General features: G+C 37.8%; 7 protein-coding genes, 1 long non-coding RNA gene and 2 other non-coding genes across 25 annotated transcripts in view; 5 read left to right on the top strand and 5 right to left on the bottom strand.

Moving 5' to 3' along the window:
• The window catches only part of LOC113659969, a 182471-nt gene extending 150081 nt beyond the window's left edge, over positions 1–32390 (top strand). For all 4 annotated transcript variants that reach the window (XM_047819421.1, XM_027173078.2, XM_047819422.1 and 1 more), the window contains one exon: positions 19572–32390. In XM_047819421.1, the coding sequence (XP_047675377.1) occupies positions 19755–31232 (11478 nt within the window). In that variant the 5' untranslated portion in view covers positions 19572–19754 and the 3' untranslated portion in view covers positions 31233–32390. The remainder of the gene's footprint in view (positions 1–19571) is intronic.
• Positions 32391–49124: 16734 nt separating this feature from the next.
• Positions 49125–56952, bottom strand: kras (v-Ki-ras2 Kirsten rat sarcoma viral oncogene homolog). Of its 6 annotated transcripts, none has more exons than XM_027173361.2 (6): positions 56836–56952; positions 55012–55129; positions 54058–54236; positions 53759–53918; positions 51462–51586; positions 51075–51151 (listed from the first exon to the last, which is right to left on the bottom strand). In XM_027173361.2, the coding sequence occupies exons 2-5, from the start codon at positions 55120–55122 to the stop codon at positions 51467–51469; spliced, it is 570 nt and encodes a 189-aa protein (XP_027029162.1). In that variant the 5' UTR covers positions 55123–55129; positions 56836–56952; the 3' UTR covers positions 51075–51151; positions 51462–51466. The 6 variants fall into 6 exon arrangements, with proteins under 6 accessions (XP_027029166.1, XP_027029162.1, XP_027029164.1 ...); XM_027173363.2 differs by lacking the exon at positions 56836–56952 and adding an exon at positions 56606–56629; XM_027173362.2 differs by lacking the exon at positions 56836–56952 and adding an exon at positions 56526–56556.
• Positions 56953–57832: 880 nt separating this feature from the next.
• On the top strand, positions 57833–70699 carry LOC113660129 (ras association domain-containing protein 8). Of its 2 annotated transcripts, none has more exons than XM_027173425.2 (5): positions 57833–58159; positions 65782–65964; positions 66915–67876; positions 68071–68221; positions 69060–70699. In XM_027173425.2, the coding sequence occupies exons 2-5, from the start codon at positions 65862–65864 to the stop codon at positions 69170–69172; spliced, it is 1329 nt and encodes a 442-aa protein (XP_027029226.1). In that variant the 5' UTR covers positions 57833–58159; positions 65782–65861; the 3' UTR covers positions 69173–70699. The 2 variants fall into 2 exon arrangements, with proteins under 2 accessions (XP_027029226.1, XP_047675673.1); XM_047819717.1 differs by having other exon boundaries at positions 65742–65964.
• Positions 70700–75973: 5274 nt separating this feature from the next.
• On the top strand, positions 75974–88487 carry ces2b (carboxylesterase 2b). Its single transcript, XM_027173484.2, has 25 exons — positions 75974–76195; positions 76773–76962; positions 77218–77356; positions 77704–77837; positions 78557–78710; positions 78848–78952; positions 79359–79460; positions 79550–79690; positions 79798–79875; positions 80446–80593; positions 80683–80832; positions 80924–80996; positions 81261–81421; positions 81518–81707; positions 82249–82387; positions 82582–82715; positions 83909–84062; positions 84386–84487; positions 84581–84682; positions 84795–84938; positions 85151–85228; positions 85316–85463; positions 87003–87152; positions 87720–87792; positions 87925–88487. The coding sequence occupies exons 1-25, from the start codon at positions 76123–76125 to the stop codon at positions 88106–88108; spliced, it is 3246 nt and encodes a 1081-aa protein (XP_027029285.2). The 5' UTR covers positions 75974–76122; the 3' UTR covers positions 88109–88487.
• On the bottom strand, positions 87156–97835 carry fbxo31 (F-box protein 31). Of its 5 annotated transcripts, none has more exons than XM_047819365.1 (10): positions 97242–97835; positions 95959–96030; positions 93920–94006; positions 93330–93406; positions 93035–93202; positions 92852–92926; positions 92561–92670; positions 92149–92341; positions 91613–91944; positions 87156–87189 (listed from the first exon to the last, which is right to left on the bottom strand). In XM_047819365.1, exons 1-10 carry the CDS (start codon positions 97669–97671, stop codon positions 87171–87173), a joined length of 1563 nt encoding a protein of 520 aa, XP_047675321.1. In that variant the 5' UTR covers positions 97672–97835; the 3' UTR covers positions 87156–87170. The 5 variants fall into 5 exon arrangements, with proteins under 5 accessions (XP_047675321.1, XP_047675318.1, XP_027029204.1 ...); XM_047819362.1 differs by lacking the exon at positions 87156–87189 and adding an exon at positions 88554–91357 and having other exon boundaries at positions 97242–97831; XM_027173403.2 differs by lacking the exon at positions 87156–87189 and adding an exon at positions 88554–91357 and having other exon boundaries at positions 92149–92302; positions 97242–97827.
• Positions 97836–100985: 3150 nt separating this feature from the next.
• Positions 100986–101058, bottom strand: trnar-acg. Its single transcript has one exon. It is a non-coding gene; the product is annotated as a tRNA-Arg (tRNA).
• Positions 101059–101352: 294 nt separating this feature from the next.
• Positions 101353–114183, top strand: fanci (FA complementation group I). 3 transcript variants are annotated; one of them, XM_047819724.1, is made up of 39 exons: positions 101353–101506; positions 102408–102519; positions 102745–102817; positions 102898–103028; positions 103197–103350; positions 103442–103499; positions 103848–103889; positions 104043–104166; positions 104624–104709; positions 104849–104981; positions 105140–105220; positions 105308–105444; positions 105702–105882; positions 105963–106050; positions 106152–106282; positions 106415–106485; positions 106696–106810; positions 106930–107007; positions 107088–107210; positions 108011–108079; positions 108188–108289; positions 108484–108663; positions 108832–108953; positions 109203–109364; positions 109570–109749; positions 110003–110169; positions 110394–110476; positions 110664–110780; positions 110867–110918; positions 111127–111254; positions 111363–111428; positions 111543–111636; positions 111776–111960; positions 112353–112409; positions 112580–112639; positions 112730–112801; positions 112893–112988; positions 113106–113210; positions 113712–114183. In XM_047819724.1, the coding sequence occupies exons 2-39, from the start codon at positions 102427–102429 to the stop codon at positions 113769–113771; spliced, it is 4056 nt and encodes a 1351-aa protein (XP_047675680.1). In that variant the 5' UTR covers positions 101353–101506; positions 102408–102426; the 3' UTR covers positions 113772–114183. The 3 variants fall into 3 exon arrangements, with proteins under 3 accessions (XP_047675680.1, XP_027029167.2, XP_047675681.1); XM_027173366.2 differs by lacking the exon at positions 106930–107007; XM_047819725.1 differs by lacking the exons at positions 101353–101506; positions 102408–102519; positions 102898–103028 and having other exon boundaries at positions 102759–102817.
• On the bottom strand, positions 113451–122604 carry polg (polymerase (DNA directed), gamma). Its single transcript, XM_047819726.1, has 23 exons — positions 122445–122604; positions 121514–122115; positions 121001–121196; positions 120649–120816; positions 120269–120415; positions 120048–120127; positions 119773–119955; positions 119471–119628; positions 119179–119299; positions 118879–119103; positions 118397–118514; positions 118094–118171; positions 117830–117928; positions 117569–117729; positions 117409–117462; positions 117214–117331; positions 116506–116641; positions 115706–115952; positions 115508–115630; positions 115166–115337; positions 114691–114899; positions 114408–114568; positions 113451–113951 (listed from the first exon to the last, which is right to left on the bottom strand). Exons 2-23 carry the CDS (start codon positions 122080–122082, stop codon positions 113887–113889), a joined length of 3588 nt encoding a protein of 1195 aa, XP_047675682.1. The 5' UTR covers positions 122083–122115; positions 122445–122604; the 3' UTR covers positions 113451–113886.
• Positions 122605–122816: 212 nt separating this feature from the next.
• Positions 122817–122889, top strand: trnar-ucg. The gene has a single exon. It is a non-coding gene; the product is annotated as a tRNA-Arg (tRNA).
• A 3976-nt stretch (positions 122890–126865) lies between these two features.
• Positions 126866–135701, bottom strand: LOC113660191. Its single transcript, XR_003444757.2, has 4 exons — positions 135591–135701; positions 133741–133951; positions 132453–132761; positions 126866–127179 (listed from the first exon to the last, which is right to left on the bottom strand). It is a non-coding gene; the product is annotated as an uncharacterized LOC113660191 (long non-coding RNA).
• Positions 135702–144179: the final 8478 nt, after the last annotated feature.

Here is a 144179-nt window from a genome sequence, read left to right as displayed (position 1 = left end):
CTATACCTTCAAACCTACAACAGCAGTCTTTAATCTCCTCTATGATTAAATTCTTGATTATAGGAATGAGAATGTGGCCTTGAAGATATCGCACCAGTGACATTTGTTTATAGCTTTAAACCCATGTTTAATACCTGTCTCTGACACTTGTGTGTGTTTGAGGTTATATGCTTTTGCATGTCTTCCTTGGTATCAACACAACCAGCACTTAATGCCATCCAAGAATGTGGGTGTGTGCTTTTAAGAGTGTGCAAATACACTTTTGATGGCAGGTGAAAACAAAAGATCTATAGTACATAGTGATATGAGTGTGTTTGCACATATCTCAATAGTCATGGATTTGGGGTGATGGAAAATTTTTGTAAAAAAAAAAAAGAAAACGACAAAATTTGTGTAAATAATCTTTTCAATCATTTCTCTTGTCCTCCCTTTGTGGGAAACATCTATGTTAGTGTCATTCAGCCAAAACTGTTGCTTTTGCCCTTTCCAAGTACAGCAATAATCATGTTATTTAAGCTGAGTGTTCTGCTAGAAAGCCAGCTGCTGATAGTCAGGGTCCGTTGTCGCATTCCACATGTAGCTGATTCATCCGCTCCATGTTTGCCCTCAAACATTCATGTTTGCCGGGTCTCAGTGAGTAACACTGGTTCAAATGGTCAGCATCGGAAAGTTACCCCTTGCAAAAGTTTCCAGTTTAGATGTTAATTTTTGCCATAGGGAGACTGGGGAAGGAAACATGGACTTACAAGAGGCTGAAGTGGATGCTGCAATAGCGTGTTGGAAAGCCCTGGCAGGACTTGACGGAGAACATTTGACACAACTCTTCAGTTTGTCACCAAAGCAAGATAAATAGAGAATCAGGTGAAGTTAGCAGAAGTGTGTGCAGCTATCAGGGGCCAACCAGTTCACGTGCTCGTGCGTATAGGTAGCCCAGTTAAGTTACCAGCCCAATAATTCTTCTTAAAAGGTCAATCCTTTGTCAATCCACACTACCAGGCAGCAAACTTTCTTTGTTTACATTGGTCATCTCTGAGATGTTCAGTGACAACCTTGATTTTAGGAAAAGCTTAGGTTTTCATTCTCACAAAAAATTAAACCAGAACACGTCATGACCGCTATGCAGTATAAAAAACAATTACTCCAAGCCACATATTTCACTTACTGCATCCCTTCTTCCATAATTAGGAATGCAAACATTTACCTCAGTGTCAGTACCAAATGAAAACCGATCCAAGCTAAGTTATGTGAAAACTTAGTTGAAAGGAGGACTTGTTTTATTTGCTGAAGCATAGCTAATCCATGTTGTATGTGACACCAAATCCCAGTTAATCAATATCCCAGTTGTCAGCATGAAAGGCACAAACAGAAAATCAAATCATCAACACACATACACATCAACAGATGCTGTGGCTTTGTTCCAGAAAGCTGGACTCAATATTACACAAAAGACTAATAGATTAGTGATGCATATCAAGAGGTCATACACATTTAGAGATTCTTTACATGTCTGCTTCCGCTGTTTATAAAGAGGTGTAAACAGACCATCTGGCAACACAGGGGTACATGTGCAGTAGACCAACATTTTATATTATACACTCCCAGGTCAGATGGTATAGAGCAACCATCAATAAACACACTCGGGTTCATCAGAAGTCAAGGGACGGGTGGGTGTGATCACACTTATGTGTGATTAAAAAAGAAAGAAGTAAAAGCTCAGATACTCTGCACTGAGGTATATAGACATCACAGATGCATACACATGAACCTGTGAGCACTGAGGAAAAACCATTGTGGTTGTTCCACAATTCTTTCATTCATAAATGGATTCTTAGACAGGCTGATTCATCTGTCTAGGACTTGGGTGACAAATTCACAGTAATGGTGCAGCATGCTTCATATGTCAGTGCCAGTTATTCTGTGGGAAAGACTTTGGCCTGGGCCCCTTCATCCCAATTTTTTTTCACCTCCCTATCAAATGTCCTTCATTCCCTTGTTCTTTTACAGATTCTTTATCTTTCTGTCTGTCTTACTGTCCTTTCTTTAATCTTAAATACTTTTTTTACCCTTGTCCTTTCCCTGTGGTTTTGGCCGCCCTATCTTTGTTTTTTTTTTCCATGGCCATTGTCCCTGCTTTTGCTATAAGTGTGTTATGGGAACCATGAACAAATTAGAATGGTGAAAATGGAGCTGGATGGAAAGGCTGTAATGACATCAAGGACACAGAGATGTGACTCATAAAGTGCCAGCTGTGTGCCAGCTGGAGGAGAGATAGAAGGAAGAAAGAAGGGAGAGAGTTTACAGAGCCATTTTTATGGTCCTGCAGGTGGGTGATGGAACAGGTGCTCAGAGAATAGGGGAGAGAGATGGCTGGTCAGAGGGAGGGGTGGGGTTATAAAAAGGGGAGGAAAGACGTAAATAAGGGAGGGGTAGTCATCCAGTTCAAGCCAAGTGGAACTTTCATTTCTCCACCTCCCTCTACTTTTACCCTGGGTTCAGTAGATGTTATGTTCCTCCAGATTTGTGCCAGGGTAAACATACAACATAGCAGGTATTAAGTACACTTATATGTCTTAAAAAGCAAATCACAAACAAATTATCGTTTTGAGAGATTTTTCATGCTTCGGGTTTGCCAGCTGGAGTAGGATGAATAGTTGTGTGGTGAATTAAATAAATGGCAGCAAAAATTATATCTGCCAATATCCATTTCACCACACAACTATTCATCCTCCCTCAGCTGGTTTTGTTAGTAAGTCCTCTTACTAAAGGACGATAATGAAAACCAATTAAGATGTGCCACTGGAGGCATTTTATCCTGTCCTAGATCTCATTCCAGATCAGTTGGACTCATAAAGTCAGAAAGTTAGAATTTTAGTTTCAGCTGAATGACCCCTATTTACTTTTTTACTATATATCAAACCTGCCACAATAAAGAGCTTTATAGTATTAATTAAATCATGTAGGACTCTCCGATGCAAATAGGTAAGAGTAAAGGACTCAAACTACTTGTGAGCGTGTTCCTACGATGCTGGCAATGAAGTGCTTTTTGACTGTTAAATGGGCAGGAAGTCTGGACTGAAGTAGCAGACTTGCTGTGATGCTTTGTTTTACTTCATATGATCCTTACCTTGCAATTTTCATTCCACTATCTGACACAAAGTGGTAGTGAAACATGAGATGAGAGGATAACTTAACCTTAACCTCCTCTCAGACATGGAGCCAAGTGTGTGTGTGGCTGTCATGCTTGTGTGTCTAACCCTCATAGTGATTGGAGACAGCGTGGTAAGAGTCATAGACTGACTCCCTGGACGTCCTTCAGAAGATTCCTAAGTTGGATGATTACTGTTGGGCTATTCTATGTTTTTACAGCCACAGGAAGGCAATATTGCAAGTTGTTAACACTATCCGAGCAATATGGAATATCTGGTTCATAGATATTTTACAGTTATTTTGTATTTTGGAGCTATAATTTAACACTGTAGATAGATTAGTTCTATAGTTTACTTATAACACAGAAATATAAATACAATCTTGATGTACTATAGAACTAAAACCTGCTCAATGTTTTTGATGCCAATGCTCATGTCAGTTTAAGCCAGATCAGTCTAACAGATGACTTTATTAAACACTGGAAATAAATTAGCATTCTTGCTAAAATGTCTTGCTGTAATTCTTACATAATGTCCCTCTTTCTTATTTTTGTAAAATCACAAGTAAACCCTGTACTAGATGAGTGTTTTTAATATAATCACTGAAATTGTATTTATTCTCAATTTCGACAGGTCACTTTAAATATCTGTACAATTTGTTTAACCTAAATTTATAAATTAATTTATTTAAATTTATTGTACAATTTATGAAATTAAATATCTTTATCCAGTTATTCTAGGCATACATTCTAGCCAAGCTGGAGGTGACTGGATGGATATTTTATTTGTTTATGTCATAACTGTTCCTGTTTTCCAGAGTATTCAGACTCTGTATTTAGTGTAAAGATCTACAGGTTTACTACAGGCCTGCAGCTTAAAGACTTACAGAGAGAACCCCCGAGAAGGAAAGCCCCAGATTTTAGTCTTGTTTTCTTAAACAACTAAAAACCTATTTGGATAATTAGTCCCTGGCCAAGCCTTGCCTTTCTATACAATTATTGTAGGCCTGGTGTGTTAAAACAACTTCTAAACATCTGGAAGAGGAGTAGGATTTAATCTGGAATGATTAAATAGTTTCTCTCTTTTCTATATATGTATAAATGGTTTTTTTTTTTGGCATTTCATGTATTTTGTTTCTTTTCTGGTTGCTTGTGATTTGACTTCACAACTTACCGATCACATTTCTGTATTCACTCTCCATCTCTCCCACACACTTACACACATGTGTATTCTGACACACGTATCTCTCTAAGAGTCTTGATGACAGACTAAACGCTTTCACTCCTGAGACAGAAGGAGCTGAGAAGCAGAATTGCTTGTCTCAGGTTTCCCCTGCAGTGTGTGCTGGGAGGGGAGCCAGCTCCGTTATATCATTTTCTGTGTTTCCAGTGGGTTCTACACACACCCCCCATCCCCCCAACTCTGATTATTAAATAACATGGTTTTCTCTCTGCTACTGTGCCTCACCCCCATCATTGTGGCTGATATTCCCCGGTACTGCTGATGCCGTGTTTTCCATTCTCTCCCACAGAGTTCTGCAAGAACTGTACTTTTCTTTTTGTACCATTCTGATTGCCTAATAATTGTCTTGTTAAAAAAAGTGTTGTTTTTTAAATAATAATTTACAATATGCCTAGACTTATATACCTAATACTCAGGGAAAAGGTGATTTTGTTTGTCAGGTTTTAATTAGATGTCATGCCACGGTTTTAGATAGGAGATATAATTACAGCAAAGGCTTTCTGCAGTAAATTGAGTAGCAGCAGCTACAGTCCATTTCCAAACTCTGGTTCGGGTCAGGTGTAGTGGCTCCTGTAAAAGCGGTTACATGGTAGATCCCTAACTCATTGTTTTACCAACAGGCCAGGAATCACGTGATCCACTTCTGAAGTGACAAAAGCAGTGTCTCTGGTGTTGTCTGGCATGGCAGAAAGAAAAAAAAACAGGCCAACAGAACTTCCCAGTTTTACACCAACCTTACTATACACACACTTGCACTTGTATATATAGGGGAATGTTTTTAATTTATTTATACTATTACACTTGGTTGAGATGGCTATATAACCAACTAAGTTTACTGAGGGTTTTTTACACCAAGGTCACCTGAGGTAAACAGTGAGGGGATGTCACTATGCATTAGCGTTGTTTTCTTGCCACATTTTGACAGCTTACTTTGGCACTGCCATTTATAGTCTGTGTGACAGGAGTTTTTAAAGCACCTCCACAGACCTTCAGTTAGCATGACTTCAGTTTTCATTTCATGAAGAAAAAAATGGCGAGTCAAAAGAAAGAGAGAAACTCTCCACCAGGGAGACTGATGTAAATGACAGAAAGAAGAAGTCTCGCTTTTATGGGGATGAGGAAATAAGTTCCACTTTTAATCTGTGTGCAGTCTAAAAATAGGCTTCTCTTCTCTTTTGGCTGCCCACTAGGTCATTCAAGTTAAACAAGTCTGGTCTCTTCTAAGAGGGAGAGACTATATGAATGTGTGTGAGTGACTATGAGTGTGTTCACTCACTCAAAGACAGAAGGAGGAAACAAAGCAGCCAGGGAGAAACTGAAAGGCAGAAATGATGAGCATGAGTTTGTAACATCTTGTTAGTGGTGATTGCTGTCAGAGCAAGCTTTTAATACAAAAAGATGGATGTTCATTTTGGAGTTTCTCCAGAGCTTAGTAGTTGGATAAAACACCTTTTGCCCTGAAGCCCTAAAGGCTTTTGTGAGCCTACAGCAGCAATAAAAACAGCTAGCACTTAGAAAAATGCAATAACACTGAGAGGTTTACTGGTCCAGTGGTGTGGCATAGCACTTTTTGTCACTTTCTTTTCTCTCTCTCTCTCTCTCTCTCTCTCTCTCTCTCTCTCTCTCTCTCTCTATCTATCTATCTTTCTCTCTCTCTTTCATACACACACAGTTTTTCTCTGACTGTCTCTGTTACAGTCAACTTTTGTCTTCAAATGTTTTCTTTCTTGTACTTTTTCTGTTGTTCTTCTCCTTTTATAGTCTTTCCCGGTGTCCTCTTTTTCAACAACTGGATAAATGGAAAATACAGGAGTGCCATTGTTTATTTTCAGAATGGGTGGAGTAGCCATATGCCACAGGATTTCACATGCCATTAATAGAAAAGGGCTGAGTTCTAGACACACTTCTGCCACCTTCCTAATCCACAGCCTCGGGTTAGGGAACATACCTGTGGAATAATCTAAAGCAAGGCCTCCTGGCGACTCCACCTCAGAAAGCTGCAGAGACCCTAATGACCCTTAGTGCTCAGTCTCCATGTTCAGACATGAGCAACCCTGGAAAGATAATGGGGTTTAATGGCCTTTCTGCTCTTCTTTCCACTGAGCTGCACAGTAGCAATGCTAACCACTGTTCCTCTGAGCCCAGAAATTCCATCATCAGCAGGAGCTGCTGACGACAACACAACACCTCCTCACTTCTTTCTTTTCCACTTTCACCTTTTCTTTTACTCCATCTTTCCTTCAGTTCCAGCAATTACATTCCACTCAGATGTTTGTTCAGACAACCTAAAATGCAGTGGGTTACCTGCCAGGAACACAATTACACAGTACACCATTACTTTTCATAGAATCAGATAAGCACTGCTGATAAATGGGTTTAAGAGCTTTTCAGCAGTAGTATAGAATACCAGAGGTATGCTAACCCCCTCCTCACCTATATCCTTTCCAGAAGGTCAGCGGTGCCTCTTTAATTCCAGCATGACATCACTTTTCCCACTCAGACCAGAGGCTGTGTTCTTTTACAAGGAAAGATCAGCTGGAGTGGCTGGATAGAGGGATTGCATCATCAATTGGCACTGATTATACAACTTCATGGGCTGGCAGCGAGTATGTGGCTCACAAGTCATACATTTGTCAACACAGTCTTAGACAATGAAACAAGTCCTCATCTGGCAAAAACACACACCTACATCCCTTTAGCACAGCCATCAGCTGCAACCAGAGTTTCTTTTCAAAGCAAAAATTTTTTAGAATTTATTAAGCAGATAGATTTTGTCTTGAGGAATTTTTTCCATCCTGCACACTTTGCACTAAACCCTTTAAGGGCCGCAGAGGAGGTTTTCTAAGGAGCTTCTGCTTTTTTCACATTCTAGAAAGCTTTTATAGGCTTGTACATCATTTTCATCTCCTTCTGTGATAGTAAGAGAGAAAAAAAACTTTTCACTTTAAAAAAACAAAACAGAAGTAGACAGCCTTAACAAGTCTAGCATTATAATCCATGCCGTACTTGCCTGAAACTGCAGTTACCAGCAGGTCAAGCCACTGGGAGAAAACAAAAATTCAGAAACTTAAAAGCTTGGCAACCCAAAGGAATTTGTTCTGCGTGTTTGTGTTTATGAGTTTGTGTCTTCTAGTTTATTTGTCGGGGTGTGCTTGTGAGAAAGCAGCTCATTCAGTGTGCGTGCCCAACCATTAGGCTCCACCTTTGTCCAGTTAACAGTAGCCTGCCTCAGCGTTTTATGGTCATGGGATTTAAACTCTGCCAACTTAAATGGAAGGGCAGAGACAAGAATGGTTTCTCTAGGAGGCGGAGAGAGGTGGCAGAAGAAGAAGAAGCAGCAGAGATGGAAAGGAGCGCAGACCCTGGCTTTTCACTACAGCTAGTCCCTCTAATGGCCTATGACAGCGTTTCCGATCTCAGGAGGCCCACAGCCAAATGGTTTATTCATCAGAGGCTCTCTCGGGTGCTACAGTGGTATGGCTGGTTCACATGCATGAGAGAGAGGCGTAAATTACACCTCATATTCCCCATCTCATGCCCTCATTCCTAGCTTTGTTTGGATGAATGAGGTAGCTGGCTTTCGTTTGCAAAAGTCTCTACAGGAAATCAATGAGGTAGAACTGTTGATGAAACCACACCACACATTTGGTCCCTTAAGAAAGTTTGTAAAGAAAAGGTAAAATACATATCTAGGGTTTTGATAAGGTTAGTGATGAAAGATGAAAGTCAAATGGATTCATATTTTTAGACCTTTTTCTACAAGCCATTACTGCAGCTTTACATTTGTTTGCATTAGTTATGGTACAGTATTCCTTTAACCTTTGTAAAACTTGACCCCCACTCTGCTATATTTTTCAGATCTTTTCTTACCAGGCCCTCTCTCTTTTCTTTTTTTTTTTTTTTTTTTTTTTTTTTTACTATTCCTGGTGTGGTAGATGGAGAGATTACAGAGGAATGTAGGGGTACTGTTTCCTCATTTTAAACATAGACAGGCTCTTCACAGCAAACATACAGACACAAAGCTTCTTTTCTCCAACATTTCCTTTTTGTTGTATACCTACCACTGTGAACTGAGTTGATAGACATTTGATCACATTATTTTGTGCTACTGAAAAACACATACAAACAGTACGGCATACGTTTACTCAACAGCTGAGTAGGATAGCTTAATAGAAAAATTAATACTTGAAAATGTGAATTCATGTGTTGAATTCATGTGTTCATAGTAATGTAAACTGTAAATGTTTTGTTTTAGCATTTAATGTTCTATTATTGTATAGAATGTTTAATGTTCATTCATCTAAACAGAAAATCTACCCCGGACCTTATTTACACTACAAGATCATTTAATTAGGTGGATATTCTATGATTTGCATGATTTACGAACATAGAACAGATGGTGTGACCCTGTCAAAGGTAGTCAGAGTCGTGTGCCATTTTCCAACTGTCTGCTGGAGACAAGTGCTCGAGCAGATCTGCTTGTGTCCAGCTGTAAAAATAGGAATGGAGAAAAGGGAAAGTATGATTCATGAGCAGAGGGATAGAGTTAAAGCATGCATTACAGATTTTTTTTTTTTTTTTTACTGTAGAAGTAATCAGGCTTCTTTCTTTGAAATCATCAATCTTTATCACTAAATCATCAATGGACAGATTTTCGCTCTGTTGCTGTCCGATGAATCCTATCCAAAAAGCATCCATGTTACAGGGTGATAAAGACAACTGATATGTTTCTGTTATTTAAAGATTTTCATCTCATTTTGGATAAAATAAGAACTTGAATACAAAATAGTCAAACCAGTTAAGAACCAGTACCACGAGATGTGATCTCTGAGAATTGTACAATATAAGATATAGGTTGCACATTCTAAATTTTCTGAAGGATGACATCTTGAATTACATAAGGTTTGCTATTTTATTATCCACATATGAGAAACTGTCACACAGGCTTGATCTCTGATTGTTGCAGAAGGGGGTAGTATGTTGTGGGGAAGAGTTTGTTTTCTCTGTCAGTTCTACAGTATATAAACCTTCTATTAAGTACAATTGAAAGGCTACATTTTCTATAAGACCTCGATTATTAGGAAAGCAAACTTTTCCAAAGCACACAGCACTGTGTGCCATATTTGGCTTGGCAGAGCATTTCACCACACACACAAACCACAGAGGCCAGCCGGACAGAGGACACCTTCTCCAGCCGGTCATCAGGTCCATGCTCACTGTTCCCAAACAGAGATGCACCCACAGGGGGCACAGACCACGACTCGCACCTGAGCACCTAGACACACATTCAGTACAGGCTCCTGTTTGTCATCAACCAAATGGTCCTGAAGGAATGCAGAGGGATGTCCAGCAGGGCTAAAAGTGGAATATGTGGAGGGTAAACAAGAGATGTACTGGATTAATTTTCTCTTGATCTGAGTTTTGTGGCCCTATTTGTACTACAGTGACTTCAATGAAACATGGTTCAGGTTTCTTGATTTTGTGAGTATGGTAACTGATGAACTAAAAACTGCAGTGAATTTAAATTGAATAAGCCACTTTTAAAATCTGCCTAATGAGGATCTGGTAGTAAATGTGGTCATGCCTTTATAGGCATAAGTAATGCAAGGGCAATGTCAAGGCAGACCTAGAGTAAGCTTTGGTTCACTGCAGCCATGGCCAGTCACTTCTGAATACAGTTTCAAATGTAAAGGGCTGTCAGGGAGGATAATCAATGAAGTGGATTAGTACCAGTTTTGTGTCAGATTTGGTCATGTAGGTACTCTGTAGCAGGGCTTAAAGCTATGAATGGCCCTTGCAATGGCCCGTACAGAGCGTCATTCTTCTCATGCTGATGCAGGACTGACATTCGAGGGGAGTCAGGGGTGTAGACTGGATGTTTTCCCATTCCCCCAGGAAGCAGCAGCCATATCAGGTGCTCTTTTAATGAGTATAAAGCTGAATGAGGGAGTGTCCAGTGATCATTAGAAGTGTCTTAGGACAGTAGTGAAAACAGTGCAGGTAGAAGTTCTTACACTACTTTTATAAATGAATGAATGAGAGATAATAAAAAAAAGTCCAGACCTCAGTTTATCCTGTCATTAATGCACCAAGGTTTGCTTGTCTTTGTAGTTATTCACCCACTTTGCCATTTCCCCAGGAATCTTAAATAGCCCTGGCTTCTTGTCCCACGTTGAAAAGGGCCTCTGCATAAATATAGCTCTTGATGGTGCCTCAATCTCATATGCCTTGTCTCAGGCACTGTGGTCAGCACCATGTGGTGATCCTGGATTCCAGGAATAGCACCTTAATACCTTTATCCTCCCCCATATCTGTCACTTTGCCCCTCTGTTTATGTCTCCATTTTAAATGTTACTGGGATAGCTGCAGTCCACCATGGAAACTAACTTTGTGATTTTGTCACAATCGTTAGTTTCTTCTGAGATCCTGCTCATCACAGGCATCTGCTGGCACCTCTAGGCATCTAATGAGCCTAGTAATCCAGCTCATTAACTCTGTCGGATCGCTAAAACGCACACATGCATGCATCTACACACAAGTGTGTAAATGAGAGGCCTCAGATGTCCAGCAGGATAGAGAAAAGCAAGCATTAGCTCTCTCATTGATCTCAGGTTTTTCACAGGGGGATATTTGTGAATTTGAAAAATAAAGTCATCCTGGAGCAGCAGAGGAAGATGAATAGGGTTCTGTGCTGGGCTGCTGCGTGGACTGAACCCCTCTGTTTTGGGTTGTTTTTCCCCTCCATCAGAGCGGGTACACTAGGCTGCCTGTGCAGAGAGGGGGCGGAAGCAGGACGTGGATGTGTAAAGTGATCTGCAGACCCGCACAGAGCCCCTTTTCAGTGGCGGCTGTTCGCCACGCTGCTGCGACACATCAGGCAGTCCTCCGTCCACATAAACAGCAGCTCACATCAGGGACATCCCAGCATGCACTAGCACCCCACCGCCAGCCTCAAAGACTCACCATAAGAGTGAAAGCTATTCACCAGAGGGACTGGCAGTCTCACTGTCCAAATTTTGGACCACTGAAATACTGCAATTCCGTGCAAAAACAACCCTCAGGCATTTTCCAAATGCTGAAATTATTACATTAATTATGCTTATTATTTTCATTCATCATAATTCCTCAGGTGGGAGGGTAAATAAAGGAAACTGAGCTTCAAGCTGTTTCTCACTCAAAACGATATCTGTGTTCTCTCCAGGTCTGACAGCTCCTTCCTGTTCCGAAGGCTCCCGTTTGCTACGGTCATTCCTATGATCAAAACGTCTCCGCATTTTGAGTGTCAAGGCAATGTAAAAAGGTTTAATTGTCATTATATTTCAGCATAGGTGGACTATTCCAGGTACAATAGTAGGTTATTAACCTGGGCTTGTTTAAAAGTGCTTCTTTAGAGAGGTGTCCATGGGTTGGGTAATTAGTCTGTGCCTTAGTGGAACCCAGAGCACTGCCTCCATCAGTTTCCCTTAATTTTTGCTTTAATTGCTTTAGATATTTCCAAACCATTACCATAAAGTGGTTTGAACAGGATGCATACCACGTGGGCTCCCACAGCACAATATAAACAATCACAATAAAAGGATATAGTTAGAATCAGAGAGCAGTGGGTGCAGAGGCACTGGCTTGGTGCTGAATGTGTGAGCCCTTTGTGTGAGTGAGTCTACTTGTTATTGTTTCCACTGGTGACTGTAGACTCTTGTCTTAGGTGACTTTATAGATGTTGCCTCTGTCTGAAAAATACGTGTGCACACGTATGTGAAAATATGTGGTTTGGGTTTTTTGTTAAAGAACTACAGAGTTCAGTAAAGTTGAACGTTTTCAGTAAATTTAGAATTTAATTTTTCTATTTAGGATTCCTCTCAGACAGAAAAGTGATTGATTATGTTTATTTGTGCCAATATTAACTAGTCCAGTATTAACAGTAATAAGAGTGTACATTTGTATTTTACTGCCTGACTCACAAATATCACATTATGTACTGATACTTAAAAAGCCTGAGTTGTAATTGAGTCATTTAGACATTTCCTTAGACTATTTAAAGTTACTGTGATTTAGGAAAATGCTAGTACAACGTGACTCACACATCCAGTGCCTGGAATTCCCTTTTGCTTTTGGCTGGCCAACTACTGCTTTTGGCCCTGCAGGGAAAACTTAAATAGAATGTGCCAAATAAATGAAATAATGATGTGACTGCAGTGAACCACTCATCTCACTGATGGCCAAACACTGCTTCAGAAACAAAAAAGAAAGTTACATTAATACCAATTTATTCCAGAAAAGATCATTTGCAGTCCTTCTTTCTTTTGTTCAAGTCTCAAGTTTCCTTCAAGTATACTTTTTTATTCCTCTTAATGACCCCTTTAAACTACACCCCTGAACGTACATATAATTAAAGTGCCCTCTCTTTAAACTTTGCACTCTTGCCCCTGGTTTTTAACCCTGGACCATTGGTGAGATCACTGCTTTCAGAGTCTTCTTTTCACCTCATAGTTCTGCTTACTCTTATATTGTCGTAGCAGAGACCTGACCTGGCTGAGCACATCCCCCCCTCCCCAAGCCCATTCCAGCTCTCACTGCTCTCAGAGATGCTATCACCTTGCTGTGAATAAGGAAACAACAGAGAATGGGGATTAAATTATCCCTGTTCATGCATTATAGTTAAGCAGCTATTCTTTTGGGTCAGGAAAATGTGAAAGAGACTGAAGGAAAGAGGTGAGGTAGACAGGATGGCCTTTAATCGGATGATGATCCTGCCAACTTTATGGGAAATGTATGACTTCCTGCACGTTATTCCTTGAATCCTTGCTTTTGACAGAATATCTTTGGGCCTCTTTATGTGTAAAAGTGCATAAATGTGTTTACATTAATTTCACACAAACTTCAGTAAAGCCCTAATGAGTTTGATATTAGAACATGCATTAGCAAATGTGTTCAGATGTTGAGACATATGCAAAAAATGTAAATATAATGTAGTTATATATATTTTTTTCAAAATCTGCATGTGAAGCTAATTGCTTATGTTGACAGATGTTTGTGAAATATAAGGACAGGACCGGGGTGTAGAGTGCAAGGCCAGAGTTCTTCGACCTGCAGGCACGAACTCCAGAAGATTGAGCCCGGGGTTGCCTTACCCCATATATCACCATATACCTGCCACCCAAGCCTCGCACACACACACACACACACACACACACACACACACACACACACACACACACACAAACAGGCACACATTCAAAAAGAACTAAATTAAACCAATATTTGGTGAGATCTTCTTTTGTGTTTAAAATAGAATCTGTTCAGTGTTGTGCTCTTGGTCTCTGTGTGCTCAGTCCTGGAAGCTGAGTAGATCAGATATAGCTTCTGATCACAATTCAGAAATAGTTCCTGAGTGATACAGTTGGCCAACACTGAGCTCTTTCTCAGAAAAGCTGTATGGACATAGACGCTAGGGCGCAGTTTGGCATTGAGGCCATCATTTTAGCTTAGACTATCCCTAAATGAACTCCATAGTACGCTTTTGGTAAAACAGAGTGAGAGAATCAGCGTTCTTCCTTCACACAGTGCTGGACTGATGTCAGCTTTGGAGGCTGCTGAGAGGATATGGAAAGAAATGGAAGTAAACACCGGCCTTAGCCAAGCTCAGAGAACCCACATATCATCGATCAGAGCCGAGCTTCTAGAACTTTTTCATGTCCTATGACAGATGGTCCCTCTTTTTTCTCTTTTTTTCTCTCACAGAAAAGCTCTCGCTGAGAGCAAATAAATGCAAATCAGAGGCCGCGAGCCAGGTTCTGCAATGGATGAGTCTGAGTTTAACTTTGAATTAAAGGTGAATGGCAAGATAAATTTTCAAATATCAAGATGGATTTTGGTGAAGAAAAGGCTTGCATATGAAATATTACTGAACAGAAGATGATAAATATATGAAAACGATGAATGATCTAGTTAGGTAATGTAATAAAGTGCACTCAGTACAAGGCAAAAAATTTGATTCATTCTGTTTGTTTCTTCTGACTGGCCTCATTGTCAGCTTCCAACAAATTCTGGACCAAATATGGTTTAAAAAAAGCAACCAAACAGTCTCTCTCAGACCCGGAGCTTAATGTATATAATAAGCTTTTTTGGAAAAAATGACAGTAAACTGACATAATAAATTACATAGACATGAAGATAATGAAAATAATCATGGTTAGTAAGGATTAAAACAGAACAATTGCTATTATTTTAAATATCCTGTCATTTGAGTCAACCTTCTTATAAGATAATATTCTTCTCACTTGCTCAGGTTCTGAGTAATTTTCCATGAGCCTGTAGGCATTTGGGAAATTGTGTCAAAAAGTGGGAAAGAATAACTTTTTAAATGCCCTCGAAACAAAGATTCCATCATGTTTGTGGAACGAGGTGGTTAGCAATATGGAAACAGACTGGTTCAAAAATGTACTGGTAATAAAAACTGTCTGATGGAGAGGAAAAGAGGAAACTTAGAAGGGGGTACAGGGAGCTTCTGGAATTACACCCCCCCCAATCCCACACACACACACACACACACATTTGTCTTGCTATTCTAACTCTTCTTGTGAGGACCTTTTGCTAAATTATAAATGTAATTTATTAATACTATTCTTACAACTTATTCACAATGAAATGGAAAAGTTTGGAATTTTTTTGTTGTTGTTGTTTTTTAAATAAAAGCTACAGTTTCCATTGTAAAAACAAACAAACAAGTTTTTGTTTAAAGCCAAATGTCCTCACAAGGTAAAAAAATATGAGATATTTGCTCCCCACAGGGATATAGAAGCGTGCACATGCACATACACACAAACATACATACGCACACACATTCTAACCACATTTTTGGGAAGGAGGGTGTCTCTACCCTGTGGTGGCATGTGGATTACCATTCAGGTTCCTTAAATTGCATCCCAAAATAGCACTATAAGCTCTGATAAAAACCTCATTCAGAGTCTGGCAGAAAACTAAATAAACATCTCATGCATATTTTGCACAAAGTGATATAAATGGACTGCTTTGCCACTTCAGCTCTTTTTAATAACTATATATCAGAAATGTCAGATTAGACAAATTTCTTTCCACTGCCCCAGAATAAATCTTTTATTTTCACTTTTAGAAGAACTGGCTGAGGCCAGGCACAGTTTGCCACCCGCTGCTGACATTTCTCAAGTCAAATATTCTTAAAAGGCAATTTGCTTGGATAATGGATGTTTCCTAAAATAAAATGAAGTTCGGTCTTCAGAAGGTTGGTTTGGCCATCAGTCTGCTGTCAAGGTGCCAGTTGTTTTTTAGGGAATGTGTTGGTGTTCCCTTGGCCCATAACGATGTTTAGGAGAATGAGGAACGCAGTTTGAGAGACTTAAACTGTTACCTGACCCATTCTGTCTAAGTAATCTCAGAGGATCGGGACACAAGCTGGACACAAGCTGAGACACTTTTTACCCTTTCAGTCTCACTAATCCTTCCTCACACACACACACATACACAAACACACTTTTTTGCACTCGTCGTTAACTTTCTTCTAGGCAAACGGAATTAGAAGATAGCTCAGTGTACCAGGTGTTTGGAAAAGCTGACGATGTCAGCAAGGTTACCCAGCATTCCTTACAGGTTTACAGGCGGATGAAGAGGGCCATTGTGTGTAAAGGTTTAGGCATCTTAAAGATGCAGCCTTGGTATTTGGTTGAGTTCCCATAAGTGGACATCGTTTTGGTTTTCTTCTTAATGTGGAGTCTTGTGGCACATACTGTATCCAACAAAAAACACACATTCAAACATGTGCACCACATGTGTGTGTGAGTGTTGTGTGAATAAATGTGTAGAAGGTTGTGGGTATTAGAAATGGATGCTTTAGTGTTTCAAAGTCTCAGATAAACAGGTGTTCTTTTCCTTTCACTGGCATTTGTGTGGTTTTGCCTGTCAGTGAAAACTAAAGGATGGATCTAGATGCTTATTATTTACCTTTTATAAATGCCAAGTAGTGTGTTTCAGCACTGGGTTAAACTAAACCCATATTTATCGGCACTTAGGCTGATGTAGCTACTTAAACAGAGTGAAATCACATTCATTAGCTAATAACAAATCATTTGGGGCCCCAAGAGTTCACACCTCAAAGCTATAAAGACAATTTATGCTTCATTTCCGCCTGAATAATGGAAAACTAAGTACTCGGATGCCATATGCACTATTAGATAAACAGACTGCCTGCAGAAAGATACTTAGGAATGATGGTAGGATGATCTCAGTTGATAAATGGCAAAAGAGTCTCTAAGCATAACAAAAGCACATTTTTTGCTTTAGCTTACACTACATACTATTGGGGGTAGGGTTGGGAGGTGTTAAGGAACGCTCAGGAATTGGCTTTTCACTTTAGTTCTGGTTATTTGGGGGGGTTTTTTACCGTGAGAATGAATAAGCAAGAGAATGATTTAAACAGACTCTCAAAACACTAACTAACACAAGACAAGAAGGCAAAAAGGAAAGACAGATGAAACAAGATTGCACTCACACACAGAGCTTGTTTACATTTCAGTTTGTGTACACACATATGCTCAAAAGGACCCCCCCTATTGGCCCAGAATGGCGTCTGGGTGGTGTGTTTGGTGTGACCATATGGAGCTGATGGTGGTGTGTGGTGCAGGCTGACTTGACACTAAGCCTGAGGAACACACAGGCTTGCCTTAATTGACTTATAAAAGAGCTTAAAATTCTATTTTATGGCACCATTTTAAGACAACGTGCATAGAGTGTGATATCAAGTCATACTTAGTAATCAAATGTGTCTCAGGCACAGGACTTTATTTGCTAGTCAAAGTTCCATAAAGTTTAATCTGGCTTGTGGAAAAGTAAAAACAAAAAGGATCTGACTGGCTAGATATTTAAAGTCACACCAAATAGGCAGTTAGATAGAATGACAGACTTAAAGCTTTGAGATAACCTAGCTGGCAGGAAACGTGGCAGCCATGTGCTTATAGATTTGGATTAGGAAAGTCAAACTGACAGTTGTGAAGATATAAATGAGCCTGCACTCGTTGTGCTCTGACAGCTATGGATTTGGTGCTACTTCTGATAGGCCCCTGTGATCACAGCACTGTGAGCTTTGTTGCTAGAGACAGCTTGCATCCTCTCTACCACTTTTCCAAGGGGCTGGCTGACCTGGACAAACAGTGTATGGGGTATGATATATGGGTTAAGTAGGACTGTCCAGGGAGTTCCCACAGGGGAACTTGCATGCTTCCATTCTGTTTTCAGAAAGGAGCAGACATACTGCTTTTGACTACAGTTGGAGCTGGAGAGAAGATGTGACATTTCACAGGCTGATCCAAACCCAGGCAAAGCTTAGTCTCCAAACCAATATGCTAAATACCAAAGCCAGGCTGAGGACAGGGTCCTGGAAATAAGGCTCTTTCAGAAATGCTAGAAAAATCAATACATCTTAACTTGTGGGTTCTTTGCTGAAGCCATTGTCCCCGGAATAAGTAAAATGATATCTGTTTGTATTAAAATGGCTTTCAGTGCTCAGGTATGTCTTGTGAATCTTTCTAAGCCACCATACAGGACTAAAATTGCTGCGAGTGCAGACTGCACAGCCACTTGGATAGTGGGCCATAGAAGCACATATCAGATGCTATTTGAGCCCTACTGACAGCATTCACAGGAATTCAGCATCACACATCAAGGTCATAATGTAAATCTGACACAATTGTAGGAGGATTAAAGTTTTTATGACACATTTTTATTCAGTTATAAACCAATTTATAAAGTCATTTACACATCATGATATGAATTTTCATCACATTCATCACCATTAAAAGCATGGACATTTGAGAGTTGTTTAAAATTACTTCATGATTTTTTGGAAAGTGGAGAGGAACAGATAAGTTTTGTAACAGAAATTTGGCTGTTTTTTTTACTTTGAAAAGAACCTCGGGGCTTAACTTTTTTATATAACAAAAGCAGAATTTTAATAATATTGCTGACTTTTACTTTTGAGGCAAGTGTGGTCATGCTGGGGTTTCTTGTAGCATCTTACTAAATAATTTTAAGATGTTTTTTTAACGTTTAGAGGATACATAGCACATCCTTCAGGATGAGTGTGACAATTTTAAACTTCATTGTGTTGTATTTAAAAATATGGAAAAGCATTATGAACAGATGAGGGTAAACGTTAAACCGTGACTGAGTATGAAGTCACGTGGCACCCAGTCACTTTCACTGTCGTGTATTTATAGACCTGTACCATTCTTTGACCTCAGAAACTCTCACAAATAGACCATTATTCGTAACTGTATGACTAATTTAACTTTATATTAGTAAAGGGCTTTTTATAAACCATCATATAAATTACATTAAAATGCTGCTTAGCATAAGCACAAACTAAGCTGTAGGAGGCATAAGTAAACTTGGATAGAAGCAGTGTTTGAGATGTCTTAAACCTGTACTTTCTCAAAACTTCTCAATTTATGAGTATCACGCAATCATTCACTGCAAATGAAAATAATAAGCCCAAGATATTTTCTATGGCAAGCTAATGATTGACATGGAATGTAATGAATTCCTAGTGTTTGGCAGAGGAGCAGAAGAAGAAAAAGAACTAAGCCCTGGATTAAGAAACAGTATATTGAATCACAACAAGAAAAAAATTCACAGCATTACGCAGTTTACATTTAAAGTAAATAACTATGGGGTCATTTTCACACCAGAATAGTTATCTGACAATACAAATCACAGTTGTCAGTATAAGTAAATTATTACAAATAATGTGAAGAATAACTGGCAGCTTTTTGAACAGCTTTTGAAAAATATCTGGCAACAGATTTTAAATAGCAGCGTTTACTGACAAGTGTAGGATTGGTGTATTTTTTATTTTAATTATTTTAATCTGATATAATACTGCCCTCTTATGGTAGGATATGGTTGTAGCTCCACATTCTTAGTTTTTTAAAGTAAATGTTCATGTGACAAAGACTACACCTGTGTAGTATTTTGGTAATCAACCTTTATTTTGCTATAGTTAAATTAAATGTTTATTTTAATTCATTTAAATTTTTTATTTAAAAATGACATTATTTCTGTTCATTTCAATTTAATTCTGGATCAAAATGTTGTAGGTGCAAAGAGAACTGACAATCCTGACATCCCGTTTCTTTATTCTCTCTCTTCTCCCTCCAGGGGTTCAAGATGATGACAGATGATCAATTGCTTATTGATGAAATGAGGAGATAAGAGAAGATAATATAATCTTTTTCTTGCTGCTCATTGCAACTGGAGATTGTTCCAGACTACAGCAAAATGTCATTGTGTCACAGACTCCATAGATAAGGAGCAGCCTGCCGAATCAGCCACATCAGCATCATGGCAGGAGAGGCTAAATGGACATATGCCACCAAAGAGCTGGATGCAGAGAACAACCAAGAAGAAAAGAAGCTTGTAAGTGTGCAGTTCAACAAGAAAGCGTCAAAAGGATCCCCTGAGCACTTTCAGAATGTGTGTGTGGAGACCCAGACTGCTAACAATAATACTAAGTTTGTAGAAAAGGAGAAAGACAACAATCAACAACGTGAAGCTGTTATCCGGCCACAGCAGGCAGGAAAAATAGATTTCAAGTCACTTCACAGCCGTTCGAACTTTGCCAGTGATAGAACATGGCCTAATGGCAAGGTCAGTCCTCAATCTCCCAGTGGGAAAAGTCGTATACGGGATAAGGGGAAAAAGTCAGGAAAAACAGACAGTTCTAAACCACAGCAGCTGTGCAGACTGAGTACTACCAATTCACGTTCCAATCCCACAATAGGTATAGCCTATCCACAGCAGAAGCTTTCATCTCCCAAAAAGCTGGAGGCCAGCCGTGGTCCTGTTTCAGGCAGCTACAGGTTTCATGTACCAAATATCCCAGAACGAGAATCAGAACTGCAGCAGGAGGAGTTCAACTATTGTTTCCAGGAGGGCTCTAACCTCATTTCTCCAAGCTATACCTCACCAGCAGGGGGCTCTTCTCACCAGCACCCGGCAACCACTGCACCTCAGCAGCAACCTGGTGCATTGGAGACCAATAACACACAACCTGTCAACCAAATGCTTTTCACTGACTTTCAGCTGAGTGGAGCTGACATGTGGCAGTCTCCTGACAGGGCTTTCAGTAATACTAGTTTTGGGGTCCCATCACAAAAGTCTAACAATGTTGTGGAAGTGAACAAACCCAATAGCTTTGTCCCATTACCTTTTCAGTATGGGTATCCATTGCTGGATAATGCAGATTCGTTTCCCTGTGACCAGAACCCACAGCCGCAAGATTTAATAGAAGCATCTTTGGGTTCTAACCAAATGATTCAAAACTCTTTTGCTTTTCAGTCTTCTGGGGAGGAACATAAGGTTGTGCAAAGCAATACAAAACTTAGTTATGAACATTCAGAGGACAGGCAATATTCTGTACACTCCAAACCTTCCCAGTATGTGCAGACTCCCCATGCTATTCCATCATCAGTACATTGCACAAGAAACATAGGAGATGGTATTAGTAATGGTGATAGCAAAGAACCAAACAATCAACAACCAGAAAAGAAAAAGTGTGCTTTATCTGACACGTCAGAAAATTATTGTCCAGTAGACTCTAGGGATACAGGTGCTACTGCAGAGAACAAAAGAGGTTGTCATTCACAAAACAGTACATCTACTCAGAGAATTCATGTTCAAGGCAGTGTACAACACGTCAGAAATATTGCACAGAGTCAAGGTCCCCAAATACACTTTTCGAAAAAGAATTACAGTTCTCCAACAAATATCATTCATGTGGGCTCAGCACCACTTGACAAAAACAATAGAGTAGTACAACCATGGGAAGGGCCCAACAAAACCTTCCCATTACCTTTAGATCAGAACTCCACCCCGTACACATTTCAGTGCCAACCTCCCCTTGAGCAAAGACAAAATGTAGCAATTAACAGCCGCATGCCCTGGCAACAGATCCGACTTACTGCAGCCATGCCAAACCAAAACAGGATTGAGCTTTCCAGGCAACTTAGTAATCAGCAAATGGCTTTTTTGATAACTCCCTCTGACTGGAAAGAAGATAGTAAGTCTCAAAAAAATTGCACACAGAGAAACTCTAACAAATTTCCCAACAATAAACCCAGTGAAGCTTATTCAAAAATCAGGCAAGACAGTGTCAAGCAGGGGTGTAATACAATATCACCATGTCAATTTACAAATAAACTGGAATCAAGCCAAAACCAAGTTGGAGATGCCAAAAACAAGTCAGTATACTTTGCTGTAAATCATGCAGTGCATGGGTCCACACCAAGAACCCCCAGTTATCCCACATTACATGGTCCATCTATGGATCTAATGATGGTGTCCCCATATGATTCACCCTCCCACTCACCCATGCAAAACCAAATGACCAGCAGCACATGTTCTTCTCTTTCACCAGACTCTACTAGCCCTGCCAGCAACAGCTCTGATGACAGCCAGAAGGCATCTCCAAATCAGTTTTATAATCAGGCAAAATGTAAGGCATCACTAGACAACCTGAGTTCTAACCAGCATCACTACCATTCAGATGTTTCTCACAGCCTGCAATACAACCAAGAAAAATCCAAAGAGAATATTGTCAGTTTTTCTTCAAATATCAGACACGGAAAATCGAATGTGGAAAGTGGGAAAGGTGGCTTGAACAGCTATGGAATGGAGCAGCGTCCACCACCATCATATTCAACTCATCAGCTATTGGCTAGCTCTTTAGCCACAGCAAACCTTGACCAATTGGATGTACTTCTCACTTGCAAGCAGTGCGATCAGAATTTTAATAACCTGGCTTCTTTTCTTGACCATAAGCAATACTGTGGACAGCATACATTTGCACAAAATGACTTCAAAGATATCCAGAAAGTGGAAGATACAAGGAAATTTCATGCAGATCACACAAAGGCTATTTCAACTGGTACCAATTTTGCCATGTCACGAAGTTCATCTGATTTACAGATGTCCCTGCTAGGACTTAACAAGAATGGGGAGATAATGCCTGACAGTGTAACTAAAGTTGATGCAAAAGATGATCCTATGAAACTCATGCTGCCATCTGCACCACTTCCTGACTTAGAGATGGAAGATGCTAAGTTGGATAGTCTCATTACAGAGGCATTGAATGGCCTTGGGTATCAGTCAGACAATGCAGAAATTGATAGTAGCTTTATTGATGCATTTGCAGATGATGAGATCACCACTACAAAATGCTCATCTAGTAGACAATCTCTAAAAACCAAGGACTCTGTGATGCTAGAGAGTCGGCGTAAGCATGAATTCACATCCAGTGAAAAATCATTAACACAGCAAAAGTATACTTTTGATGCTGACTTTGACTGCCTCGCTGCTGAAAGCAAACATGCTGATGTTACCTACAAAGAAAATATCCGGGATTCAGATGCACATATAGAAGGTACCAGAGAGGAGACCTCTCTTGTGAAGAGGGAATCCACTTTGGAGGAATCTAACATGTGTAAAGAGTGGGTTAAAGAGACACAAAAATCAGAGAAGACAGCAGATGAAATTGAGCTTGGTCCGAGGTTTCTCTTGTCCAGAAAGTTTTCAGAACGAGGTGGACTCAAAACTTTGCAAAGCATCACCCCTTCAGTCAAAACTCCTACTCCTCAATCCCCATCTGCCACTAGAAGTCCCACACCTCAGAGGCCAATAGTAAAAGAGAGGAAAAGAAAAAGGATTAGTGGAGGGAGTTGGAGTAAGGAGCTCATTCACAAAATAGTTCAGCAGAAAAATAAGCTTCATAAGCTCAATGTAAAAGGCACTAAAAACATGCAGTTCTCACTTGTGATGGAAAGGGTGACACCCACAGTACAGAATCCTACGTTCAGGGAGTATGATTACATCTCTGATTCAGATGAGGACTGTGAGCCTGTGAAGATATCTGGCCAAGGACGCCTCAGTCAGAGCATCCGTTGCAAGTATACATATACAAAAGAATGTAAAGGAAGAATAAGAGCAGACAAGAACAGGGAAAGTCCATGGAAGCAAGACAAGATAGAGAGCTATGAATTGAAGAAAGTTGGAACTGTCCCTCCACCTTCAATAAATGAAATCTCTGGCCATCAGAGGGTGCGAAGGCGAAGCAGCAGATCTTCAACCAGCAGTGAACTCAGCACGTCTGTAAGTGTCTCTAGTGAAAGCCTCAGTAGCCCTAAAAGCATTGATCGCACAGATTCAGACTGTGAAAAAAGAGTGGAGATAAGGAAAAAAGACCATGATTCCTTTGATCAGAACAGATCTCCACAAAGAATACTAAAAGAGTCAAGCACATCATTAGCTTTGACCTTCACCAAAAACACAAAACATTATAGCACTGATAAGATTCTACTCTCTGAACTCAAAGACAGTTTTACTACATCAAAATGCTCAAATGTCATCAGTACCACAGAAGAGACTGCATCAGAGCACACCTTGACTAAAAGTACTGTCAGCCTTGCAAGATTCAAAACTACCAGATTAGAGGTAGAGGAAAAAATGGACCACTATGGCTCTGAACTGCGAATTGCTGCAAACACAGAGGAGGCCACACCACTCAGTAAAGACTACAAGGATTATAAACAGGCCAGCATGCATCTCAGGAGGACTGACATAACAATAAATTCAGTAAAGACTAAAAATGAAATCAAAAGAGATCATGCTTCATCAAAGGGAAAAACATTACATAAGAACAAAGAGTCGTACCAAGATTCAGCATCCTCACCAGCTTCCTATGAGAACTTTAGGAACGATATTTCTGCAATCAAAGAAACCGAAAAGACTGATCAGAGTGACTTATTCACTGAGCAACAATCCCTTTGCAGTTCAATCATGGATGAAGAATGTTTATCTTCTGCTAAACTTAATAATGCACTCCCACAGAAAGACCGAACCTGTCTTATGCCTTATACATTAGAACATGAACAGAGTCTTATAAAATCACCCCTTTCATTTGATACAACATCAATGTTTGGTGACCTCACAGTTGGTGGATTTGACAACAACCTGTACCCAGATATTCAACTAAACAAAGAAGGCTTCAGTCCGATGGAGACTGCAGCTGACAAGAAAGAGTTGTTTGAATCATCCTTCTCACCATTATTAGAGCAGAGAGATTGGAGCTTGATGGTTGATGTGACTCCTGAACTACCAGATGTGATTGCACAAGAGGATTCAGACATACCAAATGATAAAAAGACCTGTTTCAATCCAGTTCCTTTCACACTGACGGAGAAAATAATGGACTACCATCCAAATCTCAATGGTTGCATCTCTGACGATGAGCTTGAGATAAAGAGGATTGTGACAGAACTTGAGAGCCAGCTTCAGTCAGCTAAGCTAAGTAGTCCTTCTCCACTTGACAATGAGCCACCAAAACACTTGACTATGAGTAAGTTTTCACCATTAAGACTGGATGATCATGAAACTGAGAGTGATCAGAGTAGCATGAAGGTGGTTTGCACAACAGAAAGCTTAGGACTTGCAGCACCAACAGACTCACACTCAGAACTTTTCTCTGAATCTGATCTTCCATGGTCCAGTCCAGTTCAGTTTGTTTTAATGGGTGGACAACATTGCCTCCACACCCCAACACACTCCACAGTGACAGACATTCCAATTCATGAAACCTTAGATGTAAAGGAACTAAATAATGCAGAACTTAATATCCTGTCCACAGAGAAACCAGTGGAACTAAACAACGATGAAAAATCTGACAGCAGTGCTACGAACAAATCAGAAGAGATGATTGAACAAGAAATATACACAGAAAACCTGAAGAAAAGCCTAGAAGTGATTTCAGATTCTTTGTCATCAGGGCTGGAATCAGCTCAGTCATGTGTTCAGCAAATAGAATGCAGCAAAGAGCAGGAAAAAGATGATGATGAAAAGACTGGGTTCCCAAACGAGTCTGAAAAAGTGGGCTCTAGATGTGCTGTGACAGAACTTACTGCCTGCTCTTCAGATTTGAATAAAACATTGAAGGAGCCATCCAAGCTTATAGAAGATGCTCTTTGTGAGTCAAATATAAGTAACAAAATGGAAAACTCCTGTGATTTTGAGAGTAATGATGTCAGGCTGCATGACAAGGACACACAGGTAAACGAGCTACACCCTGCAAGCACTTGTATTTCAATCAACAAACCTGAAGAATCAAAGTTGCCACCTGTATTATTTAATCATAAAACTTGTGAACCACCGGTAGAGACAGGGAAAGTTAATCCTGAGCCAGAAGTTCAGAAGTCCAAAAGAACCAAAGATTTTTTTTCAGAGGAATCTCTCAGCAATACAAATGCCTCAACAACATTACCAGATGTGGTAAAAGATGAAAGCAAAAAGGCTCTCACACAAGTAAGCAGCCAAGCAGAAGAGATGTTCATAGAAACAAATGCTACCAAAGATTGCAATGCCATGCTTGAATCTCCATCAGTCAATCATTGTGCACAAGCTGATAAAACTGAAATTGACATAGTGGAGAAAGCAAGAGATAATGAAATGCCAGATAATGCTCCAGTCCTTGAGAGCATTAAGTCTCCTCATAGTGAAGATGGCAAGTCAAGAGATGACACAGATACAGAGAGCCCTCACAAGCAATCACAAATGGACAAAGTGGATCAGAGCCGTGCAGCCACATTGAGAATGCCATTTTCTGATGCACACAATTTATGTGAAGAGAATGCACTCATCAATGGGAATGAGGATCCAAAACTAGAACCTATACCACCAATTATTCCATCACCACTGGGTTCCCCATATGTTCCAACAAAGAGTTCATCTTGTTGGACCAATATGAATGTAATTAACCCTACTTTGATTGAAGAGACACTAACTTTTAAGAGTTCTGCTGATGTGGATATTGCTAGTTCACTACACATGTGTGAGTCATCAAAAACAGCTACAGAGATAAATCATTCGTTTACTTCCAATCTGAACTTTGCAGAAACAGCAGAAGGCAAAATATCTAGCCCTAGAACAATGTTAGCTGTGGACAGTATATCCAAGCAAGATTTTTACGAGGCAAATGAGAAATCAGAAATATTGGATGTTACCCATAGCAAAGACCCACTGTATGAATTTAAATTAAGCCCAATGAATTATAGTGAAACACATTTCAATACCTGCAGCCTAAGTTCTGACATTTTGAATAAAAGTATAATTGATGTTCAGTCCAACATTAAGTCAAGCCCTAAGGACAGCCTCAACCTTAATGCTTGTGCACTGACTCTCAATACACAGATATCATCAAATTGTCGACTCAGTCCAATACATGTTCAAAATGAGCTTGAATTAACTACCTATGATCACTTGGTCAAACTAGACATGACAAATTTTCACGACACTACAAACCCAAATGATATTAAGTACTGCTGTATTTCACCCACCAATAATCACCTTGCGGAACATGGAGCTTCAGATGATACAGAACAACTCTCAAAACAACACCAAGATAATATAAGCACCTGTCATGTTCCTCTTGATTCTATTGATTACATGGACTTAAACATCAATCTTCTGAGGAAGTCAGATGCTGAGAATGTGGAGAGTAAGATAACTTTCAAGCTTGATGCATTGACTCAGAACTCTGTTATGTCCAATGTTCAAGAAACACCAAATCTTAAAGAGCAATTACCATCAGGATCCATAAGCATGACAAAGTCAATCATGGGACAGTGCACAAAGCTGTCAGAAGTAAAGACCTTGCCGAAAAAAGGTGGCACACAGAATGCAGTTCAAGGGAAATTTCAGTGTGAAATATGCTTGATGTATTTCCGAACTCTACCAGGACTTAAACGACACAAAGCCATGAAACACACTGTTAAAACGGAAGTAATAACAGTGCCAAAGCCACCTTTGACCAGCCAAAGCTTTGTGCCACACCCAGTAGATAAGGAGCTGAAAGATAGCATGCAGATCCTTGATCCAGTGGTGTTGCTGAATCCCAGCTCTGATGCCACACCTGAAACACATTGCAATTTAGCAGCTCTGAATTCAGTATTTGAAGTCAAGGAAAAAGAATTACTTGTTTCACAAAGTACAATGGGTAATGACAAAGACGACATGCCTCCAGTAATTGAGAAAGCAAAGAAAAATAAAGTTAAAAGAAGCAAGAGCATGGATGTCACCAATGAAGGGTTCATTCACAAATTAGTAAAGAAGGACCCTTTCCCGGATGAATTGCTCAGTATTCTTAAAACAGACATATTACAGGCCATTTCCCCTGATTTTCCTACAATGACACAACCAGAATATCCCAGGTCAAGTGGAAAACTGAGTACAGCTAACAGTCCCAATTATCAAGAAGTAAATGTCACAGAAGACATTCAGTGCATAGAAAAGCAAGAGATAACAGCTTTGCCCAAGTGCCCTGACATGTACCACCATGCACCTGAAGGAGACAATACAACAGCAAAGCAAGAGATTTGTGCAAGCCTAAATGCTTTAGAAAATAATGTACAGGCAAATGATTCCATTTCTGGGGAATATCTTGGCCTTAAAGAAATATGTGATCCATGTGAAGATCCTTCAGTTGCGATTAAAAGTGAGACAATGAGTTATCCCACAGATGAAAGCGGTTCCCAGTCTGAGGGTTATAAAGATCCACCAATAAGCCCTAGTGGCCTGGGCACTGACCTCAAAGATCTCTTTGATGATGAAAACACATTCTCCCAATTATTCCCAAGGAATGATGAAATGAAAAGGAAGAAGTGTCCACGTGTTTACGGTAAAAGTAATAAAAAGCAGAAACAAATACTGAGCTTAGTTTCTGACTATACTGGCTCAAACACATTTTCTGCTAACCATGAAGAGTGTATGAATAAAACAGACAATGTATTTGCTAGCAGTCTGGAAGAACATTGTGAATATGAAACTATATCACTCGACGATGCTAAAATGCTTGAGATGTGCCATAAGAGCACACTCAAAAGTTCTCCTCAGAAAAGTTTTCCAAAAGATGTCACAACAGATCATCAAGTTGGACATGAAGACACTCAAGAGGCTAGAATTGGTGACTTTTTATGCCATACAGAAGATGCCATTCTAAAACCTACAGTGAACTTAAATGGATCTGAGGACAAAAATACAGATGCAGGGTCAGATGCCAAGGCAAACTGTAAATCTGATGAGCCTTGTTCTCTGCAGTTGGTCTGTGTTCAAGATCATTTGCCACAATACCCAAGCATTGACATTCAGAAGTTTAACACTACATTTCAGCTCCCTGAAATGCCAATTATTGAGTCTGAAAGAGATATGTCTGTGGTTGAGGCCACTGTGCCCAAGAAATCACCCAAGAAACCCACAGATTGCCGGAATAGAAAACGAATTGAGACTGGACTGAAGTCCAAGGACAAGCAGTACAAATGCAAAGTGTGTTTCACATGGTTCCTCACATTAGGGGAGTTGGACTTCCACAAGCTTTCTCACAATCCTTCACCTCCTCCAACATGTTATATGTGCGTCCAGCGCAAATTTAGCTCCCGTGAGCAACTTCGAGACCATCTGAGGGAGAAGCATGTCAAAAATAAAGCAGGTGTCTGGACTTGTGGCATGTGCTTGAAGGAAATATCAGATGTGTGGATGTACAATGAACACCTGCGTGAACATGCCACACAGTTTGCACGAAAGGGTCAGTCTCAAAGTTCCTTGCTGGACATGCCAGGCTGCTTCATGCAGGAAAATGCTGTGAAGAACTTCATCTCTTCAATCATGCAACATCAATCAAAAAAGTCTTTGAAAGGGGAGAATGCAAGATCATCTAAGGAGGAGAGGAAAGCTTCGACAGATGTTTCTGTAGTAGAGCAAAAATCTTCAGACACATGTGAGCCTGAAACAATAAAGAGCAAAGTAGTAAGTGCTGGGGGAGGAAGCAAACATAGTATATTTACTCCTCTTGAAGTTCTGCCCAAAGCAGACACTACCCCAAAAAACGTTGAAATGCATCCCAACTGCAAAGATCCCTCAAGGGACTGTCACCACTGCGGCAAGCAGTTTCCAAAACCATTTAAGCTTCAGCGACACTTGGTGGTCCACAATTTGCAAAAGATTTTCATGTGTCACAAATGTCCAGTCTCATATCAGCAAGCAAAAGAGCTTAAAGATCACCTAAAAAGTGAACATGAGGAGATGGATGAACCCGATTCAAAGCACACTACCCTGTATACATGTGAACTTTGTGCTGATGTTATGCATGTAATTAAGAAGTCCTTCATCTGCAGTACCTGCAACTACACTTTCTCTAAGAAAGAACAGTTTGATCGTCATATGGAGAAACACCTGGCAGGTGGTAGCAAGATATTTAAGTTTAGGGGAGTGGTGAGACCCTGCAAGTTCAAAGAGGATGATTTTAATACGCCAGCAAATAAGAGGAGGAAGATACTGCATGAGAATTCTCAAGAAGACAATTTGAACATTACCAGCATTACATCCGTACATCAACAACAACAAAGTACAGACATACAGGATCAGAAACCAGTAATGGACAACTCATATGACAGCACTGATGAAGACAAACAGCCTACTGACACAAATAATACAAGTGTAAAAATTGAGGACGTGGTAGAAGATCTTTCTGGGGATCTGGAAAAACTGGAGCAGCATCGGTCCCAAATGACTTCTACTGAAAACACTCTTAACAAAAAGAAAATGGCCAAGGAAGAAGATAATGAAGACTTGCACATGACACATGCACATGACATTCCAGACACAGATACCAAAGAGGTTGGTACACATTATAAGGCTTCCCTGACTGAGATCTGTGATGTTAAAGTTGAGGATGACTGTGGAGCAACTCAGACCACATCCAAATTACCATTTCCAAATGAGAGTAATGCCCCTGATAACAAGATAAAAGAATGCACCGCTTTGTTAAATGCAGATGAGAAGGACACCAATTCAGCTCTGTGCAGTTTGCAATTTCATGATCAAACAAGTAAAATCATAAAAAGCCATCAAACAGAAGACCTTTCGCCTAAAGAGGATTATAGTACTAATATTATCAGACTTCCATCACTATCCAATGAGACAAATCAGCTGAGGCAGAACCAAGTAAATGAATGTGCACCTACTGGGAATAAAAATGAACAAGTCATAAACAATAATGGCCAGCCAATGTGTGTCCTGGCTAAAGAAAGAACATTGATTAAGGCAGAGGAAAGCATTAAGCAATGCCCTGACAATAGTACAAAGTCTGGCATTGGAGTTACAGATGCTGCAGGTGTAAATCATACCAGGATTTCCCTCAGCACCTTAACAGCTGAGGACTGTGTGAAACTGAAAAAAAGGAAAGATCTCAAGACATTACCAAGTTTGCCAAGGACAACATCCACTGTTACACGTGAGAATCTTGGAATTGACCCAAAAGTCAAAAAGAAATTTCGGTCCAACAAATGTGAGAGAGTGGCTGGTCAACGGAAAGGTGATATCTCTGTAGACTATCCTGTGCTCACATCAGTAAAGGATGAAATGACCAGTAACAAAATTGTCTCAAAGCACAAAACAGGATCTCTGGACTTACAACCAAAGAGAGGTTCTGACCATTTTTCACCTAAGAAAGAAGAGCTTGTCCGTCATATGAATTGGGATTGCAGAGGGAAAAAAGGTGTGCCTGGTAGAGCCATCCATTCTGCCACCTCTAAGGTGTCAGTAACCTCTCTGAGCAATTCATTTAACAAATCCCGACCCAAGCTTGGGGTCAAGTCTGTAGAGACACAATCTTATCATACTGCAGAGTCACATAACAGCCTCCTTAGCAAGCTATTTGGCCAAAGACTCACTGGTTTTAAGATTCCATTAAGGAAGGACACTTCTGAATCCATTAACTGAGAATATGATGCTACTAAGGAGGAGGGAACTACACTATCCACTAGTTGATCAAGACATTTTTTTAAAATGAGAATGAGATTGTATGCCCCTCCTCTAAGAATTGATTTTTTTTTATTTTTTAATTAGTCACTTTATTGCCTTGTATCTTCTTGTAAATGTTTTCATGTGATGGTGAGGACATGTGATAAAGTTTATAAATATGAAATGAACTAGCTGGTTTGCCAGCCAACTTTTACAAATAACTTTATTTTCTCTACCTTGAACATTAAGTTACAGAGTCTGTTTTTCATGAAAAAAAGAAAATAATTGAAAAAAAAAACAGTACTTGAAAGTTAACTGACTTTTTCCAATTATGCATGACATTCACCATGTGTTGTAGATGGGGTTTATTTCATTTTATTTTTTTGCAACAGTACCAAATGATATTTCTTTTCTGAACAACATCAATGTGCCTTTTTTGTACGCTTCATAGAATTACGCTTTCATACTCTTTTACCTTACTGTATTGCAGTGACATTCAATGTATTAGCATTTGTATAAACATAATTGGTGCTATATTATTTTGATTTTTATTGTAATGTGAACACAAATGTCCTCTAACTGAAGGGAACATGTAGCGGATACATTCATCAAATCATTCTTGCTGGTACTCTATAGTTTCTTGAGGAAAAGAGAAAAATACTGTGCAAAAAAAAAGGGTTGATTTGGCAAAGTTTTAATTTGGTCTCCTCAAAAAAGGGCATTGGAAAATCCTTTTCTGTGACTAAATTCAGTATAATATCTGTTTGATTTGATGAGCTCAGGTGCTAACAAGGAAAACTCTTGCGCATGAACCCCTTATTAGGAATTCCTCTCATGCACTGATGTTACTACATACCAAATCCACAATCAGTTAGCTAGATGTCATCCAAATGTTTTATTATAATTACTATTATTTACTAGAACACAAAAGGTGCTTTATCTTGTTTATATGTATCTTATATTGTATTATATTGTAGGTAGATTATCTTTGGTGCAATGCATAATGTCAAAGTTCTATTTTAATAATGTGCAACAGATGAAGAGAATGAGAAAAGGGAATTGCTAAGCCTAGCAAAGGCTTATAAGTGGTTCACAAAATGCCTCATATAAAGTTGGTTATTAAAAATCTGCAGTCTTCCTTTGTTTCTTTGTCTTTACTAGTAGACGGAGCTGTGCGCAGCGTTGTTGACACACCGAAAACTATTTGAATAATTGCTCATTAGTGTTAATTATAGTGAGCTATATTAGCAATAGACCATGAAATCCCCTCCACACACAAAATCCAATTGTGTGAATTTACTCTGGACCTCTTAATTGCCTTTATTGAGAATATAAAATGCATAATGGTTACACATAATTCTTAGAGAAAATGAATATCGATGTCATTTCACATTATAGTGATTCAGAATTTTACACTGATAAATCACAACACGTCTGGCATAAAATGAAGACATGGTATCTTCTTCAATGAGGGAATTCTACAGTTTCTTTACTGATGAAAATACAATATGGTTTAAGTAGGCAGTTACAGTAAGTACAGCACATGTGTTGATGTAATGGTGCTGCTTTAATTTATTAAGTAAAGGTATTTATATGTAGTTACTCTCTATATATTTAATGTGTCAAATCTGTTGATTTGTCACGAATCAGTTTTAAAGTTTATATTCATTCATCCATTTCTTTTTTATTTCATTACTTGCTCTACACCACCAACAGTAATCTAGTAAAAATGGCATAATTTCCCAAAAAGAGAAATCATTAGAATTACAGAAATAATATATAATACCTAAGTAAATGAATCTCACTGATGAATCTTGACAAATGATCACCCTTAACTACATGCTGAACTGGGCTGTTATTTTCAGTTGATGGTTCACTCTGTGTTTAGTGGCTTGTATCCCTACATGAGTCACATTCACTATCACATAGGAATAAAAAGCCATAAGACACAGCAGCTTATACAGGGACAGACCAGACTTCCCTGGCTTGAAAAATAGCTTGTTCTACCTGGATAGAAGGACGGGGCACAGAGAGACATTGTTATAGTCAAATGTGAAACATCAGTTGGTGAACAAATCATTTACTAGGAATAATAAGCAGTGTTTTTTTACGTCAGAAATATCTGGAAATTAGATAACTGGGGATTAAATCATATATGTGATAGGGCACTAATGGGGATTTAAAAACAAAAATGATTATGATATGTGTGAAATAGTGTCAGTACATGATCACATACAAAGGAACTAGTGCTGAATTCTCCTTGTTATTATTTGACTAATAAAATCATTAATTTTAATTTAAATAATGAATCTATGAAATTTCATGAATTTGATATTTTTAGTTAAGAACAAAAACTTTATGCATTTCTGAGCTTATAAACAAAACACAGTACAAATTGTCCGACAGTAATTGGAAGCATTAATGATTACTAATCAATCAAAAGAGCAACAAAAACTAATTCAATAGTACCTCATCTATTGAACAGTACCGGCAGCAGTAATTGCACAGCTCCTTGACAGTCCTGAACTGATTATTTAATCTGTGCAGGAAATCTCCCGGGAAGCGAGGCGGCTTTGCTCTTTGAGGTGTAAAGACATTATCTGTGTGGCTGGCCCTGAAATAGCATTGGTTTTCCCAGCTGTTTGGCTGCCACTCAAGGAGGGCTGCAGATTGTGAGCAGATTGAAAGGGGTGACTGGTCAGTGGTAATGACATGTGAGCAGGGTCTACTGCCTTTCTCTGCTCTCTCCCCTTCAACACCCCGATCCTACCGACTCCATCACTGCCCAATGCTACACGTAGCTTTGTGTTGATGGAATAAAACAGCATTCCATTACTCAGCCACAATGGGAGAGAAATTATAAAAGAGACAAAACAGCACTGGGGAACAGGGGAAAGTGATGGATGTGGTCCTGTTTGGCTTAGGAAGAGCTGTCAGCTCCCTCTATCATGACATGGCTGGGGATAATAAGCTTCCCTATTTGGCAGAGGGGAAATCATCATGCCACCTGTTTAGGATTCATTGGGAAGGGAGATCAAGCTTCTATCTCATATATCCACAGGTGCAGTAGCTAAAGATGAGCTGACAGAATGAGGTCCCTAATCTGAAAAATGGATAGCATGCAACATGAAAGGTAGTGATGCTTAAGTAAGAGGATTGCATTGTAAAACTCAGCATGGGTTTGTCTCTATCAAAGTTACACCACAACCCCCTTAGAAAATGTATCAATTTATGTAGTCTTTAACAAACATTCTCTTATAAGCCCTTGAGAGTTCTCAACGGAGGTGTTTACAGGCTGCTTTTATTTCCATTCCATAACAAAAGAATAAAATATGCACCTCTCATTGAGAAACAGATCTGATCTTTTCTTCTTCCTAGGAGAGTTTTTCCTGCCTGCCAGCATGACAAGAACTAAAGAGAGCCTTTATAAAAGCAGTATGTCTAAGTGGTGTAACAAGTACACAAAATACATTGCCTGTGATCTTTAAGCCGCCTCTGTGTATTCAAAGCATTCCCTACTAGGATTTACTTTAAAGGTTCAAAAGCCAGTATAAGCCACATGGTTTGGGATTATCTGTACTGCTGTTATTTTTTCAGAATTCCCTGTACAGATGTGCATCCAAGTAGCCCTCAGGAAGAAAATGAGGAAATTTCTATTTATCTTATTCTTGTGTCAGACAAGCTGAAACTGCCAGGCTGTCACTTCTTTAAAAGTCTTCCTTTAATTTTCCAGGTACAAACAAAGAAATGATCGAGGCTTCTTCAGAGAGGAAAAATAAACAAAGCAATTGGGTATATGGCCTCTGAGAGTCTGCTGATTGAAAGCTAGCTACTGAACACTTTCTCCATAATGAGGTGTTGCTCAAAAAACATCATCTAACATGTCTAGATTTAGTTCTACACTGTTGCTTAAATTGTTTTTACAGCCCAGAAGGAACTGTGTGTTTCCTTGAAGCTCATATATAGAGAGCCATGCATAATCAATAGTGTCGTTAATGAACTGGCCAGAGCTTGTGTCAAAGGCAGACGAGTTTAAGAGTTACTGCTTAAACAAATCTTCATGGCATGGGGTCTTCTTCTTACCAATAATTTCAAATAAAGATTAATGGAGGCTCAATCTAAAAGGTACAATTACTATTACATATGTAATACAAACAAAAGCTGTTTTAAACAGCTTCTAAATCTGTCTTCTAAAAATATATGCTTAATTTTTTATACATAAAAACTGAAACTATTAGGCCTTTTGCACAATATATCTTCCTTCTAACTGTCATGCCCTGAAGGCCTTGTCTCCCAATGTGAATAGCAGCAGTGTATCTTGTATCCATAGACATAGTGTGTGTGTATGGGGCACATCATGGAAGGAAATGGCATGGCCCATGGCAATGACTTCCTCATGACATATTTGATGAGTAAACCCCTGCTTTGTAAGTGACAGTGATCTGATTCAGTGTAGACATCTCAGTCGTGACTGACCTATTACATCAGTTAAAAAGTGACAGCACTGAATAATTTAACACCCATTGCATGGATGCATGGATGTGCGATGTTAACAGAAAATACAAGCAAACATTTTGACATTGACAACAGTATATCTAATATTAACTGCATAGTGAAGAGGAAACATCATTTCTGTGGAAGGAGACAGGACTTTCAGGAACATTTCTGTCCATACTGATAGAAAAATATAGTGTTCACACCTGACATTCAGAGAGATTTTTCTTTTTTGAGGATTTAGGCTGAGTTAGCAAAAGCCTTTAAATTCAACTCTTAAATATTTTATAAATTCAGAATTTTTGTCATATTATCTACTTTGAGTTCTCTATAGTGACTTTCAACTATAATTTTAGTATTCTGGATAAGCTTTCTGAATGTCATTTGAATTTTATTTTTGTTCTTGCCTGTTAAAGCTTATCCAAAAAAAAACTGGGATCATCTGAAGGTGATGATCTAATAGATGCCTTGATGCTTTAATAGAGTGTATAAGATGCTGAGGGACTGCAGAATCCCCCACAATGCAGTGAAAGATCCATCAAGGCCTTTGGATATTCAACAGTTTTCCCTACAAGTCTTTCTTGTGGAATCAGTTATAGGTTTAAAAATGACTGGATGATTGCTATGCTTTTTAGCATTAAATACATTATTTAACATTATACACAGTTAGAAAAATAGTTGGTTTAACAGTCAGGATTACCTGGTGCAGACAGTGAAGACAGATATGTACATCAATCTAGTCAGTCATGATCCTGTAAAGATAAACGTATCACTAATTTTATATAATACCACACAATGACTCTTTTTTTTAAAAATATAGTTAGTATATATAGTATATAGTTCTTTCAGAAGCGATGGCCATAGAGCACTCACCTGTGCAAGTCCACTCCACCTGTGTCATTCCTCTTCCTCTGCTTGCATTTTTCTTGCTCCACACATCCCTCCTTTTCACCTTCCCCCCGCTCTCTCTTTCGCACTCACATAAGCATGCAAACTCTCTCACTCTCACTCTCGCTCTCCACTCTTTTCATTCAGACCATTCAGACAGGGGGATGAGTTCGTGGGTCCTCCTCTGAGTGAGCCAGATATCGAGGCTCAGCTGCAGAGACTGACATCATCCTTCCAGCAGAGCAGGTTTTCCCCTCCTGTTTCTCTCTCTCTCTCTCTCTCTCTCTCTCTCTCTCTCTCTCTCTCTCTCTCTCTCTCTCTCTCTCCTCTCCTCTCCTCTCCTCTCTCTCTCTCCTCTTTCTCTCTCTCACACTCTGACTCATTGGCTCACAGCTTTCTTCACTCCCCCCCACCCCCACCGGTGTCATCACTATGGAGTAAGAAGCCCTTCTGGTCTGAATGGAGTAGACTGGGTGCAAAACAAGAGCCAGGTGTGCTTTTCAAAAAAGGCTTATTTAGAAAAAAACTTATTTTTATAACTAAATCTAGGCCAAAATAAGGGCTAAGTCTTGAGCTATTTATGTAAAAACACATTATTCGTTATCTACTGTTTTTTTTTTTAATTATTTATTAGCGTGAGTCTGATAGAAGAAGGTCTGTTGTACTGAGGAATATAAGTCTGGGTTTTAAAGGGGTTTAAAATATCAGAGAAGGTGTAACCAAGAACCTGCTGTCCAAGGTTCTGAAAGAGATTGTTAAAAAGACAGCAGGGACCAAGCAAAGAAGTGGGAAGGACTCTAGCAGGTAACAATAGTAGTGATTTTTCATGGACTTTGTGGAAGTGAGAGCAGCTTTGTGGGTGACATATGGTGGTAGCTTCTAACTTTAAAATAAGTCTTGCTACTCCAACTGTGAGCCTGAACATGTCTCTAAGGTGTATTTCTTCCTTTTTAGTTCATAAATTATATCTAGCTCATGTTGAAATCATCATTTAAATAAATATTGATGCATTTTAAAGATTTTTACCAAATGCCTTGTGGAACTTTATAGAAACTATGAATGAGTGATGTTATTAACATTCATGTTTCCTATACATAATTTCATAATGCCACTACTATGTATGCTCTTGTCCCCACCCCATCCTTTGATACTTTACATCTATATGTATGCACAAGCACACACAAACACACACACACCAGAGTCACATATCTCTATCCCTTCTGTCGCATATCTCTATCGCCTCTCCCTCCCAGAGGAATTTCCTGTCTTCTGTCATTTAGATTTTCATTTATCATTGTAAGGTAACACTGTGGCAGCTGTTATTAAAATAGATTACCCCTGCTAAAATGGTGTAATGTGCACTGCAGTGAGCTATTGCACACCAACACTCATAATGTATAGAAGCCTGCCAAGATGCTAGTGTATGTGCATGCAATTAAACATGCATACATCATTGTGTACATTTATACAGATTACACACATCTTTTCCACAGTCTGGAGCTTGGGTGAAGGCAGAACAGAAGTGTGATGGATGTGACAGAGATGACAGTTAGATAAGACTGTTTTATCGGTTTGTTTATGTTGTCAGCAGCAGCGTCGGGGTTGATGTTACTAATGGATCTGCCATAGAAATGCCATTCACAACAGTAGATTCCTTTTTTTTTTTTTTTGTTTCTTCTAGGGCTTCTCAGGAGGTTGCATTTAGAATTCCTCCTCTTGTTTCCATAGTGACACTTTTTCCTCCTTTGTACAACTCTGTGTGTGGGGGGAGGGGGAGGCTGCGGTTTAAGTGAATTGCAATAAGGAACTTAATAGCTGTGTATATAATTAAGCACCACAATTTAACTGTTTGCTGCTATTATTTTCAATCTTGTACTGTAATCAAATCACTCTGTAAAAGCTGCACAATAATCAGTGCTGTACATTAGCTCAAACACAAACATCTTTTCCATGCACTTACCTCTTCATCTGCAAAAGAAAAATCAAATCAAACGCAAACCAAAAGACATTACAGCATGGTGTTCAAAAAATAGCTGCATAAAGATGAATAGCATCTCTTAGCCTCTCAGAGGAGGGTGAAAAGCAATTATCTGGCTAAAAATGCATCTCATCTAGACACACTACGTGCGCTTAATCAATTCCAGGGCAGAGGTGGGTGGTAGAGGAATGTAATCAGCTCAGCCATTACCCAGAATGTAGCAACTCTAAGGACAGGACTGTGGTCCACATTGCAGACTGACAGCATATAAATACTCGTTCTCACATCATTAAGACCATTAGATGCTATTATGCATTACTCTAATATAAACATAGTTTTACCAGGTTGCTTCTTCCTAGCACAAATTTGGCCCAACAGGTGATAAAGCTGTAGTGGATGAAAATGGCTCAGGATAATGCAGGTGGTCTGCAATTAGATGTACTGTTATGGGATCTTTTATGATTTGATTATTATACACCTGACTGGGTCAGATTATCTGTTCACCAGAAGTCTCAATCACCAGATTATAATAATGACCATAATTATTTCCTAGATTACCAAGAACCTCATTAGGTCTTTATACACCTTTTTGTTTGAGTTTTTTTTATATGTCACTTAGATTACTTGGATTGTATTAGACTACACCTGACTGTTAGTTTACCATTAGACACTGGGCATGGATTACCGCCTGATATTAGATTACATCAAATTATCCTTAGAGATTACATTATCATTGGACATTTAATTACCTTAGGAAATTAGATTATCCCTGGACACCATATTATAATTTTCTTCGACGCTGCACTAACTTTGGACATAATCCTTGGACAATGTATAATCCTTGACAAGTGCGTATGGAGTATGTATTAGATTATTGGATTGTTCTCTAATTTGAGATTATGCTTGAACATCAAAATGGGCAGTGGATGATACTTAGATTTTAAATGATCATATCACCCTTACACATTATTTAAGAGTCTGGAAAGTGATTTTGAACATTTTAAAATGGAGAGATCCAATGATGTACCTGGTTGCTATGGATATATTTATTATCCTGTGTTGAAAGAAATCTCTGAAAATTGATCCACACCAACCTGTCAAGTCTGTCTTGTATAGAATAGAACCAGTGCATCAACACTTTACTGAAAATTGACCCTTTGGAACAGATAATAGTGTATGTAGCATATCTGAGAGATTCAAAAGTGAGAGAAATGATAGGAAAGCATGTTAGGTGTCTAGTGCATAGATGACTTTTTACCCAGCTAAAGAGCCAGAGAGCAGGTGTGTAGTGCAGATTGGTGTCCAGCAGTGTGTGTGGGATGTATATAGAATTTCATTGTCTATGTGGTTGTATTATCCTCCAGAGATGAGTGAAAGGCAGGACTCAGGGGCTCTGAGCATAATGTGAAGTGTGGAGAGAGAATCTCATTAGATTTATCATTTATATCAGACGCCATCTAAAATGAAGGCATTCAGTGAAACTTATAGCAAATCACACATTCTTTAGCAGGCTCCCCTAAGAGAGAGAGAGAGAGAGAGAGAGAGAGAGAGAGAGAGAGAGAGAGAGAGAGAGAGAGAGAGAGAGAGAGTCAGTGTGTCCTTGAATCGGTATTCCTTTCTTCACTTTTCTATTTTGTCTTCAATCAATTCTTGAGGTGTAACAGTAGCTATTTCTCTGTGTATAATTGGACTGGATGACAGGCACATTTGAAGTCAGCAGATGAAAGCGTCTCTTGACAATGGAGTGTCTGGCCTGTGACATGACTTGAATGAGGAAGAGGCTACACACACTCATAAATTCTGTGTCTCATCTTGACAGACATGGAATAAGGTAAATGTTGAATACAATTGCACCTCACGTGGCTTTGTCAATTAAACTCTGTACTGAACTCACAGGTGCAATTACAGAAAGTTGTTTAAACTTTTAAATTATCCAGTTATCAGCACAGAATATTCTCAGGCCAGTTTATCATTACCATGGGGTCACTATTACTGACTGAATTACATGGAGTTTTTCAGTCGACTGTCTATCAGGGGATAGTGTCAAAATATAAAACCTCTACTGACCAGATGTTTTCTGTGTGGTGGATCCTTCTCAGTACTGCACTGACATTGTCATGTGTGTGGTGTTGCTACAACAGTATCAAGTATAGAAGCAATGATGGGATTTTTTTAAAGCCCTCAATAATACTGATAAATTGAAGTCAAACTGCCAACCAAAAATGTCCAGCCAACATATTGTGGCCAACAGCTGACAGCGATGATTAACTAGAGGAAGATTAGAACAAATTGAAAATGGAAAAATAATGATCTATAGCTTTTAATTACACACATACAAGCAGGATTAAGAAGATATATCAGTTTACTGTTAGCAAGAATTAAATAAAGAGTCTGTTTTTCTGATTAAAAACAGCCCTGATAAAACATGTTCAAAATCCTATCTGTGCCATCCACATGCCTCAAGTTTTGAGCAAAACAACTACCTCATCTTCAAGTGCAGGAAAGCTTTCCAAAAGACCAAACACAGTTTTGTCTATCTCTGTATTTGCTGTTCGCTTTGTCACTAAGGTAACCAGCATTACCCAAACATCCCCACTCCACTGCCAGCTCTTGCATTAAAAGCATAATTTCCCCCCATGGATGTGCATACACACACACACACACACACACACACACACACACACACACACACACACACACAGATAGACACACACACTCAAAGCATCTCCATCCCCACAAACCATGCTAGAGGTAAACATCCTCGGTAATTTATGCGTTCACACAGTGGCAGTAAGGAGAATGAGAGACATTAACAGCTAAGTAACCTCTTAATTCCTCTGAAGTGCCACAACTCAGCAAAACCACAATGCTCGGGCTATTATAAACTAAATATATTGATTTGACTATTGGATTTTCCAACTTATTGCCACAGCATACTGAAGGGAAAGTCTATATATTAGATATGGGTTAATATGAAGTTGTACTGTGTTCAAAGGCAATATTTTAAAATGACAGCTTCTGATGAATGAATACAATATAAAATGATATATGATATGAAATGATATAAATGAGACAATAACAATAAATTTTTCATTTCTATTCTAATTCCCACCTCAGTATGGCCAGCATTCATCTCTGAATATAATGTATAAGGAATGCAACTCATTGGCTTGTGCTGTTAAAAAGTAATACATTTTGGGGTTGTATGATATGGTCTTACATGCCCTGTAGTGTTTTATTCCTCTCGTACCACAGCAATTTACTAATGATTACACGTTTCTATTTATAAACAAATGAGATGGTTCCTGTTATTGCTTTATATAGTCACATTTAATGCTAAAGCAGTCCTAAAGACTTTTCCATGGCAGAAAATGTAAAGAAACATTTTACCTCTGTTACAAATGGTTGAGTCTGAAGAATCCTCCCTCAAAGAGAACTTCACCATATCACTCACTACATATATTTATGTGGTTTATCCTTCATACAATTTCCTGTATAAATGTTTAATATAAACCTGTGATTTATAGTTGGCACTTGTAGCTTGCACTATTGTGATAGTCATTTAGAAAATGAAATAATACCTTCTGTACAATCTGAAGAGAATTCATAGGCACTGAAGTATAATTTGATATAATGAACATGTTCATAGAGAGGCCAGTGATTAAATGGTGTTCCTGAAGACTATTTACTCTTTAGTCAGTTGTTCTATTTAATAACACACTAAGCTTACATTTCACTAATTTAATGTTTAGATACAGTAGTTGGTGGAATTTATTGGCTAAGGCATCTCCATGGCTGAGTTCATTTACAGTGTTATTCTGGGTTCTGGGGTGTAACTGTATTGTAGCACCTCTGAGTCAGATTTCACTATAGAGTTAAGAGAGAAGCATTCAGTGAAAATGAACTGATTCACTACAGCAAGATTTAGAGTGAGAGAGAGAGAGAGAGAGAGAGAGAGAGAGAGAGAGAGAGAGAGAGAGAGAGAGAGAGAGAGAGAGAGAGAGAGAGAGAGAGAGAGAGAGAGAGAGAGAGAGATAAAGGGCAACACTGAATTATTAGGGGAGCTCTACAGCCCTTGGAGCTTGGACACCCCTTGGCTCTTTGTTTGGTGTGTGAGCAGAATTATGTACATAAATGGCCAACATAGAGGGAGGTGATCATAGAGCCCGGATGAGCTGAGACTGACCATAGCACTAACCCGATGAAACCTGATGGTGATGGATGTGGTAATAAAAGGCTGGTTGTTCTGCTGGCTACAATGTGGGATGAATGTGTTATGTATCACCCTCTCAGAGCGGGAGCATTGGCCAAAGGTGAATGTCATGTCCATGCGCACATGCAGATACAGGATGAACTCCCATAAGCATGCACAGAAACACAAACACAAACAGAAACACACACACACACACACACACACACACACACACACACACACACACACACACACACACACACACACACACACACACACACACACACACACACACACACACACACACATACACACACACACCCCTCAGTTTTAAGTTAATAAAGCAAAGAGGTTTAAATGAGGATTGACATCAGCCGCAGCACACTCATCAATTATTCAGTTTAACTACGACTGGAGGGATTTGAGGAGTACAAAGCAAATGGTTATGATTGACAGACTGTTTGCTTTGACTTTGATATTAATCATGTTTGACAAAAACATCTTTTTGAACTTATGGCATGTAAGCATGTGAGCATAGACTCAACATCTGTATGATCTCTACTGCATATGAATTTCAACATCATTTTAAATTGGGGTGTGATAGTACATGGGGAATATGTTACCTGTACATTAGGCTGTACTGGTTAAAAGATGATTTTCTCTACATGTACAGTATGCCCGCTTAAACACAATAAGTTTCAAAAACTCGCTTTTCTATTTTGTTTTTGATAAACTACCACAGAATACGAGCAATCCTCAAAAAAATATACTGTATATTTTTATATTGTTCTAGTTGGTGTCCCTGCACCACTGCTGCAGTGTGTTACACCATTTAATATGATCATCTCTGAAAAATTAGTGTTGTAAGAGATCATATGTGTATTTGAGGAGTAGTCAGCATTTTTCTGTTGTTAAGCAGAAATCACATGGACCCAGAGGTTGAGCTGATAATTATTCTAAGATTTTCTTGGCAGTGTTTGCTGAATGGACTGTGATATATTACACCTCATTTCTGCTCTTACACATCAGAGAATGCATAACACAAAGTGAAAACAAACACATACACTTGTGATTATGTTTCATGGTTAAAAAGTGGAAGCGCATCAGGAAATCTGTACAAGCATTCCTTCTGCACTGTATCATCCAGCCTCTTCATATGAAATGTAATATTTTCATACTCCCACAATCACACAAATCAGGAGGCAATAAAATAATTAGGGCCAGCTACAAAACACAAGTGCAAGTGTATAAGGCAACAAATCTATTCTAAAAATTAACCCATATTAATGGTTCACATAGTAAACAAGCACAGCTAGACAAACTGTAAACTCAATTGATTTTCTTTTTTTCTGTGGATTTTTTTATCACGCTTGACACTGGACATTATACAGTACCTAGATATAATTTTCATTTTGATAAACCTCTACAGGGGGGCATGGTGGCTTAGTGGTTAGCACGTTCGCCTCACACCTCCAAGGTTGGGGGTTGAATAAATAAACCTCTACATAAAAGGGTATTGGTTTTGCAGTATTTTATGTAAAGATTTAATATGCAATTGATTGCAACTTTTTGTATCTTCCACAGTGTATGGGGAGAATTCTAAGGAAGTAAAAATGAAATATGCATTAAGACATGCATTAATCCACATACATGTTGTTGTTTAAAAAGAACAAAAAATAAGAAGACATTGTTTTTTCATGTAGGGGGGTACGGTGGCTTAGTGGTTAGCATGTTCGCCTCACACCTCCAGGGTCGGTGTTCGATTCCCGCCTCCGCCTTGTGGGTGGAGTTTTGGCATCTCTGGAAAATTGTCCATAGTGTGTGAGTGAATGAGAATGTGTGTGCCCTGCGATGGGTTGGCACTCCATCCAGGGTGTATCCTGCCTTGATGCCCAATGACGCCTGAAGTAGGCACAGGCTCCCCGTGACCCGAGGTAGTTCGAATAAGCGGTAGAGAATGAATGAATGAATGTTTTTTCATGTATCTTGTTTTTTGACCTGTAAAAAAGTGTCATCTATTTCTGAATCAACATGTAAATAGTTTACTCAAGTAAATAGTTTTCATTTATGAGACACAGTAAGAACTATTTGGTAAATCCATTCCTTTTATTAATATCCTGGGTGAAGATATTTGCTGAAGCTGATTTAGGTGGCAAGATTATTCTTATGAATTGAAAATCTGAACTACTTAGCATTTGTGTTTAATGATTGTTTTTATTTAATACTAAAATAGTAGGAGTTAAAAATGAAGAAAACACTTGTATGAGCAGCTGAGTCCAAACTTCTACACTGGTAGTATATGTCAGTAGAAACCGCTCAATTAGGATAAACTACTAGGAGAGAACAGGAGTTAGCTACTCACTCAGTGACCTGAAGACCAAGCAAGTCTGTCTCTGTTTTGGGTTTGTGGCAGAGAACTTATAATGTGAATTTTTGAAAAATATTAATGTTGAGTTATATCATGAATGTTTCTTAATTTCACTACTGGATGGATAGAAGCTGCATTTGTTTCTGCTACAAGTACTCCTTGGATATAAGTATTCCTATAATGTAGGGTGTTGTGTCTCGTGTTGTATAGTTTTACACCATTAATTGAAGCTTGCAGCCATCTCATTACTACCAAGCAGAGTTTGAATCTACCTTCTGCTGCACAAACAGAAGCAAAAGTATGGTCATTAGGGACTAAACATATACAGTACTAACAAGGTCAGGACCCGGGTGAGACCAGGCACAGTTCAGTATGTAAAATAATGTATAAAATGAAAGAGAGAGAGAGAGAGAGAGAGAGAGAGAGAGAGAGAGAGAGAGAGAGAGAGAGAGAGAGAGAGATTGAGTTGAGTGTACTTTGGCATTTCTGAACATGGCTACTGTGAATCTGGCTGTTATCACTTTTTGAACATTGCCTATTTCTAGCCTCTCTCTGTGCCCACCAGAGTCCCTGAAAATGGGTATTGGTTTTAGGAAGTGTGTGTGTGTGTGTGTGTGTGTGTGTGTGTGTGTGTGTGTGTGTGTGTGTGTGTGTGTGTGTGTGTGTGTGTGTGTGTGTGTGTGGGAGAGAGACACAGAGTTATAGAGAGGTAGAATGTTTTTTATCAAACCTGCCTGCTCTTTATGTCTTTCCCAGATTACAGCGTGGGGAGAGTGTGACTGACAGAGACTGGCCTAAGCTGGCCATGGGCAAAGGAGGTGGGGGCTGACAGAGATCTGCTTAAGCTTCAATTACCCTTACTATTCTGTCACACCAGGACTGAAGCACGTGGCACACTGAAAAAAGCCTCAGTCTGCATAATTTAATATTATTAATATTCTCTATCTTTGGCTTTCATTTTCCTTCTCTCTCTCGCTCTGGTATATGGGGGTATTTTTTCTTCCAGATAAGGGTTAATGAGTTTTTAAGCAAATTGTGTTAGGGAACTCTACAAAACTTCAAACTTCCAAATAGAAATAGCTTAAAAATAAATAAAAGGAATAACAGAAATTTAAAAATAAAATATCAAAACAACATGCAATCTACACACAAGTAAGCAATCAATATTTTTTTATGTTTTTTATATTTTTTTACTTTACAAGAATATTAAAAGTCATCAATAGTCCATCATGAAAGGAGTATATAACATATACAGTACAATGTATGTGTTAGAATGTTAGTTTAGGTAACATTTCCTGATATTCCCATCTAGATGAGTTAAGTGACTTAGAACATAACACTTTGTTGGCAGACCAGACAATTTTTGATAAACAAATAGTAACAGAACTCTCTCACTCACTCATTTTCTACCGCTTATCCGAACTACCTCGGGTCACGGGGAGCCTGTGCCTTAGTAACAGAACTGATAAACGTAATGTAAATTAAAGTTAATAACACTTAATATTTGGTTGCATAGCTGGAAACTCAATGACAACACAAGTCTTAAATTCTTCATTTGTGAAGCTTTTCCATGCTTGAACTGCAGCTTATTTCAGTTTGTTTTGGGCGGTTTCTCCCTTCAGTCTTATCATCAGGGGTGAAGTGCTGTTCACTTGGGTTAAGGTGTGGTGACTGACTCGACCAGTCTAAAACCCTCTCCGTCTCCCCTTGATGACGTCAGTGTCTTTCTTTGTAAATTGCCATACAGAATGTTTCTGTAGACTTCTGAATTCTTTTTGCTGCTTCCATCATGAGTTATCAATAAATATAATCAATAAAGTTTAGTGAGTCTGTACCAAGAAGCAGCCATGTAAGCCCAAGCCATGACACTACCTCCACCATGTACCAGCAAGCTTGTGTGTTTTGGATCATGACCAGATCCTTTCTTTCTCCACACATTGGCCATTGCATCACTTTGGTAGAAATTCATCTTGGTTCCAAAAATTGTGTGTCTATATTTATTTCTTTGCTAGTCTTGCTTTTTGATTCTTTTCACACACAGTATTTTTTGTGTCATATTGTGATATCTTCACCCTGTCTTGTGAAGGTTGTTAGTGACTGCGGTTTTTGAGGGTTTTTTCACAGATCTCACAGTGTTTATCATCAGCATTTTCTTGGCAGGCCTGTCTAATGTTCTTATTACACTAGTGATTTCTTTCTTTTACTGGACATACCAAATGTGTTCTCTTTACTGACCTACTTTTCTACCATAGAGAGATCTCCATTCATGTTGGTTTATCCTTTTTAACAACAAATGCAGTCTGCACTGGTGAACCTCAGAGCTCTTAATGCTCTAATCAGACACAGGGCAACAAGAGGCATCTGTCAGTTACATGTAGCTTTACAGAACATAAACATAGAACAAAAGGTTAATATGAAGAATAATGTAAAGATTAATATAATACAAAATTCAAGATTAATATTAGATATATTTAAATGTGTTTGTATTTATCCCCTATGAGCAAATCTGACTCAGGCAGCAGTGGCAAGGAACAACTCCCTTGAATGGTAAAGAAAGAAACCTTAAGAGGAACCAGACCCAAAGGGGAACCTCATCCTCATATGGGTGACGCTGGAGGATGTGATTATAAATATACAGTCCGACAAATGTTGTATTGATGAGGAGATTGTTGTCCTCAAAGACCAAATGGAGTTGGTATCTCCTCTTTAATATAGTGGAGTCCAACTGGAGTTGGTAAATCTCTAGATGCCCCAGGAGCATCACAGAGTCGGCCTCATCTCAGTGGAAGTCCAAAAAGTGCCATGTTCTTGTTAACACATGGACAAATAACAGGAAATGAATGCTGAAATTCTGATCCATCTGATCATATTATGTTATATAATAAAATTATATGGTGTACAGCAAAAACCAACACAAATTTGACCTTTCCATTCCAATTCTTTCCGGTGGGACTGTATGTTATGGCAAAAAAAAATTCAATAATCTATGAGTAATATTCACAGTTTTGACCATGTCAAGCTAGCATGAATATTTATATCCCCCATTAGCTTACACACAAACCTTAAACATAAACTGACTTTAACCTCTTAGGCAAAATGCTGCTTATCACATTTACACAGAGTTTCATTTTATTTGACCTTTTGTGTGTCAGCAACACACCATTTAAAGCTGGACTAAAAAGAACTCTTTCTAAAATAGAAACAATAATGTACTATATAGAATATCTAAAATATTATACTAAAATGAATACTAAAATGAAGGCATTTACTCTAACTCAGCAAAATAACATGACAAAATAGTGACCCCATTCATCATACCAAACTTAATAAAACAAATGTAGGTAGCAGCATACTAACATTTACTACAGTCTTCCTTAAATTGAATCCAACTGAAGAGAATTTCTGATAACTGCAAAAGATTTATCATACAGAATAAAATGTGCCTTACTTAATGTTAAACTTAATTTGGAACATTGCCTTACCAACATGTATAAAGATAGATTTTGCAGCCAAATCATGTCCTAAATTTCATTTTATATGGTGAATTTAATTACGCCTCCAACCTTTGAAGGATGATACAGTGCCACAGATTAAATCAGGGAATATCCAAGAGAGTGAGGAGTTTTAATTTCATAAGAGATAAAAGATGAGGGACTGTGTGGGTATAATGGGAGAAGTGCCCTCTCTAGTGGGTGACAATGGAATTTCAAGTTTATAACTGGGGGGGAAACAAATTTAGTAGCATTTCATCTCACAAGGTAATTTCTTAAAATGATTTAACAACTCTTATTAATTAACATCAGCATGTGCAAGCTAAGAGTTAAATGTGCTGACTGATGTCCAGCGTGCTCCCTCAGATCAATTTAGACTATTCATGTTATAAATTGCATGAGAGAAGAATAAGAACATCATCAAAGTCAGTCAATTAGAGGAAAGCAAGTCTATTTCGGCTCTATTAAAGTGACATTTATTAACAAAACAACAAAAAAAATCACCTAAAGCACAATTTACAAAATATGCATCTTTCTGTATCACAACTGTACAAAGGTTGTTAAAATACACTCCAGGTATACATGAAGTATTTTAAGAACTTTCTCCATTGGCACGTCACAAACAGAAGAGAAAGACAAGAAGAGTGCGATGGGGAGAGAGACAAAAATGAATGCTAAATTGAATACAGTTACAACTCAAGTTACCACACCTTAATGGGACAGAGGTAACAGAAGAGCTTAGAACAGCCTTTACCTGGATTAGCATTGCATAATAACAGTTATCCTGAATTTGTTTATTTATTTGATGTGTTTGCCTCTTTGAAGATGCAGCATTAGCAATAGATCAGGTCGGTTCATTCATATACTATGATGGAATACATGAAAATGCACTGATTAAGGATCTGTGATACAAAAGAGGACAAACCATAAATACAAAAAGGCAACATAGTTTTTAACAGCTCTCTGAAATGACGTGTTTTTATCGTCGGCATTGCCCGTCATATTCAACCAGTCTTTTGGGTTTAAATGAACAATAAAAAGACAGACGTTTTGGGTTGTCAGTTTTGTCTCCTTTGGAAGCCATTTACATGGCTATTTGAGCCATAAGTCCTGTGTTGGCATTGCTTTTTTTTGTCATAGGTAGATAAATAATATTCAATATTATTACTGAATTATTAGTAGTGGTTGATTACATTTTCATAAAAAGGCATTTGGCTGAGTATAACAGGGAGAATCACATACTGCAGACTTATCTTGAAAAGCCTTTGCTGGATAATCAAACATTACAACTTCTTACAAATTCAATAACACAAACTGTAATAAGAAAACTTGTAAACCCACCATTTAGACTGATTTTTACTCGAATGTAGCATTTAGTTTAAAATTTTAGCTATTATCAGTAATCTCTATGCTAATTCAATGTGGACAATCATTAAATGAAACAGAACACTGAAAGAAATACATCTCCAGAAGGGAAAAGGAGAGAAAACAAAAAACACTCGATTGGGTAAGATTTTCCCACCTGGAGAACAGGGCCTGTTTTAACACAGAATTTGAACATTTCCTAGCCTTTTTTTTTCAGGAAATTACACAAAGAACAGCATGCAAATGAAAACGCTGATCGGGGTTAAAAGGTTACCATCCACACACATTATCAAAGGCTTAAAGTTGACTACTATGGATGTTCACATGCAGGTTAATATAAATCTGACATCCCAGATAGATAAACCATCTGTTACACAGTGGTGGAGATATCAAAATATTACCCCAAATAGTGTTGGTCCTACATAGGAATATTATAGAAGGATATATACTGTTCATTACATCATATAACCAAATCAGATTTAAGAATTATGGGGTCATTCCTGTACAACATTAAATGAATTGAACTGAATATGGAACAGGAACTTACTTATATGCAAAGTTCACTGTGCTATTAGTATTATGTGGCAAACTGCAATTGGATGTCCTTTAATTTATACTGCACAAAACACTCCTCCACAGATCTACATCAAAACATCCATTAAACTGTAGGATTCTGGAGTACAGAAAGCTAGTTGCTTCTATTCTCTTTCTATCTGCTAAATGACAAGCTCTAGGTGAGTACTGAGGAAAAATAGCCAGAGAAAAATGAATCTATCGGCAATACAATTTCATTGTTGGCTGTAATTTAACATTACAAAGTAATTCAGGACCAACACATTGGGGCATCTGGCACTAGACAAGGAAGAACTTGTTTGTAAGATAGCAAATGAAGGAAAATAGGAATCCATTCTGTACTTGAAGAGGCTAATAATTTAGTGTAATGTACAAAATGCAGTTCTTTAATATTTCAGCTGTTCAGAGTCGATACTGAAATGGAGGCATTATTCACATTACTATACACTTTGTCTTGGACTTCTTCTTTTTCTTCTTGCCCTCCTTGCTCATCTTCTCCTTGTGCTTTCGAATTTCCCGGACTAAAGTATAAAAGGCATCATCAACCCCCTTTGAAAGAAAAAACAAAAACAAAAACACCAGGGTAAATTTTTAAATGCACACTGAAAAATAATGTACTACAGAATGAGGTACTGTTAGCACCAATTGGCTGAAAGAAGAAAAATCAACATTGCAATGGCCAGGACGTTCAGCTCCAGATAGAAGTTGCCCAAGATTAACTGCTAGTATAAAGAAAAGGTTGGTCCACTATCCCGAGCACACCACCACTGATTGGTTACAGAGAAAAGTGACCAATTAGACGGAGACCAGAGAAGCTCACAACAGGCCGAGAGAGGGCAAGAGTTCAGCCCGAACTTACCCCACTCACATCACAACACATTTTTTAAGCTTGATGCACCTCGGCGTCTCTTCTTCTTTGCTGAGTTTTTTCAGTCTGTATTGCCTGATCTCCCGGACCAGAGTGTAAAAGGCATCCTCCACTCTCTGCAGTGCAAAACACAACTCCCTTCAACATCAAGGGACGCACATGGGCCGATACAGAGCATTGCAACGGAATAGGGAGTGTGGATAATTTAGGCTCCAGCATGCCACTGGGTGTCACTAAAATCAAATTTACACCAAATCGCAAGCCTCGCATCCACAGCGCACGCATTCCGCCTGTGCTACCTGCATGACAGCTATTGCCTAACGTACAACAAATGAATGCCAATGAAACTTGAAGGACAGGAAACAGCTGTAATTACAAAATAGCTAAAATATATATAAAACAGTAAATATATAGCCAATGCTTTTTTTCTTGCTGCATCATAACCAAAAACACCTTGCTATGAAACTACATGTTTATTGGTATTTCAAATAATGTTTAAGCATACAGAAAATGAAAGCAGTCCATGCTTACATTTACACACCCATGTGGGAGATAACTAGAGATGACAAATTAAAAGGAGAAAAAAACATATGCTTGGGTTTGCCTTTTATGAATATGTAAGTGAAAATAAAAGTATAGTTGTTGCATTCAGGGCGAATTTGCCGGTGTCAAATATCGCTACCACCTGACAAGCTGATTAAAGCAATAAATAGCTATTTAAAACATTAAGTACTCTGCATGAAGCAGAATTCAGCTCATTAATGTTGAATCCAAAGAACTGAATAATTACCTCTGAGAATATTTGGAGGTGGAAAATTAAAATCAACCAGATTCATACAACTAACACAGATCAATACCCAATTATGATAAATCATCAGCTTAACTTATAGATCAAGAAACAGCATGGTGCAATTCTGAATTCAATTTAAGACTGCTGTGATTCCAAGCGGTGCATGCAATAATGACCAGAAGATGAGAGTTTGAACAAAGTGAATTAGTAATTTACATTTTATCCCCATTAGGAGTTGTGATTTAAGCACTGCAGAGAAACAGAGAGAGGCTGCCACAAGAAAGGAACAGCATAGGAACACCAAGCAGATCTGATTAACACCTCCCCGATCATAACTATTCAACGCTGACATTTACAAGGATGACCCTAATGAAACAATCCAAAGAAGTTCAGAATATCCTTAACATTGTGAGATTTCACTAACCATCTCCTTAAACAAAAATCTATTTAGTGAAATCTGGTGTGTAATCATGACAGAAATGATACAGAAATGGAGATGGTCTTTGGTTATTATATTTACAGTATGCTGGTTATTATTTCACATTATATCATGTACAAACTGGTCACTAATGTTTTGGTTTGTGTACATTGACACAAATACCTTGAGATCTCTCTCACACTCTCTCACACACACACACACACACACAGAGTGATCCAAGTGCTAATGTGTGAATAAGTTCATTCATTCATGCTGTAGAAACTTTTCAAATATATGAATGTATAAAATGGTATATGCACTTTTTTGTAGTATGTGTTTATATCAGTTCCCAGAATATTTTCTAGCAATCAGCTGATATACAAATAAAGAAGGAAAAGAATGATGAGTCATGGCCATCAGGCGTATCAGATAAGAAGTCAATATTCTGTGATTACTGCAGCCAGTTATTTAACAGAACAGGCAGGAACTATTAAAATCAACCCAATCTTAAAAAATGACAAAGATTAAATAAAGTGTAAATCTTTCTTCTGAACAATGTACATTTAGTAATGCTCCTAGGTTTTCAAAACCAAACGATTTGTGGGCTCAGATGTATAAACATGTAAGCAAGTTATACTCAGGCTTATCAACACTTATCAGAATTGATTGACACTATATTTCAGAAACAAACCCTCAAAAATAACAGGTCTTTCAAAGTCACTGCCACTAGCAGGCTAAAAAGAGAGAATGAAATTTTAGGACGGTGAGGATGCATTTTGATATCCAAGAGCCAGCCTCTTAACAAAATAATCCTTTAACAATAGATCTTAACAAATGTACCCCCTTGTACCCCCATTTCTGTGCTTCATTTTACTCGTAACTGTAGGTTTTCACAGCTTCGTGGCCATCTTCTCATCATTTTTTCATCTCTTACCATAAAAACTCTCTCTACCTGCCATCTCCATTCTGTTTCAATCAAGAGTGACCACTGGATAAGAATTATATGAATGTCTTTTTTTAATATCTCAGACATGCATTGTGAAATATTGTAGTGTTTTACAGTTATCAGTTCGTGCATACCTGTCTCGTTTTTGCCGAGGTCTCGATGAAAGGAATTCCATAGCTACGTGCTAAGTCCTGAGCCTGCTTGGTATCCACTGTGCGGGACGGCAGGTCACACTTATTTCCCACCAGGACCATAGGCACATCCTCTGAGTCTTTCACTCTCTTAATCTGCTCTCTGCAAAACCACACAAACATAAGAGGTGGTGAAAAAGCAGCATGGGAAGAATCAATTAACATACAAATCAACAATTACTTATCTTTCAGTATCCACGCTGAGGAGATAAACAGTCTCAATTATACATAACTGTCCTCACCTGTAGTGGTGAATGTCCTCAAAAGACTTGGTGTTATTAATGGCAAAAACACAGAGGAAGCCCTCTCCTGTCCTCATGTATTGATCTCTCATGGCGCTGTACTCCTCCTGACCTGCTGTGTCCAGGATGTCCAACAAACACGTCTCTCCGTCAATCACCACCTGCTTCCTGTACGAGTCCTACAGAAGTATGACATCAGCCAGTGTCATTATATGCCAGTGGCATTTCAGCATAGCTTAGTCATACAAACAGGTATGTGTTACACATCTACCATCTCAAACTCATACCGTGGAACTTTTATTGTAGCATTTTTACTGTGTCAGGGTTTATCACAGTGTATAATCCGACAGCCACATTGTCGTCTTTTTTAAAATACATTTTTGTCTGTTACCATCGACCCGCTCGCGTTTCTTTTCCATGCAAGTTCCATACTCCAGAGGTTCATTTCTGTGTCTGACTTCGACTCCCAGAAATTTCACAACACCCTCCCTCTGGACTCAGCCTAATTCATACTACAGCAACTTCAGTTCCACAGCAGAGGAAGCAACTGCATTGAAATCATTTTGGCAGAGGAATCATTTCCACTTAAAATTAAGATTTCTCTAAATTTTGTTGGGTGTGAATTCCAATGGTGAGTTAATACTGTGAAACCAGGATATTTTAAGGCTAGGTTATCAATAATCAATCTATTGAAATTTCAAACTGTACACAATAATCTCATGGACACTGATCACACAGCCACTAAACCTAATTTTATCACTCAGAGGCACTGGCTGCCAGACCAGGAAGTTAGCAGCCAGTGCCTGAAACCAGAAAAACTGGCTTATATCGTGTCTCTTACACACCAATTATTTTTTTTTTTTTACTTTGGATAAATTTCATACCTTTGTAAGTCATACACATACCTCAATTTAAAATATTATATTATCGAAAACAAATCCATGAACACTTTACCTCTATAGTAGGGTCATATTCATCTACAAAGTGGTTCTGGATGAGCTGGATGGTGAGAGCACTTTTTCCAACGCCTCCAGCCCCGACCACCACCAGCTTATATTCCGTCATTCTTCACCTGTTTGGAACACAGCACAATACACTACAGTCAACAACTATTCACATCATAATTCTTAGAACATTCAAAGTCTCACCCTTCCCAAAGTCAGCTAAAAGTTATGTGCAGGTGGCAGAAAATAAGCATTAAACACAATTTTCCTAAAAACACAATGCACACCACTATAATGCTCTGTGCTTATTATAGTTTGCCATCATACACTGTGATATTTTGACACCCTCAATCACTTGTACCATGTCGAAGAGTGTCCACGTTTGATCGTTTTACCAATCAGATTTATTACGCAAGCACTTTGGTCCTGAGAACTTGATACTGTGACTTAATAAAGTACAAAAGGTGTTTTGAAGTCTGGGGTAAAACAGCAGCCACAATCTAAACTTGTTACCTGGATAGAATGTTATCATTATACGTAAAACAAGATTGTAGACATAAAAAGGTTTGCAAATATTTTTTTCTAATGACATTAAAAAGTAAATCTGATCTAAACTTATGCAGGTTTAACAAAACAAAACTGTAACCTGGTGCTGTCAGTGCACAGTTATCCACACCACACATTCATTCATTTAAAAAGGTCCTCAGTAAGTGTTGCAAAAGTTGCCAAGACAGTTACATACGCTGTACACAATACATGGCACAGGATACAGTCCTGGAAAACACGGTATTCCTCACGTTTATCTCCCAGATGATACATTATAACCGCTACCCAGCATGCAAAATAATTACAGCACATACGGAACTTTGAACACACACATGCGCGCGCGCACACACACCCGTAGGCCTAACTCGGGCGTAGCATAACTTAACAAACCCAATGCAAACGACACAAAACAATGCATTTTCAAGCCAACGTGGTCGAAATCCATTGCTACACAGGTTTAAGTGAGAAAACATTACGACGGACAACCGTGTGGAGCTTGAAAGAGTCCTCGTTATACCGCATAGCTGCATTGCAGGGCCCAGACGGACCGGGGCGTTCTTCACATTATACATTATCTCTAACAACACAAAAAAAGCTTTTCCAAGATTGGTCAAGGCAATTAATACGGTCGTGCATACAATCCTCCGTGACCGACAGTGTGTTGTATGAATCCTGCCTGTTCCTGTTTGTTACCTTTGGTGTTGTAAGTTCCGCGTCCGTGCCAGAAAAAGGCGAATAAAAAGTTAAGAGCAGGTTATAGTCCTCTGTTAAAGCCCGATCTTGCCATTTTTATAATATGAACCGCTGTGTGAACTCTACGAGCCCGATGTCGCGCATGTATCGCGGTTATAACCCCGAGGATAGGACGGAGATATATCTATTTCTTCCTCGTTCACTCCTCTCCCTCGTCTCGGCCTGTATGGAGGTCGCTCTTTACATAAATATGGGCGGATACGGTGGAGCGCACAGATCACTTACCCAGCCACCAGTGCACATTGAGTTTTTTTTTCTCTCTCAGTTAGTGTCTGTACTTCTTATATACGACCTAAAATACGTACATTAGCTGTGCAACCGGTTTCTCTTCAGCGTCAGCTCGCATCATTTTAATACTGAGCCTTGCCTAGAGAGCTGTGCTTATAATAATCAATAGTCGTATATATATGGCACATAACCACACAGTGCGCTATTACTATATACTGTATATACATATAAAACACGTCTAATGTGTTAAACAATGTACAACAATAAGGATTTATTTACGTATGTCTGTATGTAGTGAATTATGTACCGGCTTTTCACATGATCCTCAGAAATCCGCAGCACACCACTGAGTCCCTCTCTGTTTAAATAGGTCCTAAATATAACCGGGACGTGCTCAACGTACGTCAGCGCCATGTAGAGATATGATTGGTTCAATACTCTGTCAATCAATGAGGTATCGAGGCGCATTAGTTCCGCCCCCGACCAGTAGGTGACATTAGCAAAATGGTTTTAACCTACATGTGTCTTAGCAGGACTGCTTTAAAATAACTACCACATGCGCTAGTTCGAGTTGCGCAACTTTTTGGCCGACACGAAGTGCCAGAAGAATTAAACCTCACAGATTCACGAAAACAATAACAAGAAGCAGTTTTGATGAGAATAACTAAAATTATAACACTTCTTTTTCTTCTTTTTCTTCATTATTATTATTATTATTATTATTATTATTATTATTATTGTCATCATCATTATTATTATCATTATTTATATTATTACCATCATCGTTATTATTATTATTATTATTATTATTATTATTATTATTATCATCATCATCATCATCATGACTTATTGGCAGTAAACATAAAGGCCATTGTTTGCAATGATTTATTGTTGTTGTTGTTGTTGATGATGATGATGATGATGATGATGATGATGATGATGATGATGATGATGATACAATTAAGAAGGAACAATTCCAGTGTAAAGCACAAGGTGTCAGTATATCCATTAATCCGAACTAAGTTGCTGAAAATGGCATGTTGTGAAATACATATCTTTATTTCTTCTGAATGGGTTGAAGTTTTATTTAGTTTATTTATCCTTGTGGCCTAATATTTATATTTATATATTTAGATATATACGTGTGTAATTTACAGTATTTACAGTCAGAAACGGAAATTATCATGGTGAATAATGTACATCAGATCTGTGCTCTGGTTTCTGCTTGCTCTCAGATTTTGCGTCAGGCTTTTTTTTTTTTTTAAGCTGCTTACACAGACCCTAGTGCAGCTTTAAAATCCCCCACAATGCACCGCGCTGTCCCGGAGCCGTTGCCATGTTAGAGCAGTATGGGGGAGTTTCCCGCAGAATGCGCCGTTACACAGCATGAAAACTTTTCGCTCTGCTCGTTAGTTCGCTGTTTTCACTCTGTCTTCTGCTATAGGAAACGTCTATGTTTGTTTACAAACCATTTATAACGAATATCCCCATCCAGCGAGTGTGTTAGTAGGCAGGAAGATGAAGAAAACTGCGTTCCGTGGTCCATTTCTTCACCAAACTTCAGCCGCGGTAACGTCAGGTCTGTGCAAAACGGTCAAGACGGCTTGTTTTCTTCAGTCTACAGATTAAAGGTGAGGCAAAAACGCCCTTGATTAGTACATTCGGGTAAAAAGATGAGGCCCACTGATGGACAGAGATGTGTTGTAACACTCCAGTGTAAATAAATGTAGAATAATCTGCTCGCTATTCCTCAGTTTGACGGCACGTTACAGTTAAAAACAAGCTGAGATCAACTGTAGCCTGAAGACAAGCTGTGATTCAGCCCGGATTAACCCTCTGCTCATATCTCACTACAGTGTACTGACTAAATAACTGTCAAGATGATTTTGGTTTTGTCGTGTTTACATATACAGAAGGAAATATTTTACTTCAGTGTAGGTTTAACTCAACAGACTAACTCTTTATTCTGTATAAAGTGATGGTCCAACAAATAACACGCATCAAACAAAGCAACAAATCCTGAATGATCTGCAAAATCATCAGATCATGTTTATTTATGAAATATTAACCAGGAACATTGATTGTCATGATGTACCTGTGAACATACTGTACTTTATTATTATTATTATTATTATTTTGGGTTTCTCCTGACTGTTCTGAACTGAACACGAATTAAGACGGGAGATTTGTCTAGTAACTACTAAAACAGAAGAGATCTGAGAATATTAATATTAACCATATGGAGAGATCTGGCCACCTTTAATATTTTTGTCGGACAGCACTTTTCTCCCTCCAGAAGGCCAGTTCTGTTGCTCTTCACAATCATGGCAAAAGAACAAAGCGAGCATTATGTGCAGCTCAATGTGCCATCCAGATGTTAGCACGTCTGCTAGTGCTGACCTCCATGTTGGGGGGGTGGGGGGGATCCTTGAGTTTATTAAAACATCCTGGCCAAGACGGCACTCCAACCAACAAAAAAAAACCTTCCGAAAAAGGTTTACAAGGAATCAGGCAGCCATAGTTGCACAGCCATCGGTACATTATTCTTCTTTGTGAAAGTCTTGGAAAACAATCGCTGTTTGAGGCATATTTTTTATTGTGTGAGGCCCATTTTGCCTCTTCGTGACGCATTCAGCTGTGGAACTGAATGTGAAGAGTTCAAACAGTTGACTACAGCGAGGGATACTTTAATATACTCCAAATCAAATGTTGCATGACAGTATTCCAATAATGTGATGCAGCTTGCCTTTATACATTTATATTGCCTTTACATATACTTTATATTGCCTTTATACTTTTATTCCAAAAGTTAGATATGATCTAGCAGGTTAAGAAGGTGTCAATGTTAATCTAGTGGTGTAATCATTTGAAAAATTCATGCTTTCCAATATACAAACTTTTGGGATTTCACATTGGACCCATGTTGACTACTCTCACTAAAATCCAAAAGCCCTCAGGTTATTGTTTTACAGGGTTATGTTAGGGGGGCTGTTTTCCTTCCTCTCTCCACACACTGGGGTTTTGCTGCACACACAGTACTTATTGAGAGAGCAATAAAGGGTTTCTTCTTTTCCTTCTCTCTCTGTCAGCTATTTGCAACCATACATGCATAATATTTGAATGTGTCATCATTTTCGATTGACCTTCACAGTTCATCAAGTCAAAATACTCCTTTAATAATCTTTGGGTGGATTTGTGTTTCTGTTGTCATTCACATTAAGGCATGAATACAGATGGTAGCTACTTTACATGGTGGTTCATGTATGCACATATGCATGTATTCATGTCTATACTGGATGGCAAAGCCAGCAGTTTATAGTGTATTAAAAAGACTAAAATTTCTAAATTATCAAATTTGAGAGTTGTGTTAAACAAGACACCTAACTGACAGACTTGAATCTGAGGCTTACTATTTGTGTCAGCTTGATACCATTTACTACGCTTCTTATTTACTGTCCCACATTCTATTGTTGCAGCTAGTGTTGCAGCTCACATCAAGGGAAAGGTAGTGGGAATAAGAATACTTATCTGAATCATGGTTCATAGCATGTATGAGGTGTGGAATGTGCAGCCTCAATGTTATCAGTGTCTGTGGTGCAAGATCAAGGCCAATGTTTCCTGATTAAATCCCTGCATGCTTTAGGACATATACATTCTCAACAGTTATTAATATCCAGGAACGACACTTTTTTCATGTTATTTAAATTCTGCTTAGCTATGTGTTAGTTTCTCATCTTGCTTCATGTGCATATGGTTATATTGACAAGCAAAGCTACATTTTTCACCTTTTGTGCCCCTTTTCCAGTAGAGGGAAAAGCAGTCAGATTTAGAGAACACACATGCTGTTTGTGTGTGTGAGTGAGAGTGAGTGTCAGTGTGTGGATCCGTTTCAGACAAGGCCTGCAACCAATTACTCCAGAGTGCATAAATTGTTAGTAATTACATGTAGCATGGCAGCTAAGGCAGACACTAGCAGAATTAAAAGTTCAGCAGGAAACGGGAGAATCAGTGCTATATTCACTCTCCAGGAGATCAGTTATGTTATAAATATATCTATTATATGTTAGAAATATGTACTTTTTATCAGTGATCCTTCTTGAAGGAGAAATTGGTCTGTCATTCTTTTCTAATTTGGCTCTTTCCTGTCATGACTTAAGCCTTTTGTCTCCTGCAGGACTTCCTATGTTTTTTGTGCCCTTTGTGTCCCTTTCTGGCAAACTAGGTTAGTGTAATGAAATCAAACCCCTGAAAAGATCATTCTGAAAGAATACTTTTCCTTTACTTAATTCCTTATGGATATACTGTACAAACACTTTAATTTACCAATGAAATGTCCATTTGCCCATGGTACAATTTATATAGTCAGTCAGCCCTGATTGTTATGCTGAAGTTATGCTCAGTTAACTTTGTTGTTCTGTGTTGTTACTCTATTGTTTATTTATTGTAGTACAATTTGCGCTGTGCACCTGTGGCCATATTTCTTTCCACTGCGTTCTTGTTGTCATATATATTACAGATTAATTTATTCATCCTGTGGTATTTTAAGAAGTGACATACTTTCTATCAGAGTATAGGGATGGTCTCCCGAGTAAGTTTTATTAAGAGATCTGAGTTTCTGATCATGAATTCATGAGTGAGTTTCCTGTCACTGCCTAAGGCTTGTTGAAGGCTTTTTCCTCTCACTTCCTGACGAGCAAAAAAGAACCCTTTAGACTTTAGTTTGCTTAAGAAAGGCCCAGTGACAAGGCATTGAAGGATTTTGTTTAAACTGGTTGTAAATGAGTGCTGCGATCCAAGTCCGTGTTTGTCACACAAAGTTTTTCTTTTAGGAGTGAGATTTCTCTATATGGGTGTATAAACATAATCTGCTTCGTAAAACTGCATTACCCTTAGTTTTATGAAATAAATAAAATTTTGTGATATATTTGGTACAAATGAGGAAAGAATTTTACTAACTGATTGCAGTGTATTGAAAATATGTCTGGATGTTATTAGTTGTTGTTTCCTCTTGACATTACTGTGACAAACACAATAGCATGTGATTCGTATTGTGGGAGTGGTTCTTGTTGTTGTTTTTAGTTTATTTTTATTTTTTGTCTAATTTAATTGTGTGGTCACTTGATAATTGGTGTACACTAGTGACGCTTCCTGAAAAGAAAAAAGGTCATATTTCTTAAACTTCATGATTCTATAAACTGTTAAAATTGCTGCTGAATTGTACTGATTCCTAAATTGTGATATATTTTTTTCCAAAAAATTAGATTGTAAATATAATGTTAAACCTATCCTACTGTAGCTTAAACTGCTAACAGTCAGCTCATTCATTTAAGCAAAATATAATAGAACCACACACACTTTTTGCAAGGTAACACTTTTTTTCTTTTCGGTAATTTTCTAATAGTGAATAAATAGAACAATCTCTGGAACATTTTATTTTCAGGGACCTTCATCAATACCAAAACAATGCTTCACTCACTAAAAAAGATTTTGTTTTTGATAGTGTTGTTTTTTTTTTTTTAAAGAAACATTCCTATCTAGATTTACAATTTAAAGCAAAATGTAAATTAAGTTGGAAAACAAAAGTGATCTATCATTGTTGCAAATCCCAATTTAAAAATCAGTATAATACATTTGTCAGGTCTGTACTGATTCCTACCCCCAGATTAATCATGAATCCTGTTTGCATTTGCATTGGTTTTGGACCTGTGCTCCAAGTCAGGGTAGCAGAGGACCATGTCCACAGCATGAGAAGGTCACAACAAAGAGCCAGAAAGCTAATGGCTTCGTATCCTTTTAGAGCCTGTCTCTCTTTTAAAAGCATATACTGGCGGCGATGCTCCAGAGAAGCTCCAGAGATACTCTTAATGAAGGATAAGAGCACTTTAACTCAAATAAAAAAAATGTTACATAAAAATACCTCTTGCATCAATGAGAGAAGGTGAATTTGGAAGGTTGTTCTGCCCTTCCATCTTGTGCTATTCAGTTTCTAGTTACAATTAGACCATTCTTGTTTTTGTTTTTTCTAAATCTATATAGATATAGGACATTTTGGGCTTAATTAACATTTCAGTTTAATTAATATCAGCTCAGTAGTATTCTTTTGGTGATGGTGTGCTATATACTGTGGCCACATTTGGTTGTGTCTTCATGTTGCATGTGTTTCAGGCAGTATCTATGTTACTCAGAGCAGAGCAATCTCAGAGTGGTTCCTCAGCATCCTAGACTAAGACCATATGGCATTGGACACTAACACAGGCATTTATGCCAATACCTGCTTCTACATATGAGATTATGTGAAATTACCCAAACTGAATTACTTGTAAATGATTTATTCTCTCTGTGAATAAACAAGATTACATGATTAATTTTACATGGAATATTGGAGATATATAATTACTGCCCACTTTATTAGGAATACCTGCACATTCATGCAGTTATCGAATTGGCCAATTACATCACATCAGCATGATGCATAACATGCTGATACAAGTCAAGAGCTTCAGATAATGTTCACATCAAATTACCGAATGTGGAAAAAGTGTAAAATCTGTGACTTTAACCGTGGTGTGGTTGTTGGTGACAGATGGGCTGGTGTGAGTAATTTCAGAAACTGCTGATCTGGGGTTTTTGATGAGAGGGATAAGAGAAGAGTGACCAAACTGGTCTGAACTGACCGGAAATCTGTAATTACTCAAATAAGCACTCTTTACACACTGTAGTGAGTGAGTATCTCATGGTGCACATCAAACCTTGATGCTGGACGTAGCTACAATCAAGTTAGACTGCTGTCAGCCAAGAAGAGGAATCTGAGGCTGTCATGGGCACAGACTCACCCAAACAGAATAACTGAAGACTGTTAAAAGATGGGATTATTTTCCCATCATATTCTCAGATTCCTGTTCTTGGCTGGCAGGAACCGAACCCACTGCAGTCCTCTGCTGTTGTAGCCCATCCTCCTCAGCATTCGATGTTTTGTTCCTGCTGAGATGCTCCCCCCCCCCCCCCACCATGGTTATACAGAGGAGAAACATTGTGTGTGTATAATTGTTAGTTTCAAAGCTATTTTTTTGCAGTCATCCTGTAGGTTTGTTCATAGTAATCAGAATCAGGTTTATTGGACAAGTGTGTTGACACACACAAGGAATTTGGTTCCAGCTGTTTGTGACTCTCAAATGTACAGACATAAATAACACTATACTGTACAAGACAAGACAATATAGACGATGAGATTCAATATAAACAGTACGAGTATTAAATATAAATACATAATATATGACTGATCAGTCATGTACATAAAGTGTGAGAAGTACATGGCAGCATATATATATATATATATATTACACAATAACTTGAAATATACTTTAAAATATGCAATAAAATGTTCTAAAATGTGTAAGAAAATTGTGAATATGTAAAATTCTAATGTCAGCATCCTGCTTACCATTTGTGATGCAATTCTAAAATATTTCTAAATACACTAATAATATCTTTTATAATTTCTAATAATTTTCCTGTTTGCTGAGAGAGACATTTTGAACATCTGTAGGCTAAACTGTTGAGTGCTACAGTGAGTTGCTTGTCTTTATAAACTTCCACAAACAATTCTGAATAATTCAGTTATTAACTCAGTTTAATCAGTATCGTTGGTGTTTCTACAAACTAGAGTGGTTTTATCTGGTACACCATGCAACCTTGTGTTGTCTTTATCAGCAGAAGGTTCAGTGTTGGATTGGGATCTGTGAGATATTATTAGCAGAGTATTGCGTTTCTTCGAGTGGAGCCCATGGAGGCGTTCTGTGGTCTTTGGCTGACAGAAATGATCTACTTTTTCATTCCACTGCAACTGCACACAAAGTAAATTAGCTGTGTCTCATTTGGCGAGGCAAACGTTTAAAGCTTCATTCTTTTGTGAAGTATTGAATAAATGAAAGGACTGTTTGTAATGACGTTAATCAGGGGGAACTGGAGTGGAGAGAATGATGACTTTGTCAGAAAAGAACCCTTTGGTCTGTTCTCACCTATAAATAGACATAAAATTAATAGACATACAATATATATATACAAAAGTCTATATTTTTTATCAATTATTTCTCTGTGGCTTGTTTAATGCAAGAATTTTGTATTACAAATTAATAATATGTATGTTAATTTACACTATTACACTGAGACTGTTACTTGTTACTATATTACAAAAAAAATTATAACCCCTTGTGGCCAAATGATATTTGTCTTTAATAATAAAAAAATCTTTTTTTGTTAGCAATAGCTGTGATTATACATTTTTTAAACATAAATATATAAATAAATATAAGTAGCTTCATAGGCATATGCTTCTTATTAGACTGTTCATTAAGTCAAAGCTACATGTAATTTAAAGCATTTTGCCCGTCACCCTTTTTTTTCTTTGGGTACTTCCATTTTTATGCACAAACTTAAAAAGCTGGCTCAGACTCGTGTCTTTGTAACATAGAAATACTTGTGAGTGGGAGGCAAAGAGTGTTGAGTCCAGCTGGTCCCATAATTCCCAGTGTGGCCCTTTTCCACAACACAATACAAAACTTGCAGTGATTTATACTTAAAGTGTGTGCTGCATTAAAACAGCAAATTCGGGTTTTCATTCCATTGTTCTGAAATACATTTATGTAAAGATGTCTAAAAGCTAGTTGCCTTTCAAAATCTTTCCTTTTGTAGCTGAAACCTGGGGGATATGCTTAGGAAGGAAACATGTCCATCTGAAAGCATACAGGGGGCTCTTGCTAGAAGCTTGGGCATTTCCTTTGGCAAAGATTTCCTGAAAAACTAGATGGTGACTCACCGGGTCAGGATTCTACAGTCTGTGGCCAGATGGAGTTTTTTTTTTTGTTTTTTTTTTCCATTTGCAATTATTGGATCTTGTTTGAACAACAAATAAGCTTAGGAGCATGCACTGTAGTCCATCATCATAGGAAGTTCTTGGGTACTCCCGTGATCTCATATCATTTGAATATAAGCGTGGAACATGGCATGATTTGAGAAATGAAAGGAAATAGAAACACATCACTATAAAGCATTAATAGGAATTACAGTGATAAGTACACTGAACTAGCAAAGAAAGTGATTAAGGACCCTGCATATTGCTGAGAGAGAGAGAGAGAGAGAGAGAGAGAGAGAGAGAGAGAGAGAGAGCGCGCTGTGTTTGCAGTGCTCTAATGTATGGTGGTGCTTTACATGCAGACGTATGAGCAGTACTGAGCGCTATGCTGTCTGTGTTCAGTGTGACCGGTGCTAATCGCTGCAGTCTGCGGGAATGAGGGAGCAGAGCTAGTGGCCTAACTCTGCACTGCCTGTGTCAGGATGGAGCTGAAGGTTTGGGTGGATGGAATCCAACGAGTAGTCTGCGGAGTCACAGAGGCTACCACCTGTCAGGAAGTGGTCATTGCACTAGCTCAGGCAATAGGTAAGCAGCATCAGTCCTAGGATGATATTAAACTGTTATATTGTGTGTGTGTGTGTGTGTGTGTGTGTGTGTGTGTACTTCTGTTTTGCCTTTTCTTTCAAATACACCCGTTTTTATTACAAATTAGATTTCAGACAACTTCAGTGAAAAGTACAATCTTTGAAATATTTACATGAATTTCAGTTCCTTATTATATGCTTGGGATTATTTGTTTACCATGTTTGCGTTTATGGCAGTGTGCAGTCTAGCTGGATTGCATTCCACAAGCTTGTAATTTCAGATCAAATCCATCAGTTTCATTAGAAGAGATTAGGCATGAGGAAAATCTGACCTTTTGTACAAACCACTTCACATAGTCAATATCACAAATTTGTTTGCATTTAAATAGGGACCTAGAAATAATGTATAATCCTGCATATTTAACATTCAAGATATTAAACATTTATTTTATTTGTTTTAGCTATTTTCAAATTCTAAAACCTTCTTTTTAAGGTTGAGAGAGGTTCAGACTGTTTACATAGAAATTCAGTTTGATTGATTTAAACTTCTTGACTTCATTGTCTGAGACTTTTTCTGAGTTTTCTGAGTGCGTGTAATCTTTAGAGCCCCCCACCACACACACACACACACACACACACACACTCACTCACTTTAGCAAGAAATATACTAAGGCTGAAAAAGCGCCTGATGAGATGGAAACTCTGAGTCATGATCCTGCCAAAAAAAGAAGAAGCAGGGACTCTTAAGCTTTCCATCAGGGTTAATAGTTGATTTCATTCCATTATTACCATGAAGATTACGAGTTTCATATGCTTTCTTATTTAACTCTTTGATAACTTTTTAATTGCTTTTTGCTTCTCTGTGATGGGCAACATTAATTTTAGGCTAAAATCAACTGAATATGTAACATCCTTTTGAAAAATATTTCATCATATCTACTTCACTGGCAGGCCGCACTGGACGCTACACACTTATCGAGAAATGGAGAGATTCTGAGCGACACTTGGCTCCTCATGAGAGCCCTGTGGCCTCGTTAAACACTTGGGGTCAGTATGCTGGTGATGTTCAGTTCATTCTGCACCGCACTGGCCCTTCCCTGACAGAGCGCCCTCCATCTGAGGGGCCCCCTGTCTCCCGGGGCCCTGAGCGTGGCCTGCACCGCCAGAGTCTCCCTATTATGGCTAAGCTCCGAGCCCAGGGTGAGCGATCTCTTCGCCGTCGTGAACCACGCCGAAAATCCCTTACTTTTACTGGGGCGCCACGTGGCCTTAGAGACATACTTAATGGAACCAGAACTGTAGACAGAGACTCCAAGCGCTGTGTTGTTCTGATGAACAGTGCGCCCCAAAGCCTGTCGACATCCCCACGGCTACCTTCCAGTCGTGTGGAAGAGTTGACCCGCCTTGTGAGGCTGCAGAGGGAATCTCTGAATGTTCTGGAGCGCCGAACAGAAGCATGCGATGCAGAGCTGCATGTATGGAGCCAAAAGAGACCAAGCAATGAGGACTCCTGGGCAGTCATGACTGAGGAGATGGTTCGGCTAGAGCAGCAGCTGTGTAGGAACCAGGTGGAGGTGGAGGAGGAAGAGTTTTGGGCCAGTGAGCTACAGATTGAGCTTGAGAGTGAGAGGCAGCTGGAGGAGCGGTTGCAGGAGGTGCACACTCGGCTTCAAGCCTGCGAGACTGAGCTGGAGCAGAGGCTGACCCGTCTGCATGGTGTGGAAGCAGGGCTGGAGGCCCAGCGGCAGCAGGAGCAGACAAGGGAGAACCAGCTGTGGAGTGAAGGAGAAGTGAAGGCCAGGCTAGAGACCATGAAGGCTGAACTCAAGGCTCAGGCTCAGCACACAGCACAGCTGGAAAACAGCTGCAGAGCTGTGGAGAGGTCACTGAGTCAGTCTAGTAAGAGACTACAGGTACAGAATATGAAATAATAATAATATGAAATAAATAATTAGTTCAGTGTGTGAACTTTAAAAGCACAATGAAACACATTTGGTTCCAATTATAGAGTTATTGAACAATATTATATTGCTAAACACAGAAACTGTAATTAGGCATATGTCTGATCTTTACTGCCTCACATAGCAGATGTACATGTTTTTCCCAGGAGAGTCAGTTTGAGCTTGAACAGCTAACTAAAGAGCTGAGGCAGGTGAATCTTCAGCAGTTCATCCAGCAGACTGGCACTAAAGTGACCGTGCTGCCTGTGGAGCCCAGTGACGTGGAGGCCAGCGTCCCCCCTGTGCCTAAGGAACCAGGTAAACTGCTTACTACTACTGTACGTCCTTTCCTCCATGTCCCTCCACAGACACTTTCCAAAGCGACTTGCATATTAAACGTTTATACCAACTATCTTTGAGTTATTTGTGACCATTTAGATAAAAAACTTAGCAAAAAGCACAATTGTTCATCTCTGTGGGCAGTAACTCCCTGTGTGTTCATGCATCACACATTATTTTGGCTCTTACAGTAATTCTTAGAGTCTTTCAGATCCCCCACTGAGAGCTACATGTGTTCCACCTACTTCCATTCAGTGTTGGTTACTGTGGCAACAGCTGCCTGGAGATGGCCTGAGTACTGTTACTCACCTTAGTATCCAGCAGCAGCATGTGGGGTGGACTAAGACTTTAACAAGATGCTGAGGCATGCAGGCTATAGTGCTCCTCTAGTGCCATTTAAAAATGACACAATAATGTTTTATTATTTTTATTTAATGATTTAAGTTTCATTATTTAATAGAAGAATAAGAGTTACAGGATTTTTACAATTATCAGCTTGGAAATTTTGTATACAGTTCCCTTCTGCATAGGTTTTTTTTTTCTGTCTTCTGTCTATTGTTTGCAGGCATAATTCATTCCTAACAGTTGGGTTGTTTTTTTATAACAGAACCTGCAGATCATTTGCTGAGTTTTATTTGTGTTTTATTATTGTATATTTTTCTCTGCCTGCCAATTGTGCATACAGAGATCAGTAAGTATAATTAACCTCACTGAATAGTACATTAAGAAGCAATGGATTTCAAAAGTTGCACTTGACTGATACTGATTGTAAATAAACTATAAAAGTACCTATTCTTATTTATTTTTTATTTCATAGCACTGACTGGTTCACTGAAGCGCCCAGGCCCATCTCATGCTTTGGGAGTTAACCTGCGGGTGCTACACAGTCCCATCACCTCAGCCCTGAACCCTGAGGGCATCTATGTCTGAGGAACAGAGGAACACCTGCAACAACCTTTACACATCCACTGAAAAAAAAAACAGTTTTTCTTCAAGTTCATATGATTTCATAAAAACACTGAGTGATGTATCATGAAGTAGTCATAGGAAGTGACTTGTTGGTTATGGCTAGTATTTGTGTTTGTCTTTGCAATGTTGGACAGCCAATGGAACAACAGTAAGAGGCATGAAAGAGCAATGAAGCTATACATTATTTTAGTGACAATAAACTGGAAATATACCTCAACCTAAGACCCATATTTTAGCTGTAATTTCTGCTATTAACTCTGATGAATGCTGATAAAAGAATGTTTATTTCCTATATGGAAACTGTGGAGTAATGGGCCTATATGAGGAAGGACATATTAGTGATGAGTTATTTTTGCAAAGCTGTTTAATTGTTAATTCATCTACAAAGTGAATTGTTCACATAAGCAACATGACACATGCACCTTTCTGTCTTTACTGTGGCATCATATTTTATGCTGCCATTTATATTTTGCCACAGTTGGTATTATATTTCTTTGCGTACTCCACATTTAGATTTTTTTAGCGATGTTGAGCCAAAGATGCCTGCTAATTTGTATATTTTTGGTAGCCATAATCCAACTGCTTGGATGCAGTTTTATAGCAATACATCTCTGGCTATATAATTAGCTAATTTTCATCATGTTTACCCTTTAGGTTTTACTAATATATAGCTTATGCAAGACAATTTGCCATGCACATGTGTAAAACTGAGCTTTGCCGAAAACTTTACAGTATTACAGTATATTATGCTTGACAAATCATAGATTGGGCTCTGTCAATTAACCAGTTTATAACTGTTATAATTGTAACCAGTGCCTTAAGTCTTTAATGAAGCATTAATGCGATCAAATCTAGATCAAAATGGGGAGCTCCCAAGTCTGTTTATATGTGAAATAGATGGTGATGGTGAACTAACATGCAAATTATTTTGTATAAAAGCCACTTTGGCTGTGTTTGAAATCCCTGGTTTGTTTACTCATTTATTTTATTTTCTTTGTCCATACTGCTACACACATCACTGAATGGGGATAAGTGTGTAAATCATCGCATCAATCAGTTTCAGAAACTTTAGGCATGCTAGCATAATGTTTTATGTAAAGGAATGAAGGCTCAATGCTCTTTGGTGCCATGTTTTTTAAAAGGCATTGTATATAAAATATAAATCAAACATGTACTGTAAATGTTAAACTATATGAACGAGATAGAAGTTTAGCTTGGGCAGCAGTGTTCTCCACTATAGGTTGGTGCATGAAATTAATGGGGGTTTCAGACACAGCCATCATATCTTTTTGCTCACTGCTGTGTTTTATGCATTTTCTGCTTGTGAACAGTGTCAATTTTTAATTTCTTTAATTATGTTTATTTTCTACTTTGAAACTATTTTAATAAAGTGGTAATGCCATGCATATGTAAATTATACATATTGCTTATAAAGCTCTTTCTGTTTTATTGCACTGCAATTCAACATTAAAATCAAATTAACACAAATGTGTTTAATCTCTGTGCTCCGAATATTTATTCTGTATCCCCATGTCCTGAGTTTGCACCAATTCTAATTCTACACACAATTATCTAGCTGCAATGTCTCATGGAATTAAACACGCTTTCTCTGAAGTTCATGATTGCACAGTATGTGGGTTGCACTGCAGTAAAGATATAGTTTTCCCTTAGGAGTTCCTGCCAAGCAGCAAGCCACATTTACATTCAGAGTCATTTCTAGGAGTGTTTCAGGGCACGTACCGTCATGAGGCTGGTACAGCGAGGGCTAACTTCATAGCTGAGTTTTCTCATTTCCTAAAACTGTACTGCAAATCCCCTAATGCAGCGGTGTCCAATCTTATCCGGAAAGGGCCGGTGTGGGTGCAGGTTTTCATTCCAACCAAGCAGAAGCCTCACCAGAGTCTACTAAAAGCCAAGAACAGCTTATTAAACAGGTGGAATCAAGTGTGGCTTCTGCTTGGGTGGAATGAAAACCTGCACTCACACCGGCCCTTTCCAGATAAGATTGGACAGCGCTGCCCTAATGCAACCCTGCAGGTTGCAATACTTCCTACTGATTAGGAGTATCAGGGGTGATAATGGCCTCAAATATTAGGCAGGTCTTGGATTTTTTTTTTTTTTTTTAGCTTAGGATGTTTTTCAGTTCAGTACACTGGTAGAAAAAAACCTTTATGATAATAGCAAAATAAATCACTTTCTGACAGACTTCTGTAACCAGGCGAATGCTGTACTGAAGTGACTTGTATTTAAATGACACATTTAAATATTATGCAGAAAGGTTGCATAAGACAGGGCTGCAATGCATCTAGATCCTGTGTTGGTAACACTTAGTACAAGCAAAATAATTTATTCCAAATGGGATACAGGTATATTGCAGGTTACCTTTACACACTTTCACACACTCATTCACATCTAGGGCCAATTTAGTGTAGATGATTAATGCACCTGCCTGTTTTTGGTAGGTGGAAGAAAACCCATATGAACACTCCAGTTCCAGATAGGCACCAACCCAAGCTCATTATTGAGCCCAGATCACTGGGCCTGTGGAGACACCAATGCTACCCACTGCCCCACCATTATGTCTATGTTGTTCCTCCTATAATAATTGATAATAAAAATCCAATATTAGACCCATATGAACATAAAATTATAGATGACACTTAATAGTGGTATCATCCATTATAGTATATGTTTATATACAATTTCAGGCTTCTGTACAATGATTAGAAGAAATGTTATTAATGTGTACTTTTCTTTGTTGCTGGCATGGTACCAAATGTTTCATACCTTCAGTTGGAAATGTGAATATAGTATGGTCAAAAATATTTAAGGTACATAACTTAACCACAGTAACCTACATAAAATCTTTTAAAACTACATGCAGTGTTCTGTGTAAAGGTTTCACATTAAAGGGAACAAATGGTATACACATGAGAAAGATACAGGTTTTTTTTTCTAAAATTACACACTGGTAGTAATGGGACAAAGCCAGAATACATTAATTTTCAACAAAATCTGGCTAAAGCCCATGTCACCAAAAAAATCCATAAAATATTATGACCCCTATGGTAAGAGATAACCTACATCATTGAACAAGCTTCCCATACAATTGAGTGCACTGGTATTTGGTTTGGGATGCAGCAATCCACAGGAAGCAAAGTGACTCAAACCTGAGCCTTTTCTGTGCTTTGCTGCTGGGACAAACAGATGACAGGTGACACTACTTTTAATAGGGGGATAGGGAGATGGTGAGACAGGTGACTTTTTTTTTCAGGAAACAGTGGGAACAAGGGGGACAGGGGAAGACAGGGGAAGGAAGGTGACACATTTTTTTCTGTCAGACAGGAGGAGGCAGGGAAGCTGAAGGATACAAAGTGTAGACAGAAGGAGATGTGGAGCCAGGGGGGACAAGGGAAGACAGGAGAAGACAGGTGATGACAGCAAGACAGGAAGACAGGGGAGACAGTGGGAGACAATGAGACAGGTGGTGCTAACCTTTAAAGAGAGTCTGGACAAGGCAACACCAGAGGAAATAAGGGAGACAGTGCAGTTAGGAGTCAGGAGACTAAGTAAAAAAAATATTTAGAAACTTATTTATTTAAAAGTTTATTGTGCACAAAGACAGCCTAGGTACTCCATAATCTAAATATAAGTTATAAAACAATTGGCTTTTATACTGACGAATACCATAGGATAACCCTAATATTAACCTAGCTTAGCCTAGCATACTGTAGGTGTTAACAGGAGCCAGCATGAGTGTAGTTTCTGTTACTGGGCCTGTTTCATGCTCATAGAAACACACAGGCAACAACAGAGAATTATGACATAAGCCAACAGAGGATGAGAAAGAAAAATATAAAACGCACAGCCTTAGAATTTCACAGCCTCAATGTTGATCACTATCTTGATCATTACAATAAATAAGATTGCATAACTCATATAAATCTGTGATATAATGAGTCAAATTCACAGTAGGCTCAAATACATCTGTACAGAATTCCATACAGAATGTAATCATCATCAGTTGTGTTGTAATGTGTTAATATAAGGCTTAAAGCTTACTCATTATCATTTGTCGATTTCTCATATTCATTAGATAACACAAATTTGATCTAAACTTAGTATAACACCATAATTAGAAAAATAGAGCAGGTTTGACTATAGGTGAGATACTGAACACAAGGGCCAGGGTAATTTGCCAATATTGTAAGAGGGTGTATCTTGTTGCAACAAGTGTGGATTTGACAGTTTATATGACTCCATTACTACTAAAAGTAAATGTGGTGTCAGTTTCCACTAAGAATGAAATATCCAAGAAACGTAGACGTTATGTCACGACTGAATTTTTTTGCAGCCTCAGTAAAAGATTAATATCTCTTGTCAGTAGGCATACGATATAAAGTACCACTAGGGTAAAGCTTAAAATGTTTAGGCATTATGTACAGTAGGTTACCTCCACAGGAACTGACCACATCTAAAGAAAGGTGTGACTTATCAGTGGCAGGTCAATGAACCAAAATGTTATGAGGGACAGATTTTACTGCAACAGATACAGATAATGCTACTTGTGGCTTTAAGATAAGATCAGGATCTCATGGCAGGAAGGAGATAAATCAGTGAATAGCAACTGTTGAACCTGGCTGGCAATTCACTATAAGTAGTGTTTCTGCACAACCAAAATGGCCTGAAGGGCCAGAAAGAGAATAAATCATTAACTGGTAGACAAAAGATTAATTGATAGGTTCAGAAATGCAACCAGCTAATGGGTGGGATTTTCACTTTGTCTGGGTTTTAAGACCCACCCTTCAAATGTATTTTTGTTAGTTGTAAGCTCAGTTGTAAGAATACATAATGCGATCACATTACAAAAGGTTACCTTTGAGTGTTTCTGACATGTGATTAGCTCACTTTAATCCTCTCAATGGACAGGACCCAAAGTTAGGCAGGAAAATATAGTAGAAACTCTTGGCAGTGGCAATTTCTATAAATTTCTATGGTTTGTGAATCAAATCCATCCAATTTAAGCAAGCAGAGGTGTCTGTTCAAAAATAAACCCAAGCTGTTCCTGTGTTTGTCACAAGATACTGATATCATGTATGTTTTACAGAAAAAACAAATAAGCTGTATTCAAAGTTGATATGATTGCTGTAAGGGAATCTAGATAATACTACTTGATACACCAGGTTTTCCGTTACCCCTAATAGCCCCAGTCCGCACTTTAACATTGCTTGCTGTCCATGTAATCAGCAAACAAATCCTCCAGAGTTCATAGCATATCTCAGCACCAGAGTATGCAAATAAAACAATCACTAGTTTTACATTGTACAATAACACTTATATAGCCACTGGGCTTAGAGGTTGTTTGGGCAAGTATTTTTTTAAAAATAGCCTGTCATCTTAACATCTTATCACCTTCCTCAGTCAGCATCCACAAATTAGAAACAAATAAGCTAAACCTTCAACTAAAGGTCAAGGTTTCTTCTTTCTCCTTCTGCAGAATTGGACCTATTTTGGTTACAATCAGGTACTTATAATATTAGTAAGGTATGAGAAATTCTCAAAATATATAACGTGAATATCAAGTTCTAATTTGATGTTTGATCTAGATTTATTCTTATGATAATACTGAGTTATCATTCTGTGTTAGGCTCTGATTTCACACTTTGTTTACATTGACTCAGAACACTCTGTTCCCATGCTTTGAGGACAGCATTCCTCACCCAGTCAGTGTCTCTACAGGTATCTCTTGGGCAGGGCATGCCATCTCTGACAGTCTGTGACATATGATTGGAATTATTTATACCTGTGCACCAAAACACAAACTGCATGGATGGTTACACAGATCACAGTAAATTTATCTGAAATGATCAAATCATGAAACATAAGAAACACATTCCACACAGGTAATGCTAATTTAATAGGACCACAGAGGCAATCATTGTTTGAATTAAATTTGAGTGAACAATTACTTGTTATAACAAACAAACAAAAAAAAAAAGGTCTGCAGGACAAACACAAAGTAGAAAGACAAGATTAAGCATAAATATTAAACTTATATTGATATGAAATTGTATGCTGTCAGTGATTTTAAACGGTTGTGTTCACCCTAGAGAATTAAAGGAATTGGAGACAATTAATACATTGGTAATTAAACATATGCATGTTTTGCATGCACAACCGCTGTCAACACTCCTAAACCTGAAAAATCAGATCTACACAACACTTATTTTAATGTAATTCATTTACAATTCTGGCATTTAGCAGACACCCTCATCCAGAGTGACTTACAATTTTATTTCAACTTATACAACTGAGGATTAAGGGCCTTACTCAGGGGCCCAGCAGCGGCAACTCTGAGGACCTGGGATTCAAACTCACAACCTTCAAACTCCATTCCCTTAACCACTAGGCTACCACGTCAATACGTAATGTTTCACCATTACTGTTTCCTATTTCTGAACACCATACTGGAAGTCCACACCCCTATGCAGGTGCATTATACAGTGTGAGTTACTATATTACCTTTCACTATTTAGTGCACTTAAGATCTAGACTGTAAAGTAAGCTACACTGGTGGAAATGTTTACGTACTGAACGGGGGAGGACAGAGACACCTGGTGGCCGGCAGTGGAGCTGCATGCAGGAGATTTCTTATACTTAGGAAGAGTCGAGTGTGCAAATCTATAAAAGTATATATCACGTGCAAATAAAAATCAATGAAAACCCGCGTAACTTTGCGCGTTTGAACATATCCAAGAGGGCCATGTCTTGGTAAACGGCCGTGTTACAAAACAGTGAGACTGAACTTTGACTGTCAACGTTCAGTCTCACTGTTATGTAACACGGCTGTTTTAATGTGAGAGCTCATTTAGACAAAGCTCCTGGAACTGAACTGAACTGTACTTGCAACCATGTGGACTTTCACTGTGCTTCTCTGGAGTTTATTACAAGTTACTTTGATCATTTCAGCGACAGCAAACGACGGTATGAATTTAAGTAAATTTCAGCACGATTGCATTTCTGCTTCCTGTTTAAGTTTTTTTTTTTTTTTTTTTTTTTTACTTTATTACTATTTATTCAGTGTGATTAAATTAAGAAGAAAATAGTTTTACAATTCGTAATAGCAACAAAAAACAAAACACACCATATTACTATCGGATAAGAGGTAAAATTAGTCGATTCAATGCTGCTGTATAATTTTTTTATTATTATTTTTTTTTACTACTTCCTGTTTAAGTTGATGTCTGTTTGCTGTAACCAATATAATCCTATAAACTCGAGAACTTTCCGGTTTTGTTCTTCTGCCACAGTGTCACAGAGGCATTAAAATGTTTTCACATGCATGACTAAAGCAGGTCACCTTTATCATTTGAGTGAAATGCATGAAATTAAATAAAATCATTTTATACTGTACATTATTCTCTTCTTGTGCTTTAATTTGATTTGAGTTGTATGCTACTTCTCAGTTTCTGTGGTTTTGTGCTTTGACATGTCATGGATGCATGACAGGATTTGTATAAAATACATTTAATTTGTATAAATATGTTTAATCTTTTAACAGCCCCAATTGTACAGACTAAATATGGGGCTTTGAAAGGTGAGCATGTGAGAGCTCAAGGGAAGGACACGGTTATTCACAGCTACCTGGGTGTACCGTTTGCTAAGCCACCTGTGGGACCTTTAAGACTCTCAGCCCCACAACCTGCAGAACAATGGAACGGAGTGAGAGATGCAACAAAACAGCCATATATGTAAGAGGATAGTCACAGCTTTAATCTGAAATCTTTGAATGAAGTAACCATTATTGTACAAGTGTACATAGATGTTGAAAATCCAGCAACAACATTGTTCCAGTACAAGTTTATGTAAATAGTTCCTATGATTTACGATTTCCTGTCAAGTATAACTAACAAACTAAATCACACCATACTTGTCATAGTGTCACTTTTGCTTTAGACGAATGAGATTTCTTAAGCTGTCAATCTGTTTGATGACATTTATTCAAGGTGCATGCAAAACAGGGAGCTAATCGTGAATTTAACAGAACAATTTTCCCTGATCATGGAAGTACCTGAAGTGTCAGAGGACTGCCTTTACCTCAACATTTACACACCCGCTAAACCAAGTGAAGAAGCCAAACTACCTGTAAGTCTTTATTTACATTAACAGCATTTTGTGGTTGCTCTTTCACGGTTTACAGAACATGGCACATGATGTTGTGTTTTATTTCACCTCAAACTAAACTGACTGGACATAAAAACATTTTTGTATACACTGATGAAATTTCTAAATGCTTTTATCGTTTGACCAGTTGTTGCCACCACAATAAATGTAAAGACTTATTGCTAATAGGTTGTCAATGAGGACATGCAAAAATGCTAAAAGTTTTATTGGATTGACCATAAAGCCAAAAAGCTGTTTTAATTAAACATTCTATTTTCTCCAATAACGAGGATTTATTATGCATACATTGCATTGCTGATGTGCTACAGGTCATGGCTTTTATCCATGGTGGAGGCTTTGCATGTGGCTCAGGTTCCATGTTTGATGGACATGCACTGGCAGCCTATCAGAATGTTGTTGTAGTTCTTATCCAGTACAGGCTTGGGTTACTTGGATTTTTCAGGTAAATATAACTCCTTCCTTGTCATGCACCTTCTTAACAATTTTTTAAGTAAAAAAGTGTATATGTACCTCTAATTTAGTATGTACTGTATATGCAATTGAAAAGGGAGCTGTATCTTGCATCCAGAAAAGAAAACATAAGTCAAAATCAAAAGGATTACAGTTTGAATGATACAAAAAACACAAGATTTGAAGAAATCTAAATAATTTAAACTGCTTATAAAAGAATGTGAGAGGATTTAACATAATGAGAAAGAGGTTAATGGCAGTATAGAGGTAAAATGTAGGCATAAAAGTTATTAGGAATATTTATAACAAATTATGAAATTTTTACGCTGATATAGATTTTTCACTATTAATATCTTAGCATGCACTATTTTAACATTTTTGTTATTTGTGATAATGAAGGAACTTCTGTAAAGCTTGACCAACTAATGTTTTCCAGGTATACAATAGATTTTATATCAGTACAAAGTGCATCTTTGAAATAGTACATTCGACAACAACAAGAGAAAGGTCAAGTCAAGAGGCTTTTATTGTCATTTCAACCACATACTGTATAGCTGTTGTAGTACACAGTGAAATGAGACAACGTTTCTCCAGGACATAGGGAACTGAAAGAAAGGGAAAGGGAACTGAAAGAAACTTAAAATGTTTTACATTACATAGAGTTGGGATTTTCTTTGTATTTTTCTTTAACATGAACAATCTTAAATTTAGCACAGGGGATGAACATGCACCAGGAAACTATGGGCTTTTGGATCAGGTGGCTGCTCTTCAGTGGGTTCAAGAGAACATTCACAGCTTTGGAGGTGATCCTGGATCAGTCACCATCTTTGGAGAGTCTGCAGGAGGAGTCAGTGTGTCTTATCATGTAGGGATGCTAAATATTCTGCCTGGCCAAAATTTTGCCCCAACCTCAGAATACATAATGAGCCACCGTTCAGATTAATTTCTACACATATATTTAAAATATTAGGGAAAAAAGTTTCATTGCCTCTTTTTGGACAGATATTGTCGCCGTTGTCTGCTGGCCTGTTTCGCTATGCCATAGCAGAGAGTGGCACTGCTGCAATGGAAGCTGTTTTCACTACCAATCCTTTACCAATGGCTCAGGTAAAGAGCTCTTCACGTGTGCACATTGTTTAAAGAGCATACAAATTATACAATAAATCAGCCAGCAAAGTATGCAGTTTGTTAGTACAAAATGATTTAAATTTTTCTATTTACTGTGTTTGGTTTTTTGAAGGAAACAGAGCATGAAGCTAGTATAGCATTAGAGGTTAAAAGCACTAAGAAAAACATAATGTCATAGAGGGATCTCTCTCTCTCTCTCTCTCTCTCTCTCTCTCTCTCTCTCTCTCTCTCTCTGTGTGTGTATGTGTGTGTGTGTGTGTGTGTGTGAGTGTGAGAAACATGAGATCACATATTAATTCGTAGTTCAGCACTTATTTCTATGTGACATTAGCCCTCACTTAGATCACAAAATATATCAACTAAATATAATCATTGTTTTATTTAGGTTGTGGCTAATGCATCTGGTTGTGACACTTCCAGCACAAAGCAGATCGTTGATTGTGTAATGCGGTTGACAGAGGAGGACCTTTTGATGATTGCTAAAAGGGTATTTCCAGGATAAACTACTGTAAAACTATTGAAATTACTCCTAGTTAAACTTTTGTTTGTCTGTGTTAATATCATATTTTTTGTTAGGTTGATATGTTCTTTAAAGTGACACAGGATGGACGATACTTTCCGCAACCTGTGGATGAATTTCTGCAGAATAAAGAGTTCAGCAAAGTGCCATTAATTACAGGGATAACTAATGATGAAGGAGGTTTTGGTCTCCCTAGTGTAAGTGACACATTAAATATATGTATCATGTGAATCTGATATAAAATATATTATTTTAACTCATGACTCATTATTGATTCCATCAGTAACTAAAATGTATCTTATAGTTCTTTGCTCCACCTGGATGGACTGAAGGAATGGACAGAGAGTATGTTATGTCATTAATGCCTTTATTTTTTCCTGATGTAAGTCAAGACTCAAATATTATTATTTACAACCTCTTATGCATGTAGAAAGTATCCTGAAAACTAAACATTGACAGTGAATATGCATGCATATATCAGTATATACTTAAGTGTAAACGTGCCTCACATTCTGAATGCAATATAAAGATCCTTTAATAACTTGTAAGTCTAATTTAAAGTTTGCCTTTAAAACTCTAGCTTTCAGCCTTAGTAGCCTTTCAGTTTATATTTTTTATAATCTCTTTGCTGCAGGATACAGATTTTATTCCTAACATAACATTTGTTATTTTTAAAACAAAAACATCTCAAGAACGGGTAGAGTTTGAGATTGATTAAAACAGGGTCAAGCTTGCAGCACAGTAAAATGTCGGAAAGGATTAGATACGTTGATGGTCAAGAATTCCCTGTTGCTGGGGATGGTGTTGAATTCTACTTGTTTGTAATAATTTGGTAAAATAATAAAACTATTGAGGATGCAAATGGTTGAACTCAGCTTTACATCCCTCTACATTAACTACTTTAATACAATGCTACAATGTATTAATTTCTCTCTTCATGTATTTCCTTAAGCCTAATGATCAATGGCTTCATGAAATAGTTATGAACGAGTACATGGGAGCTACGAATGATCGGGTTCAAGTCCGAGATGGTTTTAGAGAGATGTGTGGAGACATTTTGTTTAACATTCCTGCTCGTAATGTGGCAAAACACCACAAAGGTAAAATGCATTCGATAGGAGTTTGTAAATATTTTGTTTGAACTTTGTTCAAATATTTAATATATTTTTTTAATATTTATAATTGCTAGATTCTGGAGCACCAGTATACATGTATGAATTCCAGCACACGTTCAATGAACTTCAGAAAAAGAGGCCGAGTTTTGCAGGAAGTGACCATGCAGATGAGGTTTTCTTTGTTTTTGGTTTATGTTTTGTAAATGGTCACATTAAGGTAGATGGTAAGTAAAAAAAAATCATGACCATTTTTTAAACAACCGTGCATTAATTAAATTACCAAGATCCTTATTATCTCTGATCTCTCTCTCTCAGGTCAGTTCACAGAGGAAGAGAATAAACTCTGTAGAACTATGATGGCCTACTGGGGAAACTTTGCTCGCACTGGGTGGGTAAATAATTTGTCTGCTAACTTATAAATAAGAAACTGTACATTTGTAGGGCAAAGAGGAATATTGCTTATTAACTGCCAAAACACATCACTGTAGTAATGTCATTATTATTTTTAAAAAATTGAAATCTAAATTCTTATATTTTTGCCATCTTGCAAGTACACAGATAGATGAAAGCCTGCACTTTTGTCAAAGGATAACATCTTGTCCTATATATGCACTTATTGCTTACACAACTTTCTGTGTCTGACTGTGAACAGGTCTCCAAACGGACCAGGCTTGACCCCATGGCCCGAGTTTGGAGCTGAAGCTGAGTATTTGGGCATCGGCCTGGAACAGAAGCCAGGAAAGAACTTGAAGGAAAAGCACCATGCATTTATAACCCAGACTGTGCCACAGCTAAGAAACGAGAAAAAAGAGGGTACAGTAGCTCTAATGGTCTAATGGTCTAATCATTTTTCAAGTTTAAGTTACTTTGTCATGTATTCAAAATTTTACTGTCTGGTACTTTTAACAGGCTCAATTGTGCAGACTAAATATGGAGCTCTTAAAGGTGAACTTGTGACGGCTAAAGGGAAGGACACGGTCGTCTACAGCTACCTGGGTGTGCCTTTTGCAAAGCCACCGGTGGGACCTTTAAGATTCACTGCACCCCAACCTGCAGAAGAATGGAATGGAGTACGAGATGCCACTAAACAGCCAAACATGTCAGGCTTTATATTCCAATTAGTTTTGTGACTTGTATTTAGATATATGACTGTCCAGCAGCTTGCTTTGAATCAGGCACCATAATGTTTCTTTATGTTTCAGTTAGTATTTATTAAATAAGGGTTATAAAAATGTTCTAGCAAGGGACTTTTTTAACTGTAAAATAACTTCCATGTATCACCTCAATTACAGATGGACGTGCTAAATGATATTTAAATGATATGAACTGCAGAGCTGCTTTTTATTCATATTATATTTCACTAAGAGCACATATAAGGTCCAAGGTGAAATTATTTATTCTCGTTTGAGTTATTGAGGTTGAATTCAACCCATTCATGACCTGTTAAACAGGATATAATCAATAAGAATTATTTTATTAATTATCAGATCCATATCTATGCATCACAGACTCCTGCATTATATTTGCACAAAATGTATTATATTTTGTAAATGAAACCAATTATGCAACTTGCAAACCCATGAAATACTCCACTTGGTGTGAATTCATTCTATATCAAACAATACTGCTGATGTTTTCAGGTGTATACAAAACAGGAACGCAACCGTTGAGCTCTTTGGCAATTTGTCAATCAGTGTGGAAATACCAGAAGTGTCAGAAGACTGCCTGTACCTCAACATTTACACTCCAGCAAAACCTAGTGAAAAAGCCAAACTACCTGTAAGACACAAAGGACTGTTCACCTTTTACATACTTATCAGTTATGCCTGATTAGGTATGAAACTCCATTGTCTCTGCTTGATAAGATGGAGTAAACAATTATCTTTGGTACTATGAACAGTTGGTAAAATTTACCTAGTCATAGTTACATTGTACAAAATATTATCTGTGTTCTTATTATCTGTGTTCTCTAGGTCATGGTTTGGATTCATGGTGGAGGACTGAGCATTGGTTCCGCATCAATCTATGATGGATCAGTTTTGTCTGCCTACCAGAATGTAGTAGTTGTGCTTATTCAGTACAGGCTGGGTCTGTTTGGATTTTTTAGGTAACTCTGTGAGGAGCAGCTCATACGTTTTAGTTTGCAGGTGTCTTGCAGTTTGAGTTTTTGATCCTGCCAACTGATCCCTCTGTTAACAGTACCTTTACCTGGTGATGCTGCATTTTAGGGAATCAATGCTTAGCTTGTTAGGGAAAAACTAATTATTGAACTTTTAATAACGAATCCAGATGCATTGCATGGCAGTATAGTGATCTATACATCTGTTCAAAATTGTATAATTGTTATAGTCATGTACAAACATCACCTTTAAAGTTTACTCTTCACCTTTAAAGTTTGAACTTAAAGGTGGGGTGTACGGTGTTTGAAAGCCAATGTTGACATTTGAAATCACCAAAACAAACACGCCCCTAACTTTTTTTTTTATAGCTCCGCCCCACACATACATATGCAACCCAGGCAACTAATGGAAAGAAATGTGTCTTTATCATAGCTGAAGGGAAGAACAATACAATTGCAGATAAACAAACAAGCAAAAATGAGACACAAGCATAATCACATTATATTATGATTATATTATATTAGTTCTGTGAAACAACGCAAAACCAATGTTACTCACGTATCGAGAAGAAAAAAAGCAACCTCGGCATCCCATCGCAGGCCTTCCCGCTCCTTCAGTTCTCTCCAGCACTGGAAAGTTGTGCCTATATTAACACGGGTTCTACTTCCCACCTTATCGTAAGCCTTTTTTTGCTTTTCGTTTATATCCGCCATGTCAGTGTTTCAATTGCTTTCTGCTAATGTCAGACATGTGCACTGAACACTCTCTCCACCCATATTGACAAGACCCGCCCCTTTCTGCTAGCTACTAGCTACTGCTAGCGATATTAGTTTTGTTTGTCGACCCAACTCAGCTTTCTGAAGCATTTCTCAAACATCGTACACCCCACCTTTAACTCAAGTTTGCTGTAGATATCTGGCAGGAAAGGCTTCAAGATGCATTTTATAACATCTTTAATCCTGTATCAATTCCATTTCCTAAAGTGCATCACTGTTCTTTTTGTGTTCATTTTATTGCAGTTTATTCTATACAATTAAAATGTATAAAATATATTTTTAAGGTATAAAACAATACTGACACAATAACCAGTTTATTACATGTTAATAAGTAACATATACATAATGCCATTTTGGATATTTATGCATGGATTATGTATACATTCTTTGGATTTCTGTTTTAGCACAGGGGATAAACATGCACCAGGAAACTATGGGCTTTTGGATCAGGTGGCTGCACTTCGGTGGGTTCAGGAGAACATTCACAGCTTTGGAGGTGATCCTGGATCAGTCACCATCTTTGGAGAGTCTGCAGGAGGAGCCAGTGTGTCTTTTTTGGTGAGAAACTGGAGTGTAAATGCGTACCATCACAAATCGGTTTTCAAAGCTATATAACCTGGAACACTTTTTTGTGGGTGTTTAGATTAGTTAGAGGATATAAGAGCAGTACATTAATTGTATGCCTATCCAGGTGTGTCCTATCTTGTGGTTCTGCTACTGTAAGCGCTGAGTTTTTGTAATTCTAAATTGTAAATACTTTTATTTGTTTATACTTTTATACTTTTCATTTGTTGTTGAGTTGAAATACTGTAATTGTTTCAGTTCTTCATTATTCACTATCATAAATGGGACTGAGTTTGTGTTTTCTGTTTATGTTCAAGCTTCTCTCTCCATTGTCTACTGGACTATTTCACCGTGCAATTGCAGAAAGTGGCACTGCAATAATGAAAGGCATTGTGGGGAATCCCTTACCAACAGCCCAGGTTAAATGGAGTCCTAATTCCTTTAAATAAGCTATGTTATCATTCCAACATCTTTTGATATCATTTCAACATCTTATTTGTGTATCATTTTAGCTTGTGGCTAACATCTCAGGTTGTGACATCGGTAGCACACAAAAAATTGTTGAGTGCGTTAAGCATTGGCCGACAGAGAACGTGATAACACTTTCAAAAGAGGTGGGCAATTCCAGAGCTTCGTTTTAAAAAGTAGGAATGAAATACAGTATAAAGTGTTAGAACAGCTTTGTAAATAAAAAAGATCTGATAAACATGATACTGTGTGTTGCAGAAGACATTTTTGCAGTTTGTAGTGACAGAAGATAAGATATTTCTTCCCAAGCCTGTGGAGGAGCTTCTTCAGAACCAGGAGTTCCATAAAGTACCAATTATTACTGGTGTGACCAATGATGAGTTTGGTTGGTTGCTACCTAATGTAAGTAAATTCTACAATGTGTATTCTACAGATGTACCTCACAGTTTAACCTATTTTTAAGCTATTTTTGTTTTTTTTTTCTTCTGAAATTAGTTCCTTCACTATATAATTAAAGCATTATGGGTGCTATAGCTATTTGCACTATTCTTAAATGGAAGTTAAAATAATACATAACGGTGTAGTGAAGATACGGGGATGATCTGTTCCCACAGTTCCTTACACTGTCAGGATGGACTGATGGGATGGATAAAGAGCAAGTACTTTCAACATTGGCTGCTTTTAATCCTGATGTAAGAACACAAACTTAATAGCAAATGTATAGCATCAGAACTATGATTTTATTCGACTAATGCTTTTCTCCCTTCTTTCCTCTCAAGCCCCATAGTCAGTGGATTAATGAACTGATGCTAGAGCAGTACCTGGGTTCTTCTGCTGACCCAATAAAAGTCCGGGATGCTTACAAAGAGATGATGGGAGACATAATCTTTAACATTCCAGCTCTGACAGTGGCTAAAGCACATAAAGGTGCATATATATATATATATATATATAATGCATATACATACACACACACACACACACATTATATATATATATATATATATATATATATATATATATATATATATATATATGTGTGTGTGTGTGTGTGTGTGTGTGTGTGTGTGTGTTTTATGCTAAAATCACAAGTCAAATCACAGTGGTTTTAAATAATTTTGCATAACAGCACAGCTCTGCAGTAGTGCCACCTTTAGACGACCTCAAATCACAAGTGTGTACTAATTAAATGTACTTAATTTTAATACTTTATCGATTTTATAGTAGCAACTAATCTACAGGGGCTTGTATTACAGATGAGCCACTTAATTTACATTGGTTAATTTTGAGAAGTTTCTGCAAGGCTTTAAGAGAGAGGACAATGCTTTGAAGGATCTCTGTACCAATGTGCAGTTTTTGCTCTTATTAGAACGAGAGAAATGTTGTTTGTAAGGGACTGACTGTTCATATCGGCTATAATATTCACTCATTGAGCACTTTATTGGAAATACTATACTAATACTCGGTTGGTCTTCTTTCTGCTTTCAAATGGATTCCACAAGATTTTGGAAACATTCCTTTGAAACTCTGGCCCATGTTGACATGACTGTATACTTTCATGCTGCAAATCTTCCCTTCATTCACATCCCAAAGGTGTTCTATTGGATTCAGATCCGGTGACTGGAAAGGCCGTTGAAATACACTGAACTCATTGCTGGAAGTGGCCATTAGAAGATGAATAAATCGTGGCAATGAATCGATGTACATGATCAGTAACAATATTCAATAACACTTCAATAGCATTCAAGTGATTGGTTGGTTTTAATGGACCAAAGTGTGGCAAGAAATATAACTAACATTATTACACCTCCTCCACCAGCCTGGACTATTGACAGAAGGCAGATTGGTCCATGAATTCATGCTGTTGGTGCCAAATTCTGACCCTACCATCTGTGTACTTCAGCTTTAATCAAGAGTTATTAGACCATGCTATGATTTTCTAGCCTTCACCGTACAGACTTGGTGAGCCAGCTTTCACTGCATAACCTCAACTTTCTGTTCTGGGCTTACAGAAGTGGAACACAGTGTGGTCTTCTGCTGTTGTAGACCATCAGCCTCAATGTTCAATGCGATGTGCATTCTAAGATCTTTTTCTGCTCACCACAATTGTACAAAATGATTATTTGAGTTACAGTAGCCTTTCTGTCAGCTCAAGCCAATCTGGCCATTCGCCAAAGACGGCTCTCATCAACAATGAGTTTCTGAGAACTACCACTCATGGGATGTGGAATTTGTGAAGGTTTATATAACATTTTGGTGTGCTATTATGGAAAGTGTTAAAAGGAACTTAAATCCAAGAAAGGATTTGAGAATCCATGATAGGGCTTCCATCACTGATTATTTTCCTATAACTACACAACCAATCATGTTTAATTCCTTATTTAATGTAACTTTAATAACCAGATAATTTGTGTTTTATAGAATATTGACACCACATTGTTCTTCAATTTTATACTTATCTGACAGCTGCTGGTGCTCCAGTTTATCTGTATGAGTTCCAGCATCCACCCAGCATCATTCAGGTTACCAGGCCCGGCTTTGTAGGAGCTGATCATGGAGATGAACTTATCTTCGTTTTTGGATTGTGCTTTGGGAATGCCCACATGAAGCCAACCGGTACGGAAAATTACGTCCTCATTTCCTTTTTTTTAACCTGTATACACATAACAGGCAGTGTTCTGCAGTCCTGTGTAGTAAATTTTATATTTGATTGTCCTTGCACATTACACTTAAAAGGTACATTTAAAAGAGTTGTGGAAAATACAGAATTATTATACTTGGGTATGAGGTATAGTATAGGAATGTAATTCAATTAAAATTATAGGTTTATAGTAACAATTCAAGGCAAGGTGTTTTTTTTATCCTAATGTATGGAGAGCAAGTTAAAAGGGCAAAAGCAGAGGCAGAATTGGTAGCTGAGTAAAAGGGACAAACATCTTTATTCTACCAAATACTCAGGAATAAATTACTACAATTCTATTCATTATAATACTATATTATGTCCTTCACCATATGGAAAAGCACTTTCTCGTCAAAATGTACCTGAAAGAGCACAAAGCATCCATTTTCATACATACTTAGTAAAATGCCTTCTGCCGCAAAAAAATGCTCTCATTGTGACTGCTTATTTTTTGTTATATGAATAGATGAATCATTAGGGTAATAGCTAAAAATGTTTTACAGCCTCATTGACAAAAGAAGAAAATGAGCTGTGTAGGAAAATGATGGCCTACTGGGGTAACTTTGCTCGAACTGGGTGAGTAAAATGTCACAATAATTTGTTTATTAAATCACTGAAGCTAGATAAACCTGAATTATTATTATTATTGTTGTTGTGTTTTTTATTACTATTATTGGCACTGATAAAATACATTAAAATGATGGACAGGACTCCAAATGGACTAGGCTTGACCCCATGGCCTGAGTTTGGAGCTGAAGAGGAGTATCTGGGCATCAGCCTGGAGCAGAAGCCTGGCAAGAATTTCAAGGCTGAGCGTTACATTTTCATGACTGAGAAGCTTCCAGAGTTGTTGGCTGCAGCTCAGGAGAAGAACGAGCACGTTGAGTTGTAGCTGGTGAAGTAGTTTCTTTATGTAGTCCATCCCTCTACAGGGCAACTGTGAAATATCTATCTATAAAATTAGTCTTCGGAAATGTTTGAAAGGGAACCAGAACAGCTGCTCACACAAATAACCCTCAAAGAACTTGATGTAAACGAGGCAGAAACTCGTACATTCGGATACAGTCTTACATTCAGATTCTATAAATATTACTACTTTATTAAAAAGACAGCTGTATATTTAAATGTGCTATTCATCTGGAATTGAGGTGCTCAAAATGTAAGCATGTACCATTTATTTCCCAGAGAGGGAAAAAATTCATTAGCTACAGATCAAAGTTCTCATTTCTGTTCTCACATCATGCTTTGTAAAACTGATAAAACTGTGAATTAATACATTAAAAAAGTGTTTAAAAAAGGTAAAGTGTTATGCTGAAATGATTCAGAGGCAGAAAGGGTTCAATTTTTCTCTTATTTATTGGGAAGAGATGAACATGTAAGCTTCAAAGCTCCCTGAAGTCATGTGTTTACATTAGACATTTGTTTCTCAGAAAATCAACCTGATGAAAAAACTTGACTTAAACAGTGGTAAAGGTCACACAACAAACAGGCGGTATGCTTAACATATGCAACGATGTGCACAATGACCCATAAACAAAGCTGAAATATATTAATTAAATACTTTCCACTTTACATATAATAATTTATTTTACATTATAATGGTTAGTTTTTGCAAAGCTGCAGTTGAATATAAAAGTACACACAGATGGCTAGTCTGTGGTCAATGCCTATGCTGTCTAAGAAAGAGCACTTTGAGGGGAGTTCCTGCACAGCTTTATGATCGAACCTTATCAAAACTCAAGGAGGCATTTGTAATATTTGTTGGTCTGCTGGAGGAAAAGGGGCTCGGAGAGTAAAATCTTTCATGCTCCGATCTATAATGTTGGGAAAGCATGCTGATATATATGCTATTGAAGATGCCCAACAAATATTTTGTCTAGATGTGGATAAGTGCCACTGGTCACTCTGAGCACCACCAATCTCTGGATCTTTCCAGTGAATCTGCTGAAGGCAGGACAAGGGCTGAGTTTTTGATTAATAGAAGCTAAGGCAGGCCCATTCTACCAGTCAGCCAATACACATTTACCTTTATACAATTTCAACAATACATTTTTCCCGACAGAGAAGAGCTAATTTGAGAAGACTACAATTAGAACATTTACTACTTGCAATAAATTAGTATGACATTATGTTTTTTAAGCATATTATTCAAGGGAATACATACTTAGGTATGGCACCTGAGATACAAACCAATAAAACAAAGAAAAATGCCAATTGAGTGAATTCACCCACATTAGAGAAATGCATTAGTACTTTAGTGCATGCACATTCTTCACAATATATGTTCATACGATAGCTGCTTAGATCTTCTAATTTCATGATCCAGGTTATATGCTTTACATTAGAGGTGCCAAATAGCAAACAACTGGGCAGTCTATAAAACCTAATCTGTGGCTTTCAGGTAAAACAGATCCCAAGCATGTGCAGGATGGGTTTATCACCTACCTGTTTTTTTTTTGTTTGTTTTTTTTTAAACCAGCACAAAGGTTCAAATACTAACCAGAAATTAAATAAATAATTCGGAAATCCACACAGAAGTTCCATATACTAATAAAGTAGCTTAACAGGCAAAATATTTTTAAAATGTCCAACATTTTCTGCTTTGCATTAGAGCTACAAGGCTAATGGAGCTAATAATAATAATCATCTTGTTCTATAAATACCTGCCAAAATCTCCATATACTTGCTTTATTATTTAATATTATTATTCTACATAATTCCATGGATAAATAAAAAGTCTTTGCGTTAGGAAAGTAGAATATTATTTATATACTTTATCATCCACATAACTATTCAGCTTTCCAGTAGAACGTTTCAACTTTAGAGCAAAACTATATTAAAAGAAATGCACTATAGAAAAACCTACTGATTGTCAAAGATTATTGACCCCATAACATCACAGTGTTTTAGTTTTTGGAATGAACTCCTGTAAACTTAAAATCATGTAAGTCCAAGGGCAATCATCAAGTCCAAGGGCAAATAATTCAGGTGAAATATCATTCCATTACTTGTTAGCTACATTAGCCTTTCTGCTGTAACGCAAAACTAAAAAAAAAACAAAGCAAGACACTCAGCTTTTTTGTGATGAAGTATAAACTATGTAAATTTGAGTTCGTTTGGCTTAAATATGCCTCGAATGCGTACCACAGGCTACAGGAGATATTTGTTATTTTAAATAAAATAATAAAAAGAATCAAAACATAAGCAAAACCTCAGTCAAATATCATCACCATGGGCAATGCTGACCTTAATAAAAGCAACAGAAACAGCAGGGCAGACTATTAAAAATAATAAAATCAGACATTATATTACCACAGTTAAACGTTACCACCAACCAAACAGCTAAAAACCCATAACTGTAGAGACAGATTATTAAAATGTAATTTCACTTATAACTTAAACCACTTCAACAGTACAGGAAGCTACAATGTTCTAAGACTATATAATATAAATAGTGCTAATGATACAGAGGCACACTTAATTTGTTCTGGAGTGTATGGGTAAAATGTATCCTCATCTTAATCATCTCCAGATTACAAAAATAAATTAATTAAAAAGCTAATAACAAAGCATCAGTGTATAATACAACCTATATGAACTTACAGCTGCAAACATACATGTGTGGCAGGGTTTTCTTGTGCATGTATGAGATTACTGGGAGGTCTTCAGGTTGTGTGGGGATGTGAGGGATGTGTAATCCAGATCTTAAAGCATATAGCAAAGAAACGGGCATGTCCAATCCTGAAAGACCACAGCACTAAATATGTTTATCTAACTCACCTAGCTTGACTTATCAGTGGATTAATTATTAGTGCACAAGTCAAGCCAGGCAAATTAGAAGCATGCCCCTGCAGGTCTGGAACTGTCAATTCTTTTTAGTATGCATGAAATAAGAAGCAAGGCTGAAAAGGCTGCCTATCAGGATGTCCAGGACTGCATGTTGTGAAGCATGGCCTCAAAGCGCTCCATGCTGGGAGCCTGAGCATGTTCTAGCTTGTCTGTCAAGCGGCTGTACAAGCTGAAAGACTTCAGCTCAAGCCAGATGAACCCAAACCGGTCATCGTCAAAAAGGACAAACAGGCCCGGGGTGCGCTCCGGACTCGTGAAGCCATGACCCGCTATCAGACCTGTTCCATAGAAACTGACCCACATTCAGAAGTTAATGCCAGATTTGTCAAATGACAGAAATCCTAGCAGGCATTGTTGTATTTCGGCTCACAAAACCGAGGCTCACCTAGATCGTCAGCTTTATTTTTAAAAACATGATGTCATTATTCCTTATCTTTAATAATAGTTTATATCCCACAACAATTCGTAAGACAATAATGAAACTCACAGTAGCTTTATCAGCTGTGTAAATGCCTGACCTTGACACAAATCACACAATACTACTTACCATATCTTGCATGATCGTGGGTAGACCTCATTTCGGGCCATGACTCCTAAAGGCAGCACAAAGGGCTGAGGTTCACTCTGACTGCTAGAAGTTCCAGCACACTCTGCCTCCTCGTCTCTGGAGCCAGAGCCAACATCAGAGCTCTCTGCCACTGAAGAACCATTGGTGGGGGCACCCATACCTGTGGCACCCCTCTGAATTTCCTGATGTACCCCCATCACCAAGCGAGAAAGCTCGTCAATATTTCGCTGTTGCTCCAAGTCAGGCAGCTGCACTGGCCGACTCAGGTCTATGTCTAAGGTCAGCTGACCTGCTGGTACATTAGGGTCACCCTGAGAAGCAAACAGCGGTTAGTCAAATTTCCATGTCCATATAGTGGTCAGTTAGCTCCCATATTACATGGTCATAAATGCTTTGGCCCACTTTTACCACGAGGTATCTTAACTAAAATAGAAGCCCAATATAATCTGGAGAAAAACGAAAGACACTTTAGATAATTAAATCTACATAACCAGTGATAATGCTTAGTGACTTACTGTAAGTTTGGTGGCTTTGGCCCGAGAGCCATGGAAGCTCAGCATAATTATCTCCAGGCCATGGCTGCCGTATGTACCTTTAAAGAGGCCCGGCTGCAGCAGGTCTGAAGGGAGGCACGGGGGCAAGTAGATCCGCCGATACGTCAGGCAATTACTGGAAACACGACATGCTAAACTCACACACTCAATGAAACTGAGAAAGCATTTTTTTGTATTTTACTAGTAGTTACTGTAGTAACATTTATCTAAAGAAACTTTTCCACTGCCTTATCACTTATTCACTGCTTTATATTATGCATGCACTTTGATTAACAAATTTTCAAAATACTTAAACAAGAAACTAAAAAAACTAAAAAAAAAAATGAAAATATGACTTGTCATACAGGTGAAGAATACTATAGAGCACACTTACTCATACTGGCTGGTGTAGATAAACTTCATGAGTATCAACTCCTGCATGTGTTCGTGAAAAATGTCCTCTAATGTCCGTCCCCATTCCTCCTCCAACCATGTGCGAAATTCCTGCACACACAATTTAAATATTGTCATCATGGTCCACTGTCTGAGAGCTGGTGCTCAAACAAACTTTTTAAACATGAATATTCAGGCATAATCTTCAACATTCCCAATCCTTTTAACACTAAAAAAAAAAAAAAAAAAAAAAAAAAAAAATCTCGCATGGCTGGTTGGTCCCCTACTGTACCTCTTGTCTCCCGCCTGCCATTCGATGGTGATCTGTTTGGTTGCACTTAGTAGAGAACTCATCTTTTTTTACTGTCTGCAATACACAAGCACAACAAGTAACATCACTACTCATTGTCTTTAGAATAGTAGTTTAAAGAAAATAGTGGAACTTGCTTTGTTATTGAATATGATGTAAACGGACCTGAATGTCCCCATTGTGAGGTCCCTTGCGGCCGTACATGCACTCCACAGTGGCTTTGTTATGCTCCCACATGTGGATGCGAAAAAGAGGACGCCGCCGCATGGGATCCTCAACACGTGGATCATGGGGTGGCAGATACATCCAGCCAATGATAAACAATCCATCCACCTACCCACGTCAAATACAGAACACAGCTGCCTCATGAGTAAAATGATTTCACAGTGAGATAATAACAGTAAATAAATAAGAGGGGGATTAAATGTTTAGTGCATTAAGTGAGAGTGACAAGACTTACCACTACGTTTAGCAGACCACCGTAGGGGCCTATATCTGGCTGCCATAGACCCAAAATGTGTCTGTATGGATAGAGCACTACAACACAAAAGTAATATACAAACTTATGGAAGTTTGAACTTTCATGCAATAGCAACAAATCCTTTCAAAACAAAAAAAAGTGGATTATTGCAGCGCATTCAAGCATGCGTGTGTTGTAATTACTGTAGTTTTCTGGTGCTGTTTTAGTAGTGAGTGTGTATACAGAGATGTGTTAATGAAAACAATAGAAATAACATTTTAATTCAGTTAAATGACGAATAATAAACAATATTAACCTGTTAATTTTCCACTCAGCAAGTAGATAATGTGGATACAAGCAGGAGTTATTACTAAAACTACCACTTCAAACCATAAACCACAGCAGTGAGAGACACCAAGTAAAAGGGTGCCCTTTTACGCTGTTATAACGTGAACCCTCTACCCCATGGCACGTTACCCTCAATCAATCAGACAGCTTCCAGAACAGCAGCAGCCTTTACAAGAACACTTTCTACCAAAGCGCATCCTGATGAACCACCACATTCAGAGCTCACACCTAGCAGTACATACAGTGTGTGTATACGTCCCAGTAGTCCATGTGTTCATAATCGGGCAGGAGCTTCATAAAACGGCCCGACTTCACCCTAGGGTTCACACCTGGACATGAGGATCGACCAGAGGAGGACAGGAGAGGCAAAAAAAGCAAAAAGAGGACAAGAGCTGACCACTGCTACTGTAAGAGCATACTGTATAGTAAACAATATGAAAATGACAAAGCTTCGAATGAATTTTAAAGGTTTTTCTTATTATTTATTGTATTATCTAGTTTTTAAGAGTTCGTGTGAAATACTTTTTTGCTAAATAATTAGTAAATTCATCTCCTAAGCTGCATTAACTATTTTCAGAGACAGGAAAGTATCATAAGGAAATAATTTTAGGTTGTGGTTTATGAAGTTATTTAATAAAGGTATGAGACGCATGGACTCCTTAACACACAGGTCGTCATCTGTTGGACTGCGGTCCTAATGCACACTGAAGGAGCTTGACAAACTAAACTAAAAAATATATTTTAGAAATGCCACTGTACAAAAACAGGTCATCATTCAGCAAATTGTGTTTACAAGAACTGAACCATCGCAGGATCTTTCACAGACCCTCTGACAGTACAGTGAAATGTGTCTGTTAAAAGATGCTGTATACAGACATTAGGTTGTAATAAAAGGAGTAGGAGACAGAGATTGTTTTGTTTCCCTGGCTCGATCTACGAAAGAAAAAAAAGAAGAAGAAATACTCAACACAAATAGCAAAGGAGGCCTTAATCATACATGCACAAAGACCGTCCGTGTTGATGCAGAGAGGGGCCATTAGGTGTGGACACTGCAGCATTAACATTAGAGTGCAGTAGAAGGCCATTAGGAGACGAGTGCATATAGTCTAGATGAAACTGAAAGCTTATACCATGCAAGAAGAAGCAAGAAGCCTAAAGGGTGGATGCAGCATACAAAATACATCACACATTCAGGTCAATTATATAAACTCACATGGGTTAAAACCAAATCCAACATTTAAATATTACAGACAGAAGTAGCAGACCAAAAGTTAGTTAATGTATAGTAAAGCTGTTCATTGCTTTGTTGTTCAGTCATTATCTTAATCACCATAATACCACAAAAGCCTACAAAATTCTAACATACTAAAGGGTGTTGCATACATAGGGGAAATTAACACAATTTAGTCAAATGTATTCCAAAGGTTTGAATAATTAGTTTCTATTCTATCTTTTGTTTTATAGAACTTTCACAAAAGACATTATAAAACAACATTGGTAGCCAAAGCAAAAGGACAACTTAAGGCAACAGCATAATTTAATTTTGAAATGAATTAATTGAATTTCTGTGGTCACATGCTTTGCTTCTACCTACTATCTTCTTTATCCATGTCCACCTCAGAGTTGCTCGCACACACCGCCATCTGAGCTCAACGCCAACCGTCCACCATTACTTTACATCAGCTGTCCAAGAGACCGGTTACTCTGCTTTCCCTGTCCACTAATGTCCTTACTGATGAGTCGTGCCTGTTTTTTTCCCCATCTGTATTCCTGTATTCTGAGCCCCGCCTCCTGTGGTAGGATTGGCTATCAGAATCAACCTAGCTCTCATGCACAGCTTGGTGATAGGTTAGAGAAAGGAAGAGAGAAAGACTCTTATTCTGTAGTGGTTTACGAGAATGTAAATTGAGCCTTATTTAACAAGTCTGATATGTATCTGCCTTCAGATGTGAAGATAGCTATAGCACCAAGTATACATCACATGAAAGGGTCTCCACTGATGACATATTTATCCATACAGTAGCCTATGATGGTTCTGAGAATGTTGTTTAACCTTTAAATGATTAATAATTTGAACCTCTCTGGAACTGCACAAATCTAGCTTGGGATCTAACCTACTTCAGAAGGTTCCTGAGACTATTTTGTGAAATCACAGTAACAGCATAATTAAAAAAAAAAAAAGAAATTTAAATTAATTTAATTTCACAAATGAATGCAGTCCAATTGTGTAAACCTGTGTGCTACACTGATTTATAATATATGGCAATATGAGGATGCTTACGTTTTACATAAAGCTCCCGGCTGGACAATCCTGCCACCTCCATCTTCCGCGGGTCATCCTTCATTCCAAACTCTGAAGAAATTCATAACAGGAAATAAAAATACTTTAGTTTCCTTTGTGTAGATTAGTATATATAAAATACATATTGTAATAAATATATACATCATATAAAATATATACATAATAAACATATAGTAATAAAATTGCTGCTGCAAGCTGCTTGCAGATTTTGTAACCAGGTTGTATAGACATTCAGAGAGAATTCAAGGCTGTATATGCAGAATGCACACAGATCAATAATACTAGTTTGTTAGAAATAAAAGTAAAGGTGTGCAATAGTATTAGTTTATTTATAATAAACAGTAGATGTATTAAAAGATGTATTATGATAATAACTATATTGTACACATCAGTGTGACTGCTGGTTGCTCCGCTGATCTCACAGTGTGCGGCTGTCTGTCTGCATTAGCGGCTCTGTGCACCCACAAGACCAATACACATTAACTATCCCAGTAACCCTAGATAGCTAGTTAAAATGTGTGTAAACAGAGTAAAGAACAAAAATCATAAATGGTCACTTCAAATTCGTCATTACCCTATCTGTGTCCTATTATTTAATCTGTTGACTTTGTTATCCAGCCTTTCAAACTCACAAGGCACTAGCAAAAACATAGACTGTTGCACACAGATTACACACCAAAGGTAAACGGACACTGCACTCTCATCCAATATAACCATTTATATTTATTGCTTTCCTGGCATTCTTACACCCTTACTTTTCCCTGACTGACTACTTGCTCCACTCTGTCACCATGTACTCTGACTACTCTCATGCCTAAATAAGACACATTATGATATTTATCTGATCAATAACCCAACGCGTTAACCATCCATTATTTCTTTTAAATATTACAACATATTTAAAAATAGTAATCATAGTTTTGAAGGAGTTTCAGATTTTGAGATGTGGTGATAACGACAGATCTGGCAACCCTAATCAAAGGTTCAATGTTTAGCATTAATCTACAATGTTTTGCAATCCAGAAGGGACTTTTTATATAATCAGAACAAATGTCGATCTTTGATCTGTCGCAATAAAATTCTGTTTATGCTGAAATTATTACCAGTTAATAGTAAAGTGGAGATTTGAAACCGTCACTAAGGGCAACAGACAGATCAAACTGTTTACTAACATTGTCACATAACGTGTTTAAAAGAGCAGACAACGTCTCAGATGTTATCTATATATTGTATATTAATTAATGAATAATTGCGTTGTTTACCCTCTGCACAGCGTCTTCTCCATATAGTCTCAGTGCTGAGGATCTGTCTGAATTTCTTACACACCAGGGCCAGGCTGGGAAGCGCCGTGCCGGGCAGAGAACAGAAGATCTCTACTAGAAGCTCGGGCGGTAAATCCTGTAGAGATCGTGGTTGAGGAGGCGAAGCTGCAGCACAGGCCTTGTCTTCATCATCATCATAATCCGAGCCCGCGACACTGCGACTAGCCGAGGCGTCGTCGCACACCGCGGTACGGCCTTTCTGACTACCGCTGAGGCCACGCGCTCTGCTTTTACCTACAATCTTCTCCTCCTCCTCTTCTTCATCCATGTCCACCTCAGAGTCGCTCTCCTGGTCGCGTTGGCCGTGTCTCTGTCTCCGCCTGCACCGCCGTGACTGACCCACCCCACATAGCCTGGCACACACCGCCATCTGAGCTCAACGCCAACCGTCCACCATTACTTTACGTTACATCAGCTGTCCGAGAGACCGGTTACTCTGCTTTCCCTGTCCACTAACCGTCCTTACTGACGAGTCGTGCCTTTTTCTTTTCCCATCTGTATTCCGTCAGGCCCCGCCTCTAGGCCCTGCCTCCAATGTTGGGACTGTCTATCAAAATCAATCAGCTTGGTGATTGGTTGGATTTCCCCTTTACGGCCAATTATAAATATATACTGTATAAGCCAGAAGCGGTGGTAAAGCGGTAAAAACAGCATCTTTAGGGAAACCATATGGTATCGTTAACCCGACATATTGTTGTGTATCAGAGAGAGAGAGAGAGAGAGAGAGAGAGAGAGAGAGAGAGAGAGAGAGACACACACACACACACACACACACACACACACACACACACACACACACACACACACACACAGAGACGGAGAGAGAGACAGGGAGACAGAGAGGAAAAGGGAAAAGAAAGAAAGAAAGAAAGAAAGAAAGAAAGAAAGAAAGAAAGAAAGAAAGAAAGACTGTATACTCTTATTCAGTGTTAGGACTGTCTATCAGAATTAATCAGCTCTCACGAGCGGCTTGTTTGATTGGTTAGATTACAATTTTATGGGCAATTATAAATATATATAAGCCAGAAGCGATGATAGCATGAGGAAGAAATCTTATGAGGAACCGGCTTAGGGAATAACGTATGGTGTATTTTTAAGTTATTGTACGATCAAGCTGTTTTGATTTTTGAACATTTTTAAATTTCAAGAGAGTTTTAGCTGTAAGTCTATACTGTCCATGTTATGCCTGTATAATAAATTAGACGTGAGCATAGCTGTTCCATCTTTTGCATAAAAAACTCGTGGAAATAAAATAAAGAAATAAATATAAATAAAATAGAGACGTAAATAAGTAAGAAAAAAAAGTTAATGTGCAAACTTTCAGAATTTCAAAACTAGCTTATCATCATAAACAGTACATATAGCCACGTTAACACACCACACTTCGCAAAAAGCCAGTTATTTGTCAGCTTATAAAAAGCAAAAAAAAACATTAAAATTTTTGCTACATTATTTCAGAGTCAACAGTGGCAAGTTCTTACTTTTCTGTGTTTTCCACACTGCAAGTTCCAGTCAGATGGTTTTAACAAATACATCTTCCTTCTTTTTGCACAGCTGCATTTTACTCCTCCAATAAACACTCTTCATTAAAATGATTAAACCAGATCCTGAGTAAAACAAAGAGCTCCAGATCTCCTTTTTCTCCACAGAACCAAAAATCCACTTTCATGGCTGTTAAGGTGTGCTACATGTTTATCTGTGGCTATTGCTCCATGCAGGTCTCCAGTGCATTTCTATATGGGAGGTTTATACAGTGTCTAAACTGTGTCCACCTGTCTCTCACAAGGAAGTCTGGGTTTACGTGAAAAGTCTGAAGTGAAAGTATGCTGACTCAGAATTTGTTCTCTGCATTTGACCCATCCAAAGTGCACACACCCAGCAGTGAACACATTTACGCTGCGGCGGCCGGGGAGCAGTTGGGGGGCTCAGTGCCTTTCTCAGGATTACGAGTCAGACTCTCTAACCATTATGCCATGACTTGCCCCTTAAATAGTATGTCCATTTCTGGCTTTGAAAATAGCAACTGGATGAGAACAATGTTTGTACAACTGGATGAGACCTTCGGATGAGTAGTCCAACACCTTAACCACTGAGCTACCACATCCCGGCCATCAACAAACCTGGCCATCAACAAACCTGGCCATCCTCAGTGAGTCTTTGTGTATGATTTTAACTGTAAGGTGATACAGTGCTTTTTTGGACATACATTTGAAAGCTTGTCTGAGGACTCTTGAAGGTCAAGATGGAATATTGGAATCTTCTTCTTCTCCTAATGCTGGATAAACTTATTTCTGGGAAACTCATTTTGTTCCCTGTGTTCTGAGAGTTGTCATGTCGCTGACCCATGTAAGCTCTGTGGCCACTTGGTAATGTGTTGAAAATTTCTTCTTTCAGTTTTGAAATCAGACGTGAAGATTTCAAACCAGTCACCTCTTTGAGTTCTTTATATCGTTCTCCACCCTTCATCTGGCAACAGTTGACCAAGTTTTACAATGCCGTTCCTGTATACTTGTAGAGGACAGCAACCTTGTTTGGATCAACTGGTTAAAGAACAGAGGTTCCTCAGGGGGCCATAGTTCTGACTTCTTTACCTCTCGTTCAGTTTTTATCTTCATATTCCAAGATTGCAGCATGGATCTTTAGAAGGGAGTGAGCTCAGAGAAAGAGAGAGAGAGAGAGAGAGAGAGAGAGAGAGAGAGAGAGAGAGAGAGAGAGAGAGAGAGAGCTCTTATTCTGTAGTGGTTTAGCATGTGATGGGTCTGAGAATGTTTTCACTATTATGTTTGTAACAACATTTATAGATCCATATTCCTTGTCTGATTGACAAAATAATTTAATCAGTATATCTATTGTAATTTCGATGTAAAAGATTCTCTTAGTGCAATTTAAATTAAAAATCATTATAGATAAAATAAATCAACATTATATTTGAAACTGCCTGTGAGTGAATGTTCCCGGAAAGTTATTCATTACAAAAATATAAATTTAGCAAATGCTGTTATTACACAGTGAAAATAACTATTTTGGCACAAAAGCCGAGAGCACAAGATTTAAAGTGCTCAATAATTTTACAAAGTATCACAAATTAGAAAAAAAAATTAACATAAATATACACAACTTTATGTTACTTACAGACAGGTTTCTGTACAGATGTATTAACACTGTATGCTAAATAACAGAAAGGTGGGAGATGGGAGATGATGTGAAAGGATTCAATCAGCAATCAGGTCTGTGCTGAACTCAGAGTTTACGATGACCCATGAGTTCCTCAGAACTATTATAAAGTGTTGTAGAAACAACATTATTTACATTTACACTATTTACTGTAGAGTGTCACCCAAATGAAGATGGGATCCCTTCTGAGCCTGGTTCCTCTCTCAAGGTTTCTTCCTCATATCGTCTCAGGGAGTTTTTCTTTGCTGCCGTCGCCTCTGGCTTGCTCATTATATATATATATATATATATATATATATATATATATATATATATATATATATAGTATTGTCAATACTTTTTAAATTAATTTTCAACTTTAATTGTATATATTCATTTTTCTTCTTCTATGTATATTTCTTTTCCCTCTCTCTCTCTCGCAAAGCTGCTTTGAGACAATGGGAAATTGTTAAAAGCGCTATACAAATAAATTGCATTGAACTTAAAAAATAAAAAAATAAATAAAAATACCGAGCCAGCCAGGAGTCGAACCTGGAATCTTCTGATCCGTAGTCAGACGCGTTATCCATTGCGCCACTGGCCCAGTGCCGCTTTTTTTGTGAAATGTATCAATCATATTCTTTCTTACAGTCTTAGTTTTTAGAGTCTACAACTCTATCCGGACATTCCACAATTTTTTTATATTCAACGCGCAATGAACTAGTTTATTACTGGAAAGATTCGCTATCCGTTATATTTGTATTGAAATTCATGCAACATTCGAACCATTCAATCACGAGGCATAGTCGTTACTCGCGCGCTACTCGGGAACGTTACGTTGATTTGTTGACGTGTGTCATGATTGGTCGGAAAGGCGGGACTTAACCGAATGGACCAATGAGAATCGGACATGCAGTTTACGAATGAGGAAGTTAATTTGTAGCTCCTCTGGCGGGAGCTTTGCTGGAAAACGTAAAAACAGTTACTACTAAGCAGGAGACGATAACCGTAACCGTGGATACGATAGGAACAAGCTAATAAACACAAGAAAGGTAATGTTTGTACACGGCCAATTCTCTTAAACACACGAATGTAGCTCTGTAGTTGTAGTGCATAGCTTTTATAAGCAGTTTCCTACAGAAATAAACAAGTAAGCTAACTTCCTTTGGTGTTTGTTATTGTGGAGGTTAATAACCTAACCAGCACCGAGGGGTGTAATTTTGTGTTTGTGTTGTTATCATTAAGTATCAGGGGAATGATTTGGCCTTTGGTTTCCTTCTAACCTGTGAAGGTGATTCATAATATCTGTGATGCTTGTTACTCAAATGCGAATCTGCACACAGAAGACAGAAAAAGACAAAAGACAACAAGACAGAAAGACAGTGCAGGACAAAAGACAACAAGACAGAAAGACAGTGCAGGACAAAAGACAACAAGACAGAAAGACAGTGCAGGACAAAAGACAACAAGACAGAAAGACAGTGCAGGACAAAAGACAACAAGACAGAAAGACAGTGCAGGACAACAGACAGTGCAAACAAAAAATACAATACACAAAAACACTATATAAAACTGTTTACATGCTGTTTTGCACACTGTTTTTTGCTCTTTGCACATGCTGTCAGCAAAAACAGCATGTAAACAGTTTTATATGGTGGTGTTGTAGACATGGATATATATTCTTTGTGTGTGTCAACACACTTATGCCAATAAACCTCATTCTGATTCTGATTCTGATGTTGGAGGTCATTGTAGTCCATACAGTTCATTGTGTGTGTGTTGTGCTCCGTACAGATCAGTTCTGTTATTGAGGATTCTGATCATTACTAAGTGTTCCTAATATGGAGATGTTTGAATTTCATATTATCAGCCCACAATGAAATATTGTGTTCTGCTACAGTATATATTCCTCTACTACATCTGCTACATCAAATATGTTTAATATGTTCACAGACCTTAATAGTCATCTAATATGAAAGCAGCTATTGACAAGATTTTGTCCTTATCTGATGGAGATGGTATAAAGGAGCTCCAGCTTCACCTCAATTCTCTGTCTCATGATCAGGTGTGTGTGTCTGAAGCATGTAGAAAAAACAGATTTAGTTAGTTAGTGATTATATTGTGTGTGTGTGTGTGTGTGTGTGTGTGTGTGTGTGTGTGTGTGTGTGTGTGTGTGTGTGTGTATATATATATAATATAGACATTGCTGTGAAAATGCAAAATAATTATTTAGTTTTGTTTAGGACATTACAGAAATTTGTGCATATATTTAAGCTCACTTTTTCTGCAGTTGACTGCACTGATCACAAATGCTGCCCTGAAAGGAAAGGCTACAGCCACCTTGATCAAAGCTATATTCAGAGGTAATTTGCATTACACTCACCCTGATCTGCAGCACTTTTCCTAAAAAGTAACCATTGTTTCCATGTATGTCTCATTTAAGGCTCACCAGTGGGTAGTTCAGATGGAGCTAGTCGCAGGTTGTGTGTTTATAAACACTGTATTTCTCTCTGTGAATCGGGAGACCTGCAGACAGAAGTGGCTTCAGATATTATCGGGTTGCTAATGTTAGAGGTAAAAACAACAAATCAGGTCTTAAAATTCTATTAGTGTCTATTTTCTTTATAAGAATTCACTATGTACCATAAGTTATTATTACCATTAAGGTATAAAATGCAAAAATCATTTGCACTTGTATGTGCTTGGAGGGAATCATTTCTTTTCTTTCTCTATTTCTTTCAGACATATGCTCTACCTGGCCCTGCATTGGCGGCATTAGCATCTTTATATGTGGATGCAATAAAAGGGGGTGAAATGGGTAGTGGTAAATCACTGGAGCTCTTCCCTACTATCCTCACAGCCTTGGCAGCTACAGAGACTTTAGCTTATGGCAAAGGTGATTGTTTTCTCTGACACCACATCTCTGCTTGCTCTCTTATATTGTCTATTAACCTTTTGTTATATCACTCACTATCCTTTGTATTTAGGAGAGTTAAATGGAGAGGAATATATGAAGCAACTGATCAATAGCCTTTGTTCAAGCAGGTACTAAAATGAAATATAAGTATTCAATTTTTGTTTGAAATGTATAATTCACTGATCCCAGTTAATTAATTAGGCTCTTTGCAATCACTGTGGTCAGGCTATGGCTACGATGGCATGAGATCTCTAGTAAATACAGAGACATTCTGTTAGGTTATGTGCTCCATGCATCTATTGCTGCCCTACTAAAAATAAATGCTGTAATTGTTTGTTAAAATCTTTCCCAAAGAAACTTCAAGGAAAATTTAATATGATGGGTGTCATTGGTTTTTAAGACCGAAATTAAATACGTATAAATTACTAATCCTGTAAATTACATAAATGGAAAAATGTAATGTGTTTTCTTTACAGGTGGAACCCACAGAGTGTGATTCACCTTACCACCATGTTCAGGTTTGAAATAACCCAGTGTATTATCCACATTGAGTCCACATTACTATGATGTTGCAATCATATGAACTCATTACATTATTTGTGTTGTGGCTCTGGAACTTTTAAAAACCTCTTTAGCTGAATACGTTTTCTTTGTTTTTCTGTCTTTCTTAGGGATGTTCCCTTATCTCCAGAGGAGCTGCAGTTTCTGATTGAGAAGGTCCTGAGGATGTTTCATAAGTTGGACCTGCAAGAGATTCCTCCTCTAATTTACCAGCTGCTGCTTCTGTCTTCCAAGGTCACATGCACACCTCTCATACAACACAGTGCACTATGTTTAAATGTGTTTGTATGGAAAAATGGATGTCCTCAGAAGAGACATTAGCAGGTTTTTTCAGGATTTAACTGAACCCTGAACTCTACATTAACGAGCTTTAGATAAATGAGATCAGTACTTCACTTTTTGTGGTGTATTCTTAACGATTTTGATGCCGTTTTGTCTGAGAACATTTTTCTGATGAATAAATCAACTGGTGTAGTGCCTAATCTGTCTTCATGGTGTGAATGCGGTTGTATATGTATACGATCTTCTAGAGCAAAACCGAACACAAAGTTAAAGCAGGATAATCCAGGATAAGATGCCATTAAAATGATTATTTCCTGATGCGTTTAGCAGAAATTGATTTGCCTTAATGATTGCCCAACTGTGTTTACAAATAGATCTGTACATAAAGTTGTGTGTCTTTTATGAGCAGGGCTGTAAAAAGCAGTTGCTGGAAGGAATTATTAACTACTTTCGAGAGCAGGACCTGTGCCAGAAAGAGGAGCAGAGCAAAGGAGAGTATGTATGATCATTCATACTGCATTTGTTTCTGTGTGTGGATTCATCTTGAAACAATCATCTTTATTCAATAGCCTCTTCCATTGAGCCAAGTACTGTTATACTGATGCTACAGGGTTTTATGCTGCTGTGTTATCAGGAATAAGGAGGTTGAGGTGCAGACCATACCACAGGACCAGCTGAGACATGTGGAAGGAACTGCTATTTTGCACATTGTATTTGCTGTTCGCCTTGACCATGAGCTTGGCAGGGAGCTCTTAAAAAGCCTTAAGGTAAGTTTCTGTGCAATCCTCAATTTTATACTCATAGATTCGAGATTCAGTTTGTCTGTACCTACAATGTGCTCCGGTTGCTTTATTCTATCCACAAAAATGATCTAGAAATGAAAATGTCACACAAATGTCAGGTTTTGTTGTATTTGCCTCTGTAGGTATCTCAGGGTCAGCCATTGTGTCCTTTCAGCATTGCTCTGCTGCTTTCTGTGGCTCGCATTCAGCGCTATGAAGAGCAAGTATGAGATCTGGCACCTTCAGGAATGATTAGAAAACACTGTATTAATGCATGTGGCTTAAATCTCTGTCTCTTATCTACTGCCTAGGTGTTTGAGTTATTGAAAGGTGTAATCATTAAGAATTTCAAGGATGAGCAAGCTCAACAAGGTTCTAAGTTTCTGCAGGACCTTCTACCCTCGTGCCACAGTATCTCTGACATGATTATGGACACGGTGAGAAACAGGTCAGCATAAGCACATCTAATCTTTCACTTTTACTGTGCCTGTTACCGCAGTGAAGACATTTCTACTTAGGGTTTTATAGTGTCAGTTCATATTCTAGGTCATATTTGTGTGTTGGATCACTTAGTGTTTGACTTTTATGATCCCAAATGTTTGCTGGTATTCGCTGCTGTTGTTTTGATCTCAGTCTCAATTTAGATGAACATATATTTTTTATTTAGTTTATTTATTTTTTTCATTTTGTCTCTTTTGTCTACAGTGTGTTTGGCTGGGATCATGTCACACAGAGCCTAGTGCAGTTAGGTTTCATCCTTATGGATTTGTTTGGACCAAAGGCAGGACCTTTTGGGAAGACCATTGAAATTCCCACTGCAACAGCTAAAACACCTTCCCAATTAGCATGTAAACTTGGTGGGCAAGTTCTTCTAGAGTGTTTCAAGGTTAGATTTGTTATTTTTTATTAACATGATTGAAATTTTTTTGAAAAAGTTTATTTTGAAAGCCAATGTTTCCCCTTCAGATGCATGAACCAATCAGGGGAGAAATCCTGGAGCAAGTCCTGAATCGATTAGTTACTAAGACAGCTTCACCAGTTACACATTTTATTGGTATGGGATTAAGCATCATATTCCTCATCCAAACAAGTACAAGTAATAGAAATATGTGTACAATGTTTTCCAATTCATAACATTTATCCTTTTTGTTCCAGACCTGCTTTCCAACATTGTGATATCTGCTCCCATGATCCTCCTGGAGTCCTCCTCGAAAGTGATAGAGACTTTTGACCAGTTATCTTTCCTGCCTCTTACCACAGTGCAGGGACTACTCAAAGCAGTGCAGGTATACTTTTTTTTTTAAAGAACTTAGTTGTTTAGTAGCTACTGAAACATTTGCCATGGCATTTGTAAATGATTTCACAGTGCTACTTCTGAAACTCCTTTTGACATGGTCTGTGATGTTTCTTCATTTCAGCCACTGCTCAAGGTCAGTATGAGCTTAAAGGATGCCCTAATTTTGGTGCTAAGGAAAGCTATGTTCTCCAGGTAATAATCTAATGTACATTAATATTTTAAATATTTGATGGCTCATGCTATTTATGGCATGTGGTATTTGATTTGCTGCTATTTGTATTATATCTATACTGTTAAATAATGTGGCAAATAATTGTAACATAATATTTCTGTGCCTTGTCATATTCAGAAGCTTAATATATAATAATAGTAATTATAATAATAAATCATTACACTCTGTAGCCAGTTGGATGGACGAAAATCTGCTGTGGCTGGCTTCCTCTTGCTGCTGAAAAACTTCCGGGTCTTGGGAAGTCTGGCTTCCAGTCAGTCCAGCCAGGCACTGACCTCTAGCCAGGTAACCAAACTGCCAATCATTATTGCACTTTTAGAGCCTTATGCACTTTTGTACGTCGCTCTGGATAAGGGCGTCTGCCAACTGCTGTAAATGTGTTGTGCTTTTGACCTGCGTTGCAGATGTCTGTCTCCTTCATGGTGGCTGCTGAACATACAAGTGCTTCTCCAGCGATCATTGTTACACAGAATTTCCTGAGTGTAAAAATCTTGCTAAATAGGGTTTTATTATGTGTTTGGTTGATCAGTGTGAGCTTAATTTTGTGTATTATGCTCCTCAGGTCCAGGCAGATATCCATTCACGTTATAATGCTGCTGCTAATGAGGCTTTTTGTCTGGAGATCCTGAGCAGCCTTCGTCGCTGTCTCAGCCAGCAGGCGGATGTGCGTCTCATGCTTTATGAGGTCAGTCATCTTTCTTTTTCTACCTTCACTTAATTGTCTCTGATTATCTGTTCTCATGGTTACCGGTAACATTCTTGATCCAGAGATGAAAAGTGTTTTTTTTTTTTTTTAATCAAAACACTCAATAGAAGCTGTAACATTAAAACCACATGCCTAATATTGTGTGGGTCCCCATTGAGCTGCCCAAACAGCTTGGGGCATGAGCTCCACAAGACCTTTGAGGGTCTGCTGTGGTATCAGGCACTAAGACATTAACATCAGATCCTGTTTAAAGTTTGGAGGATTTATATCCTGGGAATTTGGGAATGTCAACACCTCAAACTCTTTGTCATGCTCTTTCCTTGAACAGTTTCTTCAGTTATTTAAATTATATAATATAATATTAGCCGAAATGAGTTTCCTCCGTAGGGTGGCTGGGCACTCCCTTAGAGATAGGGTGAGGAGCTCGGTCACTCGGGAGGAGCTCAGAGTAGAGCCGCTGCTCTTCCACATCGAGAGGAGTCAGCTGAGGTGGCTCGGGCATCTGTTCCGGGTGCCTCCAGGACACCTCCCTGTGGAGGTGTTCCGGGCATGTCCAACCGGGAGGAGGCCCCGGGGAAGACCTAGGACATGCTGGAGGGACTATGTCTCTTGGCTGGCCTGTGAACGCCTGTGTATTCCCCCGGAAGAGCTGGAGGAAGTGTCTGGGGAGAGGGAAGTCTGGGCGTCCCTGCTTAGACTGCTGCCCCCGTGACCCGGCCCCGGATAAGCGGTAGAAGATGGATGGATGGAATATAATATTAATTGTATATATTTAATAGGGGTTCCATGATGTTCTCCGGCGCAACTCTCAGTTGGCAGGATCCATCATGCAGACACTTCTGTCACAGGTGGGTGATAGAAGTACAATGTTTAGTTTTCTGGCAAGTTAAATATTTATTAACTTATTATTTGGAAAACATTGGAAATTATATTGTTTGTCAATGTGTTTTCTGTAGCTGAGGCGATACTATGAACCTGAGCAGGACCTTTTGCCACCTGTGAAGTTGGAGTCATGCATAAGTGCGCAAGGAGATCAGGTCTTCCTCCAGGAGCCTCTGGTACTGTCATCTACATTTAAGAATTAAATAATCATGTGAATCGTATTTTATTCACTGCCAACAAAAAATATTTACATCTTCTCACTTAATACAAAATTGAAGGAAGCTAATATGTTATACTGTCTATTTTGTATGACAGTTTTAATGCAGTCTTATTTAGCCTTTATTTTTTTTCTTCCTTTTTTCGCATTCAGGCTCACTTGCTCTCCTGTACCATCCACTGCCTGCTGTGGTGTAAGAGTGTGAGAGATCCCTCCAGAGATGATAGTGATGATGAAGGGGAAGATGAAGAAGGGTTCCAGGATGAACTCCATGTAATTCTGGAGAGCATAACTAGACGCATGATCAAATGTGAGCTAGAGGACTTTGAGCTGGTATGTGTCTATGCTAGCTTATACCAACAGGTTGAAGATAAAGAACCACTTTTTTTTTTATAAAGGCAGACACCACTTTAGGAAGATGTTATAGAGTTCCTACAGACTATTCAAACTATAAAACTGTTCTGAGTAGCCTACAAAAAACGTCATCTTCCTCTCTCAAAGGATAAGTCTGCCGAGTTCTCCATGGCATCCAGTGTTGGGGTGAAGAACAATGTCTATGCCGTGCTGGTGATGGGAGTGTATGAGGTTCTCATAGAATACAACTTCATCACAGGCAACTACAGGTAATTTTACATAAGCATGTAAAATTAACAACCCTGTTAATTTACGCTTCAGTGTCCAGTTCCACAAAAAGAGCCTAAGACCGTTATAACCTTTTAGGAGTAAATTGAAGTAATCTCTGAAAATTAATTGTTCATATGGATACTTTTGGAACGCATCAGATGTAGTTGCTGTAGAAGGAAGGGCAGTATTGTAAATCTCCATGATGTTAAAAATGTCTGTGTGTGTGTGTCTGTGTGTGTGTTGAGCAGCAAAAGCTGTTTTCAGAATGTCCTGGAGCTTTTCAATCGTTTCTACAAACTGGCTGAGATCCTGAGGGAGAAGTCAGGAAAAGGCCGGACAACCTCTAGTAAAACTCCCCGAAGTCTGCTATCTTTGGGATTTGTATCAACCCTACTGACTGCTGTCTTCCGGTATGTAGCAGTGAGCACACGTTTCATTGAGTTTGGTTTTGAGCTTGTCAAGAATGTTAACAAGACAATTTATAATAAATGTATCATGGCTACCACAGATAACATGGCAATCAAGGCATATTCCGTATAAAATATCTGTGCCCTCATTATGGATTGTGGTAGCTCTATTCTGAACAGCGCAATATTGTTGTGTTCCCCTGTGTAGAGACAGTATTCAGAGTCATGAGGAGAGCTTGTCTGTGCTGCGCTCCAGTGGAGAGTTTCTTCGCTACAGTGTAAGTGTGGCCCTGCAGAAGGTTCAACAGCTAGAGGAGACGGGCTACACGGATGGACCTGATGGCCAGAACTCTGACAAGACTTTCCGCCATCTATGTGAAATCACTAGGTCTCTTCCTATGTAAAACAAATACATACGTTAATTATGGACTATAGATTTCTGTCACTGCAGCCGGCATGTAGATTAACATTTAGTTGCAAGGTTATAAGTTGCACCATCACTTATTGTCCATTATCAAATACACATACCATATTAGTGTATAGGGCTACTACTTTTAGTAGAAAAAAATTAATTTGTGTGGAGAACAGGTAAGACCGACATAAGCACTTTGTTAATGTTACCATCATGTATTTTTCCTCAGTGTGCTGATGTGGCGATATACCAACATCCCATCTTCTGTGGAGGATGCTGGGAAGAAGGACAAGAGTTACAGTGTGTCTCTGCTGTGTCTGGAGGGGTTACTGCGCATCTTTAGCACCATGCAACAACAGTACTCCACCAAAGTGTCCAGCTTCCTATGTTCTATTGGTAGGTGACCATGCAGTGAGGGAAAATATATTCAATTTTCATCTAATTGTTTTGCAAATTTACATTGTCTTTTGACTTAGTTTGTACTTGTACTGTAAATGTGAGCAAAATACTTACTGTATTTTGGACTGACAGACAGTTTGTTCCATTGTGCAACTCGGACAGACATTGATGCTGTATCTTCTACAGTGTGAGGATTTCAAGTGTTTCTCTGCTCCTTTCAGATGTTTGCAGACAGGAGGAGGAGGGTGCACCTGAAAATTCCAACTTGACAGAAAGGACTGCCTTTTACATTCGGCAATTTCAGGTAGAAAACTTTTTTTAATGAACCTACAATGAGAGTGCATGCCCAGACTTTTTATTATATAGCTTAGTAAGAGGCGAGAAAGAGAGATGGAACATGCAATACTACTGTCTAGAGTACATTCTTCTTATTAGATACAAATTTGAAGAAAAATGTAAAGCACGAAACCTGACTGTGTGTGTGAGAACAGCGTGCCCTGTTCGGACAACTGAGTGGAGGAGAAGAGGACTTCAGCAGCAAAGAGGCCCAGCTGCTGGTCAGCATCCTCGGTGTGCTGTCCCGCCTGCTAGAGCCCAACTCCCAACAGGTACTCATTTACACAATTTACTCACAATTGCATAATTTTGTGTTCTTGACTGTTTAATCAATATACTGTATATGTACGTCTCTCAGTTTCTCCAGATGGTTACCTGGACACTAAAGATATGCAAAGAAACCAGCTTTGGTAAGTCTTGCTTATACCTCTGTGTGTACATAACTCCTGTGATGTAACAGCTCTTCAAGGATCTCAGAGTGTATCATGTGGCTTACATAAACGTAAATTTCTTCTAAAGCCATCTATCTAGTTTATGTACAAGAATTAAACTTAAAATGATATCAATTTATTATTGCATCCACTATTTCTAAATGTGATCTCTTTTTCTCTCTCACAGAGGACATATCCTTCTGTAAGGGTCTACTGTCTCTGCTCTTCAGTCTGCATGTCCTTTATAAAAGTCCTGTGTCTCTGCTGTGGGAGCTCTGTCAGGACATTCACAGTCAGCTAGGGGACATAGACCAGGTATAGTCAGTCTCTCAGTCTCTCTCTCTCTCTCTCTCTCTCTCTGTCTCTCCCCCCTGTTGATAAGGATTTCCAGTTCTTTTAATATCCTTGTTTCTCTACGTGCAGGATGTGGAAGTGGAGAAGCAGTCTCACTTTGCCATTGTAAGCATGAAGACAGCAGCGTCCACCACAGTGAGTCCTTGAAGCTCATTTCATTTACAATTAAACATTTTTTTTTATTGGTTTATCTACACACTTACAATCCCTGAGACATTAATCTGATTGATGAAATTACTCCATCTCTAGCTTTTAGTGTTGTCTCAGGTGGGAAGGGTATTGGATGAGGTAGACTGGTTGATTGCCAAGAAAAAAGGCCAGCTAACATCTGAAAGAACAACAGGTACGACCTTTTTAAATCGGTATTATCAGTTATACAGTTTTATTGGCATCGGTAATACTATTTAGTATAACTAAAATATGCTGTAAAATTGGTGACAAACTTGATAACACTGTATGTATGTACTGTATGTGTGTGGCAGGAGGGACTTCACAGTCATCAGTGCAGCAGGATCCTGTGGAAAAAGCAGTGACTCTGCAATTAGGCACACTGCTGACAGCCCTGAACGAGCTTGTTCAAACAGCTCTGCCTTCTGGTGCCTGCACAGATGCCCTGCTGCGAGAGCTCAGCCGAACCTACGCCATTCTCACCACCCTCATCAAATACGTGAGAGCCATGCCCAGCAATACACAGGCTTCCCAAAATAGCATTTCAATAACATTAAGTTAATAAAACTAGAAACCCATGAATTCAGAAGCACAGTAGTAAAACAATCAACCGAACAATTAACATTTAAAATTCAAATCTAAAATCTTCACTGTTAGGACTCCTAAAATAAACTGTTTTATTTTTACCTGTCAGATGTGCTGCACGGAATGAACAGATCCTATACATGTTAATGTGTGATGCCAGTTTGAGAGGCTTATTATGTCTCTTATTACTTGTGTAGTGTGATCAGTTTCATCAAATCAGGTTTATTTGTGGATACAGAACTGGAAAAGCAACTGGAATTCCTCATACATCACACAAATCTAACTCATTTCCTATTTCTGCTGTAGTATATCCAGTTGTGTGGAGCTCATCCCGGTCAACTGCCTGCTCGTCTGGAGAAATTGGTAAGAACACCGATTTTAATAATGGATGTAAAACATAACAGAGATTCTAACTTTAAAATTTATTAAAGAGCATCAATAAAAGTTTCAGTGTCTAGGCAAATTCTCTATTTCACAATGGTGCTTTCCCACTGTGTTTACATAATGTAATGTGTGTCTCCATGTCCATAAAGGTGAAGCTGTCAGGTTCTCACCTCACCCCTCAGTGCTATTCATTCATCACATATGTACAAGTAAGTTTGTTTTCTTTTTGCTTGCTCAGTCTGCTGATTGTGCTAGATATTCGTAGTATATTTATCTGGTGCAATGTGTTTTCACTACAGAGTGGTGAGTTAAAGGGAGGAGTAAATGAGAAGAAGAAAAGAAAAGAGGAGGACGCAGTTGTGGCTGCCTCTGTAAGGATTTTTACTTTTCTGAAATTCCTATATTCATCTTGGACATGCTCAACACTTATGTAATGCTTTCTTTTAAACCATATCGTTTTAGGCTAAGGTTCTTCGTGATACCAAACCTATACCCACTCTGATCTTCAATGTTGAACAATATGAGAAGTTTCTAATTGTTCTCTCTAAGAAGTCAAAGGTAAACTGTCAAATCTTTCTCAGCTAATAATGTTCGTAAATGAATAAATGTAAAAGCAGAATGTGGGAATGGAAAACAATACAAAACAAAAATAACTCAGAAATGGTTGTCCTTCAGGTAAATCTGATGGAGTATATGAAGCTGAGCACTTCTCGTGACTTTCGGATCAATACTGCCACTCTGGAAGCTGCACTACAAGACCAGCAGCATGAGAGCCAGCAGGTTTTTGTTTGCTTATGCTCTTTTACATTTCAGGTCTTTAGGCTTATTATTTATTAGCTATATGGAGAGCAATGTTAGATTATTAAGCTGGTATTACAAGGTAATTATAAAAAGTGAGAATGTGGAACCATTCAAGATATTCATTTGAATAAACTACATTAGAGGTGATGAGCATAATAGTATAGAAGCCTTTACCCCAATCTTAAAACAAAACATAACACTCTTGCAGATACATCAAGATAAGTTTAAATATTTATTTGTGACATCACCAGTATCAAATCAACAAATTACAAAATAAACCCTTGTAAAGGATACTGTAACACTCTTCTTGTAAGAGTTTTGAAATACAAAGTTGAACACTTTGAATTATTGTAATAATCAGTATTGTAATATTTCTCCAAACATGGAAAGAAGCTTTGCTTTTGGTATTTAACAGACTGATGCATGCTCAGAAACAATTTTGCTCTTCTTATTAATGATCTGCTATCTTTATTTTGTTAGACTGACTCTCAAGCTTCTGTGGAGACTCAAGCTCCCAAAAAGAAGAGAAGAAAACAGTGAACAAAGATATTTTCACTTTGAGGATCTACAGGAAACTCCAGTCACCACATTGTGCATGTTTAGCAGTTGGACTTTTTCAGTGTTTTCTCTTTCTTTATACTGGAGAGATATTATACTATTTTCCTTTGGCCAAAGACCCTTTAGTAACCTCAATGATCTGATAGACATCCAAGGCCTCACCTGTTTTCAAAAAAGAGTGCATATTTAATTTTTTTAATACATTTATTATGTTAATTCTGAATTCCAAACACAGTTTTCTATAAATAAATATTAAAAAAAAAGTTCAAAGGTGGACTAATGTATAGAATTCTCATAGAATGTATAGAATTCTCTCATACATTATGTAAAGAAACTCACACTTAAAGCTATTTAGTTAGTGTTGGTTGTTATACATAATAAACAATTTAAAACATCTCTGAATTTGAAATTATCTTTTGCCCATTAGTCATTATAGCAACTGACATTTTTCATTTTTTTTCAGCTGAGGAGTTGAGTTACAGCCCTTACTCAAGTGCCCAATTGAACTCATGACCATTTTACTCTGCAGTTCAAAATCAAACATTAGGTGTAGTTTACACAGGAACAAACACCATTCTATATTAGTGTGCAAGAGTAATGTATATTTGTTAACCATACCTTGTGCTAGACCAAATCGACGCTCCAGTCCAGTAGGATTAGATGGAGTTACACAGTCCATATTGACTTCTTTCCGTAAGCACTTGTCAATATCTACAGCACTGAAGAATGCCACCGACTGAGGGAGATCATTCATGCCCAGTTTATAGGCAAACATACAGCTGCGGAGACATGGGAAGCACTTGAGTCAGTGTTCCTCTGGTAATCAACAAGTGCTTGATTTAACATGTATGACATTTTGCTCAGACCAAATAAAAATCAGTAGAAACTGTACTGTACTGACCGGGTAAGGAGGTTAGTGATCTGTAGTGCAAGTGCTGCTCTGTAGCGGTCTTCGCTCCTTACAAGGTAGCGCACTTCATCATGAATGCTGATACAGAAGCGCCCATCTATGTCATACTCCTCCATCAACCACTTCATGGCCACCAGCATCAGGTGAAGGTAGTCCACTGCTGAACTCTGCACTACCCAGTTCACCCTGCTAGTAATGAACTAAAAATACACACATACTATATACATACTATTTGTTTACAAACATGTACATATACTCTCATTACGTGTACATATACACATTAGAAATAAGCCTTATTTATTGAAGCCTGAACCTTTTTTTACCTATAGAGGTACATGTCTAGCGTTGGTATTCCTTGAATGCGGTGGTCTAGTTACAACTAGTGTCAGAAATATGTGTATCGTAAACAGCTGGATCTATTAATTAGTAAAGAAGTCTGATGTTTGTGGTTTAGAAATTAAAGTACCTCATCTTTGACAGCATCTGGCTCCAGGGCTCGGGAGATTCTGCAGCCCAGCACAGGGGTGGCTGGCTGCTTTGAGTGAGCAATGCTCTCAAGCTTGTTGAACATCTCAGATTCAGTGCCTCCTGTCCACACACGCCGTCCAAATATATTCCATTTCTTCTTATTCCGAGATCTAAAAGAACAAGTAATTGCAGCTATTCAGCACAAGCTATGCTCATAAAAAGAAGTATGATCCATCCAATGTATCAGCTTACCCTGCTCAAAATCAAAGAAAGCCATTGACAAAAATTAAATACTGGTTTTATGACTTTGGATTCTTAATGCTAGAGGCAGAGATCTCACCTCTGGCTGAGCAGTTTTGAAATGCGGCGTAACTCTTCTCTGGACACAGTCCCATCTTCATCTCTCTTCACATCCACACCTAGTTCCTTAATTAGCCATTCTCCTTCCTCTGAGGGATAATACCTGTTTCAAATGAATCATTAATTTTTCAGATAAATACATCATTTTTAAGACTGGTATAAATAATGAGGTGTCTACCTGCGCAGTCCTTTAGTGAGAGCATACATCTGGCATGCTTTGCTGCCTGCCTCAGCTTGGCTGAGTCGATGGTTGAACTGCATGAGTAGGCGCTCGGCAAAAGGCTGCCCAGCGCCGTAGATGCGGCCGTAGTTGAATACTTTAGCGTGCTCCCGGCTGATGCCCACAGCATCTGCAGTGCGGCTGTGCAAGTCCGTGCCTTGACTCTTCTTCCCCTGCAAGGTCATCCAGCCAAATGCTGTGCAACCTGAAGGGCAAAATAAAAACTTATTTTTTTAAATATACATGACACTGAAACACATCTAATATTTTTTTTTATTCAGTAACATGACAAGTGTTTAAAGAATTTTGTTATGTGTAAGTGAGGCAGGATATTTGACTGGTAAGTGATGTATGGCAGGACTTTTACACCACATGCAATTTTCTAACATCTGGATAATAAACACCAGTAAACACTGGTGGAGTAAATGTCACTACATTCTAGCCCTTTACAAAAACATATATTTGTCTTAGAAATAACTAATTGCACAATAAGATTAGCACCATCGAGTAACAAAGTCAGTTTTTTATTTCATGTCTAAAATACAGCTACTGAATAAGTAGATTTTCAAGTTACTAGGGCTATAGTTCTGAAAAGTTTAAGAGCTCTGGGAAAATGCTGACCTGGAAAATCTAATTCTGACAATAATAATATAGCATATTGACAAATTGCTAGATTAGGCACTTTGCTTTGGCTGCTGTAGATCATCTTTGGCTCAAATGGATCTGAACAAGCAAATCAATATGGCATCTTGTCTCACCGTGCATGCCAGCAAAGTGAGATTCTCCTAGAACAGCAGCAATCCACAATTCCTGTGAATCAACATCTGATCCAACCAGGTGATAACCAGGAGGCACCTGCACCATAGCTTTCAGTTCACTGCCTACACGATCCCGCTGCAAAAAACATTAAGATGTAGAAGTTTCAAAGGATCATTAAAATAATTCATTTCTGTGTTCATCTTTCTTCAGTGTATCATAGCTGACCTTGAGTAAGGACAAGTTAATATTGCAGCGTAGATGTCTCAGTCTAAAGGACATACAACCTTGATGGTTATACAAGGGCTCTGAAAGCCTCAGGGATCTTAAATTGGTGATTGCTTTGTAATTAGACTTGTTTTAATTTTAGGGTCATACAATATGCATGCACAAATTTTGAATAATTTGTCATTCCATGCAATATATCTACTTTACCTGCATTTCTCCCATTTTTGAAGCAAGGTCACTGGGACAACTTTGATAAATACCTAAGGGGGTCTGAAAACCCACTGAGAGTAAAACTTTTAATTAATTTTGTATGTATTATTTACAACATATTCTTTTCATGTTCACCCTTTTGGTTTATGCATTTTCTTAGCTTTTTTCCACTTTTTTCTTTTTTGCAAATTTGCTCAACAAATTCACATAGGGTTTAGTCTTTTTGGACACCCTGTATGTGGAAAAACTCAACATGTCCTTTTCATTCTTACCCGTGCATTACTGGCTGTAAGCCATGTCGGTTCCACAGCTCTGCGGGTAACTGTCCCAGCAGTAATGACCTGCGGTATAATGGCACCATATTGCCCCTCTTCACTGTAGTCATTATGTCTGTGTAGGTCAAAGTATGATTTTAGAGATGCAACCAAAACGTAATTACTGGAAGGTACAAGATAATCCTGACATACTTGATAACATTGCGAGGAAGTTCTCCTCTCCGTAGCCAGACGACCATCTGAGAACTACACAGAGAAAGAACAAAAATCAATAATGTGTATACACAATAGTCTGAATATCTGATCACAGGGAACTTCATCAGAATGTTACTGACAAAACACTCAAGCGTACCTGATGCGTTTGTGGGCGTTTCTCCAAAATGAGATCATTTTGTTGATCTCCAGTGCACGTGCTGCGTTGGTTTCTCCTCTGCCTGCCTGGAGGGTTCCGTCCTCCATTTTAGACAGAAAATCTTTAGAGAAGGGGCTGCCTACGTTATTCTCATTCCCATCCTGACACATAAGATCATGGTCATTCTCCACAGGGTTATGACTACAGAGCAGGGATTCATATAATTTGTATAATGAAAGTTGGAAAGTTGTCTCAAGTCACCTTATGAGGTAGCTTGAAGAACCAGCATCCAGGGATGTTGACATCATTGTATGGTCCATTTCCATGGTGATAGGGACACTCATGACTTGAGTCCAGACTCTGTGTTATCAGATAGACATAAACAAGGGAAATGGTACGCTCTACATTTAAAAAATTAATAGAATCAGAATGAAACACAGTATATCTTCATTAAGATATTTTAAGAGTTCAATATCATAAGGGGTAAAATGTCTTGTCTTGCCATTGAGGTAAATGGAAACTGACTTCAGTCTTTTTGGCCCTCGTTGTCTTTGGCAATGTCTCATCTTCAGAAACGACCTCTAGCCGACTCAGCTCTTCCACCTAGAGGACCGCAAACACACAGCGTTATTGGTAAAGTTGCTAATGTAAAAGATTTATTGTATTATTATTATAATTATATGTTCCCAGGTTTAGCCCAAAGCTTACTGTCTGTCACTTCCCACAAGAATCAGTTTACATTATAGGTACACTGATTACTCTATACACTAGAAATATGAATGGAGGTGTGATGCCCACAAAGGACTTGCATCTCATTTAAAATCTTACTGTTTGCCACACACTGCTGTTAGTCAGCATAAGGTCATCCGAGGGCAGACTGTCCAAACACTGGGGCTGTTCCTTCCCTTTCTGATCACAATATTCTTTGTAGAGGTTCTCAATTGCCCTAGAGATGGCAAACGGCAAGACAATTATTAACCGCAATTACACGAAACTACATAAAACCCATCAAACTAAATAACAATTACAGTAAAAACCATTAAAACTGAAACGTCATTAAATAAAGTGATAATTAATTAGTGAAATAATGTAAATATTCAGATATGTGTTTGCTAGAACTGCTACCAGAAACAGAATTAATTGTGAATTTCAACCAACGAAATGTTATATATTCAGTTAGAACTCAAACTAATTTATTTTAAAAAGCTTGTTTAGTATATAAATATGTTCTATGTGATCTGAAAATTTAAAAAAAGTGCCCACAAAAAGCTCACAAAAATGCCGAGTTCAAAGCATAATAAAGATTGTACCTATAGGGACATACAGGTCCTTCAGTTTCCTCTGTGGTCTCCAAGTTGTCTTTGCGTCCTGGGACAAGGTAGCCCCAGCCATGTTTCTCTGTATAATGCAGAGGAAATCCATCCCACGTGAGGCCCATCAGCTTGGGTGTCACTCTCATCTGCAAGCTGATCAAAGTGGCTCCAGGAGACCAGTCCTCCTCCTCAGTCATCCTTACACACAGCTTACGGTACCAGCTAACAGACAGAAACGTCAAGAGAAAGGAGCGAAATAGTACAAGCACAATGCATGTGTGTTATTCCTGTACTCACGCTGGGTGTGCAGGCATGTGCTGTCTCCTCTTCGGCAGGCAGCTCACTGTACCCTTTAGCCACTCCACAAGATCTCTGCTGGGGTCCTTTGTCCATTCCTCTTCCTCCGGAGGTCCTGGATCTGCAGATATTCATAAAATCAATGAATATACCACAATGGTATTAGTGTTACTGAAAGTTCAGCTTCACACAGGATCACATTAACACGTCACCAAAGAAGAAAATATAAATAACAAGCAAAATCAATGTCTTAATAGTTTGCACATATTGCATTTAAAGCTAAATATCTTACCCTCATCCCAGTCTTTTCTCAGGCTCCCAGGTGCAGATAATGCTGCTGCTTTTTCAGCCTCCTGCTTTGCCTTCTTTCTCTTGCTCACAGTCGCTTTATTCTGTTTAAACTCCTGAACATCCCACTCTAGGTCCCAAAGCCAAGGGTCCTCCTTGTACCTTACATTATAAGTTATGCATGACTGTTCAGCTCATGACATTTAAGAAGACAAATACATATATTCATGATTTAACACAAAATAACCCCCTTTTATAAAGTGTGCATAATTAATCATTTATTGGAAACACAAAGCTGGTCAGTACCTGTTGTCCTGCAGTAACTGACAGGCATCATCTGCAAGAATCATCAAAGATTTTTTCATTTCCCTTTGAAGCTCCTCATATGTGTCCTGGGCATCCTCCAAATACCGGTCCCAGTTCTGATTGACAGGCAAGTAACAAGCACCCATCTCCAGCATTCCTGCAAGAGTCACTGGATGAGGACACCTACAGCGATACAAAAAGTTTGGTTAAATAGATTAAACTGACAGTTAAATAAGGGAGAAAGATATGTGCAGAGAATATGTGAAATACCATACCTTTCCATGAAGAGGGACAACTGTTGAATAAACACCTCATGAGTAGCCAGTACATCCATTGCACAATACTGCATCAGCTCCTATAAACATAAATCAGCAAAACAGTTTAATGGGTTATTTTATAAGCATCATGAGGTATTTTTTGTAACCATTGAATTCTAAGAACCAGCGAGGGCTGTGTCTCAGAACATGTGTACATATTTATAATGCATGACTTTTACCTGGAAATTGCTCCTAATATCACTCATGCTGCCCTTCACAAAAATATTTCTGGCCTCTTTTTCCAGAGGATCCCCTCCAACATACAGAGCATGGACATCAGCTAGGTTATTTATACTGCTTATGTTGACCCAGTCCCAAGAACCAATCTAAGAGCAACACACATACACAGATACAACATATATTAAATTAAATAATTAGTCTAAAGCATACATCAAGCATTAATATGAATTTATATATAAATAATCTTTGTTTTTCTTTTGTTGTATCATTTTTAGTTTTAAATCTATTTTCAACAATTATTGTGCAGCTCCAGTATATAGTAACAGGGCTGGTACAACCAAACTTAAAATGTGTATTAAATATTTTCAAGTCCACAAACCGCTGGGCCCTCAGGGCGGCGTCCAAGCTTCTTCATGTGCTGTTTGACTTCATGCAGTCCTTGTCTCTTGCCATACCTGCTGGCCATCCAGAGGGTCCGCTGAAAACCTGTCAGTCCTGAGATAGCCATGTGGAGGCTCATTGTATCCAGGAAACGCATCTTGGAGCCCTAATCATGAACAGCATAAACTGAGTTAAATAATTAATATTTATAAATCAGTCAATTCATACATCAAGATAATCCAAAGAGATATAGAGCAAAGGAATAAAGATAAAAAAAAGAAAACGATGAAGATTGTAGTAAAATGTGGAAAATCAGTATTTGGTACTTAAAACCTAGAGCAAATGTGTACCTTTAAGAGATACTGTTCTTTAATGTGCGCTCGGTCAAAGCTGACATTGTGTCCCACTACAAGTCTCTCTTTCCAGTGTCCGCCTGGAGGCCTGCTGGAGTTGGCTGCAGTCTCCAGAGGAATCAGGTCTGCTAGCGTCAACTGACTGGACCAGCTGTACCTCTCCTCAATCAGCCTTTTACTGCACCACGAATACCTAGAGCATTCATTATCAGTTAAACATACAATTGTGTGGTGAATATCTTAAATGAAATTTTAAAAAAAATTCATCAAGATCATTTTTTTTTCAGTTTTACAAATGTACCTAATACAGGGGGTCCAATCGTATCCTCAAAGGGGCAATACGGTTTAACTTTCTAACAAGTAAGCCAAACCTGACTCCAATAGTTTGATCAGTTTGATTAGACTAGGAGGTATGGGTCCTGTCTGTTTGCAATAAAAATAAAACTGCACGAACACTTGCTCTTTTGTGGATAAGACTGAAAGACACCGCAGTTAGAGTCTACATCTCACCAAGCATTTGGAGAAACGGCCACCGCCAGTGTGGGACAGTGGCCCTCTGCCATGCAGACTTCCACATCAAACACCAGAGCATTCTCCTCTGGAAAATCCACCTTTGTATGTTCGCCACCCAGCCCAGTGTACTTCACCCAGCCCACTTCCCAAGCCCACTGCGAGGGCATTTCAGGTATTTGCGCTTCCTGCAGATTCCTTGCTGCTTCCAAGTAAGGCAGGCTTTGCGTTTGTGCAAGCTTACAAAAGTGGTCATCAATGTTTTTGCCATACATATTGGGTAACTTCAGTTCCACATTATTCAACAGTGATGCTTCCTTTCCCCAGAGATTATGCATCTCTAAATGTCTGATGCTTTTCTCTATGTCCTGACTTGAGTATTCTACAGTTGAGGGGTGAAAAATTTGTTCGTGCAGATTCCTGGAGAGCATCTGGATGTTGAGGGGGCTCAAACGAGTCTCACTGGAGCGCTCCTGCACTTTGGGTTCACCTGCAGCTGAGCACCATTGTCTCTGCAGAGGAGCTAAAGGGTATCGCCACCTCCTCCAGAGAGACACCAGATGGAGCATCTTCCCTCAGTATGCTTTAGGATGGGGCATATCCTGGATACGTGATAGATAGATGGATAGACAGACAGACAGACAGATAGACATATAACAGACAGATAGATAGATGGATAGAGAGATAGATAGATAAATTTACAAATGTACACGTTTAAACGTGATAACTTGCTATTCATATAATGCCGGTGATCTTAGCTTTAAAGCAGAAACCAAAGGACACAGTTACAGAACAATATTACAGTATAAACACTAACAGCGTTAGACTGTAAACTTCAGCACACAGCGACAGTTTAACTATAATTCACAGATATCCGTCTGCTAATGCAGTAATAAAAATATATAGATTTAATCATATTTAGGTTTCTCACCAGATTTTTAACTCTAACGTGTTTAGGTCGTGTTTTAACTTTAACTCGCGACTCATGAACATCACACAACATCGAGTAAGAAGCCATTTTGGCTGAAACCGCTCCACATTTGCCACAGCGACACCATGTGGCTAAGCGTGGTAACTACCATGGAACGTTTTAGTAGATAGTAATAATAATTCTTTTACAAACCCTATTTTGTTGTTAAAAAATAGGGTTTGTAATGAGAATTATTATTGCTATCTACTAAAATGTTACAAACTGCAATAGAGCATTGCATATGTATCGCATATATAACTAGATAATAATAGAGCATATGTAACTTCCGGTTCTCACAATGACTAAAGGAGACATTTTGAAGCGTCCCTTGCAGGCCTCGTGGCCTAATGGATAAGGCGTCTGACTTCGGATCAGAAGATTGCAGGTTCGAGTCCTGCCGGGGTCGTAGTTTTTATTTTTAAGATCTTATTCCAAAAACACATTTAGTCTCTCGAGTAAAAGTCATAAATATCAAGTCATTCGTGTCGGAAGTTTGTATTTAATTAATACAATATTTGTTTACTAATTATTTTTATTTACTTTTATTTAATTTACTTCGTATCACTCGGGATTTATATTTTGTTATTGTTCTATGTATAATTCTTAGTTTTGTGGAACACTAACACTTAAATACCATAAACATATATACATATCCTTCCAGACTTTTATATGTTTGCAATTTGTATTGCTGTACATGCATCACATTTTAGAGTTTGTTCTGAATAAGAGGAACTGCCAATTCTCCAAAAATGTAAACGGAGATGTATATAACTATAGAAATATAGAAATATTATATTTTATAAGATTATGTTTTTAAAAGGGAAGGTGCAGTACATAGATTACACCGCCAGGGGTCAGGGTCGTCCTACACACTAGCACGGACCATGCAGCTCCTCGTCAGAAGATAAACCTGTGGTAGGCATGAAAATGGGTTTGCTACAAAAATTATTTATCATATTTATCAGGGTTATCACAGGTTACAATAGACCACATAGCATCTTTCTGTAATAATCTGCAATAATCAGAATTAAATAAAATTTTAAATATATATATATAAGAGTGTCCCAATCTCTTAATGTTTATCAGCTAGAAAAACATTGATGTCATGATCTGAAGACATTTGGATCTCACACGGTATCTGGCATCTGCCACTGTTATTTGTATATGTGTGGCCTGTATGTTAAATTATTCTATCATTAATTATGTCTATAATGGATCATAGTGTAAAACTGCTGCACATCTTTAGGTGAAAGGTGTGTGCTTGATAAAGAACTTTTTTACTGAAAGTGTATGCATATATATATATATATATATATATATATATATATATATATATATATATATATATATATATATATATATATATATATGATATGGGTCAAGAATTATTGTTCTGTTACCCTTCTATATATTTCTATTTCTTAGAGCAGCTTCATTGAATGGAGACTCTGTTGCCAAATTTCTTCCTCAGTTTTATATTAAAGGAACGGAATCAAGATCCATAGACTATCCCGCAGCTTTCCCAGTAAATGGGCCCTTGTCTTAGATCAGACCGCCTATTTTCTCTCAGGCTGTGTGTGTCTACGGGGGACGCTTTAAACAAACCTCTGGCAGTGTGTGTAATAGCAAACCCTGCAGACGAGGACACGTTCATTCGTTAAATCACCATGCTTAGGAGCTTAGGCACGTCTAAGAGCGCGTGAAAAGGCTGGCCAGGCCCTGAGCCATGCTATTCATGTCCTCAGAGAGAAAGGTTAAAAGGTCAGAGCAGTTCACAAGCCCGGACACCATTCTTATGCTAACTTATCATACACACTCCATCCTCAGCAGCACTCATGCAGTCTGGCTCGCAGAAACAAGCAGGTCTTGTTCACTCTCTGCAGCATGTCGGAGACCTCTGGTGAAATATTTAAACCTTTGGTTTATCACACTAAATAAATAGGATTTACACTCAATAGGGTCTAAATAAACCATTAAAATGTCCCGTGTTTTCATGTTTGTTTGTTGCTTGTGCACGTTTCTATACATGTTTTTATTTTCACGTGATATTTATACAAGAGTCATTCATTTGTGCTTTAATGATGTAATTTTCTGAAAGATGTCGATATTTTTGACATGGGGTCGCATGTGTTAGTTTGAATTCCTAATATAACATTGCTGAAATGGACTTTCATTTGTTTTTTGTTTTTTTGTTTTTGTTTCTTCATGTGCTCCCATATTCCTTCCATGTGTGAAAAACTTGATGAGCCTATCTACATGAGCCTATCTACATGAGCCTATCTACCATGATAAATTATTAGAAAAGTATAAAAACAAAACATAAGAATCAAAATATGTAGTTCAGACAAAGTAGAACACGCAATTTTATGTTACAGTATAGATTCATTTTAATAGTATTTCTATTTAATAGTAACATCAAATATTTCACAACATAACAGAAGCTTTACACATCGCACTCTTACTCTGGTAACTTTATATTGGAATTATTGTCTATTTGTCTGTCTGTCTGTCTGTCAGTCTGCGTTTTACAGAATCTGTGCTGTGCTATTTTGCTATGCAGGCTATAGGATCTGTAGCGTTTATTAACTTGTAGTTGGACACCACATGTTTATTTAGTGACCTTGTAAAAGAAGCAAACATATTGACAGCTCAGTGGTCACGAGGGAATTAAAAGGAAATCACCGTTTAATTAGTGGTCCTTAACCTCTGACTTTAACCTTTGACCGACGCAGAGCCCTTTGGCTTGGTTTATTGTCCTCTAGGGGACTGGCCAAGGCAGTGCCACCAACCAGGTCCTGTTCAAAATAACATGAGCGTCACTACAGCTTCATTCAGCCAGGGTTAATGTCATACATGGTCAATACACTGTCCGTTTAGCGGATCAGACCCCAAGGGAGTCAGGCTTAATACTGGACACTCAGTTATAAGCTGGTGAGTTTAACAGAACTAACTCGTTGTGATTCGACATATTTCTTTTAAAATGTTTCCATAGACACGTTTGTATTTTGATATAAACGTATTTAGAAATAAATACATACATCACTTATAAAAAAAAAGATAATTACCCTATACATTAAGTCAAGAATATATTGTATTTTTTATTATAAAACCATAGTTCTGTGATCTGTATAGCAGAAAAGCGACTGTATGGGCAGTTGGAAGCCACAATTTAGTCTATTCTCATCAATATACAGCTATCAGGACGACATTTTCGTTGGTGGAACAGAAAACCAAATTATTTCATATAATCAGTCAAATGCTATTTTTCCATCCTGTAGTCTTATTGTAATTTCTAAACTATTTAATAGTTATAGTTTAAATTAAACACCAACAGCGTTGGGGGAGGATGAATTACGCTAAAATATCAAGAAATCGTTCAAAATAAAACAAATAAAAAACGTTGTAGCAATAAAAAAAACAACTCTGAAATACCAGCTCTTTTACAGGATTATGTGATGTAGTGGGGTAACAGAGTTGCAGTCAATGCTTCTGATTTGTTGAAGTGTGTATTTTACAGATTACTAAAGCTTATTTCCTTGTAGTCCAGGTCTCTATTTAAGGGGTCTGTTAAATAAAGGGAACCACGATATTGAAGTTAGGCATCGCTCCAGTTTCGTGACATGGAAATATTTTAATTTCCTTGACGTGAGCTTCTGAGCTCGTAATGTCAGTGCATTGGTTTATTCGTTTTGCCTGCACAGCTGAACAGCCTTTAAGCGACTAATTAAAGCTTTATTAAACCACATCCACATTTTCACATCCTTTCGTGTGCATCCAGCAGAGCTCTGAAAAAAAAAACCGCATGCAAAGCCCTTCTCACTATATTTTCTATATTACCTTATTGTAAAAACCCAAGAATTTATATATTTAAAAAGTACTATCCGCGTTTGGGGAACGTATTGTTTTAGAATTTATGTTGTTGCTCCAAATGCTTTACTCCGGATGCCCTTCCTGACACAACCATCTAATTTTAGGGCTTGTGACTGGCACTGAGAGTTTAGATTTGTCTTACATCCAGTTCCCAAATTATTTTAATACTCGACAGACGCATTTTGTAGATTTTTTTAATTATTTTTCAGTTACGCGTTTTGAAATTGTACAGATGTTTTAAATTCATTTCATTCCACACAGTGGATTATTGTGAGAAAATAATTTTGTCTAGGCTATATTACAGTGCTGTCCGCTGTCCAGGGTGCTGACTCAAATTGCTAAATTTCCTCTTATTATGTAATCTCTAGCCAGCACTAGGTTCCGTTAGTATCATGTGTTTAATCCGCACTGAGGTGAGAAGTGACCCTGTTAGTGCAAGTGAACATTTTCACACAGCTGCCCTAAACAGTGTGTCTGAATTTCCTGTTGGCTGTTTGTCTCATACAGAATTCGTTGACAGTGGTTTCTGAAATAGCTTTTATTCATAACTTTTATGTAAAACTCAACAATATACACATTGTATAAGGTTTTACTTTCTGCTGAACAAAGAAATAACAGTCTAATAAACAGGATGCAATCTCAAAGTAAAACAATAAACCAAAAGCTCCTACTCAAATACAGATTGTGTTAATATATGAAGTTGACTGTCAATATGACATAAAAATCACATTTACAAATATTATAATTCTATTCTTGAAGAGAAAAGGGTCCATATTCCATCATGGTTTTCAGTGTCCTCTGCTGCAGTTAACACACCAAGAGTGCTCTGAAAAAAGGTAAAAAGTAAAAGAAAGGCAAGGTGTTATTTTAAATGTTTATAATAATCTTACATATGTGATAGTGTAATTTAAAAAAACATTATCAAATAAGAAATTAACTATAACAATAATAAAAACGATATTATTATTATTATTATTATTATTATTATTATTATTATTATTATTCAACTTTGACATATCACACTCACTGCAGAATTGTGATAGTGATAGTGACGTAATTTGTCTGTGTATTTCCAAACAATCATTCTTTTTCTTTATTACAATAAGTCTTTGTAATGTGCCAACTCTGTCACAGTTTTAAAATGATACAAAGATTATCCAGTTCCTTTTATCACTGTAGGTGAGCATCTTTCTGTCAGTTTCACCCCCATCTCCCATGCAAACACTGCCTTTCTCTTTCCTGTCTGCCCAGAACAGTGTTTGCCTTTTTTCCTTTAGTGGGTTGCTGATATCTGTTTTTTTTTCACCAGTCTTTGGACTCCATACAGCTTATGCAAATCACTTTTCTTTTATTTCTCTGTCTCCTCCCAGCAGCATGCAGGACTAGAATTAACGGTGAAAACATGCATGAAGCATACACGGACATAACACACACAGACACGCAGACACACAGACACAGACACAGACACAGACACAGACACAGACACAAACACACACACACACACAGACCCAAACACACACACACACACACACACACACACACACACACACACACACACACACACACACACACACACACACACACACACACACACACACACACACACAAATTCATGGTTCTGTTTTCAGCACATAGTCTGTGCAGCCACCTGGTATTGCTTGGCATAGTTACAAATATTTTATAGCTACACAATTATGCAAGCAATATCCCCTACATTCACTTTTCATTGTTAGATGTAATGCTTTAAAAGGCAAAGTAATTATTTGCATACAGAGCACACGCACAGAGAGAGAGAGAGAGAGAGAGAGAGAGAGAGAGAGAGAGAGAGAGAGAGAGAGAGAGAGAGAGAGAGAGAGAGAGAGAGAGAGAGAGAGAGAGAATTAGCGAATAGTTCTCTAAAAGCTGAGATGCTCTAGGGTTATCCTAAAACACACTTTGCACTTGGGATGAGTGCTGCACAAACAGGGGTTCGAATGTGGCTTTAGACAGACGGTTGAGACTATGGCTAGACTGGAGCTGTGGGAGGGGGGCGTCTCAGAGGGGCTACTGTGGGTTAGGGGGTGTCTGACGAACCCGAAGCTCTGACATTCCCAGGCTCTGGGTCTGTGCCCAGCTGCGGAGGAGTGGAGGGGGCACACATCTTGAGATGGCCTTGACAGCACTGCCTTTTCACAGCCACATTACTGAGGCAGCCAGCCTACCTCCCATAGCAACCTCCACACAGGTCAAAGGGTGAACAGCTCTCCCTCTGAGAGGGACGACAGAGAGAGAGATGGAGAGAGAAAGGGGTATACGACTATAGACAGGCTACAGCCAGGATGCTTCAACAGCAATGAACTTGAACTTGATGGATAGCTAAAGTTTTGTCTCACATGCATATCAAATGCAGAATTGCAGATCTACAGAGAGTTTTATATAATACAATAATTTTTAATGTTGTTGTAAGGGTTGGCTATTATATTATTATATTATATATTATTATATTATATATTATTTTGTAATTATTATATAGCTTTTAAATCTTATTTTAATAGGTTTAACAATAAGAAATGTCTTTGATTTTATGTAATACGTTTACTTACAGCTTTAAATGTATATCATTTGATGAATCTAGTTCAATTTAAAATTCTAAACCAATATTAACAGCACATAATACACCCAACTGTACATCAAATTATTCTACTGCTATGTCATATTTTTAAACAATTTCTTGAATGTGTCCAATAAAATTTCAGAAGCAGTTTTTAGGATAGAAAAGAAAAACACTGTCCCAGATAGTCCTGTTTTGTCTGGTACAGCAGTTCTACATACTCTGGTTAACATAAACACTTACTCCCATTTTAACCTTAGTGGATAACCTCTGCCTATGTGACTCTAATGCAGATAACTTCTAATCTGTAAAGCATAGACTAGAAGAACGTCTCTATCTTCCTGGGAGATACTTAAAACATTCTTTGTGAGAGATTAGTCTAAGCTAAAGATTAAGCTTGACCTACATTGGCTCTCATCCAAGGCCCTGAATGGTGTATGAGAGTATTTTAATACTCTTGCCAAACCGTGTATGTCTTCTTTTGTCAATCCACATTTACACAAAGTGAAGAGGCCTGACTTTATATGTCACATGCAATAACTTTATAAGGATTTCATCTCTATGATAAATAAAAACCTCCACACTTCAGATGACCATGGACTAAAAAGGATGCCTGATAAGTGTGTGTGTGTGTGTGTGTGTGTGTGCTTACAGTTTGGTATGTCTGTCAAAATGTAGATGATGTAAACACCAAAGGCATTCATAATGATTTTAGCGATCTCCTGATGTTATTCTCGGGCTTTTCCTCTTTTGCTTTAGAGGATTTACTGTACCTCATTAATGAGAGTTATAAGCTTTTGCCCTCTGACACACAGAAAGCCTTACTTTTTGATCCCTCAGGCACTTGACCTAAATTTGCACTAAATGTGTGGACTTGCTATATGCGATCTAGGAATTACTATGTATAAGACCATATGCAACCCTGTTCGGAAACGTATAACAAATGAGCAATATGTTCATAAATATTATTTAATGCCAAATCAATAAAAAAAATGGTATTTAGGACTCTATTACTATTTGGAAAGTAAATGATTAAAAATAAAAAAATAAATCAAAAATATATACACATGCCAAGCTGCCAGCACACAACAGAGCTCATTTTCACAGTAACGGGAAGAGAGAATTAAACACGGTGCCTCATCTCGCCATCATCACATGCTTCTCCCCTTCATCCTCCCAAACACTCAAACCAAACCATATTTTTAATTCACACTGCCTATGTAACCTCTTTCTGCTCTGTTTTTATAAACTATAGCAGGTTAACACCATCCAGTCTATCTTATGTGCACAGTGACATTTGTTATAAAATCCATCTCTGGCTATTTGTTTTTTTAAATGGTGGTCTCTATACTCTATATCTACAGAAAAAGGCTGCTTAGAATAAATTCTGATAATCATAAATGTACACTTATACTGAAAACTTCACTAACCAGAGCTTAATAACCATTAGCACAATACTTAAATATGACACTCAAAAATTTTATCATAACTTACAGTATAATAAATTGATGTGATATGGATGAATATTGTAATATGTGGACATGTTAAAATAATTAAGCTATGGTCAAATTATTCTACAACACAAAATGAAATATAAATGACTGCAATATGCTGTAACTGTGCAATAAATCTGTAATTGTGAAGTAAATCTAACGGTCACTTCTTGCTATAGCTGTAATGTACATTTTAGATATTGGACAAAGGGCCCTGTTTCACGTATGCCACCACAACATCTCCATCTGTACCAGACAAGCATTAGCAATGAGAAGACCAATTAACATGATCAGGGGGCCTACAGCCTGCTCCTGTTTATTTGCCTGTATGCATACACACACACAGTCACACACAAAAGCTCCCCAATCTGCATACCAGTCTAATGTCTTTGGCATCTGGTCCTGTCTAGTCTGCTCCGGGCTTTCCCACCCTGCCCCCCTTCAAGCCATGGTGTAGAAGTACCAGTCCTGACAATGGTGGGAACGGTGCTTTAGGAGGGAGGGGGCCTACAATAAGCGAGGAAAGATGCGAGTGGGGCAGAATAATAATGGCAGACACCACGTTCTGTTCATTAAGGCATGCTGCTGCAGCTGCCGACCCCATGGCAGCCCATGGGCCGATCTAACTCTCATGTCCATTCAAGATGGAGACTAGAGTGCCAGGGGCATGGGGTGCCATTTTAGCCATTTCAACTGTGGCTAGAGTGCAATAAGAATGTGTCACAGCGTTGCTCTTTGTCACTGTAAAGTAATTAATAAAAATTAAAATATATGTTGTGAACACCTGGCAAAAGAGTATTATTTATCAATTTCAAGCAGGGTTATGTGCACATGAATTTCACAATCTAAATAATATTATTTAAGCAAGTTTAGTCTTACACTTTAAAAAAAAAGTTATGGATTGCAAATTGTACTTGTGCATAACAAGCACAAAGAAAAAGAGCATTTTGCAGAGCTATTCATACATTCATTTTCATTCATTCATTTATTGGTTCTTTAGTTCACTTTTTTAACTAGTTGACATTTCTACAGTCAAAGAAGGTTTGGAATGGAAGAGGGAATGAAGAACAGTGAAACCAGGAGAATAGCACAGAGAGCAAAGTCTATGGGAAGTACCTCTGGGATGCTGCCTCTCCCATTGACACACTGAAGCTTTGGCCTTTTCTTTCCTTTCAGTGCAACTATGTCAAGAGGATCTTTGCTCAGCCCCACTCATTAGCAGTGCTAGTTGCTTTATTGTCTCCTCTCTATTTTCCTCTCATTATCCATCCCTGACTGCAAACAAAACTATTTGCTTTAAGAATAGGAAGTGTGTTGTTAAACTGTGTACTACATATGCAACTTTCCCACTGCTCTTTCACAAAAGTAATTACATTCCCCTTGGATGATGTTTCAGATTTAGGTATCAAATATTTAAAACCTATTACAGAGCATCAGAATGCTAATTAATTATGCACAAATCATGCTCTCCAGTTGCATTTGAATGTTACAGTTGTGTTTAACCTACAAAAAACAAGGTCCTTGTGAAAACATAGTTTATGTCATTTTGCCAGCATAATTCAAATGGAGGAAGCCTAGAAAAAGCCTGACAGCTTCTCACAGTGTTTCCTATTTTAATCACCAGGTAAAAGACTATAAGATTACATTTTTAGTTAAGCTACAATGTAATGGTAGCTGTGTGGAAACAACAAAAATCATAAAGACCAGAGTTCAATGTTAATTCACATGGAAATCCTAACAAAAGAAGATGGCAGTCTCTACTGCAATCGGTGCCAGCTTATTTGTTTTATTTACCTCCCCTCCTCCACTCTGTTAATTAGTATTGTAAAATCAGATAGGCAAAGAGCTGAGCAGGACCGGTTTAGCTCTCAAATGCATCCATGCACATGCTCACACACACACACACACACACACACACACACACACACACACACACACACACACACACACACACACACACACACACACACACACACACATACACACAGGAATAGAAAAGGCTATGATGCAACTCACCTCGTATGCCAGTCCAGCCATCTTAGCTGTTTCAGTGAGATCTCCCTCAAGATGGCCTCCCTGCCTTCCTCGTTCATCGTGCCAAGGCTCCAGGGAGATAATGGGGCTTTATCGCCGGTGGCACGGGCATAGTGCCCCATATACCCAGATGGCACCGGAGATCTCTCGGCATGATGAGAAATATGGCAATCAGGAACAAAGGTGTTTTCCTCCTAGCATCCATGTATCTGTCACCTCTTCTGTACAGCATGCAGCCTAAGTTCATGACACTGTACTTTATTATGGCATGTTGTAGACTGGAACAGAGCTCTGAAAAGGAACACAGAAGAAGAGGAAATTAAAATTAAGCATTGAAAAATACTCATTGTTATTATCACCAAGCTGGTACCATGGCAACCATTAATGGGTCTGCTGCACAGACTCTATAAAGCAATTTCTGCACGTTCTGTAAACATAAACTTATCTAGTATAGGATGCACTAGAACATATCCCATTTTACTATTGGAAGCATACAATTTTATTAAAATAAATAAATAAACCAGAAGACAGAAGGCATGATCCACAACAATGCAAAATCACTGTGAATTCACAGATATATAAAAGAAATTACAAAATATATTTTTAGTTTTCAGCTAGTATAGATAACTACAAGAAACTTTGAATAGTGTGGAGAGAATTTTGAATAAATACAGTAGAGTGCTACAATTATTTCTGCATTGCTAAACATATCCATACAGTTACTGTACATCTCTAAGACTTCTCACAGTCTAATCCATACAAAAGGTGCAAAACTACCGGTTAGGCATAGGAGTGGGTTTAGCACTTGAACATTTACTTATGCCTTCATCAGTAGAAAACAAACAAAAAATACAAATCTGAGGATAGATTTTGAGATACAGTCATGCAGGTGTTTTTTATTCATTCACACACAGACAAGAACAGAATCACAAAGCATCAGGAAAAGTTTACATTAAAATGTTGCAAATGAGAATAAAAGTGCACAAAAGCCCCAAATAACCAGCCTACTTAAACTACCCTGGCTATATTGATCTAGCCTATATGTGCAATTGTAATATTTGGAAATGAAACAGTTCAGAAATCCTTACATTAAATGTATAATTATAACTTATGTTACACTTGTAAATATGGTTACCTGTGGTCCATAAAGCATCATTACTTACCATTTTTCAAATATCAGCTCAAAAAGAAAGCTGTTCAAAGACGTTTATTTTTAAACCTTTACACAAAATGGTTTTCATTATAATAATAACATTGTCTGCAGGCCTACCTGTTAAACATGTCCATAGGTCACATGGTTTGGGAGATTCACACAAGATGGTTGTGAGTTAGAGATTAATTTCTACTTTCGGTTATCTAGCTTTATGACATGTTTTATACTCATACAGCTAGATAACCAAAGACAGAAACCAACCCCTCTTCATGCTTATTGCTGTTTCTGCTCGAGTGGAGGGAAATATTGAGGATGAGGAGTCACCCATCTGAAAAAAATATAAAACAGAGATACATGAATAAAAAAGGAAGGTAATTAGAAACATGCTTAAGCAATGGTGAGATACCAGAAGAGTTTATCTACATGTTAGCCTGCCCCATGCTTCAGCCTCAAGAGACAAAATGTATTCCAGGTAGTCTGCAGTAAATAAAACTCAGAACTGTTATGCAGACAATTTGCTATCAAGGCATAAATGTTTGAACCAGTATTGTAAAATTCTTCGCTTTTTACATCTCAGAATGACGATCCAATTGAAATAATTGATTATTTCATAATATGTTAAAATAAAAAAGGCTGTAAGAAATTTCAAACATGGCAATATCTTCACATAAAGACTAATCTCTGATTATTTTGATAGAATTTTCAAACACAGAATCCTCACATTTTAAATAGAATCACACAATAATAATAATAATAATAATAATAATAATAATAATAATAATAATAATAATAATAATAATAATAATAATAATAATAATATAAAATAAAATATATAATAAATGTTTTTAATGTTTAATATATATGTTATAGCAGGGCTTTAATCTGTCCAACATTATATTCAAAAGAGAAAAGTTACAAACATAATTATATCAAATCATGCATGAGTACAGGGTGTGTGTACCACTAATGTGTATGTGATGTACACATATGCACAGTGAGTGTGCACATGGTGTGTGTAAGCCTTGTGTGTATATGATGTCGGTAAGGTGAGTGTGCACATGTAGGTCTCACTCTGCTCACAAAACAATAAACTTACATTTATTGTATGTTATGTTTAACTGCACCTTCAATAAATTTTATCTGACTATAATCACTCACCAAAGCCAACTGTCTTCTAGCAGATGTTCCTCTAGAAATTGACCAAAATTTATTCAGCTATTTAAGTGCCAGTCATTCAGATTATACTCAGGTTTACTAAGTAGGTTAATATCTGCATATAAATCACAATTAACTGCTAGCTGACAAAGAATCAAGAGAAAGGCTTTAGGGAGGCATTTATCAATTCATATTTGTGCTACATGACTTCAGGCTGTTATATAAAGGTGTACGTATGACAGTTTTTAATATTGCAGATGACAGTATATAAGTTAAGTGACATAAAAAGTTTCAAGATTCTTTTTGGAAATTGCACTTGTAAAAAAAAATACATACCTAACATTTCTAGAGTAAAACGTTTATGACCAGGATTTTCACTCTAACACTTATACAATATGACAATAACCTACTTGTCCTGAGATCAAATAGTAGTTCAGAAAATAGACTATGCATTGCATGGCTAAAAATGAATGAGTGGTGGTTGCTGAATAAAAAAGATAACCTATAAGACACAATAGTCCTGGATGTAGTGTCCACCCTGATCCTTGTACACTGCTAAAATACACTGTCGTATTTCCGTAAATTAATCATCAACCCTAAGCTCAATCTTTCCAAAAGGAAAAACATCACAATACAGGTCCATGTCCAATTTCACAAGCTCAGTGTACATTATCTAATATTTACATATGTAGTCTATAAAAAAATGGAGCTTTCTGCATGTATTATAATTCAAGAAATGTTTGATATGAATATGAGCAATTTGATGGATACATAGCACAGATATTTACAGATATTTTCTGTTAAAAAAATACCTCTGGACTCCGTTCGCTTAGATGGAGCTGTGAGTTATAACGCAGCATCTTCAGCATCCTCAACATCCGTGTAAATGAGGTGCTGCAGCCAGTCGGTAGCTCCTCGCGTCTCTCTCTCTCTCTCTCTCTCTCTCTCTCTCTCTCTCTCTATATATATATATATATATATATATATATATATATATATATATATATATATATATATATATATATATATATATATCCTACAGCCTACTAGCACAGAAATCCTGAGTTCAAAGGCAAAGTTTTTGTTTTATCTTGGCTTGTTCAGCGATCTAAAGCAGGTCCTGTGCGGTCTTCATGCAGAAATTGATTATATTGATGAAGATCTGATGCTATTGATGTCCGACCCTCCGCCTGCTCTTCTGCACCTCAAGTACCACCGACCACCGCTTTTCTTCCACTGGTCGCTAGCGTCTGCAGTGACGTCACCCAGCCTGGGTGAGCGCCGTCGTTCATATTGACCAATCACAGCTCATGGACGCGTTAAGGCGGTAGAGTGGGTGGAGTTAGAAAGCCAGGCGAAGATGAGTCGCTTAGAATAAACTGTGTTTATTCTAAGATTTTTTCTAAGAAAAAATCTGTTACATTTAGGATCCTAAATAACAAAATAACCATTTTCACAATTTAATTTCACAGTATTTAATGCTACAATATCATAAAACTGATGGAGACGATATTTAGATCTTAATTCAGCTTAAAATTTGTATTAATAATAAATCTTATATATGTAAACTCACAATTGTGCTTCCCTATAAATATGATATATATATATATATATATATATATATATATATATATATATATATATATATATATATATATATATATATATATATTTCGTATAACTCCATTTAGATCATCTCATTTATTCACGATTTAAAGAAAATTTACACGTTATTTACATTTTGTTGAATCACAACCAGCCAAGTTGTAGAATAATGCAAAGAAATCACAATTTTAATTTGAAATAAAAATGGAATTATTAAAGATGATTATGATGCACACACAATCTCTAACTGCATCTGTACATCTGAATCTACATCCTGTAAGTACTTTATATATCTAGAGAAACAAATACCAGATTAGAAAAGTGTAAATACTTAAATGTCTATACTTTTGTTATAATTTGAGCAAAAAATATGTTTTAAAAAGCAGGGACGTTAGTGAAAATTGTACAGATCTGCATTTTTTTGCTTCCTCCTCTGCTTCCTAATTCTATGTAATTTAAAAAAGCATAAATAAATAATAGTAATAAAATAATAAATTGCATGTCTATATTAATTTTGCAGATTCTTCTGTTTGTTTAGGGAGCACAGTTTAAAGTCGCTCTCACAGATAAGCTGAATATATAACACAAATTATTTTTAATGGTGAACGGTATAAAAATATTTTATATACTTATAGAGTGCCAACATTTCAACTTATTTTTTAATTTAGCTGTCTAAAAATAATAATAATATTATTAAGTATTGTGTATGAAATCTTTCTCCTTTTCTTTTTCTTCTTCTTTTCATTATTATTATTATTATTATTATTATTATTATTATTATTATTATTATTATTATTATTATATTTTTATTATTAAATATTTTATATCGGGACACTTGCAGTACAATGTAGAATAGTTTGAATACATAATTTCATTAACTTCAAGTGCACTCAGTATCTCAGTAAGCTGTCTTAAATATTCTATAGTTTATTTTTATTTTTATTTTTTCATTTCAAAGTGGCTGGTTATTCTGCTCACTGCCAGTTTTGCAATCAAAGCAAATTATTAAAAAAACGAAATGATTTTTAATTCCCATACTGACGATTACATGCTGCTACATCAGTCCCTTTTCTAAATTGTGTTAGTTTTATTTATTTATTTATTTATTTATTTATTTATTTATTTATTTATTTATTTATTTATTTATTTGTTTGTTTGTTTGTTTGTTTGTTTGTTTGTTTTACCGATCTTTTTTTATTTATTTGTTGTCTAGTGATGTGTTGTTTTTTTTTTTAAATATTTTTTATATATAGTGTTTATATTTTTATAGTTTTACAGGATCTAACTCGATTAGTGTTTATGTTTGCCAGTATGCGTGGCCGAGTTTCACAAAAGCGTCGCAGCTTTTGTTGGTGATGTTAATGATCTTCACTTTGCTTTCGAAAAACTAGTCATGGCAAGCTAAACGAAAGCTCCAGTGATTAGGAGCCTTAGTTCTGAGCACCTTCACTCATGCACTGATACATGCTATTCATAACTGTATAACACAATGATTTTGTCTGGCAAATTGCTTACCGAATGAAGCTTACAACACAATATGGAAAGATTCCTAAAATTTAAGAAATTCGTCTACTACATCGCATTCCATAAACAATTGTAAGTCCTCTTAAAGCAATACAATCCTTCCTAATGTGATGTTTTTATATCTTATATAGGAAAGAACCCAGGTATGAAATTTTAATATTGGGATGTATAACCAGCCCACTCACCTCATGACTTTATATTTACATTTATATTTATTTTCAGCTATTCCTGTATTATCATCATAGTTCAAATTAAGTTGATGAAATAGGCACTAACATTCAATAACAATAAAAATAACAATAACAATAACATTCAATAACATTATTAATAGACTAGTTTATCAATAGTTTTACAAGTTATAGGGACCAGATATTTACCTACTGCTTTAGAATTTGGTTTAATTTAGGTCATTTCTAAAATAGACACTGGAGGGAAAAATAATAAATATTTCTAATTATTATTTCATTTCATTGAATATTTTTGTTATACAAAATGTCAGTTTGGGATGTGACTACAGAGATTTAAATGGAATGTCATGTATTGTCTGTGGTTTGAAGTGCACAGGAATGCATGTCTGAATTCCACTGAACTGTGGGTGTTGACCTCTGCCCCAATGGGTAGCTGTTGTGACAGGAGTTCAAGGTCCTCTTAGCTCCTGTGGGGCATGATAGAGGGGAGGAGTGGGGTGCCGTCTACCACAGCTAGTCCAGACAGACCCCCCAAAATGTCTGAATTGGAAAGGGTATGGGGACATGGGGTGATGATGAATCCCCCTTTCCCAGTGTCTGAGTGTATGACTGCTGCAGGAAAGGCAGTGGGGAGTGGGGGCTAGACAGAGTGTATGTGATCAGCATAGACAAACACGTTAAAAAGACACACACATACACACATACTCCATAAGGATTTATGTAAAGATCTTAAAAGATGAGGATGAGTCCAAAAAGTAGCCTGGGTGACTTATATAACTTCTAGAAAAGTAATATTTTTTTATTTAAATAATAAACAAACAAACAAACAAACAAACAAACAAACAAATAAATGAATGAATGAATGAATGAATAAATAAATAATGAAACTAAACTAAAGCCTTCTCAGTCACTGGCTAACCCAATTGGACACCATGGTGTCAAAATACCATCTGAGAGAATATCTTTTGGAAGAATGGCCTCTTTTCACAGTACATATACAGAGACTTGTAGAAACCCTTAGCTAAAGTAAATTAAAGCTGTTATGACAGCCAGTACTGGCCCAATGTCTTACTAAGACATTTATTTATTTGTTTGTTTATTTGTTTATTTATTTATTTACTTACTTACTTATTATTTTCAGTCATACTTTACTCTACATAAGGCATAAAAACAATTCCATATTTTAGCCATGAAGATCAGGCATAATCACATCAAATTACTTTCTGCTGCCTTTGATAAAAGCAGAGGTGATAAATTTATTCTCTGTCTTTGCATTGAATCAATATCCCAGGGAAATAAAGTATGACTGATTTTAAATGACATGATATTTATTAAAAAAAACAATTTGCAATAATGTAAAAGATTTTATTTCTCTGTTACTCAAAAGCTTATTTATACTTTATACAGTGTTTAAAAAATAAAAATAGATGTTTCGTTAAAAAAAACATGTTGGACTTAAACACATCTGGAATAAATAAAATGAGTTAAGCTGAACTTTATTCTTATTGCTTTTTTTAGAATGAAAAAATAAAACGTACCATTGATAATGCTGGATCCTGACATTTTATTTTATTATATCGACATCTTTTAATATCAATTTGCAGAAAACATATCAAATTAGAAGTTGCACATTTTTTCTTGTCACATTTTTATAACAGAATTAAACATATTGCCAACACAATGAGTAGTGTATGGAGCTTCAGTCAGTGATGAACAGACAAACTGAACCTTTAAATAATCTTTAGCAAGTCTGAAAAGGTCTTAATTGTACACAGCTTCAAAACCGAGAAAAGCATTCAAAGCTATATACAGTCACTGTTCTATCATGAAGTTCCTAGAAACCTGTTCATAAATGAATCTTTTTGTATTTTCACAATGAAATATTGAGAACCCAATGAGCTGCATCTTTAATCTCTAATTCAATAAATCAATAAATTTATCCTAAATAATATGTTGCCAAGGCTGTATAAGGATATCTTATGGCAAACATACCTCTTTCCATATCAGCTGCATTAAAACCAGCTTATCCATAGCTTACCTCCAACAGTTTCATACTTTTTTTTATCAGTAATTCAGAAAATTTCAGAAAATGTTATTCAAACACATGAAGCTAAAAATTTTACTTAAAAAGAAACAAAGCAGAGACAGTTACCTACATTCACTAGTTAATCCTGGTATATGGGTTGCAATATGATCTGAAGACAAACTCAGGACACTGTGCTCAAGGGAAGAATGCACTCTAGATTAAACATAAGTACATTGCAGTACATGGCAACAAGTACATGCATACACACATTAATATCTAACATTAATTTAGCATATCCAATCCACTTACTACACTTTTTGAGGTGTGAAGAAACAGGAGAACCTGAGCTGAGAATGAAAGCAGGTACCATGGAGCTGTGAGGCACTGTACCACCTGCACTGAGAACTTTCTTGAGAAAATTAAAATTTTTAATTAGGGAAAACTATGTAAAATTAACTGAATTAACAGCTACATTAAACAGCTACAGTACCTGGGTCATATAGGTTGTACCTGTACTACAGTTACCTGTATAGGCTACTGTTATTTTACACACTTTTCAAATCAACAGCCAAATCAAGTTTAATTCAATTCAGAGTATTTGTATAGTGCTTTAAAAAAATTACAAAAGTAAAAAACAATAAAAGTTTAAAAGGTCAAATTTTAAAATTAAGTTACTATATATTTCTAACATCTATCACTAATGAGCAAGCTGAAAGTGATGGTGGCAAGGAAAAACTCTTTGGGACGATATGAGGAAGAAACCTTGAGGGAAACCAGGCTCAGAAGGGAAATCATCCTCATCTGGTTGACACTGGACAGTAAATATTGTAAATGTAAATAGTCAATCTAAGACAAAAAAAAATGTGGAGGCAAGCACTGCTTTAGGCCACTCTCATCACGGGGTAGCTTATTGATTTTATGAATGGTTCATTTCCGAAGGGATCTGTGTACATAATTGCTGTTTGATTGCTGTCTGTTTGCAGTTTGATCAGCTGTTCTGAAATTTCTGAAGTGTGAAGTATCTGTCTGAGAAAGAATACTGTATTATGTAGAGTAAACAGTAATTTGTCTTTTGTCATGCAGGTGACAAACATAACAGCATACAGTATATGGTTCCCATGCAGATCATGATGTAATTTTCTCCAACTAAAACGTAAAAGCAGCATTACCATTTTACACAATTTAATACACAAAATAGCATGTTCAGTTAAGCACTTATTTATTTACAAGACAGAATTTCATTTAAAAAAATGTAAATTTAAAATTAAAATTAGAAATTTAATTCGACTCTTAAGTTGCACTGACCCATGACAAAGATGAGATGCCCCATGATATGCTCTTAGGTTGGACTTCCAATGAGTCCTTTTGCCTTTTGTGGATGTTGTATCTAGCAGTCAGTCTGTTAATAGGATTAAAATTTTTACACTCATGAGTATATGCTTATTAAGCTTTCAAAACTTTTTATGGGCTTAATTGTATTTTTCTATTGTAGCTGGTTTATCTATGTATTTTAATACCCATTTATATGTCCCGCAGGTCTCTTTGTGTTGAACGCTCTTTCATAAAAGTTTGAAAGATTGATGGATAAATTTACATGCAGACAACCATTTTATTTTCTAAATAGGCTTCATAAAGAAAAATCTTTGAAGAGTTTTAATACAACAGCAATAATGCCATTATTAAAACAATATCCCTCAATGTGTGTGTGAACATAAATGTGAAAACAAATGTGAAAGAACAATATTCTATTGTATTCTTACAAACACTCTTAACCTTTTGTCACAAATTATCCTAAAACATTTTGAATTATTAATGACATTTATGTTTGCTGATTTGAAGCTCAATTTCATTAGTTTAGCACGTGATCACTAAAATGGATGATTAAAAGGTTTTATTTCAATACTATTTTTGTTTGTTTGTTTGTTTGTTTGAATCCTATCTTTCCAAACTGCCAAATCATGACTGGTAATTTAGGATACTTGAAAAATCATAAAATACAATATATATTTTTAAATGAATCACTATACATTAATATTAATATAAACATTGATTTAAAAAACCTTTGTGGTTAGCTTCCTCTTTAATGATGCCCACACCCCATTATAATGATGCTCCAGAAATTGCATTTTTTGCAATTGAATTAACAGCATGCGTTTTCATGACAGGAAATGATATCTACAGTTCTGTCGATGTCCCAATTCACCACAATTTCTGCAGTCTGAGGGTAAATTTGTAAGTTGTTTATTTTACACAATCTTTTTTTCTTTCTGCATTGTACACTTTTAAGACATTGTTAACACGTGAACTGAAGATGAAGATGAAGTCGTGCTGTCGCCTACAAATCGTTCCGAGCACGTCTCAGGAGTGAAGCGCGTGCGCAGCCACACGTCAGTCCCCGTGCTAACAGAGACGTCTTGCGCTCACGGATCCGCCCCCTGCTCGTTCATTCACACTCGCCTGGCAACTCGGCGCGCGCTCATATAAGGGCTTTGTAACCAGCAACAGGGGATGAGGCGCTATGAAAAGGTATCCAGCCACTGGAACCAGGCCCGGCGATTCTAAAGAAGGGTTGAGGGGTGTGTGTGTGTGTGTGTGTGTGTGTGTGTGTGTGTGTGTGTGTGTGTGTGTGTGTGTGTGTGTGTGTGTGTTTGCCTCTTTGTCAGCCGAGAATTCCGGCAATGACCCCCGTAAGTCAGGGCTCCACCTCAGCGCAAAACCGTTAGCTTATCGTAGCTAATCCTGTGTTCCGACATGAGTCTTAACACAGTGTCGGGGAGGCGCGCGGATACCTGCAGTGCGCAGGACACAAAGCACTTAATGTGTAGGACAGGTGGTGTGTGAGGGCGCACATTTAAACAACACGGCGAGGATCAATAATCATTCATTAGTTCATTTAATATAATACTACAGGACAGCCCACAAATTCGAATGTCATCTCACCCCGAGGCAAAGAAAAAGAACTAATGAAACTATAGAGACAACAATAACAACAACAATAATTGAATTTATTCTGATATAAGATAAGATTAAAGATGATATTAAAGACTCGCTAAGATGATATTAGGACAAAACCTTAAGAGGAATCGGTCTCAAAAAGGAACCCATCTACATCTAGGATAATAACAATCATATACACTGCTCAAAAAATTAAGTAGTGAACACTTAAATCATGCATTGGATCTCTGTGAAGAAAATATTCAAGTTGAAATCTTTTCTTATATATTCTGTAAAGTCGCTTAGAACCAAACGATGTGACAATGGTCAATTGAACCAAAATCATCAACCCACTGAGGGATGAATTCGAAATCATACCAAAAATCAAAGGAAATATCTAACTTGCTGTTTAACTTGCTGTCACTAACTGTAAGTCATAATTGTGTATGGTAACACACATAAGTACTCCTGACAATGTCTGGGCATGTTCCTCATGAGATGGTGTCCTTGGGGATCTCCTCACAGATCTGCATAAGTCATCAGTGAACTCCTGGACAGTCTGTGGTGGCTTTGGCTGCTCTTATACATAACGTCTCAGAGGTTCTCAATTGGATTCAGGTCTGGGGAACGTGAAGGCCAGTCAATGGCATCACTGCCTTCACCCACCCAGAAACTGCCTACGTATTCTGGCCACACGAGACTGGGCATCGTCATGCACCCGGAGGAACCTAGAGCCCACTGCATTAGCAGTCTGACAATGGTGCTGAGAATTTAATCTCAAGATCTAATAGCAGTAAGAGTACCGTTGACTAGCACATAAATATTTATAGTTTTCACAAGACCATCACTGGCCCACCTGCAGATTGGTCATTTTGGATGACAGGACACACCTGGGCAACAAGAGACAATTGTCAGTCACATTTTCCAATATTTTTGATGACTTGAAACATCAGTGTGTTGAAATAAAAGGTTCCATGTTGTAAGTTGTTTAACACATCTAGATGGAAATAACAGGAAACATATAATCTCATATTTGATTTATGATCTTAAGCTCAACTGCAAAAACAAGGTTGTTCAAATTCTTTCAGTGGGGACTGTATAGTTCAGTTGCCAGAGTTGTGAGA

Source organism: Tachysurus fulvidraco, chromosome 10, assembly GCF_022655615.1.
Source record: "Tachysurus fulvidraco isolate hzauxx_2018 chromosome 10, HZAU_PFXX_2.0, whole genome shotgun sequence".
NCBI classification, from domain to species: Eukaryota; Metazoa; Chordata; class Actinopteri; order Siluriformes; family Bagridae; genus Tachysurus; species Tachysurus fulvidraco.
This window is presented reverse-complemented; position numbering and strand designations above follow the sequence as displayed.

Excerpts from the sequence above, each read along its gene's own strand:
- polg (XM_047819726.1), bottom strand. The coding sequence starts at position 122,082 with ATGCTCCATCTGGTGTCTCTCTGGAGGAGGTGGCGATACCCTTTAGCT. Across the intron at positions 114,569-114,690 it reads ATCACTAACCTCCTTACCCG|CTGTATGTTTGCCTATAAAC; the intron begins GTCAGTACAGTA and ends ATGTCTCCGCAG. Across the intron at positions 113,952-114,407 it reads TCGATTTGGTCTAGCACAAG|GTGAGGCCTTGGATGTCTAT; the intron begins GTATGGTTAACA and ends TTTTGAAAACAG.
- kras (XM_027173361.2), bottom strand. The coding sequence starts at position 55,122 with ATGACGGAATATAAGCTGGTGGTGGTCGGGGCTGGAGGCGTTGGAAAA. Across the intron at positions 54,237-55,011 it reads AATATGACCCTACTATAGAG|GACTCGTACAGGAAGCAGGT; the intron begins GTAAAGTGTTCA and ends ATACTTCTGTAG. Across the intron at positions 51,587-53,758 it reads CCTCGGCAAAAACGAGACAG|AGAGTGGAGGATGCCTTTTA; the intron begins GTATGCACGAAC and ends TTTGCACTGCAG.
- fbxo31 (XM_047819362.1), bottom strand. The coding sequence starts at position 97,671 with ATGGCGGTGTGTGCCAGGCTATGTGGGGTGGGTCAGTCACGGCGGTGC. Across the intron at positions 94,007-95,958 it reads CCGGGAGCTTTATGTAAAAC|GTGTGAACCCTAGGGTGAAG; the intron begins GTAAGCATCCTC and ends CCTCATGTCCAG. Across the intron at positions 91,945-92,148 it reads CCAAAGCCACCAAACTTACA|GGTGACCCTAATGTACCAGC; the intron begins GTAAGTCACTAA and ends TTTGCTTCTCAG.
- LOC113660129 (XM_027173425.2), top strand. The coding sequence starts at position 65,862 with ATGGAGCTGAAGGTTTGGGTGGATGGAATCCAACGAGTAGTCTGCGGA. Across the intron at positions 67,877-68,070 it reads AGTCTAGTAAGAGACTACAG|GAGAGTCAGTTTGAGCTTGA; the intron begins GTACAGAATATG and ends TGTTTTTCCCAG. Across the intron at positions 68,222-69,059 it reads CCCTGTGCCTAAGGAACCAG|CACTGACTGGTTCACTGAAG; the intron begins GTAAACTGCTTA and ends TTTATTTCATAG.
- fanci (XM_047819724.1), top strand. The coding sequence starts at position 102,427 with ATGAAAGCAGCTATTGACAAGATTTTGTCCTTATCTGATGGAGATGGT. Across the intron at positions 105,221-105,307 it reads TTCAGCGCTATGAAGAGCAA|GTGTTTGAGTTATTGAAAGG; the intron begins GTATGAGATCTG and ends TCTACTGCCTAG. Across the intron at positions 107,008-107,087 it reads TTACACAGAATTTCCTGAGT|GTCCAGGCAGATATCCATTC; the intron begins GTAAAAATCTTG and ends TATGCTCCTCAG.
- ces2b (XM_027173484.2), top strand. The coding sequence starts at position 76,123 with ATGTGGACTTTCACTGTGCTTCTCTGGAGTTTATTACAAGTTACTTTG. Across the intron at positions 81,422-81,517 it reads AAGAAACGAGAAAAAAGAGG|GCTCAATTGTGCAGACTAAA; the intron begins GTACAGTAGCTC and ends TACTTTTAACAG. Across the intron at positions 85,464-87,002 it reads AGTGGCTAAAGCACATAAAG|CTGCTGGTGCTCCAGTTTAT; the intron begins GTGCATATATAT and ends CTTATCTGACAG.